At 43.9% G+C, this 144,179-nt stretch overlaps 1 protein-coding gene across 3 annotated transcripts; it reads right to left on the bottom strand.

The window, feature by feature from the left end:
• Positions 1-25,458: 25,458 nt before the first annotated feature.
• ccdc92ba (coiled-coil domain containing 92Ba) lies at positions 25,459-104,103 on the bottom strand. Of its 3 annotated transcripts, none has more exons than XM_059973430.1 (5): positions 103,885-104,103; positions 92,207-92,368; positions 79,573-79,720; positions 57,792-57,839; positions 25,459-33,429 (listed from the first exon to the last, which is right to left on the bottom strand). In XM_059973430.1, exons 2-5 carry the CDS (start codon positions 92,210-92,212, stop codon positions 32,729-32,731), a joined length of 903 nt encoding a protein of 300 aa, XP_059829413.1. In that variant the 5' UTR covers positions 92,213-92,368; positions 103,885-104,103; the 3' UTR covers positions 25,459-32,728. The 3 variants fall into 3 exon arrangements, with proteins under 3 accessions (XP_059829413.1, XP_059829415.1, XP_059829414.1); XM_059973432.1 differs by having other exon boundaries at positions 92,255-92,368; XM_059973431.1 differs by lacking the exon at positions 92,207-92,368.
• Between the last annotated feature and the right edge of the window lie 40,076 nt (positions 104,104-144,179).

Below are 144,179 nucleotides of genomic sequence, written 5' to 3'. Positions count from 1 at the left end.
TTTTCCACTTTAAAAACTTCCCCGCACAGGTTTCCAGTCATCCTCGGACAGCCACCATTACAATGCAATACATAACAGTAACTGTAAGTTACAATAAGAATATACAGTATGTATAAATCAAATAAGTTGTGCAAAAAGAGAGCAAATAAAAGAAAACAAAATGAGGTAGCATACATGGGTTCGTGGACCATTCAGAAAACTGATGATGGAGGGAAAGAAGCTGTTCCTAAAACATTAAGTGTGTTTCTTCATGTTCCTGTTCCTTGATGGTAGCAATGAGAAGAAGGGTTGTTCTGGGCACCATATCATGTCACGTACCAGTTGAGCAACACGGCCTGTACGATACTGACTGACTGCTGCTATCATTCCATCAAGATATTCTCTTCTGCTTTCTGTACTAATGATGCATTACAATGAGAACAGAAAGGAATAAGGCACCTCCACTGTAATAAGAGACCTAACAGCAATATCAGGAATGTGTCCATGCACCCAGCTGGATACACAAATCCCAAAATGGCTGTTGCTGCTTCTTCACACTTGTGATTCTGCAGACAGAATCCAACAAATTTCCTCACAGCTCTCAGTACTCAAACTTGGAACTTAGAAACATAAGAGTCATACAGCTATGCACTTTGGCCCCAATTTGGCTGTGCTGGTATGTTGCCTAACTGAGCCAGCCCCGCTTTTTTCTTTTCCATTTCCCCTTCTCTTCTCCTCAAGTGCTCATCATCTCCCTCTGGTTTCCCTCTTCTCTCCTTTTCTATTAAATTCCAACTTCTTCATCCCTTTACCTCTTCTACCTATTACCTTCCAGCTTTTCGCCAACCTCACCCACCTACCTGTCTTTCCCTTCACCTCAATTCCCCTATCACCCACTAACTTCTATTCCTACATCTCCCCCTACTTTCTTACTCTGGCTTATGGCTCTCTCCTTTCCAGCCCTGATCAAGGGCCTTGGCCCAAAACATCATCTGCTTACTCCTCTCTATAAATGCTGCCTGACCTGCTGAGTTACTCCAGCATTTTGTGTGTGTTGTTCCATTTGCCTACATATGTGGCAGGTGTGTTCAGGAAGGTTTCCTGATACAATATGTAGATAAGCCTCCAAGAGGAGAGGCTGTAGTTGATCTGGTATTGGGAAATGAACCTGGTCAGGTGCCAGGTCTCTCAGTGGGAGAGCATTTTGGAGTTAGTGTTCACAGTTTTATCTCCTTTACCACAGTATTAGAGAGGGATAGGGACAGACAAGTTAGGGAAACATTTAGTTGGCGTAAGGTAAACTATAAGGCTATCAGGCAGGAACTTAGAAGCATAAATTGGGAACAGATATTCGAAATGTGCAAATATTCAGGGGATATTTGTGTGGTGTTCTGCATAGGTACTTTCCAATGAGACATGGAAAGGATGGTAGGGTACAGGAACTGTGGTGTACAAAGGCTGTTGAAAATTTAGTCAAGAAGAAAAGCTTACGAAAGGTTCAAAAAACTAGGCAATGAAAGAGATCTAGAAGATTATAAGGCTAGCAGGAAGGAGCTTAAGAATGAAATTAGGAGACCCAGAACGGGCCATGAGAAGGCCTTGGTGGGCAGGATTAAGGAAAACTCCAAGGCATTCTACAACTATATGAAGATCAAGAGGATAAGACATGAGAGAATAGGACAAATCAAGTGTGACAGTGGAAAAATGGAACCGGAGGAGATAGCAGAGATAATTAATGAATACTTTGCTTCAGTATTCACTACAGAAAAGGATCCTGGCAATTGTAGGGATGACTTACAGTGGATTGAAAAGTTTGAGCATAGATATTAAGAAAGAGGATGTGCTGGAGCTTTTGGAAAGTGTCAAGTTGGATAAGTCAAAGGGACTGAACGAAATGTACCCTAGGCTACTGTGGGAAACAAGGGAGGAGATTGCTGAGCCTCTGGCAATGATCTTTGCATCATCAATGGGGACAGGAGAGGTTCCAGAGGATTGGAGGGTTGCAGATGTTGTTCCCTTATTCAAAAAGGGAGTAGAGTTAGCCCAGGAAATTATAGACCAGTGAGTCTTACTTCAGTGTTGGTAAGTTGCTGGAGAAGATTCTGAGAGGCAGGATTTATGAACATATGGAGAGGCATAATATGATTAGGAATAGTCAACATGGCTTTGTCAAGGGCAGGTTGTGCCTTATGAGCCTGATTGAATTTTTTGAGAATGTGACTAAACACATTGATGAAGGTAGAGCAGTAGTTGCAGTGTATATGGATTTCAGCAAGGCATTGATAAGGTTCCCTGTGCAAGGCTTATTGAGAAAGTAAGGAGGCATGGGATCCAAGGGTACATTGCTTTGTGGATCCAGAACTGGCTTGCCCACAGAAGGCAAAGAGTGGTTGTAGATGGGTCATATTCTGCATGGAGGCCAGCTGACCAGTGGTGTACCTTAGGAATCTGTTTTGGGACCCCTTCTCTTCATGATTTTTATAAATGACCTGGATGAGGAAGTGGAGGGATGGGTTAATAAATATGCTGATGACACAAAGGTTGGGGATGTTGTGGATAGTGTGAAAGGCTGTTAGAGGTTACAACAGGATATCGATCGGATGCAAAACTGGGCTGAGAAGTGGCAGATAGAGATAAACTCAGGTAAGTGTGAGGTGGTTCATTTTGGTAGGTCAAATATGATGGCAGAATATAGTATTAATGGTAAGACTCTTGGCAGTGTGGAGGATCAGAGGGATCTTGAGGTCCAAGTCCACAGGACACTCAAAGCTGCTGTGCAGGTTGACTCTGTAGTTAAGAAGGCATTTGGTGCATATGCCTTCATCAACCATGGGATTGAGTTTAAGAGCCGAGAGCTAATGTTCCAGCTATATAGGACCCTGGTCAGACCCCACTCGAAGACACTGCTCATTTCTGGTCATCTCACTACAGGAAAGATGTGGAAACTATAGAAAGGGTGCAGAGGAGATTTACAAGGACATTGCCTGGTTTGGGGAGCATGCCTTATGAGAATAGGTTGAGTGAACTCAATATTTTCTCCTTGGAGCAGCGGAGGATGAGAGGTGACCTGATAGAGGTGTATAAGCTAATGACAGGCATTGACCTTGTGGATATTCAGAGGCTTTTTCCTAGGGCTGAAATGGCTAACACACGAGAGGGCACAGTATTAAGGTGCTTGGAAGTATGTACAGAGGAAATGTGAAGGGCAAGTTTTTTTTTTATGCAGAGAGTAGTGAGACCGTGGAATGGACTGCCAGCAATGATGGTGGAGGCAGATATGATAGGGTCTTTTAAGAGACTCCTGGATAGGTACATGTAGCTTAGAAAAACAGGGGGCTATGGGCAACCCCAGGTAATCTCTGAAGTAAGTACATGTTTGGCACAGCATTGTGGGCCTGTACAGGTATTGTACAGGTAGGTTTTCTATGTTTCTATATCCCTCTAATACTTTCCTATCCATGTATCTATCCAAATACTTTTTACACCACATTCCATATTCTCACCAATCTCTGTGAGAAAAAGTTGCCCCTCAGGTCCCTTTTGTATCTTTCCCTCCTCAAATTAAACCTGTGCCTTCTAGTTCTTGACTTCGCTATCCTGAGGAAAAATCTTTGGTTATTCACCAAAAACCTCTCATGACTTTATAAACTTCTATACGGTCACCCCATCAGCCTGCTATGCTCCAGGGGACAAAAATTCTCAAGCACAGTCAAAATTTCATATATTTCAGTGAGGTCTCCTCTCATTCTTTTAGAATAGAAGAGTCAACACATTCTCTTTTCAAACAACAATCCCAGCGTCTAGTCTGTCGAGTCCTTCATTAGATAAGGATTCTACAATTACACAGAATGCTCCAAGCATGGTGTACAGGTGTAGCAAGACTTCCTGCACTCAAAACCTCTGTAATAAAAGTCAACATAGAAAGAGATCTCACTCCCCATCAATTAGTACAAGTTGACAGTCCAATGGCAGTGCAAAACAAAAAGGCCTAGAGTGCAAGGATAAGAAATGCAGGTCACTGCATTTCTCCCAGGTGCCCACACATAAATGATGACAAATTACACCAACTCTATCAACAGGAAAACTAGATAATCTCAAATAACCATAGCACACATCCCGCTAGGCTGCCTTTTGCTCTGTCCACACCTGGGCAGCTCTGGAAACAGAGCCCACAGTATCCACTAACTGGTCTGAATTTGGAGAACTCCACTGCCATGTTCAAGCATTTCTGACTGGGAAACAACAGTGGAACAGAAGAGACGGAAGAAGACCCGTCAGCACAACATCCCAGACGCTTTTGTTTACTTTATTCTTTCCAAAATCGCGTTTACATCCAAAATTAAAGCAGCTTCTTGCCTTGACCGTCTTCCTTGCTACTCCCAAGGAACTTCAGCCATCCCAAGGTCTCTTACATTCGTGTTTTCGTTCTACTAAACATCAACATTCCCATATTAACTCTCCAGCATGACAACGTCACTAACAATTCAGTAGTAATACCCTATCCTGATGAGCACGGTGAAAATTGCAGGTAACACTGTGATTGTGTTATTTGAATCATCTTAAACTTAATTGTTAAACGTTAATTGTAAATACTGATTTGACCACCTTAAACGGGCGGTTTAAATCTAGAATGCCGATTCGACCAAATTCACATCTACAAGTCTCATCTGAGGATATGCAGTCTCACCATTTTAGACCAAGAAACGTCATTTTACCCATGTCATTCGGGGTTGCGGGGTGTGTTATTAAACGCTTTCCTCGTGGATTCGTTATCAGCCGCCGAAAATTAATTGCACTCTGTATGTGTTCGACGCGTCTCGCTTGTTAACGGCATCCAATCCATTGCGGGCAGAGCCACTGAAGAAGGGAGAGACGCTCCCTTCAAAAGCCCCAAGGCGCTGCCCGCGGAGTAGACTAACCATTCGAGATGGGGTTCTTGGTACTCTTCCTGTCCCTTTGGGGACAAGTCTTAAGGGTAGCGACTTTGGATCAATCGCTCCAGAATCGGAGCCACGTACAATACCACGACTATCCCGAGGAGATAAATTGCTCGCCGGCGGGCCTTATGGTGCGGATTCGGAACGATTCGTTTCAAGGAATGTCCATTCGACTCTCAATTGTGGGTAAGGCATGTTGAGCGACGTGGCTGAGGGATAGTTTAAAGCAACTGGGGCGGTAGTTAACCTTTGCTCTAAATATAATTAAAACCTGCCTGCTCAAATGGATTATTTGTGATTCGTTTAAACTTAACACAAGGCCGGGACGTTCTCATCCCGCCGCCTCCGGCTCTGGCCGGCCGAGGCCACCTTCGTCTCCAGACAACAGTCCCGTCCGCCTCGCCCTTCCCTTATTCTTGTACACGTTCTCTGTACCAGAATTTTACACAATGCTTCAAATTTGCCCTCCGTGTCTTGTACAACCACAACATAATATTCCAATTCCTGTAATCAGTTCTGATTTATAAAGGCCAATGTGCAAAAAAACTCTTTATGACCCTCTAATTTCCAGTAACCAACCCCTCTGGTTCTCCCCAAACTTTTTTGTTCCCCTCGTTGTGATGTGGGAATTCAAATTCCAACTCTGGAAAAAGGATATTTCATTTTCTCAAGCGACTAGGGTGAAATGGGTTGTCAAACTGGTTTGTACTTGAGCCCCTTCACCCCACCAGGGCACAGTTTGCTGACAGCAGCTCACCTCTTTTCTGGGCCAGTGTTTCAAGATTTGAAGATCCTTCCATTCTCAGGGATGAGATCTTGGGATCTGCTGTTGGTGTTTCTATGGCTTTGGGTTGTTTTTTAAATGGGATGGGGTTGCTAGCCCTGTGCCCAACCCTCCTCCTTTTGTAGCCAGGCTTGGGGCTGTCCAGGGTGGAGTTAAATAGATTTATGAAAAGCATTTAACATTCACTGAATTTTGTGCTTTTAAACATGTGTCAATTAATAGTGTACTTCATCAATCAAGTTATAGGCCTGCTGTGTTTCTAAAATTATAAAATATTTCTGCTTGGTTAAATTGGTTAATAACTATCTCTAGCCCTGAGGAACAATGGGGGAAAGAAAACTTAATTTTGTATGCCATCCATACATGTCATTTCATCCGCTCAGCACAGTGAGTACAAAGGAGAATAATTGCAGAAATGAGTTGGTGGCATTGGAGAGGGTGAAGGCAGACAAGGGCAAGACCATGACAAAGTGGACTGAGGTCAAGCAGCCATTTTATTGTACTGTGGCATGGCAGGAGAAAAGCTGTCCTTGAGCTTGGTGGTATGTGCCTTTCCCTGATGGGAGGGTGGGGAAGAAGGTATCTGGGGGTGGATGGGGTCTCTGATCGTTAGCTGCGTTCCAACACAAGTAGACAGTCCACGGAGGAGAGGCTGGTTTCTGTGATATTGTGAGCTTTGTCCATGACTCAGTGCAATTCCTTCAGGCCTGTGAGAGGTTGCCTTGCCAAGCGGTGATGCACTTAGCTAGGTTGCCAAGGTGCATTTTATTTATGACGAGAAAGTGCTAAATTTCTCTAGCTTTTCAATAAACAGGATGCCACGATTTTGAGCTCTGGGTGAAGGGGTAGACATGCCCATCTTCCAAAGGGGGTGGTAACTCCTGCTTTGCCCACCCCTGATCAGGGTCACGTGAATCAATGAGACTAGGCAATGAAGGTCATATGAGTAACTGGTGCATGTCACAAGTCCTGGTTATGTGACCACTGATGCCAGATGGACCATGTCTGAAGAGTATTGATAATGGCTGGAGTAACCTGTCTTGTAAAGACACCGTCCAGATGAAGGCAGTAGCACTTCTGTGGGGGGAGGGGGGAAATTGCCAAGAACAATCAAGGTCTTGGAAAGACCATGGTCACCCACATCATAGGACAAGGCACATAATGAACCAGCTACCCACTAGAACTGTGGGGTGGCACCGTTAGCACCGTGCTTTACAGTAACAGTGACCTGGGTTCAATCCCTGCCACTGCCTGCAAGGATTTTGTATGTTCTCCCTGTGAGCGTGTGGGTTTCCTCCCACAATCCAAAGATGTAACAGTTGATAGATCATTGTAAATAGTCCCTTTTTTAAGGATAGGGTTAAATCAGGGGATTGCTGGGTGGCATAGCACGAAGGACTGGAAGGGCCTGTTCTGTGCTTTATCTCTATAAATTATAGAACCTGATGTGACACACAGACACCCCCTGCCCTTGGAGGAACTCAGCAGGCCAGGCAGCATCTATGGAAAAGAGCACAGTTGACATTTTGGCCCGAAACCCTTCTGGTGTGACATGTAGTCATTTTCTGCTGTGGTTTTTATGTTAATGGCTGAAGTGAGAGTGTATTTCTTGGCACCATCTTTTACAGATGACTTTGGTGAGCCAAGGGACCTGCAGTCACTGTATCACCGTTGTAGCTTTGTAACTATTCCAGAAGCAAATGGGTCCTTGCTCTTCATTACTCCGTACGACGGCTGCTTTGTAAATGTAGCGGTGAGTATCGTAATCGCCCCTCGGCTGTCATCAGCTGTCTTTGTCAATCTTGCCACCCATCAACTTTCTGTTGCTGTTCACCCCATCCAGAATAACGTAGTGAGCATGGAACTGCGGATCGATGGGACTGATGAATCAAAGAGGATCATGGTTATAGAACGCATCCCGGTTAACTGCTCCCTGCCAGCTAAACTGACTCCAGTGACCAGTAAGTGTTTAAATACTTGCAGTTACAACCAGAAGAATGCTGACTGCTCATTCAGCTTTACACTTTGGTACGATGTGGGATCTTGTATGTTTTTTTTTTAAAAAAACACCTGTATGTGGGGGGCGGGGGGAGTTGGAGAAATAATTTCATGTTAATGAAATCTCATTGCTTTCTAATTTAGAAGTCTTAAACATCAAACTACATTGCACTTTTTACGCAAAAAAAATCTTGGTTTATTGTCACTTATAATTTGGTTTCTTAAGGTTGTCATAGCCAGGAGAGGGTAGTGAGGATAAGCTGACCTATAAATTGTGTGTATCTGACCAACTAAATCTAGCTCCTTGTCTTCACATGTGGCTTATCTATTAAGCCCAGTCGAACTGTTTCTATTGACAGCGGAAGGGCCAAAGGCAGGTTACTGGCACCATGAAACCAGTCGCTGCTCATCAGCTAAGATTGGCAGCTCTTCAAGGAGAAGGGAAACTCTGATCTCAAACCTCCACTGCCTTGTGGCTTCATCCACTTGTGGGTAAGGCTTTTGGGAGTAAACAAAGGGAACAAGCCAGAGCGGGAGTCTGTAAGGCAGGCCTGCGTTGTGTTCGGTGCTGGCTGGCACCTCAAGAGATGCTGCTGCGGCCGGATTGTTTTGGTCTCTGCCGTTCCTTTGGGTTCATCAGCTGTGCAGAGAAGGGGCAACAGCTTGATCACCATATCCTACTACCCTGGCTGGCATATCACGTAGACAGCTAAGATACCAATGGGGGGGGCTTCATTGTCATATGTACTGAAGAACACTGAAAAGCTGTTCTGCATGTGATCCAAACTGATTATTTTATTTTGTTTCCTCATTGCATTGAGGTAGTAGAAGGCATGGCAATAACAGAACATGAAATGGTGCCAGACGAGTCTTGTACTTTATGGTATAGATATGGTAAATAAACTTTTCCACTGGGGTTGGGTGAGATGAGCACTGGAGGTCATGAGTTAAGGGTGTGGAGTTGAATTTCACACTGAGGTGAAATGAGCTGCCAGCAGAAGTGGTGGATGCAGGTCAGATTACAACATTTAAGAAGAGCTTGGATGGAAGGGGTACAGAGGACTATGGTCAAGGTGAAGGTGGATAGGACTAGGCAGAATAACAATTCAGCATGGACTAGATGGGCTGAAGGGACAGCTTCTGTGCTGTAGTACTCTACAAACCTGTCTAGATGGTGCTAACAAGGGTCCAGGTGAAGGTTTCGGCACAAAATGTCACCTTTTTACACTTGTCCATAGATGCTGTTTAGCCTGCTGATTTCCCCTTCATCTTGTGTTTATTAATTAGATGGTGCTAATATTTCTGAATGAGAAACCAACAGAAAATGTCCCATTTGGTCAAAGCTACAACATGAGCATAGCATAACAATTCTGTACCTGTTGCTGCTGTTTTACCTGCTCCTGTAACAGTGTATTTAATGTTTCATCTTTGTCAACAGTCCAGTCAATCACAGAGGAGAAACGGTCAATCAGTGTCACTGTTTCTGCCCATGTGAAGCCGGACAAACTGACCACCGCTCCCGGACCCGTCACCCAGATGCCCGTGAGGCCGGACAAACCCATCACCGCTCCCGGACCCGTCACCCAGATGCCCGTGAGGCCAAACAAACCCATCACCGCTCCTGGACCCGTCACCCAGATGCCCGTGAGGCCGGACAAACCCATCACCGCTCCCGGACCCGTCACCCAGATGCCCGTGAGGCCGGACAAACCCATCACCGCTCCCGGACCCGTCACCCAGATGCCCGTGAGGCCAAACAAACCCATCACCGCTCCTGGACCCGTCACCCAGATGCCCGTGAGGCCGGACAAACCCATCACCGCTCCCGGACCCGTCACCCAGATGCCCGTGAGGCCGGACAAATCCATCACCGCTCCCGGCCCCGTCAGCCAGGTGCCCGTGAGGCCGGACAAACCGACCACCGCTCCCGGACCCGTCACCCAGGGGCCCGTGAGGCCGGACAAACTGACCACCGCTCCCGGACCCGTCACCCAGGTGCCCGTGAGGCCGGACAAACCCATCACCGCTCCCGGACCCGTCACCCAGATGCCCGTGAAGCCGGCCAAACCCATCACCGCTCCCGGCCCCGTCAGCCAGGTGCCCGTGAGGCCGGACAAACCGACCACCGCTCCCGGACCCGTCACCCAGGGGCCCGTGAGGCCGGACAAACTGACCACCGCTCCCGGACCCGTCACCCAGGTGCCCGTGAGGCCGGACAAACCCATCACCGCTCCCGGACCCGTCACCCAGATGCCCGTGAAGCCGGCCAAACCCATCACCGCTCCCGGACCCGTCACCCAGGGGCCCGTGAGGCCGGACAAACTGACCACCGCTCCCGGACCCGTCACCCAGGTGCCCGTGAGGCCGGACAAACCCATCACCGCTCCCGGACCCGTCACCCAGATGCCCGTGAGGCCGGACAAACCGACCACCGCTCCCGGACCCGTCAGCCAGGTGCCCGTGAGGCCGGACAAACTGACCACTGTTCCCGGACCCGTCACCCAGGTGCCCGTGAGGCCGGACAAACCCATCACCGCTCCCGGACCCGTCACCCAGGTGCCCGTGAGGCCGGACAAACTGACCACTGCTCCCGGACCCGTCACCCAGATGCCCGTGAGGCCGGACAAACTGACCACCGCTCCCGGACCCGTCACCCAGATGCCCGTGAGGCCGGACAAACTGACCACTGCTCCCGGACCCGTCACCCAGGGGCCCGTGAGGCCGGACAAACCCACCACCGCTCCCGGACCCGTCACCCAGGGGCCCGTGAGGCCGGACAAACTGACCACCGCTCCCGGACCCGTCACCCAGATGCCCGTGAGGCCGGACAAACTGACCACCGCTCCCGGACCCGTCACCCAGATGCCCGTGAGGCCGGACAAACTGACCACCGCTCCCGGACCCGTCACCCAGGGGCCCGTGAGGCCGGACAAACCCATCACCGCTCCCGGACCCGTCACCCAGGTGCCCGTGAGGCCGGACAAACTGACCACTGCTCCCGGACCCGTCACCCAGATGCCCGTGAGGCCGGACAAACTGACCACCGCTCCCGGACCCGTCACCCAGATGCCCGTGAGGCCGGACAAACTGACCACTGCTCCCGGACCCGTCACCCAGGGGCCCGTGAGGCCGGACAAACCCACCACCGCTCCCGGACCCGTCACCCAGGGGCCCGTGAGGCCGGACAAACTGACCACCGCTCCCGGACCCGTCACCCAGATGCCCGTGAGGCCGGACAAACTGACCACCGCTCCCGGACCCGTCACCCAGATGCCCGTGAGGCCGGACAAACTGACCACCGCTCCCGGACCCGTCACCCAGGGGCCCGTGAGGCCGGACAAACCCATCACCGCTCCCGGACCCGTCACCCAGGGGCCCGTGAGGCCGGACAAACTGACCACTGCTCCCGGACCCGTCACCCAGGGGCCCGTGAGGCCGGACAAACCCATCACCGCTCCCGGACCCGTCACCCAGGTGCCCGTGAGGCCGGACAAACCCATCACCGCTCCCGGACCCATCACCCAGGGGCCCGTGAGGCCGGACAAACTGACCACCGCTCCCGGACCCGTCACCCAAATGCCCGTGAGGCCGGACAAACTGACCACTGCTCCCGGACCCGTCACCCAGGGGCCCGTGAGGCCGGACAAACCCATCACCGCTCCCGGACCCGTCACCCAGATGCCCGTGAGGCCGGACAAACTGACCACTGCTCCCGGACCCGTCACCCAGATGCCCGTGAGGCCGGACAAACTGACCACTGCTCCCGGACCCGTCAGCCAGGTGCCTGTGAGGCCGGACAAACTGACCACTGTTCCCGGACCCGTCAGCCAGGTGCCTGTGAGGCCGGACAAACTGACCACTGTTCCCGGACCCGTCAGCCAGGTGCCCGTGAGGCCGGACAAACCCATCACCGCTCCCGGACCCGTCACCCAGGTGCCCGTGAGGCCGGACAAACCCATCACCGCTCCCGGCCCCATCAGCCAGGTGCCCATGAGGCCGGACAAACCCATCACCGCTCCCGGACCCGTCACCCAGGGGCCCGTGAGGCCGGACAAACCCATCACCGCTCCCGGACCCGTCACCCAGATGCCCGTGAGGCCGGACAAACTGACCACCGCTCCCGGACCCGTCACCCAGGTGCCCGTGAGGCCGGACAAACTGACCACCGCTCCCGGACCCGTCAGCCAGGTGCCCGTGAGGCCGGACAAACTGACCACCGCTCCTGGACCCATTAGCCAGGTGCCTGTGAGGCCGGACAAACTGACCACTGTTCCCAGACCCGTCAGCCAGGTGCCCGTGAGGCCAGACAAACTGACCACTGTTCCCGGACCCGTCACCCAGGTGCCTGTGAGGCCGGACAAACCCATCACCACTCCTGGACCTGTCACCCAGGTGCCCGTGAGGCCGGACAAACTGACCACCGCTCCCGGACCCATCAGCCAGGTGCCCGTGAGGCCGGACAAACTGACCACCGCTCCCGGACCCATCAGCCAGGTGCCCGTGAGGCCGGACAAACTGACCACCGCTCCCGGACCCGTCACGCAGGTGCCCGTGAAGCTGGACAAACCCATCACTACTCCCAGGCCCGTCACCCAGGGGCCCAGGAAACCAGAAAAAGCAATAGCTCTGGAACCTGTCACCCAGGTGCCTGTGAAGCCAGTCAAAGCCACGAAAGCTCCTGGACCCATCAGTCAGGTGCCTGTGAAGCCAGCTAAAGCCACCACCCCTCGTGGCCCCGTCACCCAGTCACATGTGAAGCCGGCCAAACCCACCACACCTGGACCGGTCAGTCTGGTGCCCGTAGAGCTGGACAAAGGCACCACGGCTCCAAGACCCATCACCCAGGCGCACGTGAAGCCGGACAAAGACGCGACGGTTCCTGGACTCGTCAGTCTGGCTCCTGCGAAGTCGGCCAAGCCCACCACTACCTCTGGACCCGTTACACCAGTGCGCGTGGAGCCAGACAAAGGCACCACCTTTCCCAGACCCATCACGCAGGCAGCCGAGAAGCCAGCCAATGCCACTCTCCCAAGCCAAAGACCTGCTGAAGGTATAATATATCTAGACATTAGAATCAATAAAACCTGCTCAAATGCAGACTCTGGAACAGCTGTTTCTGTTCTGCTACCAGTAACAATGGGCTAGTGTACACCAGAGAGAGAGAGACTACATCCAAATTCCTATAATATCTTGAGATAAATTACTGTCTCCCTTTGGGTACTTTGTGAACTAGAACAGATAGCTCCATTGGCCTGCGATGCTGTGTTGAACTAATTAAAAGCCTACGAAACTAACCTTTCACATTGTGTCTAATCCTTCACGTCATCTCCCTCCGTACTCTGCATGTTCATTGTTGGGTTTTCAGAATGCTTCCTCTATCTTGAAGCATCTTTATTTGAAATTTCTAAGCTGGTGCCAGTTAATGATACCTGCATGGATTCTTCTGAACTTCATGGCCAAGTTACTGGTGTCGTAATGTCTAAAGTTTCTAATTTCTCAGCAGTAAAATTAACAAAGTACAGCAGGGTTAATGGCTATCTGTGTGTGATGTTCGTTGTTCTTTGTGGCCTCCTCTACTGCTCCAATGGGGCCGTACTCGGACTGGAGGAGCAACATCTCGTGTTCTGTTTGAGTAGCATGGCAACCTGCCAGCAATAACACCGATTTCTCGAACATCCAGTAATTGTTTTCGATCCCCACCCCTTGACCATTCCCCATTCCTGTTTTCTCCTTCTCACCTTGTCTCCTAACCTCCCCATCACCTCCCAGTCCTGATGAGGGGTCTCAGCCCAAAACGTCGACCGTACTTCTTCCTATAGATGCTGCCTGGCCTGCTGTGTTCCACCAGCATTTTGTGTGGTGTGACCTCCCTCTGGTGCTCCTCCTGTTTCCCTTTCTTCCATAGTCTTCTGTCTGCTCCTATCAGATTGGCACCTTCTCCAGCCCTTTATTGCTTCCACCAATCAAATTCCCAGCACTTTACTTCACCACCCCCCCCCGTTCCACCTATCACCTACCACCTTCACTCCTTCCCACCCCCCAACCACCTTACTGACTTTCCGGCCCTCATGAGGGGTCTCGGCCCGAAATATCTGGGACTATTCACTCATTTCCATAGAAGCTGCTGAGTTGCTCCAGCATCTTGTGTGTGTGTGTGTGTGCATGTTCATCATTGACTCTATTGCAGGCAGGACGCCATTCTGCGCTGTCCGTGCAGAGGACCGTGTGTGCTGTGCTAATGGCCCATTGGGTGAGAAGGCATGTAAAGCTAAAGGATGCTGTTACGATCCAGATAACAAGGAAACCCCTTGCTTTTATGGAAAAACTGGTTAGTTTTTAAACTTTGGTGTTTCTTTAAGTTGCAAGCATAGTGGGTCATAGGTTTTTTTTTGGGGTGGGTGTTTTTAAAAACTTCCCGCATTGAGATGAGGGGTAGATTTTTAATGCGATGAACTAGACTGATGGCTTCCTTCAGAGGTGAACACGTGCTAACTGTCCATAACTCTATTCCCAGCTTACATTGATTGCACAAGCAAAGGACTATTTACAATTGTAGTCCCCAAGGTTGCCACAGTGCCCTCCCTTGAGCTTGACTCTGTCATCTTGGTGAACAGCACAGGCTCTGAGTGTGTCCCTGTAATCAGGACAGCTGAATTTGTTGTCTTCAGCTTTCCTCTTAATGCCTGTGGGAGTGTGCAAACAGTAAGTCTCTCTTCTCTTGAGGTGGTGGTTGGGTTGGGTTGCACGCGGCAGGCATTCACAGCTTGTGTGTTTGTAGGTGGCTGGACCGAACATCACTTACCAAGTGGACGTGGCATCACAAAGGAGAACCCTGAAAGGTGCTCGTGGCTCCATAACCAGGGACAGTACTTTCAGGTGAGCTTGTGAATCCTGGACTGGCAACTTGCTGTGGGCTGGAGTAACACCCACAAAATGCTGGAGGAACTCGGTAGGTCAGGTTGCATCTATGGAGGGAATAAATAGTTGATGTTTCAGGCAGAGACCTTTCCTTTTCCTTTAGCCCTTTACCTTTTCCACCTATCACCTCCCAGCCCCTATGTCCACTCCCCCCCCCCCCCCCAATCACTCATCTTACTTGGCTTCATCCACCAGCTATACTCTTCCCCCTCCCCCACCTTATTCTGACTTCCCACCCCTTCCAGTCTTGCCCTGAAATGGCAACTGTTTTATTTCTCTCCATAGATGTCGCCTGGCCTGCTGAGTTCTTCCAGCATTTGTGAAACTCCAGATTTATAGTACCTGCTGAATCTCTTGGGTTTGCACAGTCTAACTCCAAACACAAAGCTGATGTGAGTTTGAAGCCAGGTTCTGTGTGTAGACTTGTGCTACTGAATACTGTATTGACATCACCAGCATCTCCAAAATTGAACTCCACAAACCTTTCCTCATTGCTACCAACCCTGTGCTAACACAATTACCAAACATTTTCCGACTGCATAACAGACTAAGTACTGGAGAAACTCACCAGAGCAGACGGCAACTGTGAAGGGGATTAAACAGGTAGTGTTTTGGCCCAAGACCCTTCAAGATTGTGTTTTGTGTACAGTTCTGGTCACTGAATTATAGGAAAGATGTTGACAAAATAGAGTACAGAGGAGATTTACTAGAATGTTACCTGGGTTTCAGCACCTAAGTTACAGAGAAAGGTTGAACAAGTTAGGCCTTTATTCTTTGGAGTGTAGAAGGTTGAAGGGGGGACTTGATAGAGGTATTTAAAATTGAGGGGGATAGATAGAGTTGATGTGGATAGGCTTTTTCCATTGAGAGTAGGGGAGATTCAAACAAGAGGACATGAGTTGAGAGTTAGAGGGCAAAAGTTGAGAGGGAACTTCTTTACTCAGAGTGGTAGCTGTGTAATGTGCTTCCATTAGAAGTGGTAGAGGCAGATTCAATATTGTCACTTAATGTAAAATTGGATAGGTATATGGACAGGAAAGGAATGGAAGGTTATGGGCTGAATGCAGGACAGTGGGACTAGGTGAGAGTAAGCATTCAGCATGGACTGGAAGGGCCGAGATGGCCTGTTTCCGTGCTGTAATTGTTATATGGTTATAAGACTGGAAACGAAGGGCTAAGAAGGTGGGGGCCACTTCTCTTAACCTGCCTATTACCTCCCTCAGTGCCCCTCCATCACTTTTTTCCATGGTCCTTCCTATCAGATTCCTTCAGCCCTTTGCAACATCCACGTATCATCTCTCAGCATCCAACTTCATCTCCCCTCACCTGGCTTCACCAATCCTGCCAGCCTGTGCTCCTTCCCCTCTCCCACCACCTTATTCTGGCTTTTTTCCCTCGCCCTCTTTCTAGTCCTGATGAAGGGACTCAGCCTGAAACATCAACTGTTTATTCCTCTCCATAGATGCTGCCTGGCCTGTTCAGCACTTCCAGCATTGCATGTCCTATTTTCTGGATTGTCAGCTTCTGCAGAACCTCTCATAATAGACTTGTCTACTTGTACTGCTATTAACACAATTGGAATATACAGCTAACCAGCCAAAATGTGTGCCAGCAGAAGTTTGCCATCTTGTCTCAATTTTCATTAAATTCTTATTGGTCTGTTAGTAAGGGCTAAGTATATCAGCCTTGAGCTACTTCCTCATTTTAGCTAAAACCTTTTATTGTGCCCTGCAGGTTGCATGTGAAATGCTTCTTGAGCAGCAACTGGGACACTTCCTTAACACTGAGGGTGAACACTCCTTCACCTCCATCTCTTGTGATTGGTGATGGCATCCTTAATTTAGAAATGAGGATAGCTAAAGGTAATTAGACAATGTAAATCTTGCACCTGTAATCTCATTCTGGTATACCTGTTCTGACTGGAGTCTTAATTCCACAGACCAGTCCTACAGTGCTTGGTTTGCTGATGGAGACTACCCACTGGTGAAATATCTCAGAGAGCCAGTGTATGTGGAAGTCCGTCTTCTCCACAGACTGGATGCCAATATTGCATTAGTGCTGCACGACTGTTGGGCAACCCAAACACGAGACCCTCATCTTGGCAAACAATGGAGCATTCTTGCGAATGGGCAAGTATAATTCCATTCTTTCCAATGAATTTTCCTAGAGGAGCTTATTTAGATCTACTTGCCACATGCTGAGCATAGGTTTCTGTTAATAACTCTGCTAAAGAATGTCAAAGTTTTGGTGTATTGCTTTTGGTTCAGTCATCTTGCAGTGTGAACTACTAACATCAACATCACACTTGGAGCATGAAAATCAAAGCTATTTTCCATTCCTGTAGGTGTCCATTTTATGGGGACAACTATCTGACGCAGCTGCATGTGGTCAATGCAACATCCAGTGTGCCATTCCCAATGTATCACAAACGGTTTGAAGTGAAAACATTCCAGTTTTGGAATCGGAAGACTCAAGTGCTTTTGAGTGGCAAGGTTGGGCTGGTTTTCATGTGCACTATTCATTACACAACATGAGGCATGTTATTTAATAATTTATCTTTTGTAGGTTTACTTCCACTGTAGTGCAACTGTGTGCCCCTCATCTGATATGGAGTGTGTTACAACTTGCAATGCTGGGAAAAGTAAGTATTTAACAAGATATCCCTCCTGTAAACCTGTTTTGCCTATGGCTGTAGTCAGTTTGTTCCCCCTAGTGCAACCTCACAAGCTGCTCTCAATCTAACCATCTTGCTCAATATCTGAGGAAATGGCCAGAATGCTACTTGTAAAGGGATCTCTGTATTTCTACTCAATTGTCAAACTTTACACAAACCAGCAAATTTTAACCTGCTCTTAAACCTCTTCTCATTTGCCAGGAATGATCAGAAATTCAGATATTCATGGGTCCATTGAAGCCCTCAACCAAGGACTGGTGACACTGGAGAGACCCATAATTTTCACTCCTGCAGAAAGTGATGTTGCAGACTCTTACCAGGAAAATAGTAAGAAATATTGTATCTCTTCCTAAGCAAGCACATTTTAGCCTAGAATGCTTAATTAGAATTGAAGTATTTTTCAGTTTTAAGGCTTGCCTCTGTGTTTAAAGTATAGCAGGCTTGCAATGAGATCCTAAACTAGTGTTGCAATTACCAGCCTAACAATATTGTTGCTATAGTTGAAATCTTGATTGTTTAAAGTTTGCCAGGAGACCAGTTAATTACAAATGCCAAGCTAATGAAGTCATCAGTGGGTGCATAACTACACTTTTTGATGACCTAAATTAAGGCTAGTTAAGCCCTATCTGCCTCCATACTAAACGAGCCAATTATTAGACAGCAGTGTGCTGCAAGTGCTCTAGTTGTATTTTGTAATGGTCTGCAACATGGCCACATGTACATCACTGGTCACCTGAAATGGAGCCACATGGTAAGCTGATGCAGAACTCATTCAATTGAATTATTTCTGAAGATATGACATTCACAATTCCTCAAGGATAGATAAAGGCAATTTAAGTTTGGGTTAGATACTGAAACCTCTAATTTTCTTTGCAGAGACTGTAAATGACAACATCCTCCTTGCAGCAGCTGTGACATTCCTTGTACTGTCCTTGATAACTGGACTTGCTGTGTGTTGGAATTGTAAACAGCTCCACAAGTCGTAATTTAATTGCAGCTTGTGTTCTAATATGCAAGTCGAGCCTCTTCAGTTCCTAAATATGATGTTGCTTTCTTCACAATGGATGGGACACTGCCTTGACTGGCTTTGCCAGTGCTAACTTGTTCTGTAGCTGCAAGGTAATATCCACTGGGACTTGTACATTTTATATTGTTATCTAAGAGGTATACTTATGGTGTTTTGGATTTGTGTTTACTGTGATACAAAAACAAATAAATTCATGACTCAATTCTTGATGTTTGGCTTGGTATTTAAATCTTTGTGGGGGTGTGGGGGTGAATTTGTTACAAAAGGGCAAGTTTTCCACTCTGTCTTATTAAGCACTGTTTTGAAATGTGCCGTGCTGACTTTCCACTAACTTGTATTGATAGAAGCTTGAGACAAGTGGCAGAAAGATGAACTGCAGCTGCTCGTGTGCCAGCTAGCTTTCTCAATTACAGTAGGATTAATTGGAGTGTCGGTACTTTTTCAAAGCTGTTTTAATGCAGAATTCCTCTGATTGTATTTAACTAGTAATCCACTCAGTGGCCACCTTATTAGGTATGCCTACTTGTTAATGCAGATATCTAATCAACCAGTCATCTGGCAGCAACTCAATGCACAAAAGCATGTGAACATTGTCAAGAGGTTCAGTTGTTCCACTCAACATCAGAATGGGGAAGAAATGTGATCTAAGTGACTTTGACTGTTGGGTCAAGATGGGGTGGTGTGAATATCTCAAATTGTTAACCTCCTGGGATTTTCATACAGAACAGTCTCTAAAGTTTGCAGTATGGTGCAGAAAACATCCAGTGACTGGCAGCTCTGTGGGCAAAAACACTTTGTTAATGAGGGAAGTGATGGGAGAATGGCTGGACAGCTTCAAGCTGACAGGACGGTAACAGTAACTCAGGTAACCACTCATTACAGGTGGAGTGCAGGAGCAAACCGTTAATGTGCACTCAGTGTCCACTTGATTATGTACATTCTCTCCTTAATCAAGTAGCCATGAAATGTAATTACTGTTATACAAAATACTTTAGAGTCTACCAGCTAGGTCTGACTTGTACACCTGGGCATTGCAATTGAATAGGTGCTTTGGCTCTTGTGTCTTGTGCCAGTGGTTGCTAAGTTACCCACCCACTTGATCAGGCAACTTCAAGCTCATTACAAGGTGATGTAACCACACACACTTGGAGTAGTACCACTGCCACATACCATCATTGTCCAGTCCTGATCTCTAATCCTGTTTGCGTGCTTTGCCTGTGACTTCCAAGATTCTGCCATCTGTTCAGGCTCCTCAGACACAAAACCATAACTAGAGCATAATCAGGCCCATCAGCCTTTTAGGGGCTGTGGCTGACTTTTTGTCCCTCTCAACATCATTCTCAAACATTTGATGCCCTTATTAATTAAGAACCTGCCAACCTCTGCTTTAAATATACTCATAACTTGGCCTCCACAGCCATCTGTGGCAAGAAATTCTTGTCTGCTCTAAAGAGATGTCCTTGTGCTCTGAGGATGTGCCCTCTGGTCTTGGGTGAGTCCTGCTATAGGAAATATCCTTTCCCCATCTGCTCTATCTAGGCCTTTCAATGAGATTATTTCCCCTCCCACCATTTTTCTAAACTCCAGTGAGCACAGATACAGATGTGGGTTGATAGACTTGGTTATTTATGGATTGCTCCTAGAGGAGCTGAGCAATAGAAATGATGTAGTTGAGAATGGTGATGGAATTGATGGGCCTGTTCCTGTGCTCTGTCTGACTGGACAATCTACTGACTCTGGTTCATTCACTGCAATCACACTTACTGCCACAAGATGGTGCCACATCACATTGAATCCAGACCCTGCAACACTGGATGAGAGAAACAAAGTGGAATTTTTCCACCTGCCACTTAGCATTTCTCAGCAAAAGGTTACTTGGTTAATATGTTGCCCTGGTCACATTAATTTAACCTCATCTGCATGAACACTTAGAAGGTTAGACCAATAACATTAGTCTAACAAAATGTTGGAAGGAATTAAGGCCAGGCAGCATTTGTGGAGAGAAATAAATGGCACTTCTCCACCCCCATAGATGCTGCCTAGTGTGCTGAGTTCCTCAATGTTCTGGATTTCCAGCATCTGCAGAATCTTTCTTGTTTAGGAAGTCTAAACTCCCACTTGTAACATCTGTTGGGTGAGAAGGCATGTGAATCCAGCATTTAGTCTAAGACTGCACCAGGATCCTATGCCTTCACCTAAACTATTCAGTTATGCAAGAATTTTTGTCACTGGCCCTGCTTTTAATACTTGAGCTTTCTCTTTTTAGGGGTAGAAAACACATGCTTTCTAGCTGTATTTTCTCCCCACTTCCATGTCCCCTTTTAATTTGCTGCCCCTTGAGCACTGGGGGAGTTGATTATTTAGCTTCCATGTTCCTTGATTAAACAGTGCCTAGTGCAGGGAGAAGAGTCCTGTTCCTGATTCCTAGCCATTTGCACATTTTTTTATGATCTGTCAACATTAAACTCCATCTGCCACTTCTCTGCCCACATTTTCAATTTATTTAAAGCCTGTTGAATCCTTTGGCAACCATGTTTACTATACAGAACTGATTTCTTTTTTTGTCTGCAATTTTGTTAATCAATTCACCTATATGCTTGCAGAACACCCATGGTCATAGACCTCCTGTCAGAATAACCACTATACTCTCCTACAGCCAAGTGTTTTTTTTTCTCTCTATCTGGTCTCCCAGGATCCCCTATGCTTGAATCTTTTGGATCAGCCTTTCATGAGGAACCTAAAAGTTCTTCTAAGGTCTATGCTTACAACATCCACTGACCTAGCCTTAGGAGACCCAAACGTAGTTGGATGTGCTGCTCATGAAATGAGACACATAACAAGCTGATCTTCAAAGGGTTCAAATGCAAGAGGAGGATTCTTTTGACACAAGTGGACAGAATTTGGATATCTTCAGATCTATTTAGTTGTCCTTTCAATATCTGAGGTTGTACTAGTTATTGTAAGGCACAGGTTTAATGCACTGATTCAGTCCTTTTCACTGTATTGAATGATTCTATTGAAGCCACTTTTAAAGGGGTGACTTTGTGCGTGAATGGTCTGTTTCATAAACCTGAAATATCAAACACTGGAGGTACAGGTCCTCGGGATAAGATTTAAAAACAAAGAAATCTTTATCTGTCACATGCACATCAAGCCATGCAGTGAAACGGTGTTGATTGCATCAAATGAGTGAGGATTGTCCTGCACAGCCCAAAATGTCATCATATTTGTGGCACTAACATAGCGTGCCCACAACTTGCTAACCCTAACCTGCACATCTTTGGAATGTAGGAGGAAACCAGAGTGCCTGGAAGAAAATGATGCAGTCATGGAGAGAATGCGTAAACTCCTTACAGACAGGGGCAAGAACTGGAGGACACTGTAATGTGTTGTACCAACAGCTCTAATGCTACAGTGCTGCCAGAAGGATTTGGGGTAGAGACTTCTTGAATTCTGAGGCCTTAAACGTTCAGTTACAGGCTTTGGGACAATTGGAAGCAGAGTAATATTAACCTTGGCAAAGTGCCACACGTAAGGATGCTAAACAGTATGGGAGACTGGTATTACAGGAAAGATGGTAGCATGGATAGAAAATTGATTGACAGAAAGCAGACTAGGGAATACAAGGGGGCCTTTTCTCTCTGGTTGGCTGCCGGGGACCACTGGTGGTCCGCAGGGCTCGGTGTTGGGTACGCTGCTTTTCACTTTTATGTTAATGATCTGGAGCACACCGGGCCGCGAGGAGACGATAATGATTTGGCGAAATGAAACGATGTTAGTCAGCTGCACCTTTCCTCATGACTGTTGAACTTGAACGCACGCGAGGACCCCCTCGCGCCAGGGATCACTGGTCGGCCTCGCGCGGCCCGGAGCGCGGACGGATGGGCGCCACCTCGCGCGGCCGGCGGGAAGCGCCGTTGCCTCCGGCCCGGGGCGCGGACGGATGGGCGCCACCTCGCGCGGCCGGCGGGAAGCGCCGTTGCCTCCGGCCCGGGGCGCGGACGGATGGGCGCCACCTCGCGCGGCCGGCGGGAAGCGCCGTTGCCTCCGGCCCGGGGCGCGGACGGATGGGCGCCACCTCGCGCGGCCGGCGGGAAGCGCCGTTGCCTCCGGCCCGGAGCGCGGACGGATGGGCGCCACCTCGCGCGGCCGGCGGGAAGCGCCGTTGCCTCCGGCCCGGGGCGCGGACGGATGGGCGCCACCTCTGAACCTGTTGACCACACCAAATGTTCGTGGGGAACCCGGTGCTAAAATATTCGCAGACGACCTAATTCGGGCTCAGCGTTTCGTAAGTAGCAGAGCAGCTACCTCGCTGCCATCTACTAAAACAAACTTTTGTCAGCCGATGGATCCCAGAAGGGGGGCGGGCACGCGTCCTGTCGCACTTCTGTCGCTTGGTCGGTCTCTCCGGACTGCGACCGCCCGCGGCTCCGGTCCTTACCTTATCCTCTCACTGGTGCAAAGGTTTTATATGTTTATACGAGAAAAATACGCGCTGTGTGTTTAAAATCCAGACGTCACTTGAATGTTATGATGCTATTGACTTATAAGTGAGTTATAATTGACCTATCACTATGTTCATGCAAGGTTAATATGTGCTGGGTGTTTAATATTAAATTCGTTACATAAATCCTTTTAGAAACGAAATTGAGTGTATTAACCACTTATAAGTGACTTGTAGTTGACTTATCACCTATATTCCGGTCGACATTAACACCCACACCGCCCCTCGGCCGGTCCGCAAGAATATTATCAATATTAAACCGGCCCGCGTTGTCAAAAAGGTTGGTGACCCCTGATCTGGATGATGGAATCGCTGGCTTTGTGACTAAGTTTGTGGGTGATATAGATAGGTGGAGGGGCAAGTACTGTTGAGGGAGTAGGAAATCTGCAGAAAGATTTGAAGATTGGGAGAATGGTCAAAGAAGAGGCAGAAGGAATACAGTGTTGGGAAATGTACTTTGGTAGAAGGAATAAAGGCGTAGACAATTTTCTAAACGGGGAACAAATTCAAATCTGACGTACAAAGGAGTCCAAGTGTATAATTCCTTAACGGTTGAGTCGGTAGTAAGGGAAACAAATACAATGATAGCATTCATTTGGAGAGGTCTAAACAGAAGTGATACTGAGGCTTTAAAATGTGGAGTATTATGAGCAGTTTTAGACCCCATGTCTAAGAAAGGATGTGTTGGCATTGGAGAGGGTCCTGAGGAGGTTTACAAGAATGATCCCAGGAATGAAAGGATCAACATAAGCATTTGATGGTTTTGGGTCTGTGCTCGCTGGAGTTTAGAAGACTGAGGGGTGACCTCATTGAAACCTACTGAATATTGAAAGGCCCGGATAGAGTGGATGTGGAGAAGATGTTTCCGATAGTGTGAGTCTAAGAACCAGTGGGTACTACCTCAGAATAGGAGGATGTCCCATTAGAACAGATGAGGAGGAACTTCTTTATCCAGAGAGTGGTAAATCTGTGGAATTCATTGTCATAGATGACTGTGGAGGCAAAGTCATAAGATATATTTAAGGAGGAGGTTGATAGGTTCTTGATTAGTAAAGTGGCAAAGGTTATAGGGAGAAGGCAGGAAAATGGGGTTGAGAAGTAAAAACTGCCATGATCAAATAGTGGAGGCAGCATGGGCCTAATTCTATTCCTGTGTCTTGTGGTCTTAAGTACAGGCTCTGTTTTGTAATTAGTGGAGGAAGTTTGAGTGCTATAGTTGGAACGATCTTGCCTCGTTGCCCAGAGGAAAGAATCATTCAACACCCACCCTCAATGATTTCTTGAATCAAGATTATCTTGGCCTATCCAATTGGTACACAGGAGATCAGACTGCCGGTTGGTGGTGTAGTGGTAGCAGTACCACACTTAGAGGTGAATGGCCCTGAGTTCAAATCCGGCTGGTCCTTGTGTGCTTTTCAGCCATCCGTCCATCCATGCTGGGTTGAGTATCAAGCTCGCAACTTGATACGGAAATGGCAAAGAAGCTGCCTGATGTGCCGCAGATGTGAAAATGAACAACAAGAAGATCATTGAGTAATGATACAGCTGACAATCAATAAAAAAAAACTACTTTCATTCTCAATTTTTCTTTATTTAAAAATTTCTTGTTCTGTTGTTTATCAACGGGCAATGCCATTTGCTAGATAAGCAGGGAATTGCAGGCCAAAGCACACGATGCAAGAGTGCAACATAAACCACCCTTGCCACAAGGAGAGAACTGCCACACTATTGGGTCGGTGTGGACATGTTGATCTGGTTGGCCTCAACCAGCTGGAAACAGTGAATGCTAGAAATGCACAGCAGTATTTGCAGGATAGCGAAGTTTAGCTTGTTGCAGGAGAGGTAGAGCAGAGACAATTTGGTTGTGGTTTTGCATGGCATTGATGCTGCAGCTGGAGGCTGCTTTAGTCTCTGTGGTGGGGAAGGAAGTACAGTAGATTCCGGTTAATTGGGACAGCTGCTTATTTGGGACCACTCTTAAAGAACAAAAACAAGTCGAGAAAATAGCTGGGATTCCCTTTGTTTATTTGGAACAGGAATTGGAGCAGGAGACTGATGCCGAACAGGTTCTAATGAGTGTCAGTTGTGTGTGCTTGTGTGGCCGTTAGACACTATACTGTGCTTAGAGCCAACCGTTGTAAGTAGCATCAGTTGTGTGTGCTTGTGTTCCAAAAGCAATGACTTCTGTCACTGATAGTTGGTGAGGAATAAGTAATTCAGAACAGTTTTGCTCAGCGTGGTTTCCAGCATTCAGGCTTGGATAGGCCAGAAATGGCTGGAAGTGAAAAGGAAACTATTTCGCTACTTTAACGAGCTAGGAACTATGAAGAATTTGAAGGTGTTGACAAACATCTTGAATGTTACTTTTGGTCCCTGTGGCTCCTTGCATGTGACAACAGCCACACCCTGGTGCACTGCTTTGACAGGCAGGCTAAACCAGTTGAGGGCAGCTGGTGGATCTCATACCCCTGTGAGATAAGAAAATGCCCGTCCTAGCATGCAAAGTCAGTTTTGATGGACTTGGGTGGATGAGAGGTAGCAAAATAGTTTCCTTTTTACTTCCAGCCATTTCTGGCCTATCCAAGCCTCAATGCTGGAAACCACACTGAGCAAAACTGTTCTGAATTGCTTATTCCTCACCAACTATCAGTGAGATCCAATGCCCAGAAAGGCGGATCTACATTGCTCTGGAGAGAGCAAAGGCCATAATGAGGCCTTGATCATCCACTGCAACCAAGGAAGTCTCCTGTTGCGATGTCTACTCATCCCATTAGACATAGAAATCCAATGTCAAGAGTGGAACTGCCCCAGAGCAACGGCTTTTCTTCTTTACAAACACTACCGCACAAGTTTTCTGTCGTTGTTGGATATGGTGGACAACCATCAGTTAAATGGTAGTTGTCTTCTTCTTATATCTTTTTAACTATTCCCATGAAACTTTAGTTAATTGGGGCACCCACTTAATTGGTCCAAAATGTACTGGTCCCGATGTGTCCCAATTATCTAGAAACCACTGTAAATGGAAATACAGAAAGATTTGAATGTTCCTGGAGCAAGGTTTAAAGAGGCCTTAACCTTATTTGACTGGTTTAGATAATAGGAATGGTTCCATTGCAACATAAAAGATTGAGAGGTATTGATGAGGGAATTGAGAAGATAACAGCCAGAGAGTGTAGAACCAGGGTCTCAGGATAAGGAGGCTGTGCATCTTGGACTGAGATCAGTGGAAAGATTTCCAGTTAGAATTTCCAGCTGGAAATCTTTGGCAGTCTCTGTAGATGCTCAGAAACTGTATCAATGGTCAACTGTGAAACACTTTTAAATACTTTTGGGGTCCAAGGGATATTTTCTGTGGTTCATAGACAGAAAATCAGCATATTAAATAACAGTGCAGGCATAGAATCCATGTGGCCCTCACTTTGTTTCACTTGTGTCTAATTTTGTTTCCCATTTTCTTGCAAGAAGAATCTGACATCAAGAGTGCATAATGAAAGAGAAAGTCATCTCTGTCCCACTTATTTAATGTAAATCACACTGAAATTAACTGATTATTCAGCAAAAAAACTCCTTTCATGTTAAAAAAAAGCCTCCTAGGTCACAGGACTCCCATGCAGAGTAACAGATTGCTATCACTGTTTCTGCTTCAGAGAACATTGATAAACCATATAACAAAATCACAAAGCTGGTTTTTCTTCTGATGATTTTTTTAAAAAAGTACGCAAATTTCAAATACCAGAAACTGGAGTTCAAACCAGTAATATATGCTGTGTTTGGGTGACCTACAGTATTTGATTTCTGGCTCATCAGTAGGTTTGACCCTCAAATCTGATTAAGATACTATCTTTTCATTTCCAGGAATTTTTTATTCTCCATTTACTGTTTAGAGTTTTGAAAATGGGCACTGTTAGAATTTGAATTAGATTCTATTCTTGGAAATTGCATTTTTACCAGGGGCTCAATCATGAGGCTGTTGATTATGTTTGATTCTACAAGACAGCTAGCAGATTGAGTCAGATTTGTCTTTAGTTGACTGGCAATGTATTCACAATGTTGAGGCCACTGGTCTCTGCAGCTGAGAGGAGCTATTACTGATATACATAATTCTTGGAGTACTCTGCAGAGTTTCTTCTAACTGGAATCTGAAAATCAGGGGCATGCCAGTTAGAATACAACAAAGTGCTTTTTATTCAGAGAGTTGAGAATATTTGTAATCTAACTCAAGGAGCAGTGAATGCTCAATGGAGCTTACTCATGGCTTAGAGCAATAAATTTTCTGCAGGGGTAACGAGAAGACAGGTAATTGGAGCTGATTCCACAGCCAGATCAGCCATGATCTTATTGAATGGCAGAGCAAACTCAATAGACTAGATGGCTTGCTGCTGCTCCTATTTGAGACAATAAGACATAGCTGAATTAGGCCATTTGGCCCATCCAATCTGTTCCACCATTCCATCATGACTGATTTATCTCAACCTTTTTTCTTGTCTGTTCAACCATATCCTATGATGCCCTTGATAATCAAGAATCTTCAGCCTCTGCTTTAAATGTACTGATGACTTGGCATCAATCATCTGTGGCAGTTCCACAGATTCACCACTCTTCTCATTCTCTGCTGTAAAAGGACATCCTTGCAGTTATGTAAGAAGGGTGAAGTTTGCAACAGTGTCTAGGGCTTGCTACTGTTCATATTATGTTACAATGCTTTGCAGTGTAGGAGGAGAGCTAATTCTACATTTCAAAGCAAGAGGCCATCAGGATTAAACCTGACGGTGAGCGACATGCTTGCGATTTGCTTGCTCAGCAGCAAGTAGGTCTGAGTGCCTCCTTTGACATCTCACACGAGGTCTCCGTCAACCTGCATCAGAGCAGTGAACCCACTGCATTGCCCAAAGCTTTACCAATCTGCATGGGCCAAGGACAGTGCAGAACCAGGTCATTACCTTAGTCAACAAGGTACGAAGGTGTTGACTATAGGCTTGGTGTTCTTAGACTGACGAGAAAGGTTTGCATTTACACACACACTCCCTGCCCCTAAAGAGTCTCAGAGCCTCTCAACGTGGCCACCAGTTTACAATTAGTAGAAATTGTCTTTGTAACCTTAGACAGAAGAGGTACTGCAAATGCTGGTAATCTAGCGTAATACACGCAATGTGCTGGAGGAACTCAGCGGGTCAGGCAGCATCTATGAATGAGAAGAAACAGTTGATGATTTGGGCTGACACCCTTCATCAGGACTTTGTAGTTTTTCTTTGGAACCAAAAACAGCAAATGATGAAAGCTCTCAGCAAGCCTTTGACCTTAAATGTGAGCTTTAGTTCAGCTGAGTATTTTCAGCATTTTGTTTTTCTGTTAGATTCCTAGCAACCAGTTTTTAAGTGTTTTCTATAGAGGGAGAGTCTAGGACCAAAGGACACACCCTCAAGATAGGATGTCCCTTTTGAACAGATAGGAGGAGGAATTTCTTTAGCCAGAGGGTGATGAATCTATGGAGGTTTTAATTTGTTGTTTACACTGGCTGAGTGCCATATGTCCAGGGCACAATAATGAACCAGAGCTTTGGGATCGTATAGCTCTACCAGAAAGAAGATTAGGGCTTTGGTTTAATAAGAGCATAAGACATAGGAGAAGAATTAGGCCATTTGGTCCATCGAGTCTGATTTAATCATGTTATCCCTCTCAACCCTACTCTCTTGCCTTCCCGCATATTCATTAACACCCTTACTAATTAGTAACTTATCCTCCTCTGCTTTAAATATAGCCAATGGCTTGACCTCCACAGCTGGCTGTGGCTATGAATTCCACAGTTTCACCACCCTCTGGGTAAATAAATTCTTCTATCTGTTCTAAAGGGAACATCCTATTCTAAGGCTCCACTTTTTGGTCCTGTACTCTCCCACTAATGGAAGCATCCTCTCCACGTCCACTCTGTCTAGGCCTTTCAATATTTGTTATTTTTCAATGAGTCACCCCTCATTCTTGTAAACTCCAGGTGCAGAGCCATCAAACAAATGTTCCTCGTAGATTAACAGTTTAATTCCTGGGATCATTCTCATGAACCTCCGCTTGGATCCTCTCCAATTCGTTCTTAGATATGAGATCCAAAACTGCTCACAATACTCAGAATGTGGCCTGACCTATGCTGTATAACACCTCACTACATCATTATCTTTATATTCTTATTTCATATGGAGTGCAGGTTTTTTTCAGCACTGAGGGAGAACCAGCCCTGATCTTTGTGCTCAGTTCTCTGGAGAGAGACTAGAACCCACAGCCTTGTGATCTAGAGCAGAACACTTCACTGAACTGCTTCTTCATCGGGTTAGGAGGTTTGCATTCCTTAATGGACAATGGAGACGATGAGGAATTTCTTTACCAGAGGGTGGTGTGGAATTCATTGCCACAGGTGGCTGTGGAGACCAGGTCATTAAGTGTAATTAAGGTAGAGCTTCATAGGTTTTTGATTAGTCGGGGGCAGGGTGAAAGATTACAGGCAGAAAGCAGCAGAATGGGATTGAGAGGGAAAATGGATCAGCCATGATGAAATGTTGGAGCAGACCTGATGTGCCAAATGGCCTAATTCTGTTCCTATATCTTATGATTCTATGGCCATAATCCACACTGATTGTCAAGTTTGTGGATACTGGAGGATCTAAGGTTGGCCATTTTAGTCAAAACCCACTATCTGGAAAGCTTCAGGAAAGTATAACCACTTGGGGATGATGGTGGATGTCAGCTGGTGCCTGGAGAGTTGATGAGCTGGTATGTGTGAGAGAGGGAGGCAGATATGCAAGAGCGCAAACCTCTACCCCTTTCAACCATGTCCAGGTACAACCCACTCATAAATGGCTAATTGGGAAATCCTAAGGCAAGACACCCCCTTTGGTCCACAAACCATAAGAAATGGGAGCAGAATTAGGCCATTTGGCCCATCAAATTTGCTCCAACCATGCAGCTAGAAAATTCCCACTTCATGATTTCATGAGACATGAACAACATTTGGAATAGTGCAGCTCTGAGATTGACATATGATTGCTGAAATCCGTTCAGTTTATCACAGAGAAGATCAGATATTCCATCTTATTACCAAAAGGCGGCCCTCTCAATCCAAATTTCTAGTCAACCAAATAAATGTAATAATTATCTGAATTACTCCCTCAGGCTATGTACTTGGAGTTGTTTGACATATATTCTCCAACTATAGTTAACTTTTCCAACAGGTACATCCTGAAACACTTGGCAAAGGACATCAAACATCAACTGTTTATTCTTCTCAGATACTGCCTGACTTGCTGGGTTCCTCCAGCATTATGTGGGTATTGCTCAAGAGTTCCAGCATTTGTAGAATCTGTTAATTAACACATTTTCCTTTTGAATTAATATTCCTTTTGTTCTATTTGTTCTGCAATTACCCCTATAACTTGGCAGTCATCTTTATGTGTTGTCCACAGCCATGGTTGCTCTCTACGTAAGTGGTTTGCCACTGCCTTCTTCTGGACAATGTCTTTACATGACGGGTGATCCCAGCCATTATCAATACTCCTCAGAGATAGTCTGCCTGGCCTCACTGGTCACATAACCAGGACTTGAGATAAACACCAGGTGCTCATACAACCATCACCACCTGCTGCCGTGGCTTTGCGTGACCCTGATCGGGGATGAAGCAGGTGCTACACCTTGCCCAAGGATGACCTGCAGACTAACGGAGGGACTAACCTTACACCTCCTTCTATAGAGACGTATCTCCACCCCACTACCCAGTAGGGGGAATAAAATGACCAATAAGACCACATGAAAGATTTTTGGGCATCTGACTCGGAGCATATACTCCTATTGGGGCACACCTTTTGAAGGTGGTATTTTGCTTTATCCTTTTTAATCTTTCTGTAGAGATAAAATTGCTAAATATAGCTGCAATAGATGTTTTCATATGAAGAAAGTATAGAAATTCAATTACAGTGCAGTAACTACAGTATCAAAGCCAGCATTTACAAATTTTGGTACCACAGTCAACAAAACTGTGGGCAAGAACTTCTAGATATATACCTTGTTAATGCTGAAAGAGCTTATCATTGAGCCTGTATTCATAATTGATATGAAGGACACTGGCCAATTCCAGTGAAGACCAGTGGGCAGATGACTTATTAGATGTGTTAACCCTTTGCTGAACTGAGATTTCTTCTTCAACCCTTTGTTTTAAGATTATGGGTATTTCTGGTGAAGTCAGATCATTAGTATACCCCCCTTAACATCAAGCCTCCAAACTTGTCACAGGGTTTGGAGGCTTGCATGCTTCAATGACCCAGAGTGCTATGTTGGCTGGAGTCAGGGCCTTGTGCTTTGGTTCTTGGGAGGGTCACCCATGACAAACAGGTCAAAGGGTAGAGGCCAGACTAAGAGTGGTCCACCGGTCCTCCAGGTTCAGGGGTTCAGCTTAAGGCTAACCACTCTAACTCATCAAAAAACAATTGTTATGGGAACAACAATGAAGAATCCTTCAATATCTGTATACAAATATGGACAGACAGAGATAGAGGACCTTCATTATTGCCGTAAATGGCTGCCAGCGGCATAAATGGGCAATAAGTTAACATCAGGTTTTCGTGGTTAGACATTAAAACAGCAATCAGAACATTTACTGGGCTCTCCGTGAATCCGTCAATAACAAACACATAAAAACCAATGGATTCCCTGCCATCTTCATTGCTAGCCTTATGGGGCTAGAAGACATTCTAAAGTTGTACTGATGCTGATAATGGGGTTCAACTCCTGAAAAATAAACCAATTAGGATGAATAGTTATCAGTGAAGTAGTTTCTGATTGGTTTAAATTTTATTAGCTTTCCAAAAGTAAAGTTTGATTTTGACGGAAGATTAACCCATTATATTGTATAGTGGATCTTGTGATGCTTATGTGTGAATGACAAGTTGGTAAAGTGCATTGCGAATTAACCTACGTCTTTTTAAGGTCATAACATTTATGGATCAGGGAGTGGATTATAATCTGTTCATGACTAGAAAATAACTGCAGGGCCAAGATCAGAAACAGAGAGGGATGTATGTTAAGATTGTCTAGCGCGCGAAGCTATCTGTAATATCTGAGGTTTGACCTCAGATAGATAATTGCAGAGAATAGATGCAAATTTATCTGACTAAAGGATCTCCTACACCCCTACTTGTGGGAAATCAGTTGCACTAATTTGGAAGGATGCCAACGTTGTTCTTCCAGCAAAGCTGTTCATGTTGTTCCCTTTTAAGGCTTTTTTAAAGCCTAGCTGGTGTTAACTAAAACACCAGGTGAGTCCTTCTGCAGCTCAGTTCAACAGTGGAGAGATTGTGCATTTGGTGCGTTTTGTTGCTCGTCTCTGTAAGCTCCACATAATTGTTTTCTTTAACTGATTTGCAGTTTTTCAAGTGTGTCCGCGATTTCCAACATAATTCTATCTGCAGCACAACATCGAGGAGTGCATGTATTTAGAGCTTTTTGTAACGCAGATATGATTTTAAATCAACTTTTTGATAATTTGATATTTCAAATATTTATTACAAAGTGGAGTCACCTGCTGATTTGGTTTAATAAATCATGGTGATTCAGTTTCCTGTCTTTTAACAGGAGGCTCTGCAGTACTTGTCAGGTTTCTGTTTGAGAGGCTGCTCTTCTCTCCTATTGTTTGACCCAAGATAGCTAGGTCTGAGATTAATAGACTGTTTTATGTAAAACAAAAACCAGACTGCGAGGGTGACGAACATTCACTCCACCACTGTCGGCCGAAGATGTGAGGTTTCCTGAAACTTCACCCAAATGGGCTGGGGGCGTCTCTGAAACGAGGCGCCATGTCAATGCTGTCGACCTTGGGGAGGACCCCCTCTCCCTCACCCCCTTTTGCAGAGGGTGGGCACCCGCAGTCCCGTCACTTCTGCACGTCTTCGCCATTGCTTTCCTCGTCGGTGAGCGGGATCTCTGTCTCAGCCGGTGGCCCCAGGAGGTCAGAGCACGTCAAGCCACCCTGGGTCACAGTTCTGCCGTGGGCATGTGCTGTCCCAGGTCCGCTGCCACTGGCATGCCTGCAGTGCTGGCTTTCCGCAGCCGGCTGCCCCTGTCGCTGGGCATGCTTCCGTTTGGCCTGGAGGAAGAGAGCAGGGTCGGGCATGGGATCCCATCTGGAAAGGGTCCTCGGCTGGGTGGAGTCCCTGCCTGCTGCTTTGTCGCTGCAGCCGATGCCGGTGGCTCTGCATTGGGGTCTGTGGCTCCTCCGCAGGGCGACCGAGGTGTAAACCGGAGAGGCGGGGATCGCCTCGTCAGGTGGCTTGCCCGAAGGTCGGTCTGCCTGCCTGGAGCCGCTCAGCCTCTGCCTCATGCTCTGTAGCTGGAGGGACAGCTGCGCCGCTGCCTCCGACTGCTTCTGCAGCTCCACGTTCAGCACGGCCATCCTGTGGCTCCGCCTCTTCAGCTCCTCCAGGAAGAGCCTCTCCCTCCTCCGCATGCTCTCCTCCAGCGCCGAGATAAGGGCCTCCTTGCGGCGGAGCTCCCTCCTGAGCACCGCATTCTGCAGCTCCTTCTCCCTGAGCTGGGCCTCGATGGGTGCACAGTCCAGCCGTGGCTCACACTCATCTGCAAGGAAGAAAGGGAAAGTTAATACCAAGTGCGCAAATGACCATAGGATACAGGAGCAGCCCATCTAGTCAGTTTTAGCATTCAATCATGGCTGATTTACTTTTCAATCCCATTTTCCTGCCTTCCCTCTAACCAACAGCTATCAGGTTCGGTCTTAAATACACAAAGTGACTTGGCCTCCACAGCCTCTGTGGCAATGAATTCTACAGATTCACTACCGGAAGAAATTTCTCCTCATCTTAGTTCTAAAGGGATGCCCCTTTATTCTGAGGGTGTGGCGTCAGACCCAAGACTCTCCTAGTGTAAACACGCTTTCCACCTCCACTCTATCTAGGTCTTTCAGTATTTGGTATATTACACTTTTTCGCTGTGGAGTTGTGTCCACTTGCAGAGTTATAGACTTCCGCTCTGGTTCTCTCTGTTCATACAGACATAGGACAAGGAAACAGCCCCTTTGGCCCAACTGGCCCATGGAGGCTAACCTAGTCCCATTTTTTTGCATTTGGTCCATATCAGTCCAAAAATTTCCTAACCATATACCTATCCAATCTCTCTGTACATCAGTGTTCCTAGAACCCCTGGCATTTCCTTTAAATACCCTTTCAGAATTTGGCTTCCCAAAACTACATCACCTGGTACTTGAATAGACCAGTTTCATTTGTTGCTGCTTCATCCAGCTTTCCAGCAGATCTAGGTCCCACTGTGTCCTAAGACAACCTTGTTCCTTAACTAGAGCTCCACCAATTTCCATGTTGTCTGCAAATGTACTAATCAGACCACCCATATTCTCATGCAAGTAATTTATAGTAGCATGCAAAAGTTTGGGTACCTCTGGTCAAAATTTCTGTTAAGTGAGTAGAAGATGAACTGATCTCCAAAAGTCTTGAAGTTAAAGATGAAACATTTTTTCAACATTTTAAGCAAGGTTAGTGTATTATTTTTGTTTTGTGCAATTTTAGAGTGGGAAAAAAAAGGAAAGGAGCACCATGCTAAAGTTTGGACACCCCAACAGATTTGAGTTCTCAGGCCTCAGACCTTAATTAGCTTGTTAGGGCTATGGCTTGTTTGCAGTCATTGTTAGGAAAGGCCAGGTGATGCAAATTTCAAAGTTTTATAAATACCCTGACTCCTCAAACCTTGCCCCAACAATCAGCAGCTATGGGCTCCTCTGAGTAGCTGCCTAGCACTCTGAAAGTTAAAATAACTGATGCCCACAAAGCAGGAGAAGGCTGTAAGAAGATAGCAAAGTGGTTTCAGGTAGCCGTTTCCTCAGTTCATAATGTAATTAAGAAATGGCAGTTAACGGGAATGCTGGCAGTCAAGTTGTGGTCTGGAAAACCAAGAAAACTTTCTGAGAGAACTGCTCATAAGATTGCTAGAAAAGCAAATCAAAATCCTCGTTTGACTGCAAAAGACCTTCAGGAAGATATAGCAGGTTCTGTAGCGGTGGTGCACTGTTCTACTGTGCAGAGACACCTGCACAAATATGACCTTCATGGAAGGGTCATCAGAAGAAAACCTTTCCTGCGTCCTCACCACAAAATTCAGCGATAGAAGTTTGCAAAGGAACATCTAAACAAGCCTGATGCATTTTGGAAACAAGTCCTGTGGACTGATGAAGTTAAAATAGAACTTTTTGGCCGCAATGAGCGAAGGTATGTTTGCAGAAAAAAGGGTGCACAATTTCATGAAAAGAACATCTCTCCAAATGCTAAGCATGAGGGTGGATTGATCATGCTTTGGGCCTGTGTTGCAGCCAGTGCATGGGGAACATTTCACTGGTAGAGGGAAGAATGAATTCAATTAAATACTGACAAATTCTGGAAGTAAACATCACACCGTCTGTAAAAAAGCTGAAGATGAAAAGAGGATGGCTTCTACAACAGGATAATGATCCTAAACACACCTCAAAATCCACAATGGAATACCTTAAGAGGCGCAAGCTGAAGGTTTTGCCATGGCCCTCACAGTCCCCTGACCTAAACATCATCGAAAATCTGTGCAGTGATCTCAAAAGAGCAGTGCATGCAAGATGGCCCAAGAATCTCACAGAAGTAGAAGCCTTTTGCAAGGAAGAATGGGTGAAAATCTCCCAAAGAATTGAAAGACTCTTAGCTGGCTACAGAAAGCGTTTACAAGCTGTGATAGTTGCCAAAGGGGGTGTTACTAAGTACTGACCATGCAGGGTGCCCAAACTTTTGCTTCGGGCCCTTTTCCTTTTTTGTTATTTTGAAACAGTAAAAGATGGAAATAAAAAAGTAATCTTGCTTAAAATATTAAAGAAATGTGTCATCTTTAACTTTATGCCTTTTTGGAAATTAGGTCATCTTTTACTCTTACCTATTCACAGTAACATAAAATTTGACCAGGGGTGCCCAAACCTTTGCATGCCACTGTATATATTATTACAAACAACAGAAGTCCCAGCACTAATCCCTGCTGTGCACCATTTGTTACTGGCTTACAGTCAGAAAAACACCCATCCATAATCCTCTGCCTCTTATCACCAAGCAAAATGTTGGACCGAGTTCACAACACTTCTTGGATCCCTTGCACCAACCTGCCCTGCAGGGCTTTATTAAGAGTTACTAAAATCCATGTTTACCACTCTGCCCTCATCAAGTCTTCTATAATGCCTCTTTATATGCCAGACAGAACTGGCACGGGTTTCAGAATGAGGCAATCAATCCACAGCCAACCCACTCACTCCACAGCATTGCAAATGTTTCATTTTCTAGTACTTATCCACTCCCTTGTGGAAAATACTATTTAACTTGCTTCTACTATTTAACAGCTCAGTGGGGGGATGGAAGCACTCTCAGCTTTTCTTGGATTGGGTGGAAACAGTTCTAATGTACTTCAAAAATGCTTAATTTTGAACTCTTCTACTGAACCTTCCTTTCAGCCCAAAATGAAATATGATAGGGTTTTAGAGAGAGGTTGAGGAGGTCTGCATCACAAGACCACCAAGCCGACAAAGGTCCTCCTATTACTTCCACATGGACGTGTGTGTGTGTATATATATATATATATAATATATATATTATACACGAATGTATTTTCTCCACCTGGGCAACTAGGCAACATTTTGAAAACGAAACCAACCCAATCTCTTCAAGGGATGGATCCGAGAAGACTAGGACTCCACAATCCATCGATTCAATGAGTTACTAGTCATATATTCTTTAGCTTAATAAGGTGATTTTTAAACTTCTTGTTTAATAATATTCTTCCCATTAAACTTATTGTTTAATAATATTCTTCCCATTTAATGAGAGACTTGTGTTTCTGCAGATACTGGCAGAATACTTCATGCATTTGCTCAAGATGATAATATTAAGAAAGCTATTATTTCCAGTATTAGGTACAAGACCATAAGACCTAGGAGCAAAATTAAACCATTTGGTCCATCAAGTCTGTGCTGACTTGTTTTCCTATACAACTCCAATCTCCTACCTTCTTCCCGCAAACTTTGACGGTCTTGCCAATCAAGAACCTATCAACCTCTGCTTTAAATATACAAATATATTAATTATTGAAGATTATAATAATGTAGGTTTGGTCCAAAAGATGAGAGCAATGTTATAGTCAGGGGCATGAGAAGATGAGATACATCGATCTTGGGTGATGAATGCCATTTCCCAAAACAACATAAGCATCAACCTCAGGTCAGAATAGTTGCCGAATGAAACTCTGTAACGCATTAATCATCTCAGATGAATTTTCCCTTCCCTCTTCACCACTTATCCCCCATTTCAGTTCTTTTTTTTTGTTTCCTTTTGTTATTTAACAACTGAGTGAATTGACTTTATTACCTACATCCTACATATACATGAGGAGTAAAAATCTTTACATTACATCTCTGTCTAAATGTGCAATATGCAATTTATAGTGATTTATAATAAATAGTATGTACAACAGTATAACATAGAAATACAGTTGTGTCAGCATGAATTAACCAGTCTGATGTTCTGGTGGAAGAAGCTGTCCCGGAGCCTGTTGGTCCTGGCTTTTAGGCTGTGGTACCGTTTCCCGGGTGGCAGTTTGTGGTTGGGGTGACTCGGGTCTCCAATGATCCTTTGGCCCTTTTTACACACCTGTCTTTTTAAATGTCCTGAATAGTGGGAAGTACAGTTCCCATACCAGGCAGTGATGCAGCCAGTCAGGATGCTCTTAATTGTGCTCCTGTAGAAAGTTCTTAGGATTTGGGGGCCCACACCAAACTTCTTCAACCGTCTGAGGTGAAAGAGACACTGTTATGGTACATACAGACCTCATGAGATCCTTGGTGATGTTTTTGTCGAGGAACTTAAAGCTGTTTACCCTCACAACTCCAAATCCATTGATGTCAATAGGGGTTAGCCTGTCTCTATTCCTCCTGTAATCCACAACCAGCTACTTCATTTTTGTGACATTGAGGGAGAGGTTGTTTTCTTGACATCACTGTGTCAGGGTGATGACTTCTTCTCTGTAGGATGCCTCATTATTATTTGAGATTGGCCAATCAGTGTAGTGTTATTGGCAAATTTATTGGCAGATTGGAGCTGCGGGTGGCGACACAGTCATGGGTTTACAGAGAGTAAAGGAGGGGGCTTAGGACACAGCCCTGAGGGGCTCCTGTGTTGAGGGTCAGAGGGGCAGAAGTTAGGGAGCCCACTCTTACACCTGCCAGCGATCTGACAGCAAGTCCAGGATCCAGCTACACAAGACAGGGTGAAGGCCAAGATCTCTGAGCTTCTTGTTGGGCCAGGAGGGAATTATGGTGTTGAATGCTGAACTGTAGTCCAAGAACAGCATTCTCATATAAGCATCCTTCTTCACCAGATATGTAAGGATGGTGTGTAGAGCTGTGGCTATTGCGTCATCTGTCGATTGGTAGGCGAATTGTAGGGGGTCCAGTGTCAGTGGTACTATGTTGCAAATGTAGTCCTTGACCAACCTCTCAAAGCATTTGCTTACTATTGAGGTGAGTGTGGCAGGACGTCAGTCGTTCAGACATGTTACCTCGGTCTTTTTGAGTACAGGAACACTGGCGGATGTTTTGAAGCAGGAGGGCACTCTACACTGGGAGAGGGAGATTAAAAATTTCCCAGTTGTGCCGCGCACACTCTGGATACCCGCCCTGGGATGCTGTCTGGTCCTGCAGCCTTGTGGCTGTCCACCCATTGGGAAAACCTGCGTACTTTGGCCTCAGAGATGACCAGGCTGTCATCTCTGAGGCAGAATGAGGTGTAGTCCTCATTAACAAGACCAGCAGTTCTTGTTCATCCCAGATTCCCTCTGACTGAGAAAGCAGATACGAATTACCCACATTGGTAGGGGTGCATCCCCACATGTCCCAGACTGGGTAAGGACAGCACTCATGAAGGACATGAGTGAACCTGATATGTTGATATAGCAACCAGTAGTCCACAGTCGTCTTTTAGCATATTTATTTAATTTTTGAGTATAAATTCTCCTGCCTCTGGATTTGTGCTTCAGAACTTTAACTGTTAATCCGGTAACTCAACCACAATGCCATCACGTCCATTTAAAAAAGATTGTTCACATGAGCTATAGAGTGGGTGGCGACTCTTCAGACACATTGAATTAATATTTTATGTGATGCAGTGGTGGTAATGGTTAAGTTAATGGATTAGTTAGTATTCAGGGATTAAAACCCATCACAGGAGTGATGTGGAGTGAGACATCTTTGGTTGAATGGGGATTCTCATTGATAGGAGGCGGGCTGCCCCCAGTACATCCTTGGGTGTGCTGGTTGCTAACGCAAACCATACAGTTTACTGAATGTACCCATTAGACATAGAAGTATAATTATGCCATTCGGCCCATCTAGTTTTTGCCACCATCATGGCTGATTTATTATCCCTCTCAACCCCATTTTCCTGCCTTCTCCCTGTAATACTTGATGCCCTTACTAATCAAGAACTTATCAATACCCACTTCAAATATCCCATTTCACACTCAATGTATGTTTTAATATTCATGTGACAAATAAATCTGAATCTGATAGGGGAGCTGGGAGAACCTACTAGGCCAAGCAGCAAAGGGACGATGAATGCTTCGGTTGAGACTGCTTCCCCCTCTGTAGCCACATACATTGTAACATAAAGTGACAATTCCTGTAACATTTGGGCCCAGAAAAATTAAGAATTGCAGGTGAGGACATCATTTTTGCTTAAACGTGGCCCCATTAGACTCTGTGGCTTAGTATTACACCACTTGGAAATTTTATTTATTGACATACAACATGGAATAGGCCCTTCCGGCCCTTTGAGCCAGGCCACCCAGCAACCCCCTGATTTAATCCTAGCCTAATCACAGGACTACTTACAATGGCCAATTAACCTACCAACTAGTACGTCTTTAGACCGTGGGAGGAAACTGGAGCACCCGGAGAAAACTCACACAGTCACGGAGAGAACGTACAAACTCCTTAAAGGCAGCGACGGGAAATGCACCCAAGTTGTCTGTACTCCTGGCTTAATCATGGGACAATTTACAATGACCAATTAACTTACTAACCGGTATGTCTTTGGACTGTGTGTGGAAACCGGAGCTCCTGGAAGAAACCCATACAATCACAGGGAGAACATTAAAACTGCTTACAGGCAGTGACAGAAAATGAACCTAGGTTGCCTGTACTCCTAGCCTAATCATGGGACAATTTACAATGACCAACTAACCTACCAATCAGTACGTCTTTGGACAATGGGAGGAAACCCACACGGCCACGGGGAGAATGTACAAACTCCTTACTGAGTAAACAGAAAACAAAAGATTTCCACTGTTAAATTTCTTTACACTAATTGAACTCGGAGAAGAAACTGAGTTTGTGTTAGAAAGGGTGAGAAGTGCATCAGTCTCAAGTGGAATGTTTCAATCCCACCCACTTCAGGTGGAAGAGCTCAAGGCCTGGTGCCAGGCAAATAACCTCTTCGTTAATGTCAACAAGACAAAGGAGATGGTTATTGACTTCAGGAGAACACACACAGCTCTTCACATCGGCAGTACAGCAGTGAAAACTTTAGTTTCAAATTCCTGGGAGTGCACAACTCACACAACCTTTCATGGTTCAGAACACATTCCACACAGTCAGGAAAGCTCACTTACACCCCTTCTTTCTGAGGAGGCTGAAGAGAGTGGGACTTTGCACATCAATACTCGTAACCTTCTACAGTTGAGCAGTACAGAGCATCCTAATGTGCTGCATTATTGCACGGTATGGAAACTGTACTGTGGCAGACAGGAAGGCTTTACAATGGGTAGTCAAAACTGCTGGCGCATCACCAGCAACCAGCCTACCTATCATCAAAAATGTATTTACAGAATGGTGCTAGAATATCATGAAGGATTTCACCCACCCTGCTCATGGACTGCTTGTCCCTCTCCATCAGAGATGAGGCTACGTAGCATCCATGCCAGAACTACAGTGCCAGGCTCAAAAATATTACTTTCCACAAGCAATAAGGCTGATCAACATCTGCAACCATTAACCCACCACTCCGCGCTCTCCAACCACCACTTCTTCATCATTTCTTGTCAGTCATCCAATGTATAGACCCTCCTGTGCCTTCTATCACTTCATGTACATATAATCAATATGTATACAGTATGAGCTAGCTTATGTATTTATAATTATTGTGGTTTTTTTTTACTGTTGCATTCTTTATCTTAGTGTGTTTTTATATGATGTTTTGGATTGGGAGGAACAATTACTGTATTTCATTCTTCTTTACACTTGTGTATGGGAAATGACAATCAATCTTAAATAACTCATACTCTTCTATGGGTTGCTAACCAAATTGTTGTTTCAATAAATAGTTTATAACAGCACTGTCAATGATCAAATGCTTATGCATTGGTCATCCTTTGAGAGTTCATCATGACTTTTCGCTACAAATGGCTGTGGAGGCCAAGTGGTTGGGCATATTTAAGGCAGAGGTTGATAGGCTCTTGATTAATCAGATTATGGGGAGAAGGCAAGAGAATGGGGTTGAGAGAGATAATAGATCAGCCATGGTGGAGCAGGCTCGATGGGCTGAATGGCCTGATTCTGCTCCCAAGTCTTCTGTCAATAATGAAAATCCAAGTTGACATGGCGACGTTCTGTAGATTTTATAACCTTAATTTTAAAACCAATTTCTTACTTGCAACCATTTGTTGGATGAGTAAAATGTTGTTAAGCAAGTAACTTAAACTTCACCTGACATGCAAAGCAAAAGCTTTTCTCTGTAACTTGGTGTATCTAACAATAATTACACCAATACCTAATTCTTATTGTTCCTTGATTTAGCCAAAATATTTAGTTTTTATCTAAAAACTAGAGATGACTCTAAGTTTTCCTCTAAGTTTACTTCCCTTTATAATTGAGATTCTTACACTTAAACCTTTCCTATGTCTATGTACCGATCCATGAGAAACATCAAGGCTTAAAAAGGGGAAGAGCAAATATCAGATAAAAGGAGGAGTTATTAGATAAATTAGCCCTGATGAAAGGGTTTCAGCTCAAAATGTCAATTCTTTGTTCCCCTCCATAGATCTTGCATGACCAGCTGAGTTCCTCCAGCATTTTGTGTGTGTTACTCTGAATTTCCAGCACCTGCTGAATCTCTTGTATTAGTGAGTAGACAAAGTCAAGTTTGACATTTTTAAAGCCTGTGGGCTAGGGAAAGGCTCATGGTGTGAGGATCTCTACAACCTGATAAACATCTCATTCCTCTGTCATGCTGGCCAAAGGCAGTTTAGTAAAACAGAAACAGCTCCTGTAACATGCCACTTTATTACTGTATTCTAGTAATTATGACTGTTATTTACCCCTTCTGTAACTTCTAACCATCTAATTTCTGAACTTCTATCTGGACCCACCATATAGATGCAGTTATAAAGAAGGCATGACAGTGGCTATATTTCATTAGGAGTTTGCGGAGATTTTGTATGTCACTAGAGACTCTCCAAATTTCTACAGATGTACTGTAGAGAGCATTCTGACTGGATGTATCATTGTCTGGTATGGTGGCGGGGGGGGGGGGGGGGACTGCATAGGATTGAAATAAGCCGCAGAACCTTGTAAACTCACAGGCACTAGCCTTCCCAGCATCCCAGACTTCTTCAAGGAGCGATGCCTCAAAAAGGCGACATCCATCATTAAGGACTCCCATCACCTGGGACATGCCCACTTCTCATTGCTACCATCAGGAAGGAAGTACAGGAGTCTGAAGGCACACACTCAGTGGTTCAGGAATAGCTTCTTCCCCTTTAAATGGACATTGAATCCATGTTTACTACCTCACCACATTTTGCACTACTTATTTAATTTAACTTTTTTATATTTATTTATATATATACACATACATACATACTGTAATTTAGTTTTTAATCATTATATATTGCATTGTACTGCTGCTGCATAACAACATGCCGGTGATATTAAACCTGATTCTAGTTCCCTAGTTTGAAGACATCCATTGTTGCGAATGAGCTGCACTGAAGGTCACAGGATGATTGACAAGATTATAGCTTGAAAATGATGATGGGGTCATTTTCCTTTGAAAACTTGTTGGCTCTTTGAATGAAATACTATCTGGATTGCCGTGGATGAAGCATCTCTAAGAAGTGCTGTGCCAATCCCAATGCCGGTGTTAAAGTGGTTCCTCTAACAATGAATAGCAGAGAGCAGATCAGATAACAGCAATTCAGCACTTCCATCTTAAGGTAAAAGAGAGAGAGAAGCACATCTTCTGAGAGTGCAGAGCTGGACCTCTTCAGAGATGAGGAGAAATTTCTTGAACTAGAGGGTGGTGAATCTGTGGAATTCTTTGCCACAGACGGCTATGGAGATCAAGTCATTGGGTATATTTAAAGCAGAGGTTGACAGTTCCTTAATTATTAAGGGTGTCAAAGGTTATGGGAGAAGGCAGGAGAATGGGCTTGAGAGGGGTAATAAATCAGCCATGACGGAATGATGCAGCAGTCTTAATGGGGCCTAATTCTGCTTCTATGTCTCATGGTCTTATGGAAGGTTAACTAAGTGTTGCTGGTAATGAATAAGAAATGTATAATATGCCACTGAAACCTAGCTTCATGCAGCATAGCTACTGTGCTTGCAACATGTTCCATAAAATAGGGCTGGTGACCTGATAGGACCATGGCAATCATTTTTTGATTCTAACCTATAACCATTGAAAGCCTCAATTCTAAAACCTAATATATCATCTCATGGATACTAATGAAGGTCTGTAATTGGTTCAGTGTAGCATAAGCTCTGTCCATCCAGTGGGCCTGTGTCACTACTGACCTGTGCTAGTTACTTCAATCTTGTTTCCTTGAACCATTGTATGATTGCCTTAAGACCCTCAAAATGACGTTGGTGGGTATTCCTGGAATAACCATGATTTATATCATAAAATATAGGAGCAGAATTAGGTCATTTGGCCCATTAAGTTTGCTCCATCATTTAATCATGGCTGATGTAATTTCCCTCTCAACCCCAATCTCCTGCCTTCTCCTCATATCCCTTCATGCCCTGGCCAATCAAGAATCTATCAACCACTGCCTTAAATATACATTAAGACTTGGCCTCCACAGCAGTGAATTCCACAGATTTATCAGTCTCTAGCTAAAGAAATTCCTCCTCATCTCCAGACTAACAGGGTGCCCTTCTATTCTGAAGCAGTGTCCTCTGGTCCTAGACTCTCCCACCATTGGAAACATTCTCTCCACATCCACTCTATCGAGGCCTTTCACCATTTGATAGATTTCAATTAGGTCACCCCTCATTCTTCTAAATTGTAGTGATACAGGCCCTGAGCCATCAAACAGTTTTCATATGACATATTTATTTACACTCTGCAGGAACCCTCCTAATGTAAGATAGATTCCCTCTTCTCACCTTTGCATTCAGGTCAAGCGAAAGTTTCTTTAACGTCTTGTATCTTCTCCGATAGATTAGCAATCCCTCAGTACTGCGGCTAGTTTGATGCACCATTCCATATTCAAATGTGTCTCGAAAACACGGGCTGATTGAAGAGATGGGTAGCACAGTAGTGTAGAGGTTAGCATCAGCGATCACTGATCAGGGTTCAATTCCCGCTGCTGCCTGTAAGAGGTTTGTACGATAATGGGGATTTCCTCCCACATTCCAAAGACATACATGTAGGGTTAGTGATTTGTGGGCGTGTTATGTTGGCGCCAAAAGCGTGGCGACACTTGCAGGTTGCCCAGCACAATTCTCACTGATGTGTTTTGACGCAAATGATACATTTCACTGTATGTGAAGTACAAGTGATAAAAAGGCTAATATTTAAAAGTGCTAATACTAACTCATCTAAGTTATCAAAGGATCATCAACCTGAAGTATACTCTTTTATCACAGATGCTGCCTGACCTACTAAGTACGTCTTCCTTATCATCTTACCTTCTGATCTAACCCTTCATTGGTCCCACAGATCTCTGTCCACACCCTTCAGAGAGCAGCAATCTCTGCTGAAAGGTTAGCCCTTTAACACTTTTCTCACCACAAGGTGCGAGGAGATTTTGTGGAGCAACAAAGCTGGCACTGGGGGAGTCCAGGACCGGAACACACTGCATCAGAATAGAAGGTCATCCCTGGAGAACAGCGATGAGGAGGAATTTCTTTAGCCAGAGGGTGGTGAATCTGTGTAATTCATTAGTACAAACAGCTTTGGTGGGCATGTCATTGGGTATATTTAAAGAGAAGGTTAATGGATTCTTGATTAGTAAGGACATCAAAGGTTATGGGGAGAAGGCAGGAGAATGGGGTTGAGAGGAATAGTAAGTCAGTCATCATTAGTGGAGCAGACTCAATGGACTGAATATCCCAATTCTGTTCCTATATCTAAAGTTTTATGACGGAATGGCAGAGGAGATTCAATGGGCCAAATGGCCTTACTCTGCTCCTATGTCTTATGCTTTATGATGGAATGGCAGACAAGAAGTGATGGGCCAAATAGCCTAATTCTGCTCTGATGTCTAATGGACATGGGCCAAATGCAGGCAAGCAAATGGGCATCTTTGTCAGCATGGCTGAGTTGGGCTGACGGGCCTGATTCCATGCTACATTGCTCTATGACTATAATATTATGCCTCGTTCCTTCAGCACACCATCCACATGGATTTATCATCTCCCTCTGTTGAAATGAACGTCCTCACAACATGCTCTATCAGTCTGTCTTAGGGCAGATCTTTGGAACCCTGCTTTTAACACAGCAACCTCCTCCCACTCCATCCTCAAGACCACCCGTCCTCTACAAGACTCAAAACTGCAGCTCCTCATCCCTATCCGCTGACTTATCTTTTGTTTTTCCAAGGTTAATGGCATCTTTTGCCTTTATCCTGTCTCTTCAAGTTTCTCATTTTTGTTTTGGGGGAGGGTATATTGTAACAATCTGTATGGATTGGGTGATTATTAATTTGCCTCGCATGTAACCCTGCCAATTGTTAGTTAAAGAGACAATCTCACAAGCAGGCATTATTTTAGCGTATTTATAAATGAGCTTCATCATAACCCTTAAACAATTGTAATAACAATGATTGGATCAACTTCTACCTGGTGATTTCCCACCATTTCCTGGTGACTTTTCCAGTCAACAGTTTGGAATAATAATCTCCTGTAGCAAAACAAGTAAAAGTTTTGTAGCAAATCATAAGCATGAGAAAGGCTGCAGTTACTGGAAATCTAAAGCAACACACACAAAATGCTGGGAGAACTCAGCGGGTCAGGCAGCATCTAAGGAAAAGAATAAACAGTCTACGTTTCAGGCCAAGACCCTTCATCAGGACTGAGAAGGAAGGGGTGGGGGAGGGGAAGGAGGCTAGCTGAAAGGTGATGGGTGAAGCCAGGTAGATGTGAAAGGTCAAGGGCTGGAGAAGAAGTAATCTGATAAGAGAGTGAACCATAGGAGAAAGGGAAGGAGGAGAGGACCCGGGGGAATGAATAGGCAGGTGAGAAGATGTAAAAAGCCAGAGAGGGGAATAGAGGAGGGGGGGGGTGGAATTTGTTCACTGGAAGGAGTAATCAATATTTATGCCATCAGGTCGGAGGATACCTTGACGGAATATAAGGTGTTGCTCCTCCACCCTGAGGGTGGCCTCATCTTGGCACAAGAGAAGGCCATGGACTGACATGTCAGAATGGGAGTGTAGCAGGTTGAATTATTTGTGGAAACAATGTGTCCTTAGTGCTTTAGGATATACAGAAGACAAACAAGTGTGGAACACATACAGTTTGTTACCCAGTTTCAGAGTTGAATAACCTTCTGTTATTGTAGACAGTAAATTTTTACAGAGTCATTGAGGAGAATTGTACACTAGGAAAAAACTAGATCGAAGAACCACTTGATGATCACTATATTGGGTCATTTGTGAGAATGTGACAAGTGCACCTACGGCCAATTGATCGCAGGATGAATCAACAGGGCCTCCTACAAGCAGGAGGCACTCTCTTTTTGTGCTGACTTTCAAATGTGCATGTTTTAGTCTTAATGGGCCAGTTTCATTGTTCCCGAACTGTAAGTTGCCCAGCATGTACTGTGACTAACTTGACTCAATAAAACCGTTTAATCCTACTATTCTGTTGTTGTTCTTGCTCCGCACAAACATAACACACACTGGCTTGAATGAAAGTCACTAGGGAAGGGATTGTGTAGAAGGAGGTGTTGCAGGGTTGTACTTCAAGACCAGTGAGGAAAACATGACATTCAGCCACTTGGTCTAGACACTCCCAGATATCCAACACTGGAACAGTCAAGATTACCTCAGACTGGTCCTTTTTTCAACATCATCATCTCTTGCTTACTGGTAATGAATCAACCTTGATTTCCCATAAGTGTTCACAGAAATACATAACTATGATTAAAATGTTTCTGGCACACACAAATCTTTTGCAGAGCAATGTTGTGCAAGACTTAAGCTGCATTATGTAGTGGTGCAAAAGGAATTTTGGTGAAGGCAGCAATATTTATTTGGAGCATTTTGATGACTGTTACATATCCCGTGAAATCCTAGTAGCAGAGAGAAACATCGCACATATTGATTGATTATAATGTGTAATGTTGAAGCCTTAACACTAGAATCTTCTGTTTTACCGGTGGGCACAACAGTAGATCCTTACTGGAATAATCCAGAAAAGTGTTCTTTATAACCAGGACATTCTGCACTCTGCTACTCACTGAAGGTCAATTGGTTGCCATCATGCCTCTAGCTGACAAAGTGTGGGTGTGCTGTTGGGGAGTGGATCAAACACCCCCATAGCAGAGCAAGCACCCTGGCTGATTCTTCAGGAGGTGCTGATGGAGTATTTTAAATGAGTTAAGCGGAGGCCCACAGGATCCCGGGTGGAAATGAACAAACCACCTCCGCCTGGGGGAGTGCTCCCAAAAGTCACTTGCCCCTCAACCAAAGTAGATTTCACACTGCCGATCATCAAATGCTAACATATTAAAGCATGCATTCCTAAGTTTTAAATGCAAGAGCTTCTGCAGATGCTGGAAATCCACAGCAAACACACACAGAATGCTGGAGGAACTTGGCAGCTCAGGCAGTGTCTTCGGAAGGGAATTAACAGTTGATGTTTCAGGGTGAGACCTTTCTTCAGGACTCAAGAACGTCCTGATCAGGGTCTCAGCCTGAGACATCAACTGTTCATTCCCCTCCTTAGATGCTGCCTGAGCTGCTGAGTTTCTCCGGCATTTTGTGTGTGTTCCTAAGTTTAAAACAAGCATTGCTTTCCTGCATCTGCAGTCTCTCTGGTCTCTCTTTCCTTTCTGCTTCTGGATAGTCACTGCTACAGGATTGTTCCTTTAAAGCCTACACTAACAGCTGGTGTGTATTCCGAAGCAATTCGTTAATGACTGTGAAGGTAATGAGGTCCACTGGTGGAGATGGGTCGATGGCATTGTTGTCCAGGAGTGGTCTCTATGGTTTTGATGCATGCTGAGTTATCTAACTCCACTGCCTGATTCAAAGTTGAATAACATCCCATCATTTTCCAGGTTATACTGCAGGCTTGGTGGGTAGCCACTGTTCCTTGTTAACACTTCCCACATGATAGTTCTCATGTAGATAGTTACACTCTCTGAAGCAAAGAAAAACCTTTTTATGGCCTCAGAGGATCTTAACAGCCAATAACGTACTTCTGAAGAACAGATCAAACAATAGCCAGTTTGCACAAAACAAAATCCCACGAAGAGAAATGTGACAGTGACCAGCTGATATGCTTCAGCGATGTTGACGGTGGGATAAGTATTGCCCTGGGCAATGGGGATTGCTATCCCCTCTTCAGAATGGTCTCATGGGATTTTTATATCCACTTGGAGGGAGCAAATTGAACAGACTGCAACTCTGACAGCCTGGCACTTCCTCTGTATTCAGAGGGAGAATGTCTGAATTTTAAGAAGTGGGATTTGAATCCAGAAACTACAGCTCGGGCGAAAAATGCTTCCAACTTGATCCATGGGATACTGCCATCTCCCCTATCTGATTGGAACTCTCAACACAATAAAACTTGAGCCTCTTGAACCTGATTTCATTCTCCATTTTACAGACTTCCAGTGTCTAATTAAGTCCATAAGACTATGAGATATAGGAGAAGAATTAGGCCTCTTGGCCCATCAAGTTTGCTCTGTCATTTCATCATGGCTGATCTATTTTTCCTCTCAGTCTCAATCTCCTGCCTTCTTCATGCCCTGACCAATCAAGAATCTATCAATTTGCCTTACATATACATAAAGACTTGGCCTCCACTGCCGCCTGCGACAATGAATTCCACAGATTCACCACTTTCTAGCAAAATAAATCCTTCCTCATCTCCATTCTAAAAGGATGCCCCTCTTTTCTGAGGCTGTCCCCACTGGTCCTGGACTCCCCCAACATAGGAAACCTGCTCTCCACACACACTCTATTGAGGCTTTTCAACATTCAATAGGCTCCAATGAGGTCACCCCTCATTCTTCTGAATTCTGGTGTGTACAAGCCCAAAGCCATCAAACGCTCCTCATATGACAAGCTGTGCAATCCTGGAATCATTTTTGTGAACCTACCAACCCGCACTTCTTCGGGATGTAGAGGTCGTAGCAATCACAGGGTTAAAGATCAAACTCTACACAGACAGCATGTGGTAAACCATGTATATCTGTCTGGACACGTCCCTCTGCTGACTGCTCCTGTGGCTCCTCCCACGACCCCTGGATGAAGGCGATTGTGTCACTGCTCCTCCCACAGTCCAGGGAGGTTATCCAGCATGGATATGGTCCATTTTACTGCTAATAAAAACCTTTCTGTATTTACTCTACTTCCAGTCATTTGGAGTTATAGATAGTACATCACAGCAATGAGGTCAGGGTTGAATCTGTGCCGCTGGAGTCATAACCTTACGTACTTGTTATGGGGGCAGTAATCCTAACCGCTGGCACAATGCAACATCCTGTTCAAATTTTTGCAGGTTGTTGTAACTCTTCTGCACTGCGGTGAATGTAACCTACCCAATCTTCCTCCTGGATGCAAGAAACTCTGCAGACGCTGTCAATCTGGAGCAATGCACACATAGTGCTGGAGGAATTCAGCAGCTCAAACAGCACCCTGATGAAGGGCCTTGGCCCAAAATATCAACAATTTATTCCCCTCCAGAGATGATGCCTGACCCACTGAGTCCCTTCAGCATTTTGAGGGGATTGCTCATTACCTCTTCATAAGTCAGCCACGACATTCCCGGGAATCAGTCTAGTAGCTACTGACTGCACTCAGATAGCATTACTCACCTCAGTCCTCAGGTTGAGACCAAAGCTGCATCCCAACTCTAAATGGAGTCAAGCCAAGAGCCTTTACATCCACAGCAAGACATCCTTGTTCCTGTACTTAAATCCTTTGGCAACCAATACCAGAAAACATTCCATTTGCCTTCGCAGCTGCTCGATGCAAACTGAACACTTGCTTTAAGTGACTGGTATAGAAAGACAACCAGGTCATGTTGCACCTAGAGTCTCAATGAAGGGTTTCAGCCTGAAATGTTGGCTGTTTATTCCTCTCCATAAATGCTACCTGGCCTGCTGAGTTTCTCTGGCATTTTGTGTGTGTTACCCTTGTTGCACCATCATTTTCCCGAGTTGTTGGAACTCAAAATACTCCGCAGTAGGAGACCCTTTGCAACCAATCCACACTGGGTGTAATAAAACAGCTCCTCTAGCAAGGAAGCCATTAGCAGCACACCTTATAACTGAGGTCATGGGTGAGGCCCATTTGCTTTTAGTTTGCAATTGAACACTATTTAAATGTCCTTTAAAATCCCTTTTGACAAAAAAAATTACAGAATGTAATTAAGTTTAAACCACTAGTGGTGATTTAAGGGAACCAAGCTCATTATAGCATGTGGTGGAGAATATATTGACTGGCTGCATCATCACCTGGTGTGGAAACACCAATGCCCTTGAGTGGGAAATTCTAAAGAAAGTAGTTTATCACGTAGTTTATCAGTTTATCACAGGTAAAGCCCTCCCCACCACTGAGCGCTTCTACACAGAGCGCTGTCACAGGTAAGCAGCATCCATCATCGGGGCAGCCATCACCTAGGTCATGCTTTCTTCTCATGGCTGTTATCAGGACTCACACCGCAAGGTTCAGGAACAGTTATTACTCCTCAACCATCAGGTTCTTGAACTGTCGGGGATAACGTCACTCAACTTCATTTGCCCTATTATTGAAATGTTCCCACAATCTATTGTCTCACTTTCAAGATCTCTTCATTTCATGTTCTCTATATTTATGGCTTATTTATTTATTGTTATTATTTCTTTTTGTATTTGCACAGTTTGTTGTCCTTTACACACTGGTTGAACCCTGAAGGTGATGCGGTCTTTCATTGATTATTGATTTATTGGTTATTATTTTATTATGGATTTATTGAATATGCCTGCAAGAAAATGTATCTCAGGGTTGTAAATGGTGACATATATGCACCTTGATAATAAATTTACTTTGAACTTTAAACAAGACTTCTCCATTATGAAGATAAAAGAAAGAATAATAAAGTGTGGTTCCCAAGACCTAAGTAGAAATTCCAGAATCCTACTTGGTAATTTGATGCATTCAGTCACCGTCTATCGGAATACCTCTTATCACCATTCACCCAGTAATTTCAACCACCTCATAAACTGCTTTCATTATCCAGAATAAGGAATGCAGTGAACCCTATGGAGCAGAGCTGGTGGAGTGGCTGGAAATTTACGAGGAGACTGTATTAAGTGTTGGGGTGGGAAGAGTGTAGATTTTTCCAATTAGATTCCAAAGTTCCCAGGTCCAATTCCTAAGGAATCTGCAGGTGCTATTGACCCACCTCACGATATACAGACCTTAGTTAATTGGTTATTGGTTCTTCGAGGCAATGCCTCAATAGGGAGGAGGAGGTGCAGGAGCCTGAAGAAATACACTCAACATTTTAGAAACAGCTTCTTCCCCTCCATCATCACATTTCTGAACGGACAGTAACCCCATGAACACTACCTCACTATTTTTGCTCTCTTTTTGCATGACTTATTTATATACAGTGCATTCCAGTTAATTGGGGCAGCCACTTATTTGAGATAATTCTTAAAGAACAGAAACTAATCGAGAAAAGGCTGGGAACCCCTTTTATTTGGGACACTATGCCACTTACTCAGGACAGGAGTCTTTTGCTGAATGGTTTCTAACTAGAGTCAGCCATGTACACTTGTGTGATTGTTAGACATTACTCCACACTTAGAGTGAACAATTTTTAAACAGAGTCAGTTGCATGTATTTCTGTTCAGAAAGCAGTAATTTTTGTCACTGGTAGTTGGCAAGAAATAAGCAGTAAGAAAATCTGGAACGGCACTGTAGTTTCAAGCATTCAGGCTTGGAGATGCCAGAAATATGTGGGAGTGAAAATAAAACGATTTCACTACTCCAAGAAGTTAGGAACTACGAAGCATTTGAAGGTATTGACAATCATCTTGAGTGTTACAATGAAAATTAAGATTTAGAGGATGCAGTCATTGAAAGCATTGTATGAAGGCAGTCCATTATCTGCACTAGGTGTCTGTGCTGATTTTGTTCATTTACAGTCAGTCAAAAAACAGAGTACACTGGATGAATTCCTCAGTCAAAAACTATTAGGAACTAATACCTAGTTGTATAGTACTGTAGAAGTATTGGTAGTGTTCTAATTGATTCTGCATTTCATTTAAATACATAAATTGTTACTCAGTTCAAAGGTAGTTTGTCTTTTTTTATACCTTTTTAAAAATTTCCATGAAACCTTGGTTAATTGTGGCAGCTGCTTAATTGCATATTTTATGTCTTGCTGTATACCGCTGCTGCAAAGTAATAAATTTCACAATGTGTCAGTCATAATAAACCCAATTTTGATTCTTCAGACTTAGAGTCAAGAGTCATTACCATGTGTGTAAAGGAAAGGGACCTTATTTAAGCCATTGTCATTTAGCAAAACTGCACTACTGCATTCACATCAATAACTAATTGTGGTTATTATTCTTTGAATAAAGCCAGTGTTAAAACATTGATAGCAGTTTGGGAACTGGCCATTAAAGTGTCAGTAACCTGTGTTCTAAACTCTACTTGCTAAATCCTGGTTACATTCACTCCCTTTTAAATCACTACTGTCCAAACAAGTTTTGGGTTGGGTTAATGAGGGAGCTCATCTCTCTACAGTGGATATATTCAAATGCAGTAGACTGGGTAAAGGAATATTTAGTAAAGTCAGTTAGACAGATGCCCAGCCGATGGTGTAGTGGCATCTGCACCGGACTCCGAAGCGAGTGGTCCTGGGTTCAAATCTGGCTGGTGCCTTGCATACTTTCCATCCATGCTGGCTCGAGCATTGAGCTAGCAAATTGGCCTTATTAAAAAAAACAGACAAAAATGCTAAAAAATCGGCAAGGTTGTTGCCCAGTGTGCCATAAGGCATGGAAAGGAACAAAAAAAATGAGACAGACATAGGAGAAGGGAGCTGTTTTGACAGTGTCAGTGGGCAGAAATGCTGGTGAGTTCAGGGCAGAAACTTCAGGTGAATGGGTGAACTGTATTTCTCAATGTGGAACAGAGAGCAAGTTTGTAAATTTGGTGGGAGCAAAAGACATTGAGAATGGTGAGGGTAGAGTGGCACGGGAAGCATATGGGACAAAGAAGCAGTGCCAATGGCGGCGGGGGGGGGGGGGGGGGGGTGGGCGGGTGCATGGGTGCAGACACGCCCAGCCCTGAGTCACCAGGCAAGGTCATTTGATTCCAAACAATTGGCTTATCGATCATTACAGAATGTTTCTCTGCTGCTTCCCGCTCCCTCCCCTCTCCCTTCTCCTTGCCCATTCTCAGTCCACAATAGAGACCCATATCAGAATCAGGTTTATCATCGCTCACATATGTCAGTTAATTTGTTTTGTTTTGTGGCAGTAGTACAGTGTAATACATAAAATTACTACAGTACTGTGCAAAAGTCATAGGTACCCTAGCTATATATATACCTAAGCTTTTTGCAGAGTGCAGTAGATGGGTACGTGATAGTGAGCCAAAGAGCCTCTGGGTATGTTGCATGACCAGAACCAATGGACCATTTAGACAAAGATGGTATTAAAATTTATGGCTGCAGAATTTCAATGGGTTCTACAGTTAAGAGACCTGTGAAAGTTAGATGACAGAAGACCATTTTGTATTCACAAGGTGATTTCCAAGCCCCTCAGAGATTTTCATAACAATATTCTGCACTTCATAGTCCACACTTAGACTATTGCGTTCAGTTCTGGTCACCTCATTATAGGAAGGATGAGGAAGCTTTAGAGAGGGGACAGACGAGATTTATCAGGATGCTGCCTGGATTGGAGAGCATGTCTTGTAGTAAAGTTTTAATAAGCTAGGGCTTTTCTCTTCAGAGTGAAGGAGGATGAGAGGAGACTTGATAGAAGTGTACAAGGTGGTAAGGGTTTATAGGTGTGTCATGGAAAGTATATTGACAGGTCGCAGCCAATTGCCCTTGAAAATAAGAGCCTACAAAAAGCGGTGAGTACCAGTCCATCGCGGTTTAAAGCCCTCCCCACCATTGAGCACATCTACGTGGAGCGCTACCACTGAAAAGCAGCATCCATCATCAAGGGCTCCCACCATCCAGGCCACACTCTCCTCTCACTGCTGCCATCCAGAAGAGGGTACAGGAGCCTCAGAACCTACACCATCAGGTTCAGGAATAATTATTACCCCTCAACCATCAGGCTCTTGAACCAAAGGGGATAACTTCACTCACCCCATCACTGAACTGTTCCCACAACCCATGGACTCATTTTCAAGGACTCTCCATCTCACGTTCTTGACACTTATTGCTTATTTATCGATTGTTCTTTTTTTCTTTTCGTATTTGTAGTTTGTTGTCTTTTGCACATTGGTTGTTTGTCCATCCTCTTGGACGTGGTCTTTCATTAATTTTATTGTGTTCTTGTATTTACTGTGAATGCTCACAAGAAAGTGAATGTCTTGGTTATATATAGTGACATATATGTACTTCGATAATAATTTACTTTGAACTTTGAAGTTCTACACCTGCCCATTCACTTCCTTCCTCACCTCCCTTCAGGGCCCTAAACAGACCAGCCAGGTGAGGCAGCACTTCACCTGCAAATCGGTTGAGGTCACCTGCTGGGTCCAGTGGTCCCGATGTGGCCTCCTCTACATTGGTAAGATCTGACGTAGATTGGGGTATCGGTTTGTTGCGTACTTCTGCTCCATTATAAAAAGGAGAATTTCCTAGTGGCCAACCATTTTAATTCCTACCCCCATTCCCATTCCAATGTGTCAGTCCATGCCTCTTCCTCTGCCTGATCAGCCTACTCTCAGACTGTAGGAACAACACCTCATATTCCACCTAGGTAGCCTCCAACCTGATGGCATGAACATCGATTTCTCCAACTTCAGTAATTTTCCCTTCCACCTTTCCTCTTTTATCAATTCTCGAATCTGGTCTCTTACTGGTTCTCCTCACCTGCCTATCACCTCCCCTGGTGTCCTTCCCTTTCTCCCCTGGTCTCTCCTCTCCTATCAGATTCCTTCTTCTCCAGACCTTTACCGCTTCCACCTCTTACTTCATCTTCCCTCCCTCACCTACCTGGCTTCACCTATCATTTTCCAGCTTGCACTCCTCCCCCTCACCCCTCCTTTTTATTCTGCCACCCTCCCCCTTCCTTTCTGATCCTGAAGAAGGATGTTGGCCCGAAACATCAACCGTTTATTCATTTCCATAGACGCTGCCTGACCTGCTGAGTTCCTCCAGCATTTTGCGTGTGTTGTCAGAGGTAGTTTTGTTTTACACAGAAAGTAGTGCATCTGTGGAATGTGTTGCCAGGATGGAGGCAGGTACATTAGAGTCACTCTTTCTTTGACAGACACTCTTTGAAAGGTACATGAATGACAGAAATGGAGGGCTATGTAAGAGGGAAGGATTATATTGATCTTAAGAGTAGGTTAAAAGGTCAGCACAACTTCGTGGGTTGAACGGCCTGTACAATGCCTTAAAGTTCTATGGTCTATAACCAGTAGTTTTAATCAACAGCAACAATGTGGGGTGTTCACTCTGCCAAGGTGTTTCCCAGAAGTATCATCAAACAAATGCTGGCAACAGCCACATTACACATAGGGTAGGATTAAGGAGAGTGTTTAAGAAATGAACTGAGACACTTAGGGAGGAAATTTCATAGCTTGAGGGTTAGAGAAATGATTGAATCCAGAACAAAGAGGGAATACTTTTCATAGTTACAGACATTGTTAATAATGTTATTATTAACAGCTGTTTCAGTACTGTGGGGAAAGATGAAAACCTGGGTGGATGGATTCTGGGAAATTTGGTACATAAAGGCTTTGGAGAGAGCAGGGAACAGTATTGTGTTTTACAAGTACAGTGGGATCTGGTCCGTTTTCAGAGAGCGGGGGACAGTAATTGAGAAAAGCCCCAGCAAATATGGGAAATATAAGGTAAATATGAAAATAAAAAAGGACAGCATTTGGTGAATGGAGGTGGCATTTGTGGAGCAAATGAGTTGGGAAAATGTCTATTCACCATGGAGGTGGACAGAATAGGACAGAGAAAAGAAAACTGACAAGGAAGTTATTTCAGGAGGAGGAGGAGAAGTGTTAGAGAAGGTATGGAAGTTGAGGAAGGTTCCAATCTTAGACCACCTCTGTCTTTAAGATGTGTCCACAGTTCGAGGACTCTTGGTTTTGAATGCTGAGGGCAAGTTGCTGTTCCTCAGCTTCACCAGAGGCTTGGGGCAGGTGACTGGAGAGGTGAGGAATAACTTCACATGCTGATGAAAACCTTAATAAGCAAAGTTACGCCGAACCTGAACCTGAAGAGAGCAGACACGGCAGCAAATCGGCCCCGCTCGCAGTCCAGCTCACATCAACATCAGTATCTCAATGATAGAGGGGGAAGAGGAAGGAAAGGCGAGCTAAAGAAGAGGTGGGTTAGTTTTAGTAGAAACTTCTGAACGTCCTGACAAGCAATTAAGTGATTTCACAGGAGCGAAGGAGGGAACAGAAATAAGAGAGAAGATGCAAGACAGTGAGAAAAACCAAGAGAGAAGAAAGAGAGGGAGTCTGTCCAAATATGGGTCAATGGGACTGGGCAGAATAACAGTTCAGCACTGACTAGATGGGCCAAAGGGCCTGTTTCTGTGCTGTCATCATCATCGTTATGTGCAGTGTCATATGACGTGGGTGATCATGATTTATGACCATGATTGTACTTGGCAAATTTTTCTACAGAAGTGGTTTCTGCTGGACAGTGTCTTTACAAGATGGGTGACTCCAGCCATTATCAATTCCATCAGAGGCTGTCTGCCTGGTGTCAGTGGTCGCATAACCAGGACTTGTGATATACACCAGCTGCTCATCTGACCATCCACCACCTGCTGCCATGGCTTCACCTGACCCTAATCAGGGTCTAAGCAGGCCCTACATCTTGCCCAAGGGTGACCTGCAGGCTAGTGGAGGGAAGGAGCACCTTACACCTCCTTTGGTAGAGACATATCTACTCCCCTCCCCCACCTGGTCTACCCTCTGTGCTATAGTGCTCTATAACACTAAGAAAGAGAAGGAGGGAAGGTGGAAGGAGAGAGGAAGAAACGGAGGAGGAGAGGGAAGTGGGCCAGACAAATTAATTTGCATTTCTTGAATACTGAAAGGTTCTGACATCTGTACAACAGCAGATGTGGATACCAGTTATTTCCCTAGATCAAAGATGCAACTGTTGCTTCTAACTCTGTGCTGCAAATACATACCTCCAGTACTTAACATAACCACTAGAGGTTAACAGGGTGAGTGTCTCTTACCTGACTGGCCCTTTTTTGATGACTTTGATGTCAGTTCATACGTCAGTTCTGTAAAAGACAGGTAAGAGCAGAAATCAGGTTGTGTTCCCAGAGCCATTCACTGTGCACTAGGGAATTCTGTGTCCTCACAGAGTCAGATTTATGGGGATCTCCAGGCCCATGGTGATGGGACTCTCTAAGAGCCCTCTGTGGCTGGACAGGCCACTTAGTTCAAGTGCAGTTAGAGAGTTTTCTGCATGCACTAAACCAATCCCCTTGACAGCTGGGCTCAATGACAGTGTCAGGCCTTATAACGAACACCAGCCACTTGCAAGAAACTCTCAGGAGATCTGGAAGGGGAGGGGCTACGAATCACGATGGAACAATGATGCTTCAAAGAGGGAAGGTAAGTCAGCCCACCTGAGGTCACATTCAACGTCAGTATCCCACCCATTCCATAATGCTTTTGCTGTGGTAAGGAGCGACTATGCGTGATCCCAGGACATTTGTGTGCAAGCAAATCTGGGGATGGACAAGTTGTCTTTATCTGTCTTTTGCCTCAGGTGTCGTCTTTGTTAGGGAACTGCTGGAAACACGTGCACTGTGCAGTGATAGGGCTTTGTGAAACCACTGATATCCATTTTCGTCTGCTGCAATGTTGTTCAGCCTACAGCAAGCACCAGCCCAGTAATAGGAAAACAGGTCTTTACCAATTCCTACTACTTTGATGTCCTCTTGATCTACTAAGCATTAATACTAATCTCACAGAAGGAAAAAGTTCAGACATGCACGAGATCCCAGATGTCTACAGAGGAGAACAGTAGGGAGGTTGCTGTCTGTCCATGTGAATGTGGAATGTGCACTTCAGATCTTCGTCTCATTCTTCTCCCCAGTCCAATCCAACAGACAGACTCTACTCAACGCCAACACTCCAACTCAATTCCATCCCAACAGACAGATTCTACTGGACTCCAACACTCCAACCCAACAGACTCTACCTGACTCCAACACTCCAACCCAACAGACAGTCTCTACCTGACTCCCAACACCCCAACCCAACAGGCAGAGTGGGAAGTAGAATTGAAATGGGCGGCAATTGGGAGATCCAGCCTTTTCTGGTGGGCAGACCATAGGTGCTCGGCAAAGCAGTCTCCCAATTTATGTTGTGTAGACACTACCCAACTCCAAAACTCCAACAGACACTTCCCCTACTCTCTCACAATAAAAGATATGTGATTAAAAAAGAGTGGTTCAAGTTTCAGAAATTGTGCCATATTCCACTAAAGCTACACAGATTTTTCTCCCCATTATAAATCACTTATGCCGACATTAACCTGAACAGGGCTAGGGATAACCTCCCAGGATAAAGTTATCAAAAATCAAGGATCAACTGTATTCACCATATACATTTACATGGATTAGGAATTTACTGTAATGTGTTGCCTCTAACTTGCCTCCAACTTCCACCCTGCCCTTAAATTCACTTGCTTCATTTCTGACACCTCCCCCCTTCCACCTTGTTGATCTTTCTGTCTCCATCTCTGGAGACAAACTGTCAACTGACATCCTTTATAAATTAACCGATTCCCACCCCATCTCTTGTAAAAATGCTATTCCCCTTTCTCAGTTCCTTTGCCTCCGCCGCACCTATTCCCAGGATTCAGTCTTCCTTTCCAGGACATCAGAGATGACTTCCTTCTTCAAAGAACAGAGTTTCCCTTTCTTCACTATTGATGTTGCTCTCACCTGCATCTCGACCACTTCCCAAATACTTGCACTCACCCCATCTTCCCACCGCCTTAACAGTGATAAGAGTTCTTCTTGTCCTTACCTACCACCCCATGAGCCTCTGCATCCAACACATCATTCTCCGCAACGTCCGACATCTCCGAAGGGATCCTACCACTGAAGATACATTTACCTTCCACACCCCTTCTTCTATCCCCCACTCAGACCTTTCACTTCTTCTCACCTGCCTATTACTTCCCTCTGCTGCCTCCCTGCCTTCCCTTTCTCTTATGGTCCACTCTGCTCTCCTATCAGATTCCTCCTTCTCCAGACCTTTACTTTCCCCATCCACTTGGCTTCACCTATCACGTTCTAGCTAGCCTCCTTCCCCTACCCCACCCTTTTTATTCTGGAGTCATCCCCCTTCCATTTCAGTCCTGAAGAAGGGTCTTGGCCTGAGATGACAACTGTTTATTCATTTCCATAGATGTTCCCTGACCTGCTGAGTTCCTCCAGCATTTAGTGTGTGTTGCTTTGGATTTCCAACATCTGCAGACTTTCTTGTGATTATAAAAAGTGGCTGAAAGTGTTAACAATACAGTAAAGTAATAGATAGAGGGGGCTGGGGGAGGAGTAACTGGAATGGTGGATCAGATTAGCTCCCAGGGGAAGAAAGAGTCATTAGAGTGATTTGCCAGGTTTTGACCCGAGTGGATAAAGGGGGATCGGTAGATGTATTTGGACTTCAGCAAGGTACCTCGTGGTTTTGGAGGCAACATATTAGCATGCATAGAAAACTGGCTAAAAGTAAAGTTAGAAGATCAAATATGGAATAAAATGTGCATAAATACCTCAGTACCACCATGTATTTAAAGTGTAAACAACATTATTAAAAGCAGTTTAGAATGTTTACAGTGCATTGTAGTGTCTGGGGTAATTACACCCCTATCAGTGGGGGCACTGTAATGGTATACCACCACACAATGAGGAGGCTATTAATACAAGGGACAGTTTCTATGGTAATTCTTAATAACTTTTAAACATAGAATAGGAGTTTAAAAAGGCAGGTGAATTATATCTGCATGTTCTGGTCCAGATATGTTACACCCTCTGATCCCAGTTCAACGGAAACCTCTGCTTTCTTGTGCCACTCAATGATCAATGCCACAGGAAATTAAAGAATCGTTTCAATATAATTTTGTAATCAATAACACTGATCATTTTTATGAGGTACAAAGTCAGTAATCTTGGTCCTGCTAATGAAATCTTCCTTATGGTCCTCTGTGTTATTTTGATGTATTACAAGTTATTTTGCTTGAAGAGGTGGAGATAACTATGGTACTTTAGATCCAATATCACTGGAAAACTGTAACTAACGTTAAATAAGGTAATATTAATACTCCACTCGCTTTACACTTATGACTGTGAAGTTAAGCACAGCTCCAATGCCCCAGACAAGTTCGCTGATGACCTCACTGTTGTTGGCCAAACCAAAGGTGGTGACGAATTGGTATTAGCAAGGAGATTGAAAACCTGGTTGAGTGGTGCCACAAAAACAATCTCTCACTCAACCAAGGAGCTGATTATTGACTACAGGAGGAAGAAGCCGGGGGTCCATGAGCCAGTCTTCATGAGGAGAATGGACATAAACCTACAACTCATTCTCAGTGCTACTCATTAAATTACAGTACTGCAAAAGCCTTTGGCACATATATCTAGCAAGGCTGCCTAAGACTTCTGCACAGTACTATAAATTGGTTAAAACAGGAAGGTGGTTGTGAAGCAGAAATAAGAGTACTTAGCTTTGTATTAGCTCAGAAGTATTTTATTTGATAACTGGAAAGACACAAAATACAGTACTTGCAAAAGTCTTAGCAGCCTTAGCTATATATATGTGTCTAAGACTTATTTACTTACTTTATTCAGAGAATATGTACAGAAATGGCTAACTGCCCAGGGGAAGAAACAGACATTAGACTAATTTGTGAGCTTTTGACCAGAGTGGATAAGAGGGGTCAGCAGAGATGTACTTGGACTTCAGCAAGCTGCCTCGTGGTTTCAGAGGCAACATAGTAGCATGAGTAGAGAACTCGTATCTCTCTTTGTCTCTCCTGTGTACCTGTCCAGTTGTCTGTTAAATATTGCTATTGTACCCTCCTCTCCTGCCTCCTCTGGTGGCTTGCACCAGTCTCTACATGGACAAGTTACCCCTCAGGTCCCTTTTAAATCTTTCACCTCTCACTTTCAACCAATGTCCTCTAGATTGCCCTGGTAAAAAGATTGCGTTCATTCACCATGTCAATGGCCAACATGATTTTATACACCTCTGTAAAGTCACCTCTCAGACTCCTAAGCTTCAAAGAATGAAGTCTTAGCTTGTCCAACCTCTCCCTTTAGCTCAGGCTATCGTGCCCTAGCAACATTCTCGCATGTCTTTTTTGGACTCTTTCCAGCTTAATATTGTCCTTCCTTCAAAAGGGTGACCAAAACTGTGCATAATACTCCAGGTATGGTCTCACCAACATCTTGTAGAGCTGCAATGTAACATCCTCACTCCTATACTCAATGCCTGACTGATGAAGGACAGCGTGCCAAACACCTTCAAGTGCACCAGGTGCTATTCGCACACAGTTCTGTGCAAAAGTCTTAGGCACATACAGTATATATAGCTAGGGTGAGTTTGTAAATCTGGCAGGAGCAAGGGATGATGGGAATGGCGAGGGTGGAGTGCCAAGGGAAAAGGTGTGATATAGGTGGCAAAGCAGTGCTGGGGGTGGGTTGTGGCACGGGTGCAAACACACCCAGCACTGAAACACTAAGCAAGGTCATTTGATTCCAAATAATCAATTTATTGATCATTACAGAATGTCTCTCTGGTGCTTCCCGCTCCCGCTCCTCTCCTTTCCACTTTTCCCAACCATTCCCTGCTTCCTGCCCTCTTCTCACTCTCAGTCCACAATGGCGACCCATATCAGAATCAGGTTTATCATCACTCACATACTTCATGAAACTTATTTTGTTTTTGTGCCAGCAGTACAGTGTCATACATAAAATTACTACAGTACTTTGGAAAAATCTTAGCCACCCTAGCCACATACTGTATATGTGCCTAAGACTTTTGCAGAGTACTGTACCTCAGCTTTGAGGAGTGATTTACTGATGAATATAATTTTGGTGGTGTTGGGTGAGGGGGAAGTTGACTAAGACCTTGGGAGAACTTCCACTTCCCCAGAAATACTCAAATGGAGTTCAAATCATTGCAGGAAGCCTCACTATCAAACACCTTCCTCATTCTCCTCAAACCAAAACCACTGTCCACACAAACAGCAACAGCAACCAAGGGAAAGCTGCCGGTCATAATTCAGCAACATGGGCAAAGGTTTCACACTCTGAATGGTGCCCCAGAGAACAGAAAAAAGCTTTTATGAATCATGTTCTGTTCCCAGCTCGCTGAAGGCTGAACCATTTACCAGATTTCCTACTCTGACGCAACTCTTTACCTGTGAAGGGTTAACATTTATTCTGCCAGCTTTATTGATTTAAGAGAAATCTACTTGGCAAGACAGAGGAGATAACAGCTATGGAGTCCAGTGCCATCCATGTCTGCTTTCAGCTAGTCCATTCACCTCATTAGGGGGCTGTAGGTGGAGAGAGTCAATAACTTTAAATTCCTGAGCGTTACCATTATAGGACCAGCCATTACAAAGAAGGCATGGCAGCACCTCTACATTGTTAGAAGTTTGGTCCGATTTTGCATGTCACCTAAAACTTTGACAAACTTCTAAAGATTGAGTGGAGAGTGCCCTGACTGGTTGCATCACAGCCTGGAATGGAAACACTAATGCCCAGGAACAGAAAAGTCTACAGTAAATGGTGGATGTAGCCCAGTCCATCGCAGGAAAAGCCCTCCCCTCCATTGAGTACAATTACATTTCCCATAAGAAAGCAGCATCCATCATCAGGGACCCCCAGCACCCAGGCCATGCTTTCTTCTCGTTACCACCATTGGACAAGAGTTACAGGAGCCTTAGGTCCAACACCACCATGTTCAGGAACAGTTATTACCCTGTAACCATTAGGCTCCTGAACCAGCATGGATAACTTCACTCACCTCAACAATGACATGATTCTGCAACCTGCTGGCTCACTTTCAAAGATTCTACAACTCATGCTCTCAGTGTAGTTAACTTATTTACACAATTTGTCTCCTTTTGCATATCAGTTATTTATCAAACTTTTCGTACAGTTTTTCATAAATTCTTTTGTATTTATTTTCCTGTAAAATCTCAAGATAACATATGCTTTGATAATAAATTTACCTTGACTGTAAACCCTGGCCGACAGCCATGTGGGTCTGCAGCCACCACGGCCTCTCTGGGGAGTCGAACTGGTGACACAGGGTTCACTACTTCACCCCAAGTGGAACAGCCCTGGTCACATATCTGAACATCCTTCAACCCTGGCACATCATTATGTAGACACCTCTGGTCACAGCAGCAGTTTAATAATTCTGATTTGTTAAGGGACTCTGTGTGGGTGAGGGGCAAGAAAGTCATCTGAATCTGGATGGCTGGGAATGGACCATCACCATTCAGATTGAGGGCCATCTTCATTTCAAATTTGCCCCTGGATGGCAGCCATTGAATGCAGCAAAGACGCAGAAGCAGCAGGGGCACATCTGGAACATCTGCTGCCTCTCATCCCACCAATTCAGGTACAATCCCGACCTCAGGGAATGTCTGTGTGGAGTTTCCATGTTTTCCTGGTGAATGTCCAAAAATATATTTATGAACCCATGAACACTACCTCACTTGTTACTCTCTTCTTGCACTAGTTATTTATATCTCTTATTGTAACTTATAGTAATTTTATTCAGGTATTGCACTCTACTGCTGCTGCAAACAACAAATTTCATGACATCTGTCAGTGATAATAGAACAGATTGTGAACTTGATTAGGCTACACAAAATGCTGGAGGAACTCAACAGGCCCCAGGCAGTATCTATGGAAAAGAGTATGGCCGACATTTTGGACTGAGACCCTTCAGCAGGACTCTAGAAAAAAGGATGAGAAGTCAGGGCCTGCCTGGCCCATTGAGTTTCTCCAGCATTTTGTGTGTGTTACTTGGATTTCCAGCACCTGCAGATCTTCTCTTGTTTGTGATTTGGAGTTCTGGTTGCCCCATTACAGGAAGGTTGTGGAAGCTATGGAGAAGTCAGAAGATGCAGAATCAACTAGAAGGTTTGAGCCATAAGGAGAGGTTGGATAAACTTGGGTTGCTTTACTCTGGAGCAGCGCTGGCTGAGGGGAGACCTGACAGAAAGTTATAAAATTATGTGCAGCATAGATAGGGTAGACAGCAAGATCTTTTATTCCCCCAGAAGAAATGCTGAATGCTAGCAGGATAGTTTTAAGGTGAGAGGTGGGAAGCTTAAAGGGGTTGTGCGGGGCAAGCTTTTCTTTTATAGAGAGTGATTGGTGCTGGGGTGGTAGTGGAAGCAGGTATGATAATGGCATTCTAAAGGCTTTTAGATATACACATGAATATGCAGGGAATACTGGGATATGGATCATATCTTCAAGGATGTCACTGGGACTCGAAGACCTGAGTTATAGGGAAAGGTTGAATAGGTTAGGACTTTATTCCTTGGAATGTAGGAGAATGAGGGGAGATTTCATAGAAGTATACAAAATCATGAGGGGTATAGATAGCGTAAATGCATACAAGCATTTTTCCACTGAGGTTGGGTGAGTCTAGAACTAGAGGTCATGGGTTAAGGCTGGAAGGTGAACTTCACCACTCAGCGGGCTGGTGAGAGTGTGGAACGAACTGCCAGCAGAAGCGGTAAATGCAGGTTCGATTTCAACACTTAAGAGAAACTTGGATAGTTTCATGGATGAGAGGGGCATGGAGGGCTATGGTCCGGGTGCAGGTTAATGGAACTAGACAGAATAATAGTTTGGGATGGACTAGATGGGCTGAAGGGCCTGTTTCTGTACTGTAGTGGTCTATGACTCTACGTGCAGGCAGCAGGATTAAGTCAATTTGTCACTGTGCTCAGCGTGGACTATAGTGCCCATTTCGGTGCTGTTGTGATTTACTGTATGTACGCTGTATTGTCCAACACATGGGTTTCCTTCAGGTGAACCCATTTCCTCCCATATCCTAACAAAGTGCAGTACTGGTATGTTGGTTGCTAGGTTGCCCAAGGTTTTTGCACAGTACTGAAGTAATTCTATGTATTGCACTGTACTGCTGCTGCAAAACAAAACAAATTTCATGACACATGTGAGTGATGATAAATCTGGGTCTCTATTGTGGACTGGGAGTGGGAAGGGGGCATGGAGAGGGGAATCACAGTTAGGAAAAGGGGTAGGGAGAGGGGAGGGAGTGGGAAGCACCAGTGAGACACTCTGTAATGATCATTAAACAAATTGTTTGGGATCAAATAACCATGCCTGGTGTCTCAGGGCCGGGTGTGTCTGCACCCAGACCTCCCCCACACCCTGGCACTCCTTCTCTGCCACCTGTCCCAAACCCCTCCCACGGCGCTCCACCCTCATCATTCCCAACAACCTTTGCTTCCGCCAGATTTACAAACTACAATTTAAATATATATACCTAAGAATTTTGCACAGCATTGTATATTGGTAGGTTAATTGGCCTCTTTAACTTACCTATTCTGTGTAAATTAATGATCGAATTGGGGGTGGGGGGTTGTTGCTGGGAACGTGTGGGGATAAATTGGATTAATGCAGGGTTAATGTAAATATGTAGCTGTTGATCAGCATGAAATCAATGGGCCGAAGGGCCAGTGTCTGTGCCATTTCTCTCAAATACTGTGTGACTGCAGCACACAGCAGAACCTGTTATCGCTGCATCACAACCTCTCCTGCACTGGGACCAGACATAAGCCAAGAGATGCAAAAGCAATCATGCATTTTTGTCACATAAACCGGGACAGATTGTTTATCATCCACTGACTTCCCCTTCGAACAAAGGAACAAATAACGTTCTGCCTCTGCTTATGAAAATCTCTGTGCTTGATTCATAAATGTGTTGGCTAGAGGTGAATTGTTACTCCTGAGTGCTTGTGAAGAGAGCAGAGGGACAACGGTGTTGAAATTCAGCCAGCATCTACTGATCGTTAAAGTTACAGCTGCAGAGTTGGTGCAACCAACAAATCCACTTATGTAACTCCTTAAACATCGCCAAGTACCCCGCAGGACGTCATCAGTGCCGGAGAATGAGAGGAGATTTGATAGAGGTGTTCAAAATTATGCGAGGGGTAGATGAGGTAAATCCAAGCAGGGCTTTTTCCACTGAGGCTGGGTGAGACTAGAGCCAGAAGTCATGGGTTAAGAGTGAAAGGTGAAATGTTTAAGGGAACAGAAGGCTAAGAGGCTCAACAGAAGTGCATAAAATTCTGAGAGATCTAGATGGAAGGGGAACCTGAGAGAGAATTTCTTCACTCAGATGTTGGTGATAATGTGTAATGAGCTACTAGTGGAAGTGATGGATACAGGTTTAAATTTCAACATTGAAGAGCAGTTTAGATGAGTACTTGGATGGGAAGGATATGGAGAACAAGGGTCCAGGTATGGGTCAATGAGACTAGATAGGTTAATAGTCTGACAGGGACTAGATGGGCCAAAGGGTCTGTTTCTGTGCTGTAGTATTCTATGACTCTATGACCTGATACAGAATCACATCAGAAATGTAATCATACATGGTTAAAGGGGTAATCAATTACTGACCGGTGTTCAATTCCCACCGAGTTTTTGGGAGGCAGAGCAAAGTTATGAAGGTGCTAAGCGGCGACTCCTTTGCTTGCATCTTCAGTAACGTCTCCATTTCCATCTTCCATATCTTCATTTTTCCCTTTCAGGGTTCTTTTGAAGACCCTGACCTGGAGTTAAGACACTGACTTCGGTTCTTTGTGGGAATGGGACCCGTTCTCAGGGTTTCAGGACTGGCCATTGTTTGGCATACCAAGGGATTGGCCTGAGAATCCGGCTCAGATTTGGAAGCCTAAGATCTTGGGGCTCTGGAGATGGGAGGACCGAGGGTCAGTGCCATGGCAGGAGACTCGTGTGTCATCAGGGGAGTCAGAAAATCCACTACTATGTGCCCAAAGACCTGGGATCTTTGAGATCTTTGGGAACAGAGCTCGGAAAAAACAACGTAACGGACTTTAACATCGTAAACTAGCGAGTTGTTTGTTATGTATCCCCACTCGTTGGGAAAAACAAAAACACCTCCTTCTCCCTTATTAGGGAGAGAGAGCCTGTGGTATGTCGTATACCAGGTGAAATGGGAAGTCTTTGGGGTAACTGCAAGTCTGCGTCTTTGCTATTGCTTTGCTCACGCTTGAGTGCTCGGTGGTGGGTGTTGATGCTTTTCTTTTGCCAGAGGGGGAGAGGAGATCGTTGCTTGCTGCTGATTATGTGCAGGAGGGAGGGGAGTTGGGTGGGGGTACTGTGGGGTTCTTACCTTTAACTGTCGCTCGTGTTTTGGGACACTCCTCTGTTTTCGTGGATGTTTGTGAAGTAAAAGCATTTTAGGATATGTATTGTATACATTTCTCTGACATTAAACTTGACCTTTGAACCTGTACATTCTCCCCACAACTGCGTGTGTTTCCTCATGGTGCTCCAGTTTCCTTCCACAGTCCAAGAGCATATAGATTAGGGTTAGTAAGTTGTGGGCATGCTACGTTGGCACTGGAAGCATAGTGACACTTTGGCCTCCCCCAGCACACCTTTGCTGATTTGATTTGATGCAACGCAAATGATGCGTCTCACAGTATGCTTCAAAATAAAGCTAAACTTTTATCTTTAAATTTTATACAACCATCAGTTTCTTGAACCTACCTGCAGAACCCTAACCCTAGCTCAGCAGTGGAACACTACAGACCACGTCTTGCACCACCATGGACTTGACATCAAATTTTATCTTCTACCCTCGTCTTACTTTGGCACAGTCTCTTCTTCCACTGTATGGCATAATTCAAGTGTAATTTGCATTGTGTTGTCTGTATTTTCCTGCTCCTGATGCTGCTGAAAGTAAGTTTTTCATTGTTTTGTACTTCTGCATACTTGTGCACTTGACATGAACTCAACTTGAAACAGCAAGGAGGGTCACAATGGAAATCGAAACAGGAATTCCTTTATGTAGTTTCTGGCTGCTGAATGCAAACCGAACAATGGAAGAGTGATTGAACATGGGAATTAGCAAAGGTTTTTTTTTTGTAGTTTGGCATGGACTTGATGGGCCAAATGGCCTCCTACCTTGCCTTAATATGTTTTTATTAGAGATACGGTACAGTAATAGGGCCAAGCCCGCACTGCCCGATTACGCCAATTAACCTTCAGAACTGTAGGTCCTTGGGATGCAGGAAGGAACTCACGTGGTCACCAGGAGAATGTACAAACTCCTTACGAATAGCGTAGGAATTGAACCCATGTCGCTGGTGCTGTCATACCCAAACTATCTGGAACTTGTTGCCAGACGAGGTGTGGAGACAGATACAATCACTTTAAGTATTTAGAAAGGCACGTAAATGGGCAAGACGAGGAACATTATCCACTAAACTACCGTGCCACCCCCACACTTCTATGATTATGTAGTATCAATATAGCCTTATGCTGGCACAGAGATCCTGGTTCACTTACAGTGATGAAATAAATTGATCTTTGAGGGATTTCCAAAAAGGATCCATCACCCGTGAAATGACAAGGCGTGGGCAACGGGCAGTCAGTAGCTTGGCCACACATTGCTGCTCTCAACACTCAGTGGCAACTGTCCTCAATCAGACACGTGAGCAGGAAGCAGACTCGTAGCAGCAACAGTTGAAGTGGATTGAAACTGAAGAAAATTATAACAACTTCAGACAACCTGCGACTCCAAGTTTCTTTGGAGATCACAAAACACTTTGGGTGGATCCTATTGGTGCCAGTTGGAAGCAGGGCTACCTGCTCGATCACAGTATTCCCATCAGAAGGGGCAGAATATGAGGCAAGCACACTAAAGTTACATGAGGGAACGGTAGGGCGCTGGTTATACTGGACACATTTTAAGGATTTGCTGTTCCAAGAAAACAACTTTACTCTTATACAATCTCTCTTCAATATTTGTAATTCTCCTCTACACCCCCTCCGTACACCATTGCTAGAATTTCAGCTGGATCACTAAATCTCCAGGGAAGGAACCCTGCCACCATAACCTGGTCAGCCCGCAATGAGAGGTCCCCTCCCAGGCCCACCCTGAAGTAGCCTCACGAGCCATTCAGTTCAAGGTCAGTAAGAGATGGGGAACAAATGGGGCCTAGTCAGGAATGCTTACATCCCGTAAACAACTGAGGATTAAAGCAAACACAACACAAGTGATATAAACGTGCCCTGGAACTACATTCTGTCCCATGTACCAGAGGCAGATGTTGCCCACCTTGGTGTTGGGAGTTGGAGAGGTTCATGCGCTGTCCAGGAGGCCCATGCCCCTGTTAAATTCTGTCTACATGGTAACAGCCCAATTGGCACCAAATGCTGCACCAACCCTGATATGCATATGAATAACCTAACCACTATAGAGCAATTCAGCACAGTACAGGCCCTTTGGCCCATGCTGCTGTGCTAACCCTTGTAAAATCAATCTAATGCCTCCCTCCTACATAGCCCTCCATTTTTTGTTCATCCATGTTCCTATATAAGTGTTTTTAAATGCTCCAAATGTATCTGCCTCTATCATACACTCACCACTCTCTGAGTAAAAGAACCTACCCCTGACATCTCCTCCCATACTTGCCTCCAAACACTTTAAAGTTATGCAAACTGGTAGTAGCCATTTTCATGCTGGGAAAAAGTTTCTGGCTGCCCACTCTATCTTTGCCTCTTATCATCTTGTACACCTCTATCAAGTCACCTCTCATCCTCCTTCTCTCCAAAGATAAAAGCCTAGCTCGCTCAACCTATCCCCTTAAGACATGCTACCTAACACCACCTCAGAACATATTTTTCCCACTTTTACACTATTGTTTATATTTTGTTGTAGATCTTGCTTATTATGTATAATTTATGTTAATTTATGCACATTAACTTATTTTCTCCTCATCTTGTCATATGCAGTACTGCCGCTGCAGAAAGATAATTGTCATGATTATTATACACATGTATGTATAACCATGTCCATGGTTGCAATAGCCAGGGGGAGGTGGGGTTGTGGGGATAAGCTCCCACTACCTGTTAACAGCTCCCAATGGTGTGCATCTCAAAGACCCTCTGACATCCAAGTCCAGCTCCTGGCCTTCATGTTTGTCTTAGTTACTAAGCCTAGCAGAACCGTTTCTACTGATAGACAAGGGACAGCAGTGGGTTACTGGCGCCTTAAAACCAGTCGCTTCGGTCAGATGGGGTTCGTCACCCATGGTCGGCAGCTCATCTAGGAGAAGGAAAACTCTGACCTCAAACCTCAGCTGCCTTGAAGCTATCTCCACTCATGGGGAAGGCTTCGGGAGTAAACCCTGAGGAAAAACCTGGATCTGGAGTCCCTAAAGCAGTCTGATGTTGAGTTCAATGCTGACTGGCAACTCCTGCGACGCTGCTGGTGCCAAACTGTATCAATCTTTGCTGATCATTTGAATTCATCAGATGCATTGGGAAGGGGAGCCTGCTGCGTGGGCAACAGCTTGCTCTCCTTATAGTACTGCCCTGGCTTGCGTATCACCGACACAGCTAGGACGCAACTTCCATGGTTGACCCCAGCCAAGGAAGGGAGAGCCTCACATGTCCATCATTACATTGATTTGATTTATCTTAAGTCACCATAACACTTACTATAAGCCCTGTCAGCTGCTGTTTTATTACAGGCTCCCTCTGTCCACAGTGCAGACTTCTCCACTCCTCACACAGTGGGTGGATGCAGGTATTACAGCATAATGACTTGTCATTAAAACCTCCCTTCCCCAAGAACCTCCCTGTGACCCTCAGCAAGAAAAGGCAAGACCTACTGGAAGCACTGTGGCTTGGTGAAGCCACTCTGAATCAGCTTCATTCCTGCCCGGACTCAATTTCAGTCAATAACTTACTGGCAGCTGAGCTAATGCCGGGCACTGGAGTTCTCGTCACCCTCACACTACCTGGTGACTTTGAAAGCCAGCATGCTGGAGAGAGACTGTCATCTGAGGGAGCTTTCTTTCATACAGTTCAGACACAACATGTATGTGTCCACATCCTTATTGTGGTCTGTGGCCATGGCGCATGCTGGTCCTTGGAGTTTGTGAAGCAGCACATCCAGCGAAAGCCTCTGGTGAATTCCACACCACTCGTCAACCGTCGGCATTCCACTGAGGCAAGTGCCTTGAGATGGGGGCATCTATCATCGAGGACGCCCACCATTTGGATCATGCCCTCCTTCCACTGCTCCTGTGAAGTATCTGATTCAGAAGCACTGCCAGGTTCAAGAACAGATACTTACCTCAGTCGTCAGACCTGCGCACCTTAACCCTACCCCAGCAATGGAACATGATAGACCACTTCTTGTACCACCATGGACTTGTTTCTGATTGCCTCTTTGTTTTGTCTTGTTTTTATAAAGAATTTTCCTCCCCTCTCTCTTCTCTGTCTTGCACAATGTATTTATATATTTATATAAATAAGACCATATACTGGAGCAAAATTAGACTATCGAGTCTGCTCTGCCATTTCATCAGGGCTGATCCATTTCCCTCTCAGCCCCAATCTCCCGCCTTCTCCCCATATCCCTTCATGCCTTGACTAATCAAGAACCTATCAACCTCAGCCTTAAATATGCCTCCTCAGCTACCTGAGGCTAAAGGAATTCCTCTTCACCTCTGTTCTAAGTGGACATCCCTCTATTCTGAGGTGTGCCCTCTGGTCCTAGACTCCCCCACTATAGGAAACAACCTCCCCACATCCACTCTTTCAACATTCGATAGGTTTCAATAAGATCTCCCCTCATTCTTCTAAATTCCTGTGAGTGAGGCTTAGAGCCATTAATGGGTCCTCATATGACAAACTTTCAATCCCGGAACCATTTTCATGACCTCCTCTGAACTGTCTCCGATGTTAGCATATCCTTTCTTAGATAAGAGGCCCAAAACTGCTTACGAAATGAGGCCTCACCAGTGCCTTATAAAGCCTCAGCATTACATATTCTAGACCTCTCAAAATAAATGCTGATATTGCATTTGTCTTCCTCACCACAGACTCAACCTGAAAATTAACCGTTAGGGAATCCTGCACAAGGACTCCCAAGTCCCTTTGCACCTTACATTTTTGAATTCTCTTTCCATTTAGAAAATAGTCTGTGCTTTTATTTATTCTACCAAGGTACATGAACATAAGCTTCACAACAGTGTTTTCCATCTGCCACTTCTTTGTTCATTCTCCTAACGTGTCGCTAAGTCCTTCTGCAAACTTCATGCTTCCTTGACACTACTTGCCCTTCCAACTACCTTTGTTAAATTATAATTTATATCCATACCCGAGTGCTGGTGATGCTCTTGCAAGTTTTTTCATTGTATCTCACTGTACTTGTGCATATGCCACTAAACTCTACTCGATCTAACCCCTGCTGTGGCTGATGATGTTCAATGCTTGTCCAAACCATCCCCTCATCACCCCCAACTCAACTCGGTGCCTGGCAACCCCCCGGAGTCGTTTCTGAGTTATCATTTTCTGGCATGGGGAGGGCCCTCTGTAAATGGAGCCAGAAGACACTGGGGTGTCTTCTCATTTGTATTCATTACAGTGAAGAAAAGAGATTAGCTTTATTTGTCACATGTACATTGAAGCATACAGTGAAATATGTTGTTTTGCATCAACAACACAGGACGAGGATTGTGCTGGGGGCAGCCCACAAGTGTCACCAGGCTTCCGGTGCCAACACGGCATGTCTACAACTCACTAACCCTAATCGTACATCATTTGGGTTGTGGGAGGAAGCCACAGCACCTGGTGGAAATTCACACAGTCACATTGAGAACAAACTAATTCCTTATGGACAGTGGCAGGAATCGAACCCCCGACTGGGGTTTGCCAGCGCTATACAACAATAATGCTATCGTGCCACACCTGAGGACACTGTAGCAGCAGAATTCTGGGACCGGGACAGTGAAGGTCCAGAACTATCTACCAGACAAAATGCAGAGGTACTCATCTCAGTGAGTCAATCTCTGGGGCTTTATGAAATAACAGTCTGTTATATTTAAGATGGAGCTTTAAAGTGGTTTTACATTGATGTACCTCCATTTTGATGACATCCTCTGGATGGATCAGCTGGTTTAGGCAATAAGCCACACAGTCATTATTTTTATTTTTATTTTGAGATACAGCACAATAAGAGGTTGACAAGTTCGCACTGCCCAATTACAGCTGTGTGACCAATTAACCTACCAACCCATATTGACGTTGGAATGTGGGAGGAAACCGGAGCATCTGGAGAAAACCCACGGAGTCACGGGGAGAATATACTGACAGCAAAGGAATTGAACCTGGGTTGCTGGCGTAGTAATAGCGTTACACTATGGTGTCACCCTACAGTCCCAGCTTATGAAGGACTAACTGATGATCGGAGCAACAGTCTTCAGAGGAGGGTGGGATTGGATCTAGCCAATGGCCGATCTTGCATGTTGAACTTCATGGCCTCAGCTCACAACCAAGCCCAGTAGCCCTGAGAAGCCTGTGGAATTGGCAACCCAGACAATGCTGCAGGAAGTTGGCATGAAAAATGCAGTATTTTGAGAAAGCATTTGGTTAGCTCCACTTCAGGCTGCTGGCAGTGTTTCTGGGCAGTGAGATCATCGTGGTTGTGCACCACTAAACTGAACCACAAGTACTGTTCCACATTAATTGGACAGGGACCAACGCTGTGGCAGGTATTTCACAACAGGAGGAAGTGTTGTTGAGTAGGTTTGGTTTTTGAAACAGTAGTAATGCGATCTCTCAAGTGGAGTATGATGTCCTCCTAAAGGGTTGTCTATTGGTGGGTTCTCAGGTGCCCATAAAGACCAAACTGGGATCCATATATCCAGGGTGTTAGGATGGGTTCTCTTAATTGAATCTATCCATGACTTTGTTTATCGTGTGAATGCTGATGCATGGGCAGCCATCACATGGTCTTTGACAGATTGGGGTCAAATTCCAATGGCATATGGTGTCCAAGACGACTGGGGACCCTTCACTGCTGCAGCCTTCCTCTGCCTTCACTGCCCTCGTGATGTGTCATCATCTTCTGCCAGCTCTGCTGTTGAGCTCTTGGTTGGGTCACTCTTTGCCTGGGACCGCCCCCTTGACCATGGGTGACCCTACCAGGAGCTAAACTCCAGACGGCATCACTCTTGGGATTTCAGGAATTCACAAACCCCTCCACCACGACATGGTGATGATTCTCGGAGAAGAAACAACCCACATCACAAGACTGGAGCTGAAACCAAAGGTAGAAATTCCCAGACAGCCTTAAGTCAACAGTTTGCATAGGCCCCAAACCTAATCTGCCTGCTTTCAATTTTAAATTACCACAACCTCTGATCCAGCAGTAGCCAGTGCTTGTATGCCGAGATTTTCTGCTTCTACACCTATCTCTCCTTAAAGTGACTGAATGGTTGAGGGGGTGAATGTGGAAATGGGAAACCAAGGCCCCACATCCTATTCTGCTGTGGTGCTCCTCATAAAAACTTAGCTGACTGCCCTCTCCCTCCTCCATTATCTTCTTGTCACACGGGGTTTCTTTCTTCACCACCAAATATCTGTTGTGGGGCCAAGAAGTTTCCCAATGCAGGTGATTCCTTTGCCTCCAGCCACTTCCCTTTGGTGAACAGCTAGCCCACGTCTCAGTCCCAATGACAAATCATGCCGTGCTCTGTCTGTGATAGCACTCTGCTGTTACAAGGTGAACCTGGACGCTTTGGCCTGTTTTTATCTCATCTTTCCAATGGCACAGATCTACCATCCCTACTTAGAGTCACAGAGTCATGCAGCACTATAGCGCAATGACAGACCCTTCGGCCCACCTAGTCCATGCCGATCTGTTATTCCACCTAGTCCCATTGACCTGAACTGCACCATAGCCTGCCATACCTCTCCCATGCATGTGCTTATCCAAACTCTCTTAAATGTTGAAATCAAACCCGCATCCACCACTTCCTCTGGCACCTTGTTCCACACTCTCACCACCCTCTGAGTGAAGAAGTTGCCCTTCAGGTTCCCCTTAAATATTTCACCTATCACCCTTAAACCATGACCTCTAGTTCTAGTCTTAACAAACACCAGAAGAAAAGCCCTGCTTATATTTACACTATCTATACCGCTCATAATTTTCTATCAAATCTCCACTCATTCATTTTCCTTTGCTCCAGGGATTAAAGTCCCAACCTATTCAACCTTTCCCCATAACTTAGGTCCTCAAGTCCCACCAGCAGCCTTTCTACTTCTTTTCCATCCTTAACATCGCGGAGTTAATTTAGTTCCAGTGATCACCAGCCGTCCACGGCAGGGCAGCTAAGTGATCAATGTAGTCGACTAATGGCAGCCTAGTCAGACAAGCAGGCTCCTTTCCCCTGCTCTCTAGTGATACAGTTTCAGCAGGGATGAGGTATCAGTGAGATGGATGAGATCACTGTAAGAATAAAGCATCTGTAGAGCCTCAAATGCTCTTGGTGCAAGGCCAGACCACACTGATAATGTTTCAACTGGATATACAGCAGATCTTAGAAGGCAGCAGAAAGAAAAGGTGATAAAGAACAACACACACAAAATGCTGGAGGAACTTGGTAAGTTGGGCAGCATCTACGGAAGGGAAGAAACAGGGCTGAGACACTTCATCAGGACAGGATAGAAAGGGGGTAAAATTCAGAATGAGAAGGTGGGGAGGGGAAGGAGTACAAGCTGGCAGAGGATTGGCAACACCAGGTGAAAGGGAAGTGGCCTGCTGACAGGGGATAGGTGGAAGAGGTAAAGGGCACCACGGTAGCATAGCAGTTAGCACAATGCCATTACACCTTGGAGTTCAATTCCGTTGACACCTATAAGGAGTTTGTAGAGTGCATCCTCCCTGTGAATGTATGGGTTTCCTCCTGGTGCTCCAGTTTCCTCCCACAGTCCAAAGACATACCAGTTAGTAGGTTAATTGGTCATTATAAATTGTCCTGTGATTAGGCTAGGGTTAAATCGATGGGTTGCTGGTGGCATGCATTGAAAGGCTGGAAGGGCCTGTTCCACGCTGTATCTCTAAATAAATCAACAAAATTAAATTAAGACAAGAAGGAATCTAACAGGAGAGGAGGGTAGACCATGGGAGAAAGGGAAGAAGGAGGGGAACCAGAGGGCGGTGATGGACAGGTGAGAACGTAAACAGAATGGAGAATAGAAAAAGAGAGGTGGGTAGTGATTACTGGAAATTGGAATAATTGATGTTCATGCCATCAGGTTGGAAGCTACCTAGACTGAGTTTTTTTGCTTTTGCTCCTCAAACCTGAGAGGGGCCTCATGATGACAGCAGAGGAGCCCATGAACGCAAAGTTGAATTGAAATGGGTAACTACCAGGAGATCCCACCTTTTGTAGTGGACAGAGTGAAGGTGCTTGTCAAAGCCGTCCCTAATCTGCATTGGGCCTCATCATAAACTGTTTATTCCCCTCCACAGATGCTGTCTGGCCTGCTGAGTTCCTCTAGCATTTTGTGCATGTTGCTATGAAATACCAGCTTCTGCAGAATCTCTTGTGATAAAAACCAAACTTCCTAATTGAGAATTTTTATGGCAGCAAAGACTTTATAGCTAATGATGTGTTTCCAAAGTGCAATTACTGTAATGTGGGCAACGTGGGAGCCAAGCTGTGCACAGAAAGCTCCCACAAACAGCAAATGATATTGATTACAGTAGTGGGATAAGCATTAGCTGGAACACATTGCTCATGTTCTCTGTATTATATATATTCAATCTCTGGCCACTTTATTAGCTACAGCTATACACTTACTCATTAATGCAAATAACTAACCAGCCAATCATGTAGCAGCAACTCAATGCATAAAAGCATGCTGACATGGTCATGAGGTTCATTCACATCAGAATGGGGAAGGAATGAGGAATGATTGTTGGTGTCAGATGGGGTGGATTGAGTATCTTAAAAACTGCTGAACTCCTGGGATTTTTTTCCCACGACAGTCACCAAACTTTACAGAGAATGGTGCGACAAACAAAAATCATCAAGTGAGTAGCAGTTCTGTGGGTGAAAGCTAACAGGAAGGTGACAGTAATTCAAATAGACACATGTTCCAGCAGTGATGTGCAGAAGAGCAGCTCCGACACATACAATATGTAGAACCTGGAAGTGGATGGGCTTCGGCAGCAGAAGACCATGAACATACATTCAGTAGCCACTTAATTAGGTACAAACCCTGATGGGAGTTATATACAGGTCTCTGAACAGTAGCCAGGAGGTACAATGGGAGATACAAAATGTATGTCAAAAGGACAATGTTATGAGAGTCATGGGGATTTCAATATGCAGGTAAATTGGGAAAACCAGGTTGGTGCTGGATCCCAAGAGGGAAAACTTGTAGAATGCCTTTGAGATGGATTTTTAGAGCAACTTGTGGCTGAGCCCTTGAGGGGAAAGACTATTCTGGAGTGGGCATTGTGTATTGAACCAGACTTGATTAGGGAGCTTAAGGTAATGGAACCCTTAGGAGCCAGTGATCATAGGATGATAGAATTCACCCTGCAGCTTGAGAGGGAGAACCTAAAGTCAGAAGTATCAATGTTACAGTGGACTAAAGGAATTACAGAGGCAAGAGAGAGAAGCTAGCCAAAGTTGATTGGAAGGGGACAGTAGCAAGGATCACAGCTCAGTAGCAATGGGTGGAGTTTCGGGAAGCAATTCAGAAGGCTCAGGAAAGATACATCCCAAAGATGAAGAACTATTCTGAAAGGATGATGAGGTAACCATGGCTAACCAGGGAAGTCAAAGACAGCATAAAAGCAAAAGAGAGGGCATATAATTGAGCAAATATTAGAAGGAAGTTAGAGGATTGAGAAACTTGCAAATGTCACTCCACTCTTCAAAAAGGCTGGGAGGCAGAGGAAAGGAACTTAGAGACCAGTTAGCCTGACCTCAGTTTTTGGGAAGATATTGGAGTCCATTATTAAGGATGAGGTATAAGAGTACTTAGAGGCACATGATAAAATAAGCTACAGTTAGCATGGTTTTCTAAAGGGGAAATCTTGCCTGACAAAACTGTTCGAATTCTTGCATGAAATAACGGGCAGAATAGACAAAGGAGAGCCAGTGGATGTTCTTTATTTGTATTTTAAGAAAGCCTTTGACAAAGTGCTGCAAATGAGGCTGCTTAACAAGATAAGAGCCATGGTAATACAAGAAAGGTGCTAGGATCATTAGAGGATTGGCTGATTAGCAGGAGGCAAAGAGTAGGAGAAGGCAGGAGAATAAGGTTGTGAGGGAAAATGGATCCGCCATGATGAAATGGCAGAGCAGACTCAATGGGCCAAATGGCCTAATTCTGTTCCTATGCAATATAGTGTTATGGTAAACTCAACTCATCTTCTTATTTTGTATCACCCGCCTGAAAATCACAAACAAGCATCTCTGGACAGTTGTCAGCACACTGCACATATCCACATTAACCCAGTCTGGATATTCTCCTGACCTTGAGGCATCTCTGCCAGAACTTGAGAGTCTTGCAATCAACACTACGGCAAATGAGCCAGACCTTTAAATATATGATCGAACCTGACCAAATGATTTTGCTGTCATCAGCAAAGCTAAACACAGGTCCTGAGACAATACACTCAAAATGCTGGAGGAACTCAGCAGGTCAGGCAACATCAGTGAAGGGGAATAATGAGTTAATATTTCAGACCAAGACTTTGATCAGAAGGATCTCAGCCCAAAACAACCTGCTGAGCTCCTCCAGCGTTTCCTCTGGATTTTCGACATCTGCAGAATCCCTTGAGTTACCGATCTCAAGGCTCCAGCTTTGCGCCCTCTGACCCCCTGCTGACCTCCGTTGATCCTTCTCCTCCCTCGGCCGAGAAACTCACCACTGCACCGCTTCTGCAGATGCAGAATCTCCATGTGAAGGCCGTGCAGCAGGTCCATGTGCTCGCCCTTCAGGAAAGTGATGTTCCGCTGGACACTCTGAAGCTGGCGCTCCAAAGATGAAGTCTCCATGGTCACCGAATCAACAATCTGAGCCCAGGGGAGAAAAGTACAGATCAGCAAACGGAAAAACAGAATGACGTGGATCGCAGTCACACATTCAGACCCCCTCCACACCCCCAAGGGGAGCTCCAATATTCCCTCCTATCTCTTGCACAATAAGCCACACACGCACAAGATGCTGGAGAAACTCAGCAGGTCAGGCAGCATCTATGGAGGGGAAAAACAGGTGATGTTTCAGGGTGAGACCCTTCATCAGGACTGGAATTGAAGGGGACAGAGGCTGCAACTACAGAGGGGTGTAAACAGATGATGTGTCCCACTTCCTTTCCAGTCCTGATGAAGGGTCTTGGCTTGTAACATCAATTGTTTGAGCATCCATAGATGCTGCCTGACCTGCTGAGTTCCTTCAGCATTTTGTGCGTGTTGCTCCAACTTGCCAGCACCTGCAGAATCTCTTGTAATAAAGAACAAACTTCTCTATAAAGAATTTTTATACGGCAAAGACTTTATAGTTAATGATCAGTTTCCAAAGTCCAAATATAATAATGTGGGCAAAGTGGGAGTTGAGCCACAGAAAGCTCCCACAAACAGCAATGTGATGGTTTGTTTCCTGCTATAGAAGCTGCCTGACCTGCTGAGTTCCTGCAGCATTTTGTGCGTGTGTGTGTTGCTCTGGATTTCCAGCATCTGCAGAATCTCCTGTGTTTATGATCTTGCGCAATGAGACGTCTACGATCCATAGAGCTCCAGCCTGACATCAGTGCTGCACCCCAGGAGAAAACAATGTTCACTTGGCAACAACCCTCTCCGACTTGCCACAAATTAAATGCTCCTCACCTCCACACATCTCTTAACAGATTGTCCTTACAGAAATACTACCGATTATTGCATTTCCAAATTAGTATTCTTTAATTTGGAAAATGCAGATTCTTGTTTGAATTCAAGAATCACACAACTGCTTCTCTGTGCAGATCATTAATCTTATGGGTCCAACAGAGTGGAAGTGATTTTCGCAGAGACTCAGTTAAAGCAGACACAGTGTTCCAAACATAAAATTATCAATATTGGCCACATACAGGTACCTGGATTGGAAATTAACTCTAACAAATGATATTTTAGTCCACTATTAGACAACTGCACTACTTGCCACATACAGAAAAAGAAAGTTGTGACAAGTTCAGCTCATCCAACACCCTTACTCTCTTCCTCCTCATCTTAAAAGAGAGAAAGGTTAGCTTTATTTCTCACATGCACCCGTACGTCAAACCATTGAAACATGCTGTGAAATGCGCTATTGGTGACCAACACAGTCTGAAGATGTGCTGGGGCCAGTTGCAGGCGCTGCCAATCCTCCAGCAACAACACTGCGTGCCCACAACTCACTAACCAAAACCTGTACGTCTTTGGGATGTGGGAAACCCACACAGTCACAGGGAAAAGATGCAAACTCCTCCAGACAGCGGTGGGAATTGAACCCTGAACTTCCGATTGCTAGTGCTGTAAAGCATTACGTTGACTGCTACTGTGCTGTCCGACTTGACATATCTCCACATCTTTTTCCTTTCTGGAAAGGCCATTTGGCCCCACAAGTCCATTCTACAATCAGATCAAGGCCAAGCTGCTCCTGAGCACGTCCTACCTCATTCCTATAAGTTGAACAATCATTCCATTGACAGCCCCCTTCCCCACACCAGTATTTGTTTTGAGAATGGAGGTTGGAGCAGGGATGAGCTTGGAAGATTCTCAGATTCTGCCCCCCTTTGCACGAAGATCCTACTTAACGTCAAACAGAGCCAAGTTCTAAATTTCACACTCTGCCCCCTGTTCTCAGGAGCCCTCCCCACCACTGAGCACGTCTGCTTGAAACATTATCACAGGAAAGTAGCATCCATCATCAAAGATCCTCACCACCCAGGCCATGCTCTTTTCTCGCTGCTGCCTTCAGGCGGAAGATACGAGTGCCTCAGGACTCACACCACCAGGTTCAATAATAGTTACCACCCCTCAAACATAAGGCTTTTGAACAAAAGAGGATAATTACATTTATCTGTTGAGATGTTCCCACAACCAGCAATCTCACTTTAAGGACTCTTTATCTTCTTATTTCAAGCTCTCATTATTTATTAGTATTTTATTTACAGTTGCATTTCAACAGTTTATTGTCTTTTATGCTCTTGCTCTTTCATTGATCCTGTTTACAGTTACTACTCTATAGATTTGCTGAGTATGCCCACAGCAAAAAGAATCTCAGGGTTGCTTGTGAAGACATGTACACTCTGTACTCTGATAATAAATCTTACTTTGAACTTTGAACCAGAGAAATAGATTCACTCTCACTCCTAGCTCAAGCAGGATCATTGCAAATCCTCTGAGGTAGTAAAATCCAAGTTCAGACAACGCGACCTTTCTACTTAGCTTAATCCGACACATTTAATTGGCTGCCGCGTTGAGAATTTAAAACCTAATGAATGCAACACAAGATCGCCATCAGAAAATGGTTGATGACTGCTGAGTGTTAACCTTTACACGTTTCACACAAAAACCATTCTGATCCCTTGCGACTGTCAACACAGAACACCGAGACACAACCCCCACCCTCTCCGGAATACAGACCACTGAGAGCCTTAACCATATAACAATTACAGCATGGAAACAGGCCATCTCGGCCCTTCTAGTCCATGCCGAACGTCTACTCTCACCTGGTCTCACTGACCTGCACTCAGCCCATAACCTTCCATTCCTTTCCTGTCTTCCCCCTTTCAGAGCCCAGGCCACCGAGACCTTCCCCTGCCAATCTGAGCACAGACCATTGAGACAAACCCTCTAACCTAAAGCGTGGATTCCAGATACCAAACACCCCCCACAAGCAAAGAGACTGCCAAGACGCCTTTCCCCCTCCAGCATGTCGAACCCTGAGATGTCCTGCAGAGACAGCCCCGGCCGAGATTGGACCACCAGGACACAGATGACCAGTACCCTCCATCAAGTAACTGAATTACTAGAGGGCACAGCCATTTAACTCTCTTGTGGGCAATGTCCAATGTCAGCCCCACCCTTCACACCTTAGGTGCTCTCAGCAAGTCACTGTTCTCCTCCACGTCTCCTGCCAGTGGACCTCTTGGGCTCACATGACCATGGAACAGGATATTTGACTTACCCCACTGCGCAAGGACATCGAGCTACCTATTATGCTAGTCGCATGATGTTCACCCCAAATCACCATTGATCCTTCCCCAAACATCCAAATTACGTCTGCGACTGGATGCGTTTTCTTTGGGTGGTCTCATTTACCACTGCATCTCAAAGTTGTGTGGGTTGGGAGGTTAACTTGGGAGGTAAGTCGTCCCTAGTGGGGAAATCTCAGAAGAGTTCTGGATTTGTAATGTAATGGAGCATGGAAGTAGACCCAACTTGTCCACAATAACATTGAGGAGCATTTATCGGCTCTTGGATTGTATTCATTAGAGTATAGAAGAATGAGAGGGGATCTCATAGAAACATTTCAAATGTTGAAAGGGTTGGACAGAGTAGATGTGGAAAGGCTGTTTCCCTTGGTGGGTGAGTCCAGGACAGAAGGTCACAGTCTTAGAATTAGAGGGTACCCATTTAAAACAGAGATGAGGAGAAATTTTTTTAGCCAGAGGGTCTTGGATTTATGGAATTTGTTGCCACATACAACTGTGGAGGCCCAATCATTGAAGTTTTTTAAGGAGGAGATTGACAGGTATCTGATTAGTCAGGGTATCAAGGGATATGGGAAAAAAGCCGGAAATTGGAACTAGACGGGAAAATAGTTTAGCTCATGGTGGAGTGGCGGAGCAGACTTGATGGGCCAAATGGCCTACTTCTGCTCCTTTGTCTTGTGATTAAGGTGTCCATCCAAACTCGTCCCACTTCCCTGCATTTGGCCATTATCCGATCGACGAGATTGTGAGGGAAATAAAAACAAAGGAGTAAGACAAATGGATGGCTGATGGTCAGCAGGGACTTGATGGGTTGAATGGCCCTTTTCCCATCTGATTGACTCCATATCTCCAGGCCCCAATCAGGTACTGAAGCAAATGGCATCTGCTCCAGATGACTCTACACACCTACCCATACAAATTGACACTTTTGCAGCTCAGATCACTGTCCCAAACTGAATGCCCTTTCACAAACTAACTTTTGACCTCAGCAGTACAATGTTAATGACTTGTAGAAAATTTGTCGATTCATAACTGGGGTTCCCAACCTTTTTTTTAAACCATGCCCCTTACCATTAAGCTAGAGGTCCATGGACCCCAGATTAAGAATGATTTTGAATCAGAAACAGAGATTGCCTCAGGTGCATGACAGTTCAGAAGGAAGGCACCCATTCAACATGCCTGAGATGGTGCTGGTCCTTGGGCATGTGAAGCCTCTTCTGGCTCTGCCTGGGAATACCAGCCATTCAGTTCTGATCTGAACCTTCCACACAGCAATCTTCCTGTAGCAATGGCTGCCAAAATGGGACTGCACTGCAGTTTGAAGTAGAGTTGTAAAGTCACACATCACGGAAATGGATCAACACACAAATTGCTGGAAATATAAGCCAGAGGATGGTGAACCTGTGGAATTCATTGCCACAGACTGCTGTGGATGCTGAGTCATTGGGTATACAGTGTATGTAAAGAGATGGTTGACAGTTTCTTGATTAGTAAGGGCATCAAAGGTTACAGGGAGAAGGCACGAGATTGGGTTTGAGCAGGATAATAAAATTGAGGAGTAAACCAGATGGGCTGAATGGCCTAATTCTGCTGCTATGGTTTATGGTGAGGCAGCATCTATAGAGGAAATTCTGCCCAAAATGTTGACTGTTTATCCCTCTCCATAGACAATGCCTGACCTGCTGAGTTCATTGAACATTTTGTCTGTTGTTCAATATTTCCAACAGCTGCCTTCAGCCTTCAGCCCAACTCATCCATTCCAATCAAGATGCCCTCCTGCTAGTCCTATTTGCCTGCATTGGACCTATATCCCTCTACACTCTCCCTATCCCTGCACTTATCCAAATGTCTTATGAATGTCCTGATTGTACCTCCCTCAAATACTTCCTCTGGCAGCTCATTCAATATTCACACCACCCCTTATATGAAAATATTGTCTCTCATGTCCCTTTCAAATCTTTCCCCTTTCACCTTACACCTCCACTCTCTGGTTTTTGGTTCCCCTTCCCTGGAGGAAAAAGACTGTGTGTATTCACTCTACCTATGCCCCTCATGATTTTATAAAAGTTAAAGAAAATGCTAGAAATACTCAGCAGACTAGCAGGGAGAGAAACATGAAACATTTCAGATGAATGACCTTTCATTGGAACTGGGGAAAAATTGGAAAAGAGACAACAAAAATTTTGGGTGCGGACAGAGTGGGGCAGGGAGGGAAGGTGTGTGATGGACCTGGGCATAGATGGTGAGACCTCAAGAAATTGAATAAACCTTTGTCAGCATGGATGAGATGGGCCAAAAGGCCTGTTTCTGTGCTGTGGGACCCTATGACAAGTAGTGGCAGAGCCTGTTGAGAGTGTGTGGTAAAGGCAGGGGGATAACAAAATGTGTTGCTAAGGGAGATGCAAATGTGTGGAGAGAAATAACATCAGGAAGTATCAGATTTGAGGGAAAAAAATACTGGAATTGTGAGATTTATGACCAGAATGACTGAGTACCTCAAACTGTTAGATTTATTGCAGAAGGCAGGAATTTGTGAAGTCAGAGGGCAAAGCATTTTTAGTGAGTTTCCCTAAACTTTCTTGAAACAACTCAAAGGTCATGGTCAGAGTGGGATAGTGGAATCAGGATGATAGACCGCAGGAAGCTCAAGGTCTCCTTCGTGGATTGACTGGAGGCTCTCTTGAAAGCTGTCTTCCGATCCGTGTTTGGTTAGATATTGCACCCCCTGCAGAGGTTTTGGAAAGTGCCATGAGAAAGGGAGTGGGTTCCCACCACTGTCTGTAGGAGTTTGAATGTTCTCCCCATGGCCGCTTGGTTTTCCTCTGGGTGCTCCGGTTTCCTCCACATTCCGAAGATTAGAAGGTTAATTGGTCACATGGGTGTAATTGGGCAGAGCAGGTCCATTACCGCGCTGTATCTCTAAATAACTAAGTAAATAAAGGGTATTTGTGGAGATGGAAGGGTAATCTAGAGTGTCCTTGCTGGAGTGATGCCTTTGGAATGCTGTAAGGGAGGGGAAGCATAGATGAGTCAAGTGAAGATATCGTGTCTGAAGTGTCAGATAATTAGCTTCTATATTTCACACAGTAGTCAGCTATTAGCAAATTGAATGGTAGAACAGCCTTGTGGGCTTAAATGACTTCCCCCTTTAGCCTCTTAACTCTCCAAACTTTAACCACTAACCTCTAACGTTATTTCTTTTACATAATTCTTCGTAAAAGTAAAATTTTTTTGTTGCATGTTGCTCCCGCAGCAAGTTCTTAAGATATGTAAATAGAAAATGAAGTTGATCTTCCTTGATCTTTTGTTCCTGCCTTCGTCATAACTAACTGCAGAGAATAAATGTCACAGCAAATACTGAAACTAAAATGATGCAGGAACAAGGAAAACAGTGACCAAATATGGCACAGCTTAGGTATGTTTTAATAAAATTGAACATGCAACGCACATTGTAATTAAAGTTCATTAATGTTAATTAATTTGTTTATTAAAATGAGGTCTAAAGTTCCAGACCTCATTTTACTGTCACCCTGTGAAGTTACCTTGCAGGGTACAAGAACATCCATTGTTACCTGTGCTCTAGGCAGGATTTACCAACATTGAATTTAACCAAGAGAATTTCATCTATTTAACATCCTAAAGCTGACAGTAACGGGGAACTGTTCAAATCAAAATGAAACCTGATACTGCTAGCTCCACTCCATCTGCTCTCTTTCTCCCCAAACTATCTTTCTAGTTGTCCCAAACATCCACTTTACTAGCCAGTGAGGCTGGAGCTAATGTTGATATTGTTACTTTTTACTCATGTCAAAGTTCAAACAACCAATTTGCTTGTTGCCACAACAACGAGAATCGGCTGTTCTCGCAGCCAATGGACTCACTTTCAAAAACTCCTCATCTCATGTTTTTGATATTTATTGCTTTGTTTGTTATTATTATTATTATTGTTATTATTTCTTTCACTTTATATTTGTACAGTTGCCTTCTGCACTCTGGTTGAATGACTGAGTTGGCGGTTTTTCATTGATTCTGTTATGGTTATTATTCTATAGATTTATTGAGTATGTCCACAAGAAAATGAAACTTAGGGTAGTATAAGGTGACATATGTACTTTGATAATAACATTTACTTTGAACTTTGAAACAGTCCTCACGATCCAAGTTCTGAATGCAACCACCAAAGGCATCGAAACTTTATCCACTGGTGCTAAGTTACCTCTTCAATCCAAGACCATCTTACAAAGCATATCCAGAACCCTCCTCCCCATCTTCAACCTACAGCAGCTATTTCTGAACTGTTAGAAATCACGCCAACAGATTTCTGAATGGTCCATGACCCCATAAATATTACCTCCAAGACCATCTCACAAGGGATGTCCAGAACCCTCCTCCCCATCTTGACCTACAGCAGCTTTTTCTAAACAGTTAGAAATCACACCAACAGATTTCTGAATGGTCCATGTCCCCATGAATATTACCTCACTATTTTGCTCTCTTTTGCACTACTTATTTTTCATATAGAGTGGATTCCGTCTAATTGGGACAGCCGCTTATTTGGAACAACTTTTAAAGAGCAAAAACTAATCAAGTCAAGTCACTTTTATTGTCATTTCGACCATAACTGCTGGTACAGTGCATAGTAAAAATGAGACAACGTTTTTCAGGACCATGGTGTTACATGATACAGTACAAAAACTAGACTGAACTACGTTAAAAAAAACAGAGAAAGCTACACTGGACTGCAGACCTACACAGGACTACATAAAGTGCACAAGAACAGTGCAGGCATTATAATAAATAATAAACAGGACATTAGGGCAAGGTGTCAGTCCAGGCTTTGGGTATTGAGTCTGGTAGCTTGGAGTAAGAAACTGTTACATAGTCTGGCCATGAGAGCCTGAATGCTTTGGAGCCTTTTCCTAGACGGCAGGAGGGAGAAGAGATTGCATGAGGGGTGCATTGGGACCTTCATAATACTGTTTCCTTTGCGGATGTGGCGTGTAGTGTAAATGTCTGTCATGGTAAGAAGAGAGACCCCGATGATCTTCTCAGCTGACCTCGCTATCCACTGCAGGGTCTTGCGATCCGAGATGGTGCAATTTCTAGTGCAATTTCACCATCCAAGATGGTGATGTAGCTGCTCAGGATGCTCTCAATACAACCCCTGTAGAACGTGATGAGGATGGGGGGTGGGGGTGGGAGATGGACTTTCCTTAGCCTTCGCAAAAAGTAGAGACGCTGCTGGGCTTTCTTTGCTATGGAGCTGGTGTTGAGGGACCAAGTGAGATTCTCCATCAGGTGAACACCAAGAAATTTGGTGCTCTTTACGATCTCTACTGAGGAGCCGTCGATGTTCAGCGAGGAGTGGTCGCTCTGTGCCCTCCTGAAGTCAACAACCATCTCTTTTGTTGTCGAGAACAAACATTGAGAAATTAGCTGGGATTTCCCTTATTTATTTGGGACACTATACCGCTTAACTGGGGCAGGAGACTGTTGCTAAACAGTTTCTAACTAGCAACAATCGCATGCACTTGTCTGGCCGTTAGACATTACACCGTGCATAGAGCAAATAGATTTAAATAGCGTCAGCTGCATGTGCTTGTGTTTAAAAAGTAGTGATCTACGTCACTGATAATTGGCGAGAAGTAAGCAGCAAGACAAGTCAGAACTGCTTAGCTCACTGTGGTTTCAGGCATTCGGGCTTGGAGATACTAGAAACAGCCGGGAGCAATAGTGAAACAATTTCGCTACTTCAACAAGTTAGGGACTATTTAGGGACTGTGAAGAATTTGAAGGTATCGACAATCATCTTGAATGTTACAATGAAAGTGAAGATTTTGAGGATGCAATTTTTGAAAACATTGTATGAAGGCAGTCTATTAATTGCTCAGATTTTGTTCATTTACAGTCAATCAAAAGAACACGGTGGGGTACACTGGATGAATTCCTCCTTTGTTAACTATTAGGAACTGATTCAGCCTGTTATGGACTTGTACCATAATGCCTGGTACCAAACTTGTAGGGGCCTCTCTTTATCTGACTATGTGCTCATCCCAGCTCTCTCTGCTGTGCTACTGAATTGAGAATTTACTATCCCTTGCTATGAAGTATCTCCCTACCACAGGTATCAACTGGCACAGAACCAAGGGGAAATAAAACCATCTGGTCTCATCACCTATGAAGCACCAATCGCATTACACTGTTTACTTATTAACTTGTGTGGTAAATGCACCTCATGCTAAATGTCAATCTTCAAGAATACATTTTAGTACTTGTTAATTTATTTGAGGTAATATTATTGTATGTGAGCTACATGCATTGCTTTGTGCTCCTTGATTTGGAGGAACATTGTTTCGTTTAGCGTACATGTATACGCTTGAATGATAATAAACTTGTACTTCAAAGATTCAAAGTACATTTATTATCAAAGTATATATGCAGAATACAACTCTGTGATTTGTCCTCCCGCAGGCAGCCATGAAACAAAGAAACATCATGGAAGCCATTCAAGAAAACATCAAATACCCAACTCATGAAAAAAGAACGAATTACGCAAATGGCAATAATGAGAGCGAACAACGCATAGCGTATCAAACATCAAACCAGGAATTTGAACTTAATCTGAAGTTTGCCAGCCATAGTGTAAATGCATGTGCTTAAATTCATTCTTTCATGAGCCACCGTTTGTTGTCCATCCCAACTCAGAGTTCAGAGAAAAGTTTATTATCAAAGTACGTATAAGATCACCACATACTACCTCAAGATTCATTTCTTTGTGGGCATTTATGGTAGAACAAAGAACTACAATAGAATCAATGAAAAAAGTATACACAAACAAAACTGACTAACAAATAATCAGTGTGTAAAAGACAAACTGTGCAAATACAAAATAAAAACTACAGTGGATTCCAGTTAATTGGGACACATTGGGACCAGTACATTTTGGCCCAATTATACAGCTGTTCCAAATAGCCAAAGTTTCACGGAAATAGCTAAAAAATATAAAAAAGAAAACTGAGTAACAAATTATGTATCTAAATGAAATGCAGAACAAATTAGAACACTACCAATAGTAGTACATTTTTAGTTCCTAATAGTTAACATCCAATGTACACAAGGAACTGAATTAGCGCAGGCACCTGGTGCAGGCAATGGACTGCCTTCATACAATGCTTTCAATGATTGTATCCTCAAAATATTTATTTTCATTGTAACGTTCAAGTTGATTGTTGATGCCTTCAAATTCTTCATAGTTCCTGACTTGTTGAAGCAGTGAAATAATTTCATTTTCACTCCCGAATGCTTGAAACCACAGTGAGCAAAACAGCTCTGTATTGGCTTACTGATTATTTCTCACCAATCACTACTTTTTGAACACAAACACATGCAACTAGCGCTATTTCAAAACTGTTTGCTGTAAGTAGAGTGTCCACAGACCACACACATGCGCATAACAATCGCTAGTTGGAATTTGTTTGGCAACAGTCCCCTGTCCCAATGGGGTGACATAGTGACCCAAACAAAATAAAGGAATCCTGGTAGTTTTTTCAATTTGTTTTTGCTCTTTAAGAGTTGTTCAGAGAAAGTGGCTGTCCCGAGTAACTGATGGCTCAATTAACCAGAATCCACTGTAAGAATAATAATCAAATATATATAATTCAGGAGCGTGATGGTTGAAGGGTAATAATTGCTCCTGAACCTGGTGATGTGGGACTTAAAGCTTCTGCATCTGCTTTCCGGTACCGGCAGCAGTAGGAAGACAGCATGGCCTGGATGGTGGGGATTCTTGACAATGGATACTGCTTCCTTGTGGCAGTGCGCCTTGTAGATGTATTCATTGGTGGGGTGGGCTTTTCTTGTGGTGGACTGGGCCATATCTACTACTTTCCATAGTCTTTTCCATCCTTGGGCGTGGATCTTTCCATACAAGGCTGGACTTTGACCTGAGAGCTTGCTGAGCCATTTCAGATGGGAATGCCAAGAGTCCTCCCATATTGATGGGCATGAAGTTACATGTAGACTAGACTGGGCAAATTTCCATCCCTGAAGGGCATCTGTGAATTACATAGGCATTTAAACAACAATCTAGCAGTTTCATCTTCACCATCACTGAGATCAGCTTCTTATTGCAAATTTACTTTTATCTGATTTCTTGAATTTAATTCCCCAGCTGCTATGATTTGAATTCAGTTCTCAGATCAATCGGGCACATCTCTGCCCACTACTGTAATCCAGTTACTTAGCCACTATGCTACCTCCAGATCAAGCATACTTTCCACATTAAATATCTGTACAAAGCAAAATCATTTATAACACGCCCCTAACCAGCATCTGGAGAAGCTTTGCCAAGGTATTACCCGAGGAGATGTTGATATCGCTGAGTTGGATTGTGTGGACAAAGCGGAGGTGTCAAGCAGAAAGTTTCAGCAGAGAGGATCCCAGAGCCAAAATGGGTCAGCTGACATTTCAATGTCAATGGAGCAACAGTTAAATTTGGAGATGCTGACGAGGAGAGGCAGCGCCAGAAGTGGTGTGAGAGTGCACACTGCTACCCATGCTTGGTTAAAAGGCTAACCCCTGCAGGCTGGCTCTCTTTAAACGGGATTAACTTTGTCTGCAAGATGAGGAACTGCTGTGTGCTTACATTTACAGAGGCATGGCTCAAGGACAACATCTCATGCACCTTCGATCTTCAGGCCATGCCACTCAGGGACTTGTGCTAATAATATTTTGTGGCTATACTGCGCTTTATCATAACTATATGTGATGTGTGTGACTTTATGTACTGTTTTGAACATTAGTCTCAGAAGAACAATGTTTTGTTTAGCTGTATACACATATATGGTTGAATGACAATAAACTTGAACTTGATCTTCAAATAGAACACAGCAGAGATCCTGAACACTTGTAGGGTGGGGGAAGTTCCTGAGACAGGGGAAGAGGGGGTCAGGGTATTAGAAAACAAGGACGAGAATTTGAAAGTGTCGCTTGGCTATGGGCAGGGGCTGAGTGCAGTTCAGTGTGGGTTAAGGCAGGACACAGCAACAGGCCAATAAGAAAAGCAGTCAGAAAGCCTCCAGAATAGTCGAGCAGAGGAGCAGTCAAGACAAGGATGAGGACATAGAACACATTTCCAGTTAGGGAACTTAGTTGAATAGTGGTGTCGCTGACAGAGTCACTGCTTCATAGTGCCAGACAGTCGGTTTCAGTCCTGGCCTCGGGTTCTATCTGTAGCGAGTTTACAATATTCTCCTTATGCTAATCTCTCTCCTGGCACTTATCCCTGCAAGTGGCCAAGGTGCTACACCTCCCCATTCACCTCCCTCACCTCCATTCAGGGCCCCAAACAGTCTTTCCAGGTGAGGCAACACTTCACCTGCGATCCAGTTGGGGTTGTCTACTGTATCTGGTGTTTCCAATGTGACCTTCTCTCCATTGGATAGACCCGACGTAGACTGGGGGACCGCTTTGTCAAGCATCTCAGCTCCATCTGCAAAAAGCAAAATTTCCTGGTGGTCAACCATTTCAATTCCTATCCCCAATCCTGTTCCAACATGTTGGACCATGGCCTCCTCTTCTCCATTATGAGGCCAGTCTCCAGTTGAAGGAGCAACACCTCATATTCTGTCTAGGTAGCCTCCATCCAACCTGATGGTATGAACATCGGTTTTTTTCCAACTTGGAGTATTTTTTTCTCTTCCCCTTCCCTTCTTCATTTCCTCACTTTGGCCTCATCAGCTGCCTATCGCCTCTCCCTGGTGCCCCTCCTCCTTCCCTTTCTCCCACGATTCTCTTTCCTCTCCTATCAGATTCCTTCTTCTCCAGCCCTTAGCCCTTTCCACTTATCACCTCCCAGCTTCTTACTTCATCCCCTCTCCCCCACCCATCCGGCTTCACCTATCACCTGATAGCTTCTCCTGCTTTCCCTCTCGCCACCTTATAATTCTATTTAATTTTTATTTAATGATACAGCACAGAGCAGAACCATTTGGCCCTTCAAGCCATGCTGCCCCAGCAACTCCAATTAACCCTAACCCAAATCACGGGACAATTTACAATGACCAATTAACCTACCGGGTAAGTCTTTGTACAATGGGAGAAAACCAGAGGACCTGAGGAAAACCCATGCGTTCCACGGGGAGGACATGCAGAGACTCCTTACAAAACGGCGCCGGAATTGAACTCGGAACTTCGAAACGCCCAGGGCTGTAGTAGCAGTGCTCTTACCGCTACACCACCATGGTACACAATGTCTTAAGAGCATTGGCGAGGAGGAAGAAACTATGGGTGAGGGATAGGAACTGATCAGAGAGGTGGAGGAGAAACCTGGTAGTAGTATATAAAATTAGAAGAGGCATAGAAGGTTTTCTCCCCAGCTTGGAGATGTCTTATATTAGGAAGCTTAGGGTTAAGGTGAAGGATGAGAAGTTTAAAGATTTATGAGGCAAGTTCTTTAAATGAAATACGGAGAGTGGTAGATGCCTGGAGCATGCTGTCAGGGGAGGTGGAGGAAGCAGATGTGATAGCAACAGTGAAGAATCATTCAGACAGGGTCTTCGTGAAGACTTTGAGTGAAAGGAAATTGCTTTAGTTTTTAAAAGATTACCATAAGATAAATATCATGCAATACTTAAAGGTTTTAACATTGTAGTGAGGGACATCTAGCAACACTGACATCCAAGTGTCCTTTAGCTGAGATGCCGAAGAAAGAAAATGAACCACACAGCAAGGAAGCTGTATGTGTGTTGGATTTTGCAAATATTTCATCGATATTTTATATCAGGAAAGGGTTTGCATTTTGAGGATTAGTGTACAATAAACACCAAGGGTAGCGAACTTGGTTTGTACGAGGGATGATTGATAAGTTTGTGGCCTAAGGTAGAAGGAGTCAATTTTGGAAAACCTAGCACGTTTGTTTTTCAACATAGTCCCCTCCTTAGTCTTAGTCCAGCGGTCGTGGAGCATATGGATCTTGGACCTCCAGAAAGTGTCCACAGCAGGGGTGATTGATAAGCTTGTGGTCTAAGGTAGAAGGAGATGAGTTACACAGCTCTTGTTACATGCACATGCACTCAACACTTTGAGTGATTATGCAGAAAGTTTGAAATTAATAACATTTCCTTCTACCCTAGGCCACAAACTTATCAATCACCCCGATGCATTATTAACTGATGAGTTATTAACTTCAAACTTTCTGCATAATCACTCAGAGTTGACCTGCATGTGCATGTAATGAGAGCTATATAATCATCTCCTTCTACCTTAGGCCCCAAATTTATCAATCACCCCTGCTGTGGACACTTTCTGGAGGCCCAAGATCCCTATGCTCCACGACCACTGGAGTAAGTGTGTAAATATAGGAGGGGACTATGTTGAAAAATAAATGTGCTAGGTTTTCTAAAACTGACTCCTTCTACCTTAGGCCACAAACTTATCAATCACTCCTTGTATTCTTTAAGCACAGGAGATCAATAAATCCCTTTAAGATATTGATCAGAATACTTTAAAAACAATTTTGACTATTTGAGTTTCCTCATTTGAGTTCTTACCTGCCCCAGTTTAACAGTCTAACCTTTTATCTATCTTGCTCTTTGCGATGAATATATGCTCAGACATTTAATTTGATCCACATTCAATCGCGTGTTCCCTTTACACTTCCCTGGTGCTGCCCACTCTTTCTAGGATAAGTGCAGAAGTGCACCTTTGACACCAGCCAATCTGCCATTATGGACAAACATACAGAAAGGAGTCGGAAAAGGGCCACCAATATTATGAAGGAACCCACTCACCCTGTCCGTCCCTCTCCCATCTGGGAGGAGGCTATGTAGTATCCATGCCAGGAACACCAGATTCAAAAACAGTTGCTTTCCCCGAGAAGTAAGACAGATCAACACTTTCATCCAGTAACCCACCCCACCACCACTACTTTATCACTTCCAGTCAGAGTCACCTTATCTACATAAGGAGCGTGTCTACACGCTCCTTTTCCTAGCGTTATAGAGTTATAGAAAAGTACAGCACAGATACAGCCCTTTCTTTCCAGTCCTGATGAAGGATCAGCCTGAAATGTCAACTGTTTACTCCTTTCCATAGATGCTCCCTGGCCTGCTGAGTCCCTCCAGCATTTTGTTCGTGTGTTGCTCTTAAATGTCCCTAATGTATCAGCCTCTACCACTCCTCCTGGCAGTGTGTTCCAAACACTTAACCCTCTCCGGGTAAATAAAAACTAACTCTAACATCCCTCCTATACTTTCCAATCACCTAAAAATTATGCCCTCTTGTATTAGCCATGTATTAACCTCTCATCCTCCATGAGTGGCACGGTAGGGTAGTGGTTTGCATAATACTATTACAGCGCCAGCGACCAGGGTTTAATTCCCACTGCTGTCTGTAAGGAGTTTGCACTTTGCCTCCTTGACCACATGGGTTTCCTCTGGCTGCTCGGGTTCCCTCCCACATTCCAAAGATGTATGGGTTAGGGTTAGTAAGTTCTGGGCGTGCAGTGTTGGCGTCAGAAGCATGAGGACACTTTCAGCCCCTTCAGACTCAGTTACTCGTTAACGCAAACATTTAATTTCATGTTTGATGTTTCATGTGACAAACAATCTAATCTAATAATCTTATCTCCTACAGACCAAAGAGAGAAGCTCTGGCTTGCTCAAATTTTCCTGATAGGGCATGCCCTGTAGTTAAGCTGGTAGATAGCTTTGATCAAACCCTAAGTCCATAAGATATAGGAGCAGAATTAGGTCATTTGGCCCATTGATTCTGCACCAGCTTTTCATCATGGCTGATCCATTTTCCCTCTCCTGCCTTCTCCCCAAACCGCTTCATGCCCTGACTAATCAAGACTCTATCAACCCTGCCTTAAATATACCCAATGACCTGACCTCCACAGCTGCCAGTATCAATGAATTTCAGATTCACCACTCTCTGGCTAGAGAAATTCCTCATCTCTGTTCCAAAAGGACACCCTCTATTTTGAGGCTGTGCCCTCTGGTCCTAGACTCTCCCGCCACAGGACACATCCTCCTCTCCCCATCCACTCTATCAAGGCCTTTCACCATTCAATAGTTTTCAATTAGAATTCGGAAGAATTCCTCATTCTTCTGACTTCTAGTGAATACAGGACCAGTTCCATCAAACACCCTTCATATGACAAGCCATTCAATCCTGGAGCCTCCTTTGAACCCTTTACAATGTCAGCACATCCTTTCTAAGATAAGGGGCCCAAAACTACTCACAATACTCCAAGTGAGGCCTCACAAGTGCTTTATAAAGCATCAACATTACATCCTTGCTTTTATATTCTAGTCCTCTTGAAATGAATGCTAACGTGTTAATATTACCCCCCTTACTTGACATATTAATAGTTAAACTGTATACTGAAGTGGATCCTAAGGGCAGACTTGCTTCCTCTTTTTAAATAACTTGACTTTGACTGACATTAGCCTTGCTCTGAGTTGATTCTGTATATGTGTCACCTAGTCTGAGATTAAAGGTCAGTCTGACAACCACCAGGATGTGACTGAGCTGGTGAAAGACTTGGCCAGGATTGGAAGACTTTGTTCACAGGGAGAGATTCGACAGGACAGGCTTGTTTTCCCTGTTCGAAAGGAGGCTGAGAACTGACCTGACAAAAGGGCATAGAATTATGAGAGGCATAGATAGTCAAGAATTTCTTTTTCCTATCCTAGGGGTATCAAAAGCTCAAGAGGGCACAGGTTTAAGGAAAGAGGATGGGGTTTTAAAGAGGATCTGACATAATAGTTTATTTTAAAACACAATGAGAGTTCTTGATATTTTATGTTTTATTTAGAATTACAGTGTGACAGTGTTTCATTTAGAGTTACAGACCCTTCTAGCCCATACCACCCAATTACACCCGTGTGACCGATTAACCTACTAACCCGTCTCTTCTTGGACTGCGAGAGGAAACTGGAGCAGCTGAAGGGAGCCCACATGGTCACGGGGAGAATGTACAAACTCCTTTCAAGCAGTTGTGGGAATTGAACCCAGGTCGCTGGCGCTGTAACTGGGCTATGCTAACCACTATGCCACTGTGCTGCCCGAACTATCTGGAACCTGCGGCCAGATAAGGTGTGGAGTCAGATACAATTATTTTTCATTGAGGATGCACTTAGACAAGCAGAGAAGTGATAGAACCAGTGTGGACAAATAGCCTTAGTGCAGCTGGGCAAAAGGCCAGTATGGAGAAGGTGGGCCGAAGAGTCTGTTTCTATGGTGTACAATTCTGTGACTGAAGAGGATACAGAAGCCAATGTGAAACATTAGTTCTCTTAATATCCTCCCTACCCCTTTGCTCACTTCACACCAGCCACTTTTAAATTTTTGATTCTCGCCTAAGAGAGGAAGGACTCAACGGACAATGATCAAAGCATGGGAGTGCTGCAGGGATACCGGTCCCTGTGAAGTCCTTAAAAAAAATCTATAGCTTCATCAATTAACTTCCAGCTAGTCTCTTTCCTCCCACGCCCCCCCCCCCACCTTTTAATTCAGGCATCTCCCTCCTTCCCTCTCAGTCCTGAAGAGGAATCTCGGCCTGAAACACCGACTAATTACTCTTTTCCATAGATGCTGCCTGACCTACTGATTTTCTCCAGTGTTTTATGTGTGTACGCTTTGGATTTCCAGCATCTGCAGATTTTCTCGTGTCTGTAATCTGTCGCAAAGTTTAAAAATGTTGAAGCCAAGAGCCCGACAATTCAAAATGTCACACTCCATCACAAGGAGCCATTTCAAAGTCTTAGAACATGACAGCCACAAATGGATCACCTAGGGCGTCAATTCCAGCAGTGTGAAAGTGCGAGTGAAAATGGGCAGGACATTAAATAACAACATCTGTCTCCTGTCAGATACACCCCACCCCTCCCCAAGATTCCATGTCATTCACCAAGCAAGACTCACAGATGGTCTGCAAAAATAATTCTACCCATTTCTATCTCCACACCACATCCAAAGGAGTTCTCCTTCCACAAATCCCTGCCAGATTATACATGGGGTTAATAACACTTCTCTAATTATAATCTGTGATCTAAACTATTTATTTATTTAAAGATACAACACGGTTTCAGGCCCGCACTGACCAATTACACCCACGTGGCCAATTACTAACCCACACGTCTTTGGAGTGTGGAAGCAAATGGAGGAAACCCATACGGTCACGAGGAGAACGTGCAAACTCCACACGGACAGCAGCGGGATTTGAACCTGGGTCACTTGCGTTTTAATAGCATTATGCTACCAGGCCACCCCAAGGCAGCTGGGGCTGCGCTGTTAGCTATTCTGTGCAATGGACAAGTTAGCCTTCTAACATTTTGGACTACTCTGCGCACAGTGTTGCAATAGGATTTACAACATTCAGATAAATCACTGGACCCAGCCAGTCCCAGCTCCACCAGAGCCTCCTCCCCTCTTTCCTCATAGAAGTGTATTAGTACCCCCTTCTCCTTCCTTTGCTTATCCAGCCTCCCTTAAATGTTCATTTCAAACACGCCCTGTGGGATGAGCTTTATTTTATTACAGGGATTTCTTCCACATTCCCACCTGCATTTCACTATATGGAGGACCCATATTTATGCTCTATCCCGAAACCAGAGACATTAACTTGGTTAAAATCTTATATCATTGTAGAAACCTTTGTCTCTGCATCTCAAGTAAACCCAGATGATACATTTGTCTTTTCTCAGTGAGTATTGCCCACACATTTTGAGGATCAATCATGGAAATCTTTGCTTTGTAGTCTCCCTTGTCTCTACCTTCTTTTTGTAATGGGGGGGTGGGGGGAATGGAAATCTAATCTGGACTGGTCTAACCAGGGATTCTTGCACATCTCTAAACATAAAGGATGACTTGCTTCTGTTCGTTTGGACTGGGGACCACCCATTGCCGGTCACACGTACAGGCATGCTCACACAATCATGACCACATCCATTCCTAATGCACCCCCAACCTGATCCTCTCCCTTCTTCAGCTCAAGGTCTATCTCCTGTTCCCCTTCCCTTAACCACATCCCTCAGTTTCCCCCATGCTACTTCGAACTCCCTCTGTCTCACCTCCCTTCCCCTTTAACATCGATTTCCTGGTCTATGAACATAACTTCTTTACTTTTCTATTTTTACCCTCAAGGCTTCACTAATCTGTGTCACAGCTCCTAATAACCACTGTACTTGTACAGCCCAGAAGAAGGGTCTTGGCCCGAAACATTATCTGTTTATTCATTTCCAGAGATGCTGCCTGACCTACTGAGTTCCTCCAGCATTTTTTCGTGTGTTGCTTTGGATTTCCAGCATCTACAGATTTTCGTGTGTCTATACTCGTACTCCAAGATCCCTTTGTTTCTTTGCTAGGCCCAGACTTCCTCCTCATGTTCCCTCGAGTTCTTTTCTGCTGCACTTCATTTGCCAGTGATTTTCCCATTTGGCATGTTCATCAAACTCTTCCTGAGTACCACTGCAGTCCTTCCCAATGTAAGTTCTCCCTGCAAGATATTGCATCTTCCTCATACTTCAAAATTTATGATTTTTGATGCCACAGCCTATATCATTATCGTACACAGTAAACGGTGGAGTGCCGACACATTTCTGTGGAAACCCACTGCTCACCTGCAGTGAGTAACTGATCTTCACTCCCTCTCTTTTCTATCTTGAAGCTAGTAACTTATCCCCCAAGTCCACATCCTCCAATCTTATTCAGTTACTTTATCAAAATCCTTTTAAAAAATCTAGATAAACTGCAGTTACACCATTGGCTATCTGTTGTCACAGCATTGTACGGTAGTGTAGCAACCAGCAGACTCTACAGCACCAGTAATTGGAAGATCTGGGTTCAATTCCTGCCATTGTTTGTAAGAGGTTTATATGTTCAGCCCATGAACACATGGGTTTCCTCCAAGTGCCCCTGTTTCCTCACATGTTTGAAAGATGTACAGTTAGGGTCAGTAAGTCGAGAGCATGCTTTCTCGGAATGGAAGAATGGCGGCACATGTGGGCAGCCCCCTGCACACCCTCGGACTCTGTTGGTCATTCAATGTATGTTTCAACGTACAAATAAAGCTATTTTACTTTTAATCTCTCTTCATAAAATTCAGTGAGGAAGGCCAAGCAAGGTTTTCCCTTTAGAAATGCGTTCTGAGATGCTCTTCTGCTCACCATTGTTGTAGCGTGTGGTTATTTCAGTTACTGTCACCTTCCTGTCAGCTTGAACCAGTCTGGCCATTCTCCTCTGACCTCTGACCTTTTTAATGAGAATTAAAAAGGCATTTTCACCCACAGAACTGCTGCTCACTGGATGTTTTTTTTTGGTTCCCACACCATTCCCTGTAAACTCTAATGACTTTTGTGTGTGAAAATCCCAGGGGGGTCAGCAGTTTCTGAGACCAATCCATCTGTCACCAACAATCATTCCACGGTCAAAGTCACTCAGATCACATTTCTCCCCCATTCTGATGTTTGGTCTGAACAACCACTGAACCTCTTGACCATGTCAGCATGCTTTTATGCAATGAGTTGCTGCCACATGATTGGCTAATTCGATATTTGTGTTAACAAGCAAGTGCACAGGAGGTACCTAATAAAGTGGCCACTTTACTTAGACAACAATTTATAGGACAGAAATACCAACTCTCATTCACCCCACCCTCACAACTTCCTAAAACACACACATTCTGTTAGCTGCCCACCAGATCTACGACATCGCAAATTATTCACTTTGTGCTTTAAAGCATAAAGTTGCAATTTATTTAGGGTACTGATTTTATCATCCAAGTTCGATTAGTTTTCTTATAGATTTCCTTTACCTATTTTAAATGAACTTGTATCATTACTCAAGTCAGCATCCAATGACATAAACACACCTGGTCTATCTCCCTGGTAAATATTGAAGCAAAATATTAATTAAGTATTCTTCCTATCTCCCTGTGTTTACTTATCTATTCATTCTTAGCTGTGTCTTCATCCCAACATTTATCGACAAGTCTCTGCAATATATACCTATCTTAGTTTAAGCTCTTTGATAAGTTTATTAAGACTATAAGACATGGGAGCAGATTCAGGACATTTGGCCAATCAAGTCTGCTCCATCATTCGCTCATGGCTGAATTTCTTTCCTTTGATCGCCTTACTATTCAAGAACACATCAATCTCTTCTTTAAATATACAAAGGTAGTATCTATTGAAGATGATAGTAATGAAGGTTTGGTTCAAAAGATGAGAGCAGCTATTGTTAGGGGCTTGAGAAGATGACAAATATCGATCTTAGGCAGTGAATGGTTCTTTTCCCAACCAAAATGAGCATCAGCAACACCCCAGGTGTTGATTAAACCCCAGTCTGATTAATAACAAACTTAATCAGTTTATTATTATTATTTGCTTTGCCCTCCTTTTTTAAACTTCTCTTCAAATCCTTTTATTCAATGACTCCCCTGAAGCTTTGTATTTAATCAATGCCTCCTTCCTTGCCCTCTGTTGCTTCCTTATGTCCTTTTTCACCCTTGGAGTCTCACGAGAATTTAACTTGTTCCTTCCTTTTGGTCGGACAGATCATTCCTGGGTTCTTTAGAGCATTACTTTAAATCGCAGCTCACCAATTCAGCTTCTTATTTTATATTTTGCAATTCTCTTCCCTGTTCCTTAAAATCTGTTTCTTTTCCCCTCAACAATCAATTTACCTTATTTTTATCATGCTTCTATCCTTCGCCATTGTAGCAACTACAGAAGAAAATAAGGCCATAAGATACAGGAGAATTAGGCCATTTGGCCCATTGAGACTGTACCACTACTCAATCATGGCTGATTCATTTTTCAATTCCATTCACTTGCTTTCTCCTGGTAACCCCTCACCCCCTTACCAGTTAGGAACCTATCAATATCAGCCTTGAGCACACTTGGCCTCCACAACTCTCCTTAGCAATGAGTTCCAGATCTAAAGTTAAGTACATGTCTGCACAGCATTGTGGGCCAAAGGGCCTGTATTGAGCTGTAGGTTTTCTATGTTTCTACTCACCACCTTCTGAAGAAATTCCTCCTCAGCTCCGCTGTAGAGGAGGAGCAACAGTAGGCAAACTGACCCCTCAATCTGTTCCTGGCTGATTTCTCTCACCTCTTCTTGTGCACCAGTTCCCCATTTCCCTCAATACAAAAGAATTATCCATCTTCTCTTTAAATGATCTCACCACCAGAACTCCCTTGGGGTAGAACATTTCAGACATTCACCACCCTCTGCAAGTAGCTCCTATAAGCCTCAGCTTTAAATAGTTTCCCTTTAATCTTGAAACTAGGTCCCTCTGTTTGAGGTTCTCCCACTCATCTTCATCTTGACCTCTGTCATGACCTCCCAGGGTCTTGAATGTTTCAATAAGATCACCCCTCATTATTCACAAGGAAAGGATAACGTCAATATATATGACATTAATAACATAACCAATGATCATGACCATTAACTGGCCTTTACTGTGAACATCTCTCTGGTTCACCAGTGACCTACAGGAAGTAAAACAGTTGACCTTGCTCAGTCTGACCTGGATGTGACCCCAGTCCCACTAATGTGGTTGAGTTTCAGAGGTAAGCAGGAGCAGACAAGTCCAGCCGCATGGTCACTCATTATTTTTAGGATGTCAAGGCTTTGGATAGAGCGCATGAGAGATTTACCAGGATATATCTGAATTAGAGGATATGAATTATAAGAAAAGGTTAGTTAAACTTGGGTGGTTGTCTCTGGAACATTGGATGCTGAGAGGAGACCTGATAGGAGCTTATAAAATTATGAGAGCCATTGACAGTTCATTCATGATGTGCCATCTCTTATGATGCAGGCGATCATGGTCTTTCCAACATTTTCTACAGAAGTGGTTTGCCATTGCCTCTATCTGGGCAGTCACTTTACAAGACAGGTGACCCCAGCCATTATCAATACCCTTCAGATTGTAACCAGGACTTGTGATATGCACCAGCTGCTCATAGGACCATCCACCCTTTTTCCCCCATAGCTTCATTGACCCTGATGGGGGGGGGGGTTAGTGGATAAACAGGTATTACACATTGGAGGAGGGAAGGAGTGCCTTACACCTCCTTTGGTAGAGACATGTCTCCACTTCGCTATCCAATTGACAGAGTAGATAGTCAGAATCTTTCTCTCATGAGAGAAATGTTAAATACCACAGGACATGCATTTGAGGTGATAGAGCAAGTTCAAAGGAGATATGCAGGGAAGTTTTTATTTTACACAGAGAGTGGACCAGATAGTGGTGGAAGTAAATCCCAGAGTGGCCTTTGTTTAGTACAGACAATGTGGGCCGAAGAGCCTGCGACTATGCCATACACAGTAAAACCGTGCACAACCTCGGCACTGTAAACACTTTGATACTCCAAGAACCAGAGCAAGTTTAACTATTGCACATTCCACGATCGATACCATCTTAACAAAATTTTACAGAAGATTATAGTGGTATTTCTGGGACTTTGCCGTGCAGTGATTGGCTGCCGCGATCCCCGCATGACACTTCATAGGGCAGTAAACGCGTCTCGGAACTTGCGAGTCGCGCAAGGCGCAAGGCAAACGCACGCTCTCCGGTAACTGGGTTCGCACCGGGATGACAACACCGCGGGCAGTCGGTGCGTTACAGTTGCCCGCCGGAGGGAAGCGGGACGCAGAGTCACAAGAGCAAGAGAACCAGGCGGCGGGTCGAGTCCCAGCCAGGGACCGAGGGGGCAGCAGCGATAACCGGCTCGGATGCCTCAAGTCGCCTCGCTCAGCCTCTCCACCCGGATGAGGTGAAAACAGCCGGTGTAAACAAACCGGCATCAAACGGCACGGCCCAACACCAGACTCAAATAATTAAGATGCATTTCTAATAATAACCTTAAAACAATTTAAAAAAAACAAATTTAATGCTTGCAATTTAATCCCAGAGTTCTGCATTTTAATAGTTGCAACCAGAGAGCATCGTGGTGCTAAGGAGAGTTTGCAATGATCTGGATAAAGACTCACCCGCGAGCGAGAGAAATAGAGAGAGGGAGAGATCCCGGTCAGAACAAAGGCACACAATAATGTGTTGACGGCGCAGCGCCCATCCCCAGCTTCGCCGACCCGGGGGTGAACGGGAGCGGGCAGACAAGGAAATACTCCCGGCCGAACTGCGCGATTCCACGTTAGGGAATGTGAAGGACAGAGCGCCCGAACAGCTGATCCACCGCCGTAAACACGGTGCAACGTGACCGGAAGATCGGGGCAGGCTCCAGGGTGGCGTGGAGTGGGTGGGAGGGAGGAAGCGTTAGGTACTGATGTCACCCATTTGTACTGCATTACTTCAACTAATCGGTTTATGCAAACAGCGGCAAAAATAAAAGGCAAGCACGTAAGAATAAACAGCAAATAAAATCACATTTCTGCAATAACATTTCTTGCGTGGAGAGTTTGCATAAATAACGATCGTGAGAGGCACTTTACAGAGATTCCCTGCAAGTTCAGTGCCATCCTGACTGGTAAATCCAAAACACCGAAAATCTGCAGTGAGTGCCGCGGGATACGGCACTCAGCAGGTCACAAAACTCCCGTGCGGCAAGGAGCAGATCACCGCTCCAGTCAGTGACCTTCAGCACCCAAAAGGTGGGGGTAGAGAACAAAGGGAATGTCTCTGATTGGGCGGAGACCGCGGTTGCCCAGGTGACGCAATGCTTTCGGGGGGGGGGGTCCGGTTGACAAATGAATGGTGAGATGGTGTCGGTACTGCGAGGCGTAGAACAAAACGCAGCCGCTCAAAGTCCCAAATTAAATGTTGTAAATAGTCAAGGTCAAAGCAAACTTATTACCAAAGTACTTATATGTCACCATATGCTAATTACTTATACTAAGCCCATCAGCCTTACTGAGACATAGGCTGCAGGGAGCGGCTCACTGGAGACCTCCGCCCTGGGCCAGTCCGCATGTACTCCATCTTCAAAGATCCTTCCTCTCCCAGGGATGAGGTCTTTGGAGCTCTGTTGGCGTTTCTGTAGCACTGGCTTTTTACTTTACTCACCCTCAAATGTATTAAAAGTAACATACTCAACCCTCCTCGTTTTTCAGCCGGCTGGGGACCATCTGTGGAGTTCACCCATGCTCCCCCGAGATTGATTTTCTTTCAGGCATTCACATCAGAACATAGAAGTACAATAGAAATACTCATCAGATCAGGCAGCATCTGTGGAGGGGGACCAGGTGGATGATTGTTCTGACACGAACAGGAAAGGCTGGTTATCTGGAATCGGGGCTGAAGCATTTGCCTGAATGGTGAGGAGGCTTTGGCTTTGTTGGAACAATGGAGCAGATCAGTGTGTCAGAAAGTGAGTGGGATGGGGAATTAAAGGGGTGGATAACAGGAAACTCAAGGCCAACCTTACAAAGGGGTCTGCACAATCTTCTTTGGCTACTACAGTGTAGAGAGGCCACAGTGGACTGGGGTGTAGAATTGCTATTTTAACTCTAATTTAACGTTACTATGCTTGCTTGCACTTTTATATATCAGCTATATAGGCTGTGGAGATGAAGTCACTGGGTATATTTAAAGTAGAGGCTGATAGGTTCTTGATTAGTAAGGGTGTCAAAGGTTACAGGGAGAAGGCAGGAAAATGTGGTTGAGAGGGATAATAAATCAGCCATGATGGAATGGCGGAGCAGCTCGATGGGCCAAATGGCCTAATTCTGCTCCTGTGTCTTATGGTCTCATATACATGTAATTGTTCAGTGAATTTCCCAGGAATTTCAGCATAGTTGCTTTGGCATTTTTCTTGAAAGGTGTTACTTTTCAGTAGTAGTTGTCAAGCTACTTGAATCTGGCTATTTTATTGGTTCATTGTCAATGGGATTTTGTTTTCTCCAGTCTGAGTAGGAGAAGACCACGGCTGCTTTTTTTCCCCTTTTCTCTCAGCTCCTCTTGTTTATTTTCCACACTTAATAAAACTACCATAAGTAATAGGTTTTCTGCCTCAGTCCTGACTTCTGAAGAGACCTTGGATTGCACAAGTATTACAGTTCAACAATTACAAACTGCTGAAAGTCTACTGAACTTTTACAGATGAACAAGTGATTATGTAAACGTATCAGCAAGTGTAAAGAAATTTAAACAAGAAAAAGAATAACAATATAGACCTTAATCCAACAAGACATATGAGATGTCCAAAACTGCTTTCCCCTTTGTATTTTCCTTTCTCTTGGCTCCTCTTGTTCGTTTGCAGCTTCCTCTTCTTTGCTCTTGTAGCATTTAATAAAATGATAATAAGCAATGAGTTTTATACCTCATTCTTGACTTCCGAAGAGCTTTTGGATCACAAAAGTGTCAAGATCCGACAGTGCCAAATACAGGACACTGGATTGGAAAAAATGCAAATGCAGCATTGCCACTCTGGGAGGAGAATGTGGGTCAGTGTATGGTGGGAAGAGAAGAGGAGAAAGGACAGAGAGTGCACCTCCTGCAGTTATAGAGTCATGGCATACTACAGAACAGAAACAGGCCCTTCAGCTCATCTCTACTTAGTCCCAGACCATAACCCTCCATACCCCTCCCATCCATGCACCTATCCAAATTTCTCACAAATGTTGAAATCAAGCCTGCAACCACCACATCCGCTGGCAGCTGGTTCCACACTTTCACCGCCCTCTGAGTGAAGAAGTTCCCTCTCAAGTTCACCTTAAACATTTCACTTTTCACTTCTAACCCGTGACCTCTAGTTCTAGTCTCACTCAGCCATAGTTGTATGGGAATGTGTTTAAGATGGAGAGTAGCTGAGGGAGATGGAAGGATCATCTGCCATCTCTGAGTCAAAACCCTGTGACTCTTTCCCCAATCGGACTGTGGGAGCCCCTTCACCAGAAAGACCACCGTGGTTGAATAAATTGTCTTGGCTCCACCTCCTGAAAGCCAAGTAGTGACAAGCAAGGAACACTGGGCTCGAATGGTGATACTTACACCCACACCCTGACCATGGCTGGTGAAACAGGCCTCTGCTGATTTCTGCCAATTCAGACTCAAAGTTTTAAAATCTTGCAAAAGTGCATCCAATCAGCTAATCCTTGCTAATGGAAGTATATATTTTTAAAATTATGTATAGAAATATATACATACATATATATAGTATGTGCGTGTGTGTATGTATTAATATATACTATATATATACTTTGTGGTTCAGAAACAGGATCGGGTTTATTATCACTGGACATGCCATGAACTTTGTTGATTTGTGGCTGCAGTGTAGTGCAAGACGTAACAATTACCGTACAAAAAACTCAATAGTGCAAAAGAGGAACAGCAAGGTACTTCTGAACCACACAAATATCTGATATTATCTGATGGCGGAGGGGGAAAAGCTGTTCCTAAAGCATTGAGTGTGGGGCTTCAGGCTCCTGTACCTCCTCCCCGATGGTAGTAATAAGAAGAGTCCGAATCAGAATCAGGATTAATATCACTGGCATACGTCATGAAATTTGTTAGCTTTGCAGTAGCAGTACAATGCAATACATGATAATATAGAAAAAAAGAAAACAGTGAATTTACATTGAGTGTGTATGTGTATATGTATATACACAGTATATACTGTTTAGTTAAATAAATAGTGCAAAAAAAAGAAATTAAAAAGTAGGGAGAAAGCATTAAAAGAAATTAAAAAGTAGGGAGATAGTGTTTATGAATTCAGTGTCCATTCAGAAATCAGATAGCAGGCTGAAGAAGCTGTTGGATCATTGAGTGTGTGCCTTTAGGCTCCTGTACCTCCTCTCTGATGGTAGCAATGAGAAGAGGGCATGTCCTGGGTGCTGGGGCCCTTAAGGGTAGATGTTGTTGTTTTGAGACACTGCCTTTTGAAGATGCCCTGGTGGGGAGGCTTGTGCCCATGAAGGGTCTGGCTTATTCTACAACCTTCTGCAGCCTCTCTCGTTCCTGTGCCATAGCAGACGGTGATGCAGTCAGTCGGAATACTCTCCATGGTACATCTGTAGAAATTTGCTAGAGTCTTTGCTGATACAGATTTCTAATTTGCTGTTGAAGAGATACTTTAATGTGCCTCATATAATCCCAGTATGCAACGGCTTCATGCCTGTGGTTGCTTATGAGAAATGGAGTGCCAGCCTTCTCTTGCTGGGTGGGAGCTTCACCTCCGTGTCAAGCTCTGCAGGTTCGAGGACGCTCCAGTGCAGTTCTTTCAGATTGTTGTCTTAAGGGAGAAATGTCTCCCCTCCCTCCTGGAATTATTTTGAAGAAAAGAAATAAGACACAAGACACAGGAGAAGAATTGGGCCATTCGGATCATCAAATCTGCTCCACCATTTCATCATGGCTGATCCATTTCTCTCTCAAACCCTATTCCCTGCCTTCTTCTCATAACCTTTCATGCCCTGATTAATCAAACACCTATTAACCTCCATCTTAAATACACCCAAAGGCCATGCTACCACAGCTGCCTGTGGCAATGAATTACACAGATTCACCACAGTGTGGCTAAAGAAATTCTTCCTCCTCTCCATCTACATGGACACCCTCTATTCTGAGGCTGTGCCCTCTGGTCCTAGGCTCCCCTGCTCATAGGAGACCCTTTCCACACCTACTCTTCCAAGGCCTTTTGACAATCAGTAGGTTTCAATGAGATTCCCCCTTATTCTTCTAAATTCCAGCAAGTAAAGACCCAGAGCCATTAATCGCTGCTCATTCCTGGAATTATTCTCATGAACCTCCTCTGAACCCTCTCCAATGTCAGCATATCCTTTCTTAAATAAGGGGCCCAGAATTGCACACAGTTCTCCAGGTGAAGCCTCACCAGTGCCTTATAAAGCCTCTGCGTTGGATCCTTAGATTTAAATCCATTAATGTCCCAGCTAATATTTATACCTTTACCAAAATATTTACACCTGAGGGAGCAGTTGGGGGTTTTGTTTAACAACTCACTGAAATGTGGCAATGCTAACACCATGCAAAGAATTGCCTCAGCTCTACACTGGAGTGTCCTCGAATCAAGGCCCAAGGACAAATCAGAAGTGTGGTAGTCAAGGCCTGTTAACCAGTACTGAGTCTGAGAGTCTCTGCCAGTCCACTTGGGAGGTCAAAGTGTCTGTAGGCCTGAGTCCACGTCTGCTGGAGGCCTGAGACTGGACACCTACCCTGGGGCTAAAGGACAACATATGTGCTTGGATGTGAGGGAGGAACTTAAGGGCTTGTTTTTGTTGTTGTTTTTTTTGTTGCCTGTTTGTTCTGCTGAACATTTTGGGCAGGCTATATTGGCGCCAGAATGTGTGACAAAACTTGCGGGCTGCCCCCAGCACATACTCGGGTGTGTTGGTCGTTAACGCAAAGGACGCATCTCAGTGTATGTTCCAATGAACATGTCACAAATTTGAGTGTTGTATCGTGAATCTTGAGTAGATCTGGTCTAAGTACAGTAAAACTTTGATAATCCAACACTCCAGTGACTTCAGTGGTAACATCTCATCTCATCTACACCTCATGTTCTCAGTAGTTATTGCTTATTTATTATTATTATTAATTTTGTATTTGCACAGTTTGTTGTCTTTTGCACTTTTGTGTTTATCCCTCCTGTTGTGTGTGGTCCATCTTTGATTCTATTACTGTTGTTGGATATACTGTAAATGCCCTCAAGAAAATGGATCTCAAGGTAGTATATGGTGATATATACATTATGTACTTTGATAGTAAATTTACTTTGAACATTGAACTTTGACAGACCGGCTGATTTTCTACACTATTAAATTTCATATTTATTAATTACACAGCACAGCTTAAATGATTTTTTAAAGATATTACACAGCATTATAAAAAATTCTTCAGAGAAGTCTCGGGAAAGGACAGGAACCAAAGACCCAGGAAGTGCCAGAACCGGTGGGTTTTGGGGAAGATTACCAGATGTTGAATCATCAGGATTTCTGATGGCTTTGTTGTTTTAGTGTGACCCTGGAAATTGCAGCTGCTAGGATCTGAAGCAACATACAAATCGACTGTCCATTTCCCTCCATTGAGTCCCTTCAGTGCTTTGCAAGTTGCCTCTGGATTACAATCGGCTGATGTTGATGCCGTGCTGACTGTACTGGAGCTGGGGTTACATGGTCAGCACAACACTGTGGGCCAAAGGGCCTGTAATGTGCTGTAGATTTCTAAGTTCTATGATGTGGACACGATGGCTCCAGGATCAATGCTTCCCTCACCCCTCCTTCGCCCCAAGTTCTTCCCTCCTTTGTTTTCTCTTATAGAGTCATAGAGCACAGAAACAGGCCCATTGGCCCATCTAGTTCATACCCAACTATAATTCAGCCTAGTTCCATCGACCTACACCTGGATCGTACACCCCTCTTGTCCATGTACTTATCCAAACTTCTCTTAAATGTTGAACTTGAACCCACATCCGGCACTTGTGCAGGCAGCTCATCCCACACTCTCACCCCCATTTGAGTGAAGGAGCTCCCCCTTAAACATTTCTCCGCTCACCCTTAAACCTACGACCTCTAGTTCTAGTCTCACTCAACCATAGTTGTTCGGGATCTATACCCCTCATAATTTTGTATTTTGAAACTGCTCGCAATGCATACTGTATCCACCCCTGGCATCAATCACTGGACTCTGCTCCTCTAACTTTGGTATAGAATTTCAACAACAGCTACCATCACACACAGATGCAAATCCCTGGGGTGACATTGCTGGAACATTAAACCTCTCTGCTATAGCTCTCTAAGTCTGGGTGAGTCCTGGGACTGATTTCAGGGCTTTCTCTGTCTGTTTTTCCCTGTTCCCTCATCCTTTGTTCCAAATTAACACTTAAGTCACTTTGAAAGACTACAACCCTACACTTGGTCACTCTACAACTCATATTCTCAGTATTATTTCTTTACTTATTTACACAATCTATGCACTCATTTTCAAAGACACTACAACTCGTATTCCGCGTATCATTTATTTATTATTATTATTTGTTTTTATTTTTAGCTGCACAGTTTTCCTTTTGCTCATTGATTGTCTTGTGTGTAGTCTTTCATTGAGTCTATTGTATTTCTTTGTTCTAGTATGAAAGCCTGCAAGAAAATGAATCTCAAGTTAGTCTATGGTGATATATCTATTTAAATAGTAAATTTACTTTGAATTTTGAAATAAACACTGAATATATTGCATGATCTCAAATCCAATGTGGTACTGGTTCATTACACAACAGACTATTGTTTGGATGTGGTCAAATATAGATGTAAGTGCCTTTTATATACACATTTAAGTCAATATAGTCATCATCAGAAATAACAGTCAGCTTATCTAGAGCCTTAACTTCTTTTATCATGATTATACAGTGGTTTCTAGTACATTGCGACAAGTTGGGACCAGTACATTTTGGCCAAATTAAGTAGCTGTTCCAAAGTTTTGTGGAAACAGTTAAAAGGTATAAAAAAGAACTACCATTTAACTGAGTAACAATTTATGTATTTAAATGAAATACAGAACAAATTATAACACTACCAATATCTCTACAGTACTATAAAATGGTGTATTAGTTCCTAATAGTTATCGACAGAGGAATTGATCTGCTGTGTTCTTTTGATTGACTAGAAATGAACAAAATCAGTGCAGTGCAAGTAATGGACTTCCTTCATACAATGCTTTAGATGATTGTATCCTCCGAATCTTCATTTTCATTGTAACATTCAAGGTGATTGTCCATACCTTTGTAGTTCCTAACTCGCTGAAGAAGTGAAACAATTTCATTTTTACTCCCAGCCGTTTCTGGCATCTTGAAGCCCGGATGTTTATAACCGCGGTGAGCAAAGGAGCTCAAAATTGTCTTACTGTTTATTTCTCACCAAATATCAGTGACAAAGATTGCTGCATTTTGAACAGAAACACACAACTAACTCTATTTAAAAAAGCTTCTGCCTTCAAGCCCAATGTAGTATCTAGTGGCCACACTTGACTGATGCTAGTTAGAAACTGTTCAGCAACAGTCTGCTGCCCCAGTTAAGTGGCATAGTGTTCCAAATAAACAAAGGGAATCCTAGCTATTTTCTCGACTCAGTTCTTTAAGAGTTGTCCCAAATAAGTGGTTGTATATGGAATTTATAAGAAAGATAGATCAATCAATAGGCAGGTTCCAGATGAACAAGAAAAAATACAATATTTCTCAACCCAGCCACTGAACATAACATTATCGTTCAATTTCTGCCAGGGCCAAGGACAATGAAAATGAATGATAAAAATCTGCAGGCTGAGTTTGCATGAATGTGCATATAATTAATTCATGCTATTGAAAGATTTCAAAGCAGTGGCCTATGGTAATATAATATCGGAGCTTTGCAATGGTGACTAGTTAATACCCAGAACAGGAAGGGAAATCAAAAACAAGAGGCCATGGGTTAAAGGTGGGAGGGGAGAAATTTAAAAGGGTCCCAAGGGGCAATTTCTTCACACAGAGGGTGGTGTGTGTATGAAATGAGCTGTCAGAGGAAGTGGCTGAGGCAGGTACAATATCATAATGCAGGACAGGCACATGCATAGAAAATATTGAGACCTTGGTTAATGGTAGGGTCCATGGCATAAAAAGTTTGTGAACCCCTGGTTTAGAGGGATCTGGGTCAAATGCAGGCAATTGGGACCAACTTAGGTAGGTATGGTGAAGATGGGCAAAGGGCCTGTTTCTGTGCTGTGTGGCTCCATGATTCTATGATTACAAGGTGAACTCTTTATCTTGTGCTAGGAAAACAGAGAGGGAAGGAAGGGAGCTGCTTTTATGTGCTTCCTGCCAGAGAGAATGATCAGGAAAGGGTTAACCATTGCTGGTCATATGACACAAATGATGCAGTTAATGAGCTGGAATTCATAGTGCAGAGAACAAGAACATTAACCAATCAGATATGGAAACAGGAGCAAGAAATCTTTCTATATGTAAATGAGTTTTGTCTGGAAAGCACATTTTAGATATTGCACTTCTAGGTGTTAAAGCTATTTTAAGAAACATGAAAGCAAGTGAGTTCATCATGATCACCCGGCGTCTCCACAGGGGCAGAAGCAGGGAGTTCAGATGCAGCTGGCAAGCTGCAGAACCTTCCCGCACCAGTCACTCTCCAGTAGTCCTTGAGGTACATCCACTTTGACTGCTCTGCCTCAAAGTTAGCCTGCAAGGGATGGGCCAGAAATAATTTCACTCTGTCTCACCTGCTCCCCCCAACCCCTACTACCACCATCATGACTCCTGGACTTTAGGAAAACTGTGAGCTAGTCCTCAGATGGAGTTCAAAGAGCAAATAAGAGGGCAATGTCTCAAATAAAACTGATTTATTAATGTCATTCTCAGCAAATCTGTTTTGTTGTCATACGTGGAAGCTATTTCTACTCCTAATATGACATTACATACAAACAGTAGCCACTTAATTAGACACAAGTATACACCTGCTCATTAATGCTAAGACCTAATCAGCCAATCAGATAGCATCAATTTAATACATTAAAGCATGCAGATATGGTCAAGAGATTCAGATGTTGTCCTGATCAGATGTGATATAAGTGACTGTTTCAAGCGGACAGGAAGGAAAGAATAACTCAAGTAACCACACCTTGCAACAGTGATGTACAAAAGAGCATCTCTGAATGCACAGCTTGTCAAACCTTAGAGTGGATGGGCAGCAACAGCAGAAGACCATGAACATATACTCAGTGACCACTTTATTAGATACTGGAGGCTCCCAGTAAAGTGGCCACTGAGTGCATTTCCTCATGAAAAAGAAGGAAGCTATTTGGCCCATCAAATCAATGCCAGCACTGAAATCAATGGCATTGATCCCATTCCCATCATTCTTTCCAGGTAACCTGTTCCCTCTCACGTATCCGTCAACTCCCCACTGATTTTCCCACCGCTGACACACCTTAGTCACTATGAGAAGTTAGTTTTCTTTGTGTAATATATGCAGTTCTAATATAGTTTGGTTTGGCTAATTTTACATATCTTAATCCACCATTTGCCTTTTACTTATATCTGGCATTTTTTGTGGGATACATCTCATTAACCCTTTCATAATAAAGCTATCTTGATAGCAACCAAAAATCAGGCTTCCAGAGGGATTTAGCAGGCTAGGTAAGACCATAAGATATAGGAGTAGAATTAGGCCACATGGCCCATTGAGTCTGCTCAGCCATTTCTTCATTTCCCTTTCAGCTTCAATATCCTGCCTTTTCCCCATTTCCTTTCATGCCCTGACCAATCAAGAATCTATCAACCTCTGCCTTAATTATACCCAAAGACTTGGCCTCCACAGCTGCTTGTGGCAACAAATTCTACAGATTCACCACCTTCTGGCTAAAGAAATTCCTCTTCATCTCCATTTTAAAAGGATGATCCTCTATTCTGAGGCTGTGTCCTCTATTCTTAGACTCCCCCCACCAAAGGAAATCTGCTCTCTACATCAACTCTGTCGAGGCCTTTCAACATTTGACAGGTTTCAATGAGGTCACTCCACATTCTGCTGAATTCCAGTGAGTACAGGGCCAGAGCCATCAAATGCTCTTCTTATGGCAAGCCTTTCAATCCCAGAATAATTTTCATAAACCTTGCTTGAACCCTTTCCAATGTCAGCACATACTTTCTTAGATAAGGTGCACAAAACTACTCACAATACTGCAAGAGAGCCCCCCTCCCCCAGTGCCTTATAAAGCCTCAATATTACATCCTTGCTTTTGTATTCTAGTCTTCTCAAAATGAATACTAACATCGCATTTGTCTTCCTCACCATTAACTCAACCTGTAAATTAACCACTAGGGAATCCTACACAAGGACTCCAGGGTACCTTTGCACCTCAGTTTTTTGAAATTTATCACCATTTGTAAAATAGTCTACACTTTTATTTCTTTTACCAAAGTGCATGACCATACACTTCTCTACACTGTATTCCATTTGCCACTTCTTTGCCCATTCTCCTAATCTGTCAAAGCCTTTCTGTAGCAGCTCTACTTCCTCAGCACTACCTGCCCCTCCACCTATCTTCATATCATCCACAAACTTGTCCACAAAGTCATCAATTACATCATCCAAATCATTGACATATAATGTAAAAAGAAGCGGTCCCTACACATACCCCTGTGGAAAACCACCAGTCACTGACAGTCAACCAGTGAAGGCTCCCTTTATTCCCAGACTTTGCCTCCTGTCAATCGTCTAATGCTCTATCCATGCTAGTGTCTTTCCTGTAACACTATAGGCCTGATGTGTGGCACCTTGTCAAAGGTCTTCTGAAAATCCAAGTACACAACATCCACCAATTCTCTTTTGTCCATCCTGCTTTTTTCTTAAAAGATTTCCTTCCGATTTGGCAGGCAAGATTTTCCCTTGAGGGAACCATGCTGACTTTGGCCTATTTTATCATACGCCTCCAAGGACTCTGACACCTCATCCTTAATAATCGACTTCAGCATCTTCCCAACCACTGAGATCAGACTAACTGGCCTATCATTTCCTTTCTTCTGCCTCTCTCCCTTCTTGAAGAATTTTCCATTCCTCTGGAACCATTGCAGAATGCATTGATTCTTGTCTCCACAATCTCTTCAACCATCTCTTTCAGAACTTTGGAATATAGACTATCTAGTCCAGGTGACTTATCTACCTTCAGACCTTTCAGTTTCCCAGGAACCTACTCCCTAGTAATTCAACATCACTCACTACTGCCCCCTGACACTCTTGAACTTCCAGCATATTGCTAATGTCTTCCACAGTGAAGATTGATGCAAAATACTTATTCAGTTCATCTGCCATTTCCTTGTCCCCATTACTACCTCTCCAGCATCATTTCCCATGGTCTAATATTTACTCTTGCCTCTTTTATGCGTTGTATATCTGAAGAAATGTTTGGTATTCTCTTTAAGATTATTGGCTAGCTACCATCGTTTTCCATCTTTTCCTTCTTTATGACTTTTCTAGTTGCCTTCAGTTGACTTTTAAAAGCTTTCCAAACTCTAACTCCCCACACTGATTTTTGCTCAATTATATGCCCTCTCATTGGCTTTGGCTTATCTCGTCAGCCACCATTGTGCAATCCTGTGTTTAGAAAACTTCTCCTTCCTTGTGATGTATCTGTCCTGCACCTTCCAAGTTGCTCACAGAAACTCCAGCTATTACTGCTCTGTCATCATCCCTGCTAGGATTTTCTTCCAATCAGCTTTGGCCAACTCCTCTTTCATGCCTCTGTAATTCCATTTACTCCACTGTAATACTGATACATCTGGCTTTAGCTTCTCCTTCTCAAATTTCTAAGTGAATTCTATCATATTATGATCACTATCACTGTCTCCTAAGGGTTCCTTTACCTTAAGCTCTATTGTAACATTACCCCTTTGACATGCATTTCTTTCTCCCATTGCAAATTGTAGACCACATCTCTGCCACTGTTTGAAGATCCATATGTAACTGCCGTCAGAGTCTCTTTACCCTCGCAGCTTCTTAACTCTACCCAAAATTATTCTACACTTTCTGATCCTATATCACCTTTTCCTAATGACTTGATTTCACTTTCTACCATAAGAGCCATCCCACCCCCTCTACCTACCTGCCTGTTTATCTTTGCATGTTAAGCTCACAACTATAATCTTTCTTTCAGCCATGATCCAGAGATGTCCATTACATCATACATGCCAGTCTGGAACTGTACTACAAGCTCATCTGCCTTATTCGGTACACTGCATGAATTCATCACCATTTTTGACTTTGTCCCCTTTTTACATCACAACTCACCCCTTTGACTACAATTTTGCCCTATCATCTGCTTTTCCTTGCTAGCAGTCTTACTACACAATGCCTCTATTTGTAAGCCAACTATCCCATCCTCAGCTCTATCGCGTGCTTCCCATTCCCCTGCCAAATTAGTTTAAAACCTTCCTTTAGCATCGGTAGAGAGGAATCCACTAACATTGTTTTGAGTTGAAAGCCTTCACCTGGACTGAAACAATAGAGAAGAAATAGCCACTATAAGGAGGCGAGGGGAAGAAGCAGAGCAAGAACTTGCAAGTGATAGGCGGATCCAGGGACTGGCAGATGGAGGAGAGAAGAGAGGAAATGGTGACAAAACTGGGAGGTGATACATGGAGGAAGAAAAGGGCCACAAATGATGGAATTTGGTCGGAGTGGAAGGTAGATTTTGGATGCAAGTAAGGAATATGGGATAGTTAGATAGTAACTATTGTGAACATTGATATCTTGTCTATAATTAAGAATTATTTTATCCTTCACTAATAATGTCTCACTCTTGTGGTGAGTATGGCGGGGAATAATATTGGATGAGTTTACCCTCCTCAGTTAAGCACTTAATCTAGAAAGATTGCAATGAGAAAACTCAGTAAAAGGCTCACATTTCAGTACCTTGGACAGAAATCGCTTGATAATTGAGCTCACGACACCCTCTGGTGGCGAGCTCTGCCACTGCAAGAGATTGGAAACCAGACTCCTTGTATACACAATTGCTACTTCACTAGATACCACCTGTACCTTCTAAAATGGTCACTGAATGTCTGTTCGTGGTTTTCTACTGTAACTCATCCACTTCAAGTTTTGACCTGTTATGCATTCAGAGATGCTCTTCTGCGCATCACTGTTATAACACATGGTTATTTGTGTTCCTGTTTCCTTCCTGTCGACTTCAACTAGTCTGCCAATTCTCTTCTGACTTCTCTCATTAACAACGTGATTTTGCCCACAGAACTGCTGTTCATTGGATGTTTATGTTTTTTTAACACTATTCCCTGTAAACTCTAGAGACTGTTGTGAATGAAAATCCCAGCAGTTACTGAGATACTCAAACCACCCCTTCTGGCACCAATAAACATTTCACAGTCAAAGTCACTAGATCACGTTTCTTCCCCATTCCGTTGTTTCGACTGATCAACAACTGAACCTCTTGACCACGTCTGAGTGCTTTTATGCACTGAGTTGTCATGACAAGGCATAGAAGATGTCATGGTCATCCACTGCAACCAAGGAAGACCACAGTTTGTGATGCCTGCTTGTACCACTGGACCTGGAAGTCTGAGGTAGAAAGAATGGAACTGCTCCAGTGCACCAGCTTTTGTACTTTAAAACTCTACCGCTCAGGTTTCCTGTCATCATCAGACAAGATGGACAACCACCATTGCTGCTACATAATTGGCTGACTAGATAATTGCATTAACCAGCAGCTGCACAGGAGCACCTAACAAAAAGGCCACCGAGTGTATATAAAAACTAGAAGTGATTTAATTCAATCTGAAATTAAAGTCTTATATACAAAAAAAATGAAAACTGCAAAGAAGTGAAGAGTTATGAGTTGGCTATAATTGAAAATAGGGAACTAAATTAATGAGGAAGATTGTAAACTAGCTATGCTAACTTTTTAAAAAGTTCACCTGTGGGTTATAAATAATATCTTGCCTTTTAAGAGGAAAAAAACATAACAAGTGGTTTGGCCGTGGTTATCTGGAGAACCATAAAATCATGGAAGTGTACAGAATGGAAATGGGTCCAATATGTCATCTATACTAATCGCATTTGTCTGTATTAAGCCCGGGTCCCTTTTCTCCTATTGTACTTTTTAGTTACACCTCCCTGACCTTCATCTCCTGAACAGCATATCCCAGACATCACCCCCATAGTTCCAGTGAGTCAGTGGGCAAGGCTGTGGTTTAAGGAGCAGTCAAACTGCTTTCAAATATTGTAATTGCATCTGCCTTCACTTCCACCATTTACTGTTCTTTTCAGACATTCACAACCCTACCCACTGTGTGAAAAAAAAAATTTAAACCAATGTATTAGGGCACAGTTTAATTGTAAATCAATTAAACAGTTAAAAAATACATTACATATTAAAATAGTTGATTAAAAAGAATCTATAGACATCAATGTCAAGTATTTTCATCAGTTCCATAGCATTCTCCAAAGTTTTTCTTTTCATTTGAACTCTAAGAAATATCCTCAGTGGCCACTTTATTAGGTACACCCGTGCACCTGCTCATGAAGGAATATATCTAATCAGCCAATCACATGGGAGCAATTGAATGCATAAAAGCACACAGACATGGTCAAGGGGTTCAGTTGTTGTTCAGTCAAAATATCAGAATGGTGAAAAAGTATGATCTTTCTAAGTGACTTTGACTGTGGAATGATGTTTGGTGCCTGGTGGGGTTGTTTGAGTATCTCGGAAACTGCTGATCTCCTGTGATTTCCAAGCAGAACAATCTCTAGAGTTTACAGAGAACGGGGTGAAAAACAAAGAAAAACATCCAGTGAGCAGCAGCTCTGTGGGTGAAAACACCTTGTTAATGAGAAAGGTCAGAGGAGAATGGCCAGACTGGCTCAAGCTGACAGGAAGGTGACAGTAACTCAAATAACCACAGAAGAGCATCTCTGAATGCACACCTTGAATTGGATGGGCTACAGCAGCAGAAGACTACAAACATACTGGACGCACTGAATAAAGTAAGAGTATCTTCCAGATCTCTTTTAAATTTTCCCCTTTTCACCTTAAACCTGTGCCCTGTGCACTGGCGGAAAGCCTCTGATTATCTGCCCCTAGATCTTATGGTCTTATGGGCTTACCTAGCCTGCTAAGTTTCTCCAGAAGCCTCTAACTATCTGCCCTATCTATGCCCCTCATAATTTTATGTAAAGGGGGTTTCTTCTTTTTTCTTTGTTACTGTGTATGTAATCAAAATGGCTTCTTTGTTTTGTTAAAAGCAGGAATGCTTCTTTGTTGCAAGAGAGTGCTGGAAGCTTGTTTGGGTTAAAATTTACTGATAACGAGAATTGTATTCCTTTGTAAACCAATTGGGATTAATGTTGTTCTTTCTTCTGAGTCTGTAAGCTATTGTTGGCGGGCTTTTGGGGAGATCGGCGCGAGGGGGTGAGAGAGAGAGGACGCAATGCTGTAAAATTGGGCGAGGAACGGACCCCAAGCGGGGGTCCGAGGCCAGGAGGTATTCCAAGGAGAGGAGATGAAGCTAGATGTGCTTGGTTGACCACTTTGGATGGTCCTGAGCTGCGAGTCGAGGAGTTTGGAGGGGATCGAATGGTGGCCAGAAGACTTCAGTAATTGAGCTCCAACGGTTGTGCACGAAGTGGTTTGGACTTTGATAAGTTTGGCACCTTTTCTTTATTTTTTTTCTTCATATATACTGTATCGTTATTAATCACTTAGTTATAGTAACCTTTATAAATTGTACTCATTTAATTGCATATGGTGTACTGTCTGTTTTTGGGCAAGGCGGGGACATCACACAGCATCCACACCAGCTGATTACCCAGTTTGGCGGGGCCAAAGGCTGCTCCCCCTAGACGGAGAACGAGCTGAGCGAGCCTGAGGCGACCCAGGGGGTTACATTTATAAGCCTGTATAGGTCAGCCCTCAGCCTTCCGTGTTGCAGTGAGAGTAAACACAGTCTATCCATTCTCTCCTGGTATGTAAAACCCTCCTTCACAAAGTGAAAGCAGTATTAGAAAGTAAAGGCAGCACAAGAAAAACTTCATAATTTCTTCCAACAAGAAGGAGAAAACTAGAGGATTGAGTGTATTTTGGAATTTGGCTATCAAGGATAAAGGCAATAAGGCCCACCCGGATTCAGATTCATATTCAGTTATGCACATCTACGTCGAGACATAGTGAAATGTGTCCCTCATGGTCACAACAACACATCCAAGGATGTGTTGGAGGCAGTCCACCAGAGTCGCCACACATTCCAGCGCCATCTTAGCATGCCCACACTCACAACATTCAGCAGAACAGCACAAGCTTTAAAAACAGCAAAATACACACACACACACACACACACACACACACACACACACACACACACACACACACCACTGGGTGACCAGTCCGTGGTCACGGGCTCTCAGACTCGCAGACATTGGGCCTACAACCTCTAGTCTCTGGCCCAGACTCACAGAGTTCCAGAGTTTGTATTGAAAAACACTGAAGCCAGAGTTGTTCGGTAGGGGAATAAGGACGTGCCAAACATTTCGTATCTGACTTCACGGAAGAAGACACAGGAAACCTCACAAGATAATGGAGGACTACATAGTTTGAATGAAAGTTACACTAAAAGAGAAAGAGCAATAATTATTAAACAAAAATGGAGAAATTAATGGGTTTAAAGGACAATAAATTCTCAGGATATGAAGACCACGGGATTTTGAAACTAGTGGTTATGTGGTGAAAAGATGCCGCAGCACAACTTTAATAAAGATTCTGTTCAATATTGTTCCCTCAGTCAATCCTAAAACAATTACTTGGCCATTAGCACTTTTCTATTTATGGAAGCTTGCTGTGTGCAAATTAGCTGCCGTGTACTTCTTGAATATAGTTGAGAAAAATTCTCTGGCCATAAAGCACTTTGAGGTGTTCTGTAAGGGATGGGACTGGCACTCTACAAATGTAAACCTTTCTTTTCATTCTTATTTTCCTTAGAAAGAAGGTATAAGTCATAGATGCTGCCTGGCTTGCTGAGTTCCTCCAGCATTTTGTGTGTGTCACATAAATTATATCCCCTTAAATGCCTGCGTATGCTGCTGGCGTTTTACGGCAGCATAAATTATACATAGAAAACTAAAACCAAGTCATCAAAAGTTTGAGGTCAGTTTGTCATTACAGATAACCAATCTGATGTTGACTGAGTGTGTAAATGCCCCAGGAACCAGCAGAGATGGAAGATGGAAAACTGAATAATTCCACTGATTAAAATTGAATCGGGACTTGGAAAGAAGTAATACAAGATCTTATAGGGGTATACAAAATTATAAGGTGTATAGACCAGGTGAATGCAAGCAGTCTCTTCCCCCTCCGCTTCGGTGAAACCAGAATCAGAAATCATCGGTTTAGGGTGAAAGATAAAATATTTAAGGGGAACCTGAGAGGAAACTTCTTCACTCAGAGGGTAGTGCAAATGCACCAGTGGAAATGGTGAATGTGAGTTGAATTATAACGTTTAAGATAAGTTTTGGCAGGTGCATGGATAGGAGGGATTTGGAAGGCTCTGGTCCAAGTGCAAGGAGATGGGACTGAACAGAAGAGGCAAGCATAGACTAGATGGGCTGAAGGGCATCTTTCTGTGCTGTAGATCACTATGACCTTAAGAATGTGGTTGTGTCTTGCATCCAGATGATAGATTATGGCATTAGTTGAACCCTCAGTGGTATTAGAACATTCAGGGACCATTACTCATGTTGTCATTTAAACTACTGATCAGAACAGCACATAACCCTGATTGCCTAAGTGTCTTCAAATCCATGGTAGCATTTTCATAACACTACACTTATAATATACACGAATATAAATTGTAAACAGTGCAAGTTGGATTCAATCGTATTTAGATAATCAAGTATCAAGTCAGTTAGACTTAATAACAATTATCTGAGCACACAAAAAGACATCAGTGTTGGTTTATTCGATTAAGGACCATGTTCAATAGGAGATTGGTGTCTCCTATTTCAACCTAATATTACTTAGCCTGACATATTGCAGCCAGAAATGGTGGCTAGAAAAGGCATAGAACTAGATAGACCTAATGTGGGCAAATGGAGATGAACAAAAAGGCTGGCAGGGACCCGGATCCCTGGTGCCAGAATCGGGGGGGGGGGGGGGGGGGTCTCAGATCGGGTCCGTGACATTCTCAATGGCGAGGGTGAGCAGCCAGAGTCTTGGTATGTATTGGCACCATTGACACAGGTAGACAAGGTGAGGAGGACCTGAAGAGAGATTTTATGGAGCTAGGTAGAAACAGGAGCTCCACGGTGGTAACCTCTGGATTTCTGGATTGCTGCCTGTGCTATTGCCAGTGAGGATGATTTGGCAGGTGAATGGGAAGCTAGGGAACTGGTGCCTGTATTGACTAGAGCTGAGAAGAGTGACTTAATTGAGGCCTATCAAATGGTGAAAGGCTTTTGATAGAAGATGTTTCTTATGGTGGGAGAGTCCAAGACCAGAGGACACAGCCTCAGAATAGAGGGATGTTCTTTTAGATTGGAGATGAGGAGCCAGAGAATTCTTTGTTGTGGAGGCCAAGTCCTTATGTATATTTAAGGCAGAGTTTGATAGATTCTTGATTGGTCAGGGCATGAAGGGATATGGGGGGGGGGGGGCGTCAGATGGCAGGAGATTGGGGCTAAGATGAACAAATGGTAGAGAAGACTCAATGGCCTAATGCTGCCCCTATATCTTATGGTCTCATGGACCCACTCACCTGGATTGGAGAGCATGTCCTGAGGTTGAGTGAGCTAGGGCTTTTCTCTTTGAAGTGAAAGAGGGTGAGAGGTAACATGTTAGAGGTGTACACAATGATAAGAGGCGAAGATTGAGTGAAGAGCCAGAGATTTTTCTCCAGAGTTAATATCACTAATATAAGGAGGCATAATTTGATTGGAGGAAAGTATATGAGGGATGTCAGAGGTGGGATTTTTTTTTACACAGATAGACACATTAGGGTCATTTAAAATACTCTCAGGTAAGCACATGGGTGATGGAAAAATGGAGGTTTATGTATGAGGGGAGGGTTAGATTGATCGTGGAGTAGGTTAAATGGTCATCACAGTATTGAGGGCTGAAGGGCCTGTACTGTGCTGTACTGTTCTGTGTTTGGTGTTCTATGATGTGGTAGTCTGTGTTCCCTGACTCTATTTGATACAACTCTATGGGCAAGTTGGAAAACATGCTGCCCCACTTGTACGGTTTTGTAACTTCAAAGCATGAAACTAATTCTAAAGGAAACTTGGGAGTCTGAAATATAGGTCTAGCTTCGTCTTTACTTTAAGCAAGTTGCGCATGTATCACACGGTATGCAATTAATGCATTTTTACATAGAACCCATAATTAATTATTTAAATAAACAAGAATGCTTAATCAAACTATATATATATACACATACAAGAATACTCAAATATTATTGAAATATTAGATACACAACACCAGTCTTTTATGATGCTCCACACTGTTGGTTTTATTTCACAACTGAGCCAAAGAGGGATGTTTTCCATTTGTGGAGCTTCCTTCATTGTTGTTGGAAGATGGTGATGTGACTAGGTGACACCCACACATCTGCTGTACACCCAAAGTTACATGGAAACCAAGGGTAATGCAGATTCAAATTTCCCTTTGGCACTGCCAGCCATGCACTTGAAATTACTCTTTTAGTGCCAGCAGGTGACTCAGTCCTGGTGAGTTAGTTTGGAAAGAGGTGAAATCATCGGACAAAGTCAGCTTGGATTTGTGAAAGGAAAATCATGTCTGATGAATCTTATAGAATTTTTTGAAGATGTAACTAGTAGAGTGGATAGGGGAGAGCCAGTGGATGTGGTATATTTAAATTTTCAAAAGGCTTTTGACATGGTCCCACACAGGAGATTAGTGTGCAAACTTAAAGTTCACGGTATTGGGGGTATGGTATTGATGTGGATAGAGAATTGGTTGGCAGGCAGGAAGCAAAGAGTGGGAGTAAGCGGGACCTTCTCAGAATGGCAGGCAGTGACTAGTGGGGTACCACAAGGCTCAGTGCTGGGACCCCAGTTGTTTACAATATATATTAATGATTTAGACAAGGGAATTAAATGCAGCATCTCCAAGTTTGCAGATAATACGAAGCTGGATGGCGGTGTTAGCTGTGAGGAGGATGCAGGGTGACTTAGATAGGTTAGGTGAGTGGGCAAATTCATGGCAGATGCAATTTAATGTGGATAAATGTGAGGTTATCCACTTTGGTTGCAAGAACAGGAAAACAGATTATTATCTGAACCGTGGCCGATTAGGAAAAGGGGAGATGTAACGAGACCTGGGTGTCATTGTACACCAGTCATTGAAGGTGGGCATGCAGGTACAGCAGGCAGTGAAAAAGGCAAATGGTATGTTGGCATTCATAGCAAAAGGATTTGAGTACAGGAACAGGGAGGCTCTACTGCAGTTGTACAAGGCCTTGGTGAGACCGCACCTAGAGTATTGTGTGCAGTTTTGGTCCCCTAATCTGAGGAAAGACATTCTTGCCATAGAGGGAGTACAAAGAAGGTTCACCAGATTGATTCCTGGGATGGCAGGACTTTCATATGAAGAAAGACTGGATCAACTAGGATTATACTCACTAGAATTTAGAAGATTGAGGGAGGATCTTATTGAAACTTATAAAATTCTAAAGGGATTGGACAGGCTAGATGTAGGAAGATTGTTTCTGATGTTGGGGAAGTCCAGAACAAGGGGTCACAGTTTAAGGATAAAGGGGAAGCCTTTTAGGACCGAGATGAGGAAAAACTTCTTCACACAGAGAGTGGTGAATCTGTGGAATTCTCTGCCACAGGAAACAGTTGAGGCCGGTTCATTGGCTATATTTAAGAGGAAGTTAAATATGGCCCTTGTGGCTAAATGGATCAGGGGGTATGGAGAGAAAGCAGGTACAGGGATCTGTGTTGGATGATCAGCCATGATCATACTGAATGGCGGTGCAGGCTCGAAGGGCCGAATGACCTACTCCTGCACCTATTTTCTATGTTTCTATGTCTATATTTCCATCCTGGTAGTATACGATAGAGTTACTACCTTGTACAGTAAGATGGATTCTAGGCCTCACAATCTACCCAGCAAGATCTGGCACTTCATGGTTTACCCTCACTGCATAATATAACCATATAATAACTACAGCACAGAAACAGGCCATCTCGGCCCTTCTAGTCCATGCTGAACACCTACTCTCACCTAGACCCGCACACAGCCCATAACCCTCCATTCCTTTCATGTCCATATACCTATCCAATTTTTTTTAAATGACAATATTGAACCTGCCTCTACCACTTTTACTGGAAGCTCGTTCCACACAGCTACCAGTCTCTGAGTAAACAAGTTCCCCCTTATGTTACCCCTAAACTTTTGCCCCTTAACTCTCAACTTATGTCCTCTTGTTTGAATCTCCCCTACTCTCAATGGAAAAAGCCTATCCACATCAACTCTATCTATCCCCCTCATAATTTTAAATACCACTATCAAGTCCCCCCTCAACCTTCTACGCTCCAAAGAATAAAGACCTAACTTGTTCAACCTTTCTCTGTAACTTAGGTGCTGAAACCCAGGTAACATTCTAGTAAATCTCCTCTGTACTCTCTCTATTTTGTTGACATCTTTCCTAAAATTCGGTGACCAGAACTGTACACAATACTCCAAATTCGACCTCACCAATGCCTTGTACAATTTTAACATTACATCCAAACCCTTATACTCAATGTTCTGATTTATAAAGGCCAGCATACCAAAAGCATTCTTTCAGTTTACTCTGCATTGTTATTGTTTCACCTATTCTAGCTCAGTGCACTGTGTAATGAACAGTATGCAAGACAAGTGTTTCTCTGTAACTTGGTACATGTGACAATAATAAGCCAATACCCATACTTCTCTGAAGTTTCTGACCTTTCTCATCCCTGGCCTCTTGTGCATTCATGAATAAAGGGCATGGGAATCCCAACTCTGAACTGAATCTGCAACCATGAACTCATTTTTAAGGACTCTACAAATCATGTTCTTGATATTTACTGCTTATTTATTTATTATCATTTTTAATTTTTTTCTTTACTTTTTACATTTGCACAGTTTGTTGTCTTTTGCACATTGGTTGCTTGTCTCTGGTTGTGTGAGTTTTTTCATTGACTCTATTGTGTTTCTTTCCATTTCCTGTGAATTCCCACAAGAAAATGAATCTCAGAGTTGTATATGGTGACAAATATGTACTTTGATAATAAGTTTACTTTGAGCTTTAAACTTCCAACCAGCAGCTGAAGTGCAGATGGCCAAACTCCAGATGGCATTGCTCTTGGGATATCAGAAACTCTTACATCTCTCCACAATGAAAAGGCAAGGATATATGTTCTGGACATTTCCCTATTACCCACTAAAGATTTGCCTCTGAACTCCACTTTCTCTCTTTAACCACAATTTTGGTCTCATTTTCCAAAATTGTTCCGTATATCATATAATCCTTGCATTTACATATTTAGAACTTTAACGTTATTGCATCATATTCCTGAAATGTGTAACCATAAATGCACTTTGATACTTCCAATGCATCGTTTTACCAGCTGGTAAATGTAACTGACTACAATTCTGATGAAAGGGATTTGCATGTGAACTCTGTTGCACTTTCCACAGGTGGTTTCTGAGTGTTTGTAGCCTATTCTGTTTCTATTTTAAACTTCCAGTCTCTCTACATCTTTTTCACTTACAGTTCTCAATGTCTGTGTCAAACTAAAACTAACCCGCATCCGTAAATACTTCAGACTTGTCGTGTCATCTAAAACTTTGACAAACTTCTATAGCTGCACAATGGAGAGTATCCTGACTGATTGCACCAAGACCACCATGGAACCACCATGGCCCAGGAATGGAAATGCTGACAAAAAGTAGCGGATACAGCCCAGTCCATCATAGGAAATCCATCCCCAATACGGAGCACATCTAGAGTACAAAAAGCACTGTGACAAGAAAGCAGAATCCATCGTCAAGGCCCCCCCCCCCCCCCCCCGCCACCATTCAGGTCATGCTCTCTTCTCGCTGTTGCCATCAGGAAGGAGTTAGTGGAGCCTTAAGTCGCACACCACCAGGTTTAGGGACAGTTATTATCCTTCAGACATTCAGACATCAGGCTCACTTCTCAATTGCTAGGAAGTTTCGAACTGTTCTAGTGGTGTTTAGTATTGTGGCTTTCTGGAGATTTACATACATATTGCTATGTGGGCCTAATTGTTTAATGCTATTGTGTAGTGACTTTGGGATGATATTACTATTAGGACAATGTATACCCTGTTCATGTTCCATAGTCTTTCAATTTCCTCTTTTAATTCAGCATATTTCTGGTGCTTTTCACATTGATTTCTGTATATTATGTGCGTTTGGAATGGCTATATCTATTAAATAAGTTGTTCTTGCTTTTTTGTCCTGTAAGGTATATCTGGACAGTTATTGTGGATTGTCCTATCTGTAATAATAGATCGGCCATAATATAATTTGTAGGACTCTGACTCTAAAACTGGATCAGGCTTGTATTTATAGTAAGGTATGGTGTCTTTACAAGTTTGTATTTTAAATCAAGATTTTGGTGAATGATATTTGTCTCTTGATTGTGTCTGTGTAAGTAATCAGATTGAGTTAAACTGCCGCAGGATCCTGTAATGTGTTGGATTGTTTTTTGTTTCTCTTGGCATTTTCTGCATTTATCACCTTGTGTTTATTGGTCTTTTATTATGTATTTTTGATCATTTTTTGCATTAACCATCTGGTTCTGTATTGCCACAAGGAACCCCTCTATTTCTAGGAAGAGTCTCCAACCCTGAGCCAGGCATTTGACGCTTCCTTGTCAACATCATTATTATTTGTTCAGGTGACACCCTCCCAGATGAGTATGGGAGGGATTGACACCACCTGTCATTCAAGGTTTGACCCCTCCTCACCCATCAATGTGCACCTAACCACTGGCCCCTTTTAATTAGTCTTGTATTTGGCCTTGGGCAATTGGCTTTTGTAATCAGCTTAACTCTGCTGGTAATGAGCCATTGGCCCTCCTGTGAATTACCTGGGTGGGATCCCCCAGCCCTGCTGCACTATAAAGGGTGCCACGTGTGCTGGACCCTTCCTTCTTTTTTGCATTCCCTGAGGGATCACCCTGCTTCATTCCAGGCCAAGAACCATAGTGGCACTAGAGAAGCTATCGGTGAGTTGTGCATTGAATAGGGTTGGGAGTGTTAATAATTGTCCCTAGTAGCACAAGAGCTGTGCCTGCAGAGTTGGGTGGAGGGGTGGGTATCGTATTGACTTTTCTCTTAGTTGTTGTCTCTGTGGCTGTGGCTGTGTATGGGAGGGAGGAAAGAAGCTTGTTTGGCTGTTGTTGATGTTGTTCTGCTGTGCATGATATATTGGTGCCAGGATGTTAACTTTCCACTGTTCTCTTTCCACTGCTTCTGCTTGACCAGATGAGTTCTTCCAGCATTTCTGGTTTGGCCTCAGAATTCTGCATCTGTAGCTTTATTTTGTCTTCCAGGCAGGAAGTAGGATTGTCAGCGGAGGAAGTAGTTAGCTTGGGGTACTTGTGAGGAAGGCAAAGAGAGAGTTGGGGGCAATCGTGTGGATGTTACCTGATCAACACCATGTGTGTTGAAGTATATTCAATGTTTATTTATTTACTTAGAGATAACAGCATGGAACAGGCCCTTCTAGCCCAGCAAGCTGCCTACTTAACACAAGCCTAATCACAGGACCATCTACAATGATCCATTAACCTATTAACGTACATCTTTGGACTGCGGGAGGAAACCGGATCTTGGGGAGGACACGAGCGAGCAGGGACTGATGGGTCCTTGACTATTAAGGGTGTCAAAGTGTACGGTGCATTAAGGTCCATTTTTTTACTGGACGGTCTGCATCTTCGCACTTTTGAAAAGCCCACATGAAGTCACTGTGGAATAAATAGCTTCCAAAAAGTGAACACTGCCTTCAGCAGGCTCTGCTGAGAGAGTAGGGGGGGGGGGGGTCTCATTCCAACAAGGCAGCACTCTGCTGGGAGTGCCTGTCTGGTGTTTTGCACTCAGCAGAAAACTTGCTTCACAATTACCTGAGCCGGCGGTGAGTGTGCGCCTCACTGAGCTGTTGCAGCACACACGTTATGGAGTTCAGATATTTCCTGAAATGTTTAGGTTCTTCATTGCCCTCCGCTCCTGGAGAGCAGAAAGCCTCCTGTCTATGATTACAATCTCCTGAGCAAAGTGGCCCCTACCATTTTTTACTGGACCATTTGCAGCTTTGCACTTTTGATGAGCCTGAATGAAGTCACTGAAGAATAAATAGCTTCCAAACAGATGAACACAGCCTTCAGCAGACATGAGCTTGGTACTTAGTATGTGTTAGATCTGCTTTACTGCAGCGTGGCTGAGGCGAACAAAGTTAAGTTGGTACAACCCATCTGGTTTCCTGTTCTAACCTTCCACTAGGACCAAACTGAATCTGTGTGCAGCCAGCTGATCAGATGGAGATTCACACAGTGCTGCAGTCAGGGGAGCCGAGACCTCTCTGTTTAGGCTCACTGTCGTTTCAATGCAGACAATCCCACTCGAGCAAGGAAACTGCTCTGAATGATGGCAAGCAAGAAGCAATCAGGAGAGACAAAATGGGAACTTGTTAAATGGTGAGTGAGGCATTTGGTTTTCAGTCATTTATTTTGTGTCTTATGATAGCTTAAGTGAAGGATAATTAGGAACCTGCCATACTGTTAAGTTACATATATGCAGCCATCGTTCTTTATGGTTTTAAATATCACATTAACACTGAATTTAACAGTGAGGAGCACTCCTCCCTTTTGCTTACCTTGGTAATTGACGCGAAGTTGAGGAAACACAGAAAGAATGATATCCCTTGTCCGTTATTTAAACAGAGGACGAAGTATTTAAGGAAAAGCTGACTGGGTGCTTAACCATTTGAGGACTACAGCACGTCATCTTCACTGAAAGGCTGAAATGAAAATAAGGTGCAGCCCAGAGCAGGAACGATTGGATGCTGTACACTGGTCTGTGATCCTGCAAGCTGTTCACTGAAATGGATTGATTTCCAGATGTGAATCAGAGGGTAATGCTGGTTTATCTTCTAAATGCAGCAGCTGTCTCTCTACTTGGGTCGGTCCCATTTTCAACAAGGGGGATTTTCTTTCATCCCCTCTCAGTATCATAGGTCCACGTGTCAGAGCAAAGTTTTGGAGCCACTTGACACATCGTACGGGACAGGATGATGGTGGCAGCATTTCCTATTTCAAATAGGATACTGTTTTACATTTGTCATAATTTATTGATTCCCTTGAAGCTAATATAATCACTACCAATACCTGACTATAGGGTGGCTCTTCTGCTACCAGACGAGTGTTTTATTTCATACCCTGAACCACATCCTTGTTTCAAGAACAAGCCATAAATCTAAAGAGTTAAGGTGCATGCAGTAAGTGAAATATCATTTCTGAAGACCACAAAACCATTTCTGTGACATTACATTTATGAATTATATAATGTGATTATCCATTACATTTCAATCCAATGAAATGCTTACAAAGACTGCATATCATCCAGGAAGTCATCATGTTCTTGGGTGCTAAATTATAGATGTTTTATCCAAATCGGTGATTAGTCCCTGTGGAATTATTATGGCAGTCAATGTTTAAGCAGCTGGCATTTAAATTAATGCTGATTGCAATATTTAATATCCCAACATTAATAAAAAGAGTAACTATTTCATTATGCATCTAATCTATTTTCAAATTGGATTGAAATGCATTCTGATTTCTAATTTAACAGCTCTGTATGAGAATGATGAATTAAACTGCAGTCTGTCAAAGAGAACAGATGATCTTCATGGCTTTTAAGAAAGGTAGTCTAGGAGGATGAGTGGCGGGGTGGAAGTACATCTCTATCAAAGGAGGTGTGAGGTGCTCCTTCCCTCTGCTAGCCTGCAGGTCACTCTTAGGTGAGGTGTGGCACGTGCTTCAGGGTCACGTGAAGCCACGGTGAACAGGTGGTGAGTGGTCGTGTGAGCAGCTGGTGCATATCACAAGCCCTCTTTATGTGACCACTGACACTAGGCAAGCAATTTCTGATGAGTGTTGATAATGGCCAGGGTGACCTGTCTTGTAAAGAAGAAAGCAATGGCAAAACACTTCTGGTAGAAATAATTGTTACGTCATATGATACACCACCTAATGATAATGAGTCTTGGAAGATTGTGAAAATAACTATTCTAAGTTCTATAAACACTGTTTACTAAGTCACCACATTCTAGGGAGAGGAAATTTATTTCCTTTGAGAAGAATGCTTACAAATATGCTGACCTGGGAACACTACTATTTGGAAATCCCCCTCCAAGTCACTCACCATCCTGACTTGGAAACATATCGCCATTCCTTCATTGTTGCTAGGTCAAAATTATGGAATTCCCTGCCTAACAGTTCTGTGAGTATATGTATACTTCAGGGACTTCAGCGGTTCAAGAAAGCAGCTTATCACCATCTTCTCAAGGCAACTAGGGATGGGCAATAAATGCTGACATAGATGGTGATGTCCACATCCCATAATTGAATAAATAAAAAAATAGAGAATATAATAACCACGTACACTGCTTATTCTGAGCTTCATATGAACAAGGAAATGTATTAGACAATAAGCTAGTCTGAATCTGAGCATTTCATTTTCTGCAATTTTTGGCTTTTTTTTTTGAAAAAAAGGAGATGGAAAAATAAATCATGACAAGTATCCAAAGCGTCTGAAAGAAAGGATATGTCCATTAACTGGTTGGGAATGTTGATAGAAAACTAGTTAATAATTGCAACAGACACAAAATGCAAGAGGGTTCTGATAAAAGGGTCTCAGCCCAAAACATCAACAGTTTATTCCTCTCCACAGATGCTCTCTAACCAGCTGAGTTTCTCCCTCATTTTATGCATGTTACTATGGATATCCAGCATCTGCCAAATCTCTTATGTTAATAATTGGCAAGTAGATAACAAGGTGGAGTAGAACATGGACAAGTGTGAAATTACCAACCTGGGAGCAAGATTAAAATCACAACTTTTTTTTTTAAGAAGCGAAGATGATATGAGGCATAGAAAGAGTGAACGGCCAGAGACATTTTCCCAGGGCAAAAATGGCTAATATGAGGGAGGCATAAGTTTGACAAAATGGGAGGAAAGTATAGGGAGGATGTCAGAGGTAAGTCTTTTACGCAGAGAGTGGTGAGTGCATGGAACGCCCTACCAGGGGTTGTGGCAGAGGCAGATATATTAGGGATACATAAGAGATTCTTAGATATGCTTTAGTTCAGAAACACTCTTAGCTTGTGGCGACTGTTTGCATGATGTTTTTTAATTATTGTACATTGGGTGTTCAATTGTCTTTTTATTTTTTAAGGGTTCTTTTTATGGGCATGATATGGTTTTTGTTCTCTGCACTAAGTGTTAGACAGTCTTTTTCATGTAAGACCATTAAGACATAGGAGCAGAATTAGGCCATCTGGCCCATCGATTCAGCTCCACCATTCAATCAAATCATGGCTGATCCTTTTATTCTATCTCCTCAATCCCAGTTCCCAGCCTTCTCCCCGTAACCTTTGATGCCATGTCCAATCCAGAACCTATCAATCTTTGCCTTAAATACACCCAACAACCTGGCCTCCACAGCTGCCCGTGGCAACAAATTCCACAAATTCGCCACCCTTTGGCTAAAGAAATTTCTCCGCATCACTGTTTTGAAAGGGTGCCCCTCCATCCTGAGGCTGTGCCCTATTGTCATAGACTCTCCCACCATGGGAGACATCCTTTCCACATCAACTCTGTCTAGGCCTTTCAGCAATCAAAAGGTTTCAATGAGATTCCCCCCCCCCCCCCATCCTTCTGAATTCCAGCAGGTACAGATGGAGAGCCATCAAACGTTCCTCGTATGATAACCCTTCCATTCCAGGAATCATCCTTGTAAACCTCCCCTAAACCTTCTCCAATGCCAGCACATCTTTTTTAAGATGAGGGGCCCAAAACTATTCACAATACTCAATGTGAGACCTCAGCAGTGCCTTACAAAGCCTCAGCATCACATCCTTGCTCTTGTATTTTAGACCTCTTGAAATGCATGCTAACATGGCATATGCTTTCCTCACTCAGCCTGCAAGTTAACCTTCAGGGTGTTCTGCACAAGGACTCCCAAGTCCCTCTGCATCTCAGATTCCTGGATTTTCTCCCTGTATTCTCAGGTACCCCCACCATTCAGGTCATTCTCTTTTCTCTGTGCTGCCATCAGGAAGTATATATAGGAGCCTCAGGACTCACCACCAAGTTCAGGAGCAGTTATTGCCCCTCAAACACCAGGCACTTGAACCAAAGGTAGATTAATTTTAGAGTAGATCAAAAAGTCAGCACAACAATGTGGGCCAGATGGCCTGTATTGTGCTGTACTGTTCTATGAAATTCAGATGAATATTAGTATTTGGAGAGATCTTGAGGTGTTACCTTGAGGCTCTTGCTTGTACTGTGAATGAGTCCAAGAACTAAATACTGTAACCACATTATAATATGACATTTGGGATGGCCCCTCTACAGTACAGCCACATTTCTGAGGCAGATATTGCTTAATGTTGAAAAGAGATGGATTACTAGAATAAAAATTACACAGGGTTTTGGTGGGGCCAGACCAGGAGGGCAGTGAACAGTTTAGGGCCTCCATTACCTACGTGAGGATGGAATAGTCTTGAATTGGATTCAATAATGATTCACTACTAGACTGATTCTGAAGATGAGGGGGAAAAGAGTGGAGTACCCATTACAGTTTAGAAGCATGAAGGCCAATATCATTGAAATATATAAAATGCTAATCTTGTTTGGAAAGGTGGGGACAGCAATGCTGGTTCCTGGGCTTGGGCATTTACAATAAAAGTTCATAATCTCAGGTTATTTAAAGAGTGGGATGAGAAGATGATTCCTCACTCTAGGACTCTAGGCTTTTGAAATTTTGTAATTCTTATTCCAGAGATGTTTGAATACTGTCAATAATTAAATTCAATCTTGAATATATTCAGATGTTTGTGGTGCCAAGGAGATTTGGGGATATGGGGCCAGAATGGTGAAGTGGCATGGTACTGTACTTGTTAGAGTAATGCTTTACAGCAGCTCACTGTAAGATTGGTGTTCATTTCCTACCACTGACTGTAAGGAGCTTTTTACCAATGACTGTGACAAAGTTATCCTGCAAACTTTGTGCTTTATATTTTGGATTGCAAAGGCTACATTATACAACTATGCATGAAGTACATTTTTGATAGCAGGCTATAGTAGGCAGCCGTTGATCCCAGGGGCTCATGGGTTTGTGCTTTGGATGGCCTGTGTCCTCCAGGGCGCAAGCCTGGGCAGGAAGATTTGAAGAACCGGCTGTTGCCCATGCAGCAGGTTCCCTTTCTCCATGTCACTGATGCAGTCCAAGGGAAGGGCCAATACAGCTTGGCCTCAGTGTCCTTGCAGAGGTTGCCAGAGTGAAGTTGAAAATAACATCAAACTGCCTTAGGGACCTCGGCTCCGGATTTCTTTCTCGGGGTTTACCCCAAAGCCTTTTCCATGGGTGGGTATGGCAGCAAGGCAGCGGAGGTTTAAAATCAGAGTTTTCCTTCTCCTAGGTGGGCTGCTGTCCAAGTCTGACGAGCCCCACCTGCCCGAAGCAACTGATTTTGAGATGTCAGTGGTCCGCCTTTGCCCCTTCTCTCGTCAGTAGAAACAGTTCCGCCAGGCCTAGTAGCTAAGCCACACGTGAAGGCCAAGATTTGGACTTGGTTGTCAGAGGCTGTTAGAAATACATGCCATTTGGAGCACTTTATAGGTAGTGGGAGCTTAAACCCACTACTACCCCTGGCTATGACAACCTTAGGAACTGATAACAGGGTGCTCACTCCAATTTACTCCCACATTCCAAAGATGTATGGTTAAGGTCAGTAAGTGGTGGCATGCCATGTTGGTGCCAGAACCATGGAGGTACTTGCAGGCTTCCCCTGCACAATCCTTGTTGATTTGGTCTGGCACATTTCACTGCATGTTTTGGTGTACATGTGATAAAGCTAATCTTTGATATTTAAGATCTTTATCTTTAATGTAAAAGATAAGCGGTGATCTTACTGAAAACAGAAGTGTTTTGATGTACTGCATGGCCCATATACACACGTTTGTTTCCTAGGCTTGTATGTTCCTAAGATTTGAAAAAAAGTGCTCTCTAGGCTTTACATTTTAGATTGCCAGCACCTCATGACAGAACGATGCATGAAACATTTTTGATAACCTGGTTTGGCTTCTATTTTTGCAGTTCTCCAGGGAGAAGGTGAGGGGCCTGAGATAGCTCCAAGACAATGTTGTCTAAGTTTTAGTGGAGCACAGAGACTAGTCTGCAAAGTTATGATGCACACAAATCACCAGCCACATCAAGTCAATGGGTGTAAGCAGGCCCTTCAGCCCTTTGAGCCCATGCTCTCCATCAACTGCCTGTTTCACACCAATTTTTAATTACTCTTTTTTTCCCCCTCAACAGCTTTCTCCCCCTCAACAGCTTTCTCCGTCACATACTGGGGGTTTTATAGTGTCCCAATAACCTATCCACCCACACGTCCTTGGAACATGGGGAGAATCAGGAGCACCCAGGGGAATCCCACATGATCACGAGGTCAATGTGAAGCTCTGCGCAGCCAGTATTCGGGGTCAGGATTGAATCAGGTTTATTATCACAGACGTGTCATGAAATGTGATGTTTTTCTGCAGTAGTATACTGCAATACATAAAATATATGAAGAAATAAAAAAGAAATATATTGTTAAAAATTTAACAAGTGGTTTCAAAAAGAGCTGAAAATAGTGTGGTATTGACCATTCAGAAATCTGATGGCGGAAGGGAAGAAGCTGTTCCTAAAATGTTGAGTGTGTGTCTCCTAAACCTCCTCTCTGATGATAGTAATGAGAAGCGGGCATGTCCTGGGTGTGGAGGGGTGTGGTTCCTTAATAATGTGTGCCACTATTTTGAGGCCCTGTCTTTTGAAGGTGTCCTTGATGGTGGGGAGGCTAGTGCCTTGATGGAGCTGGTTGATTTTACACCAATCTGCAGATTGTTTCAATTTGTACATTGATTTGGAACTGTGAGGCACTGTGCTGTCCTTTGACTCTTGCCTGTAGTCTCTGACCCTGTGCTAAGTACTGGTTTATATCACCCAATAATATCCCCTGACACGGTCCCCATTGCCCAAGAGTCTTTATTGACTGACACTAAGTGGCAGTTTGTGCTATTATATAGAACACTTCACTGCAATACATACAACAAAGCCCTGAGTACAGGTAAGATCTGCCACAAACAAAAACCTGGAAATTCAGTGCCATTGTGCACATTCTTCTGTGGTATGTGGCTAAAACTGTTAATCTTTCCAGGTCAAAATCACACCATTCATGAAAATCAGCTGGCCATGTCTTGATGTGACTTCCTCTTGGAAGGTTGCTGGAAACCTTGGACTCTGTGGTGTAATGAGCTCTCCGGGCCTGCATGGGGCACTGGTGAGCATTGGGCACCGAGGTGTTTAGAGGACCTGAATTGGTTAATGGTTCTTTAATAAGAGTTGTTAATTGTTTAGAGAACATAAGAAATAGGAGCAGGAATAGGCTATCAAGCCTGCCTCGCCACTCAATAAGATCATAGCTGATCTGTCCGTAAACTCAGCTCCATCTACCTGCCTTTTCCCCATAACCCTTAATTCCCCTACTATGTAAAAATCTATCTAACTGTATCTTAAAGATATTTAGTGCAGAAGCCTCAATGCTTCCCTGTTTTCTTGTCTTTTTCTCGTGTGACTCGTTCTTTGTATTGCGGTCTCCTGAGGCTTTCTGTTTAAACTTGCTACCTGTATTTTGATCGGCTCAGGGATTTTGTGTCACTTGTATTATTTAAGTGGATGCCTGATTAGAACTAGTTGCAGGGTCCTAGTTTTTGAGGATGTTATTTCTCACAGTGTCAATTGGCTGAGCCACCAATATGACATTTGGAATTCTTATGAATAAACTTTGGTTGCCCTCTTCTGCATTGGAATCTGTCTTTCCTCCGCACCAGGGTTCAGACATTGCCAGCACACGTTATGACACTGTGGTTCTATCAACAATTTACCTAAACCCATGGGCAAGTTCTCACTTCCCCTCAGTGAAGGGAGCCCCAAAGCACAGCCCCTACCCCTCCCTTCAACTCATCATCTGATTCCTTTGCTGCTGCTGTTGACCATGTCTTCCAAGCACATTGCAGTGATATCCCCCATCCTCGTCCCTTCCCTGCACCGAAGATGCCCCTACCTCTTCTGAGGCTGCTACCCAATGCAGCTGGCTTCCTGAGTCCCTGGATGTGACAACTGGGCATTCTGTCGAATCTCCCTCGAAAACAAGATCCTCCAATAGACAATAGACCGTAGGTGCAGGAGTAGGCCATTCGGCCCTTCTAGCCAGCACCGCCATTCACTGTGATCATGGCTGATCATACACAATCAGTACCCCATTCCTGCCCTCTCCCCATATCCCTTGACCCCACTATCTATAAGAGCTCTATCTAACTCTCTCTTGAAAGCATCCAGAGACTTTGCCTCCACTGCCTTCTGGGGCAGAGCATTCCACATATCCACCACTCTGGGTGAAAAAGTTTTTTTGCATCTCTATTCTAAATGCCCTACCCCTTATTCTTAAACTGTGGCCTCTAGTTCTGGAATCAACCATCAGCGGGAACATGCTTCCTGCCTCCAGCGTGTCCAATCCCTTAATAATCTTATATGTTTCAATCAGATCCCCTCTCATCCTAAATTCCAGTGTATACAAGCCCAGTCGCTCCAATCTTTCAACATATGACAGTCCCGCCATTCTGGGAATTAACCTTGTGAACCTACGCTGCACTCCCTCAATAGCAAGAATGTCCTTCCTCAAATTTGGAGACCAAAACTGCACACAATACTCCAGGTATTGTGCTGGAAGCAGCTGAGAAGGAGAAAGAAAGAGCCGAGAGAGAGAGAAAGAGAGAAAAAGAAAGGGCCGACAAACAAAGGGAGCATGTGCTGCAGCTAAAGGAGTTAGAGGTGAAATGGGAGCATGAGCTCCAGCTAAAGGGGTTAGAGGTGAAAAAGGAGCAGGACCTAGCTGAGAAGCAAAGAGCATGAAATTCAGTTAAAACAGCTGGAAGCAGCTGAAAAAGAAAAGGAAAGAGCCGAGAAGGAGAGAGAGTATGAGGAGGCAGAGAAACAGAGGAAACATGACTTGGAGATGGAGAAGTTAAGACAAGAGCGAAGAGATCAAGGGTCAGACTGAGAGGGGTGGTTTAATGTTAGTCGGGAGTTGAGGTTAGTACTTCCGTTCGAGGAGACGGATGTTGATAGTTATTTCTTGCTTTTTGAGAAAGTGGCAGTGAATCAGAAGTGGCCTAGAGATCAGTGGGTGGCGCTGTTACAAAGTGTGTTAAAGGGGAAGGCACAACGAGCATATACGGCGTTATCCATGGAGGAGGAAGAGGCGGAGAGTTATGACAAAGTAAAAGCGGCCATTCTCCAGAGTTATGAATTAGTACCTGAAGCGTATAGACAAAAGTTCAGAAATTTAAAGAAAGGGTGGAATCAGACGTATACAGAGTTTGCCTATGAGAAGGGTGTGCTCTTGGACAGTTGGTGTACAGCAGAAATAGTTGAAGAGGATTTTTGGCCTCTCAGGGAGTTAATTCTGATTGAGGAATTTAAAGGTTGTGTTTCGGAGGATATCCGGATGTATTTGAATGAGAAGCTGAATAAGTCCATCTCAGAATTTGCTAGGTTCGCAGATGAATATGCCCTAATCCACAAGACAAAGTTTTCCTCGAATAAAAGTTACCAGAGAGACCGTGGGAACGATAGAGAAAGCCCGCCGGCTGAGGCAGAGGTCCCGCCGGGAGCTAGTGGTAAGATTGGGGGGAAAGGCAAGATGGCCAGAGATTTCTGGGCCTGACCTGTTTTAATTGTGGAAAGGTGGGGGGGCATATTGCATCTAGGTGCTTTACTCCGAGGAAAGAGACAGGAAAAGGGAAAGCAGCAGTCCCTATTGGATGTGCCATGGTAATCAGTAAATCGACAAGAGAGCCCTGGGTAGACAGAGTACGAGAAGGATCTGAGACTTGTATATCAAATGGAACTGTGTCTGTGAGGGAGGGAGACACACCAGTTCCAGTACGGATCTGGAGAGACACGGGGGCTGAACTATCATTGACTAGCAGTAAGGTGCTGGATTTTGGTCGCAAGATGGGAATGGTAGCTGTGAAAGGAATAGGAAAAGGGACAGAAATGGTGCCCTTACATAGGATCATTATGGATTATGAGCTGGTATCTGGACCAGTTGAAATAGGGGTGCGATCAGAATTCCCGAGAACTGATGCGGACGTCCTTCTTGGTAACGATTTAGCCAGTGGTAAGGTTTGGTCAGCAATGACGCTGACGAGCTGGCCGGTGAGCGTTGTGGTCCCGTCCCTAGAGTCCAAGATCTATCTCGCATGCACGGTCACTCGCAGCATGTCGAGAAAAGCAGCTGAGACAGAGAGCAGTTTAAATCAGGCCAGTATCGATTTGGCCGAGACATTTTTACCGACCCTGTACCGGGGGGGGGGGGGGGGAGGGAACGGAAAATAGGAAAGTGAAAGAGAGTAAGGGAGAGGGGGTAGACCTGCCCTTAGTAAGGAGAAAAGTTCTAGAGGCATGAAATAAAGATGAGAAACAGATAGAGCTGTTAAAAGGTCCAGAGTTGGCCATGGATGATCTGTCTGGTTTGGCAGAACTGTTTGAAGAATTCTAAAGGTGTTCCCGATAATGAAATGAGGGCAGTCCCAGATGAAAAGGATGCCATTACCTTGAAGTCTGCTGGGTTGGCAGATGAGGTTGTTTCAGTCCCCGGGGTTGAGTTTACTCCAGAAGGGAGTTGCCCAGAGAGTAGCTGGGAGAATCGGGAATTTAGAATTTGGACCGGGTACGGGTATTGAAAGCCTGGAAGAGGTAAATGTCCCATTTGAGTGTGTCCAAGATGTGGATGCACGTGGTACTGAACCTAGTAATGGAGCTCAGAAAAAGTCTGAGGTATTTGATTCAGTTGAAAAGGAATGCAGTCCTTGTGGGTCAGATAGACTTGGTTCAGTGAAGAAAGGGTTAACCTTGGTAATAGGGGGAAGTGAGTTCCCAGGTGTTTGTGCTCGAAGGTGTGTTAAAAGTTAGTGAGGAGATCAAAAGTGGGGAGATGAATATTATTATTGAAGGAGAAGGGAAATATGTAGTTCCCAAATTGAATGAAGAAAATTTAAAGGCTGGACTGATATCAAAAGCAGCAATCAGGCTACAGAGACCATGGCGTGGTACCACAAAGCCTGTGAATCAATTACAGGTTGAGCTGGAAGGTAACGGGGCCCCTAACGCTATTGTTATTCCAGAGTGTGGTGTAAAACGGCAGAATTTGAAATGCTGTTTGAACAAAGAGGTTAAACTGAAAACTAATAGCCTGAAGGGTCTTGAAGAGAAAACTAGCAACTTGCATAAAATTAAAGAATTGGGTGGAAATTCAGAAGATGGTCTAAGTTTGGAACACATTGTTGATAAAATAACTCCTATGGAAGGAGCGGACGTAAGCCTATTTCGCCAGGGTGCACAAGCTCCCCACATGGGAATTAACCGGAAAAGAGGCGAGGGTTAATGGGACGCCATTTTTAAATGGCAGAAGCCGGTTTTAAGGGATTTCGACAAAGCATGTGAATAATAAAAGATAACCCCCATGGAAGCCTGCCTGTTAAGTTTGAAAGCAACATAAAGATTAGTATTTGCATGAACTTTTGTAGTATACCCGTAAGCTAAGATCACAACTCTTTAGCTTTTGTTGGCTAAAGAAAAATAAGACCTAAAAATAGTTGGTTATTAAATTGGAGTCTGATGGTACAAGACTTTAGTAAGGTACAAGATGTTAAGATATTAAAGGAAGTGACAATGTAATCGGTAACCATCTAGATACTGAATTGAATGTATAACTGTATTACCCTGTAGAAAAAAAAACTTTTGTATGGTGTTAGATTCTAAAATCCTGTAAGACTCTGTATTTCTTCGTTTTTTTCCAATGGTAAAAAAACGCGTTGAAGAAAGGGGGTGTTACGCATGTGCCCCCCCCCTTTTTGAGAATCACAAGATCGCTATTAAGTCGGGGCAGGAGACCCAGGAAATGAGAGAGAGACGTTTGGAATGTCCTGGCCCCAGCGATACAAAGCCACGGAACAGGTCATTGTCTCTTGGAGACGGAATTGTGTATTGAATACTGTACTTTATGGAAGCCCTCAGGCAATGTGGGCTGGTTGGGGGATGGCATCATTCCACCCTGATTGACATCTGAGACCCTGTGAGTCAGGATAAAAGAGGGTCTGGGTTACAGCCCCTCAGACGCACCAGAAGAAACGCTAGAAATCCTGTAACAGCGTAATAGCGAAAGCTGGTGGAAAGCCACGTGTGTCCTTTTCCATTAGCCTCAGAATTGGTGGGCCTTGCCACAGAAGAACGGCTTTAGCTAACAACAAATGAGAAATCAGCCCCAACGACTCTCGAAGGATCGACATCATAAAAGGAATGGGCAAGTTTTAATCCGTCTCTCTCTCCAACCAAAAGCTGCAGCTTGAATGAACTTGAGTGACTTTTATATTTCCATCGGACAATACATTATCCCCCAGACAACGATAGAGCTATTTCTTATTGATTATTATTATACCCGCGCTTTTAATATTGATGACGTATATTATCTGTATGTTTGCATTGATATTATTTTTGTGTATTTTTATCAATAAATACTGTTTAAAAATAGTACCTTCAGACTTCAACGGACCTCTCTATCTTTGCTGGTAAGTGACCCAGTTACGGGGTACTGTACACAGTGCATTCCATGCACCCACCACTCTGTTTTTAAAAAAAAACTTACCTCTGACACCCCCCTTGTATCTACTTCCAAGCACTTTAAAACTATGCCCCCTCGTGTTAGCTATTTCAGTCCTGGGAAAAAGCCTCTGGCTATCCACACGATCAATGCTTCTCATAGAAGGTGATTTTAACTTTCCACATTAGCTGGAACTCCAGTACTGTAAAAGAGCTGGATGGGATGGAGTTTGACAAATTTGTTCAGAAATGTTGCCTTAATCAGTACATGGAGGTCCCAACTAGAGTGCAAGTGCAAGGTGAGATCTCCCATTAGGGAATGAGACAGGACAAGTGACAGAATTTATGTAGGTTAACACTTTGCATCTAGTGATCCTAATACCACTAGGTTCAAGGTAATTATAGAAAATGGTAGGTCTGGTCCTTTGGTTGAGATTCTAAATTGGAAAAAGGTCAATTTTGATGGCATCAGAAAGGATCTGGCAAGTGTGGAGTGGGACAGGTTGTTTTCTGGCAAAGTTGTACTTTGTAAGTGCGAGGCATTCAAAAGTGAAATTTTGAGAGCACAGAGTTTGTATGTTCCTGTCCGAATAAAAAGGCAAAGGTAACATGTTTAGGAACCTTGGTTTTCGAGAGAGATTGAGGAACAGATGAGGTACTTGAGGACAATAAGAAATGCAAGAGAACACTTAAGAAGGAAATCAGGAGGACTAAAAGAAGGCATGAGGTTGCTCTAGCAGACAAGGTTGAAGAAAATTCTAAGGACTTTGACAGATTTATTAAGAGCAAGAGGATAGCATGGGACAAAATTGGTCTTCTGGGAGGTCAGAGTGGCAATCTATGCTTGAAGACAAAAGAGATGAGGTCTTAAATGATTATTTTGCATCTGTATTTACTTAAGAGATGCACACAGAGTCTATAGATGTGAGGCAAAGCAGCAGAGAGGTCATGGACCCTATTCAGATTACAGAGGAGAAGGTATTTACTGTCTTGAGGAAAATTAGGGCTGATAACTCCCAGGCCCTGAGAATGTGTTCCCTCTGACCCTGTGGGAGGCTAGTGCAGAATTTGCAGAGATATTTAAAACATCCTTGGCTATGGGTGAGGTGTCAGAGGATTGGAGGATAGCTAATGTTGTTCTATCATTTAAGGAAGGCTCCAAGAATATGCCAGAAAATTATAGGCTGGTGAGGCTGTTATCAGTAGTGGGTAAGTTATTGGGAAGAACTATAAGGGACCAGATTTGTAAGTATTTGGATAGACAGGGACTGATTAAAGATGGTCAATATGGCTTTGTGCGTAGTAGTTCATGCCTAAACAATCTTAGTGTTTTCAAGAAAGTTGCAAGCAAAGTTGATAAAGGCAAGGCAGTAGATGTTGTCTACATAGACTTTAGCAAGGCATTTGACAAGGTTCCACATGGGTTGTTGGTAAAGAAAGTACAGTCGCTCGGCATTCCAGATGAGGTAGTAAACTGGATTAGACATTGGCTTTGCAGGCGAAGCCAAAGAGTGGTAGTAGATGGTTGGTTGTCTGTCTGTCTGACTGGAGCCCTGTGACCAGTGGAGTGCCGCAGTGATCAGTGCTGGGTGACCGTTATTGTTTGTCATCTATATCAATGATCTGGATGATCATGTGGTTAACTGGATCAGCAAATTTGTAAATTACACCATGATTGGGGCTGTAGCAGACAGTGAAAAAGTTTATCAAAGTTTATAGCAGTAGTTGGACCAGCTGGTGCAATGGGCTGAAAAGTGTAAGGTGTTGCACTTTGAAAGGACTGACTAGGATAGGTTTTACATGGTCAATGAAGAGTGCAATGGAACAGAGGGATC

This window comes from Hypanus sabinus, chromosome 6, assembly GCF_030144855.1.
Source record: "Hypanus sabinus isolate sHypSab1 chromosome 6, sHypSab1.hap1, whole genome shotgun sequence".
In the NCBI taxonomy this organism is placed as follows: Eukaryota; Metazoa; Chordata; class Chondrichthyes; order Myliobatiformes; family Dasyatidae; genus Hypanus; species Hypanus sabinus.
This window is presented reverse-complemented; position numbering and strand designations above follow the sequence as displayed.

Bases quoted from the DNA above. Each gene is read 5' to 3' on its own strand.
- ccdc92ba (XM_059973430.1), bottom strand. The intron at 57,840-79,572 runs GTGAGTTTCTCG...TGTCTTTTACAG, and splicing joins TCTGCAGAAGCGGTGCAGTG to AACTGACGTATGAACTGACA. The intron at 33,430-57,791 runs GTAAGAGACACT...TCTTCCTTGCAG, and splicing joins ATCAAAAAAGGGCCAGTCAG to ATGAGTGTGAGCCACGGCTG.